The 144,179-nt window shown below is 39.4% G+C and overlaps 2 protein-coding genes across 5 annotated transcripts; both read right to left on the reverse strand.

Annotated features, from left to right (window-relative positions):
- Positions 1–22,470: 22,470 nt before the first annotated feature.
- On the reverse strand, positions 22,471–30,821 carry NXNL2 (nucleoredoxin like 2). Its single transcript, XM_059492668.1, has 2 exons — positions 30,468–30,821; positions 22,471–23,064 (listed from the first exon to the last, which is right to left on the reverse strand). Exons 1-2 carry the CDS (start codon positions 30,767–30,769, stop codon positions 22,896–22,898), a joined length of 471 nt encoding a protein of 156 aa, XP_059348651.1. The 5' UTR covers positions 30,770–30,821; the 3' UTR covers positions 22,471–22,895.
- A 12,662-nt stretch (positions 30,822–43,483) lies between these two features.
- Positions 43,484–105,949, reverse strand: SPIN1 (spindlin 1). 4 transcript variants are annotated; one of them, XM_059491798.1, is made up of 6 exons: positions 105,916–105,949; positions 67,648–67,876; positions 57,073–57,121; positions 51,588–51,841; positions 50,457–50,690; positions 43,484–47,230 (listed from the first exon to the last, which is right to left on the reverse strand). In XM_059491798.1, the coding sequence occupies exons 2-6, from the start codon at positions 67,697–67,699 to the stop codon at positions 47,031–47,033; spliced, it is 789 nt and encodes a 262-aa protein (XP_059347781.1). In that variant the 5' UTR covers positions 67,700–67,876; positions 105,916–105,949; the 3' UTR covers positions 43,484–47,030. The 4 variants fall into 4 exon arrangements, with proteins under 4 accessions (XP_059347781.1, XP_059347779.1, XP_059347778.1 ...); XM_059491796.1 differs by having other exon boundaries at positions 105,693–105,934; XM_059491795.1 differs by lacking the exon at positions 105,916–105,949 and adding an exon at positions 104,779–105,164.
- Positions 105,950–144,179: the final 38,230 nt, after the last annotated feature.

Genomic DNA, 144,179 nt, shown 5'->3' on the forward strand with positions numbered 1-144,179 from the left:
GTACGACTATCTTTCTCTCATCACTGGTGCATGCAGCTTTTCCTTAGGAGACAATGGCTCTCACTGTCTCTTCAGTCACAGTACAGATTCTACATATAAAAAAAAAATTTATATATTTATTATATCTATCAATCTATCTAATATCTATGTCTATCTATCTGTCTATCTATCTATCTATCTATCTATCTATCTATCTATCTATCTATCAAAATACATAATGGAAACAGTTTTCTCTTTTCATTCCACTTCAGCCCTAGCTTTTAAACCTGAGAGTGTCATACACACTGCAGAACATACAGGATCATGAGCTCACTGCTTTTTGTAAAAACTCCCCAAGAAAGAAAAACAACACTTTATTGCTGTAAGTAAGGGTCATGACACAGCTTTCTTATATTCATACTGTATTTTTTAAGTGCTTGCACAGCACAGATCACAAAAATAACAAATCTCCACGAGAATGTGGAGGCTTCATGTTGCAGGCCACTTATCTTGTTAAGGTACTCTAATTAGTCACACTAATCATGATCATCTGTTGATTTTGACTGTTAAGTGTAATCCATCTGATCCATATTCCACAAGATAGCAATGAAATTTGGATGGCTCATCATATTGCATTTACTTCGGCAAGCTCTAAGCAGGGAAGTGATCCTTGGTGCACAAAACACAACAAAGAATTGTCCTCTCCCAAACTTTGGTTTTTTTAAAGAATTGTCCTACACCTTGGATGATGAGGGGTTCTGGAGAGTACACCTGGATGTTAACCCTACTGCATGGATGTCCTCATCAAGAAAGCCCTAAAGCCCAGAGCTGCTTTATCATAGTTATTGTTGCTGGTCTTTTTCTTCCCCAGGAACCTGATGCCAGCTCCCACCCTTCATTCCTCAGGCTCTGATTCCTCTGTAGGGCAATTGCTCTGTTACTTTTCACCAGAAGAAGAATTCATCAGGTAGAGAGCACAAGCAGCTCATTCTCATGATTCAACTAATGCTCCAGCAAATGGTAGAAACTTATAGGGGCCAAGCCACCAAAATTAAATATCTGGCAGCATGTGTCAGAAAACTATTCCTCTGATGACAAAGCATCTCCTTGTTTACTGTCAATACAACAAGTAATTGAAAATTTCTTTCTAATTTTAACTAATAGGCACTGTCTGTTGTGCTCTACCCACTTTTGCCCAGTGGTGTGCTGTGGCTCACCATCTTGAGGATCACAGCTGCTGCCTCCTTCAGCTGATACCCACTAGAAAGAGAATGTGCTAACTCACACAATACCAGCTGCCAGACACTGACATGTCTTCTGCATCACTCCAGAGGTAACCATTTCCCAGTTATGAATGGCAAGGAGCAGCACAAGCCTATCCTGTAGCACAGCCAAACACACCAGCTGTAAGGAGAGGAAGTGGGTCGTGGGTAAAAATTGGGAAGGAACCATCAGTGATGCTTTAGGAGTGGACATGATGAACAGGAGACAGGCAGGACTGAGGTTTGGCAAGAAACACACTTGTCTCCCTTGTCACGATAGGAAAACTGTGAGTTATGTCACTTATCACAAGGCTGTAATATTTTGGTATGTTCCTTTTGAAGGATAATGGCACAATTTGTAGGGATCATTGCACGGGTAATAATCAACAGCTTGTCACTGCAGGGATGATCTCTTGTACAGATCTTTTTACTTCAAATGTGCTGAAGAAACAAAACTTCTATCATGTTCTTTCATTCTGTGCATGAGTTTTCTCTTTAAAAAGAAGACAAACTGATGTAATTAAAACATTAGAGAAATAAAATCAGAGAAATACTGATGTAATTAAAAGGAACAAAAATGAAATTCAGAGGCTTCAGAAACTTAGAACTATAACAATGTACAGCATTTGCAGATCTATCAAATGCATTTGTCTTTTTGATATATATACGTCCTTTTAAATCATAATTTTCAAGCTATTTCCCAGGTTCTCTGTTTAAAGAAAAGAACTAAGTGCACATTTGAATTCTTCAGCTGAAATCTTTTATCTGTGAAAGATAAAACGAAAACATGTCAGTTTCTATCATCTAAATGCTAATAAGAGTGACTGACACATTTATCTGGATTTCTTTCCCAGCAACCAAGAGGTTAATAATAATAGGATCCAATTTTTTTTAAAAAATCACTTGATTCCAAGTGCCAAAGTGCATTTAGGGTTCCTTTCAAAAGGTTCTGTTTCAAAGCATATCCATGTAGTCTAGAAAAATTACAGTGGCTTAAAAATCATCCAACCAAACCACAGTGTCACTATTTGGACTTTTCTGTTGCCTTGTTTAAATATTTTTACAATAGTATGACTTGCCAAATCTCACTGAGAGGCTCTCATAACCACGTACGTCATGGTCTATATTTTTATGACATTGGCAATGTAATCTAGATTTATTAAAACAGAATCCCCCACGTGCAAAACAAAATCTATTCCCAATATATCACACATCCCAAATCTGAACAAGGGTCCCAAAAACTAGAATGCATGCTCTGTGGAAACGGTGTGCTTTAATCCCCAAACACACACTTTACAGTTAAAGCTTCAAGACTGCAAGGGACAGTAATTTAGCTAAGTTGTGTTGGAGATATGGTTTATTTCATGCAAACAGAGGAAGATTTGAAATGTACCTCTTATTCCTTCCCATCATTGTTATTCCAGGTGCAAGGTGTGAGTGTCAGTGACACAGGATGGCACTTGTGCCCTGCTGCTGCCAGCTGTGTGCCACACAGTGCATTAAACCTAGCCCAGCTGCCAGGCCCCTGCCTGCCTCAGTCTGCCAGTATTCCAGAGGTGTAACTGCTGAGAGATTGTTTAGCTTTTAAGCTAAACAAGTAGCATTTAACTGCTACTTTTTAAAGGCTGTACCTAGACAAAAAATGAAACTAATAAACAACTGAGGAGCTGCACTTAAGTGGCAGAAAATAACCTTTGCATGTTTTTCAATACATGTAACACACACAAAAAAAAACCCAATAAACCAAACCCCAACAAAAACCACCACCAAAAAAACCCAAAACCAACCAAAAAAAAACCCCAAACACCAACAAATGTAACCTCTAAACAAAGGGGGAGAAAGAAGAAAAAAATGGCTCTGTAAATGTGTTCAGTGTCTTTTACCATATTGGAGAACTCAACTAACAAATAATCTCTAGATAAAGCAAGAGACAAGATTAATGGCAATTGTAACATGAACTCTGTGGATGTTTATGACCCTCCTCTAATCCTTTTAACCATTCAGGTAGCAGAAGATGCTCTGCAGGAGTCTAGAAGGATGTTCAGACAATGGAAACCACAAAGCTGCCCAAAGAGTCCACAGCATATTGCTCACAGTAGGCAGCAGTGTTCCTTCTCCATCACACATCTCCATCAGCCACTGAATGCTCCAGAGATCATCTCCACTGCAGCACATGAATAAATCACACCAGCCAAGACTGCACTGAATGAACATGATCTACAGTGGCTGGAGGAAAGCAGAAAAGGCATCTGTGGGAACATTTTCAAAACACCAACAGTTTGAATTTTATGATCCCTGAAATACCAAATTAAAACAGGTATCTCAGAGAAAAATTAAATAGTCTAATTTTATTATTTTCTCTGCTTTGGACAGGTGGTTTTGACTAGTAAAAAAAAAAAAGTTTAACTCAACTAGAATAATGAGAATGCTGCAACTCAAACTGGAATGGTTTTCCCTCCCTTGACATCAGGGGTTTAAAACTTGCAGCATGCACATTTTGAGTAAGGGAAAGTATTTGTGTAAGCCACAACAGTTGCAATTCTGAAAATTCACCAGTTTCTACAGTTAGAAAGAGCTATGTCAAAACACAAGGCCTGGAGCCAGGAAGCTCTGATACCTAGCCCTGGACGTGACACACACTCACTTGGGTAATTCACGTAGTCTCAATCCCAAAAGATATTAAAGGCTTCCTGTGAGACGCAGGGATGCAGCACTGGCATGGATTTCTGCTGAGATGTTTCTTCTGGAACACCATTTATCTTTCCTGCTGCTGTGGTGAAGAGAGAATGATGGGGAGGAGTTGGATGTTGCAATATTGTGCTTGCGCTGCTGACAGGCCAGATGGCAAAACAACTGGTGTCACTGGAATGGACAGTGTAGCTAATTTGTCCTGCATGCCTGCAAAGGCAAGAGCAAAAACCAGCTGTAAAGACTGCACTTTTTAAACAGACAGGTACAGGGGGGAGAGGTAGGGCATGACTGACTCACCTCGGGTTCGAAACAATGAACTCATAGTTTGTTCCTGATATATACGAAGAGCTCTTACAGCAGGTTATTGAAACATGAGGTTGATTTACAGGGCAGCTTTGGCACTGATGATTTGCCAAATCACTGAACAGTAATTACCCTCTTCTTCCTCACAACTTTCCCCCCCACAGCTCCTCTTCAGTAACAATTACACAAGACCACGACTCCTGTTCCTCTGCTTGATAACTGTATTGTTTAAAGATAGCGTGCCAGCACTAATGTCTGAAGCTGATTTCCTCAAACAAATCTACATAGAAAGTAAATTATGACATTTCAAAGGAGCACACAAGTTCAGGGCTCACATAATGACAGATAATTTTGGAGCTTGCAGTGCCTTTGCCAGGCAACAGTCTCCCAGTTACTAGTATTTCCTCTGCCAGCAAATGGTAGACCCGTTATTGAAGATTAACAGCCATAATCCATTGATATGAGAACAAGGCAGCAAACTGAGCGCGGATCGGTCAGCAGAGGGGGCAATGCCTAGGCTGGCAGAGCTCTGGAGCGCTCTGGTACTGAGGGATGGAAAATAGGGATGACATTGCCCTCTCGTGGGAAAAAGCTGAAGTGGAAAGCAGCGGCGCCGCAGCCGCCTGGTGCCGGCAGGGTTTGTTAATCCCGCGAGTCTCATTACAGCAGGCGCTTAAACCTCCTGACATTTTCCTTCCATATGCTCAGGTCATTCCGAGTTGAGAATGTGTGGCATGCTGCAGGACCAGGATTAAATCTTTACCAAAAAGTTCACTGTGTTGGCTAAGGATATAACTATGAAGATACGGCTCAGAAGCATCCCCTTGAAAGCCAGATATCTGGGGTCAGGATTTTCTTTTCAGAGAAACAGAGTGAAAAGCTTAAAAAAAAAAAGTGTTTTAGCCTAAGAGCCATGACACGGAGCTGTGCCACTGACAGTAAAATCCTGCTAAGACCACTTTGCTTTAAAAATATCCCCTCTGTTCTGTCTGCAAGCAGTTCAGTTCATATCTCCTAAAAGTATAATTCATACTGTACAGAGTGTTGGGATGGAGGTGATTTTTGGTTTATTTCAGAGGATTTATAAATTATTGTGGACTGTATCGAAAAACATGTTATAGAGTGGGTTACTGTCCAGCCATGACAGTTGTGGACATTTGAAATGCGCTGTCCTGAGGAGTTACATTTTATAAAGAAAGTTGATTTTGATTTTTGCTCAGATCTCTTCAGAGAATCTTGTAAAAGATGAACTATTCAACAGGTAAATTTGGGATGAAGAAGAATGAGAAAAAGCAAGAAGGAGGAGACAGGTTGAGGACAGGAAGACTGAGGACAACTCAGCTTGGTTTTGCCTTAAAGAAAGCAGCAAATTACTGGTGCCCAGGTAGGTTTCTGATGTCTACATGGTTGCAAAGACAAAAATGCAGGACAGTTTCAGGAAATCTTTATGAAGGAGGCACCCAGGCCTACAGGTGGGTCACTGTTAATAGCATATATAGGATTGTTGTAGTAAGCATGGCTGCCAGAATATTGTCCATTAATAAACATTCTATTCTCAACACAAGAAAAATATTCCCACCACTTGTCATCCGCTGTGGGGAGCAGCTATTAAGAACCCCAGCAAAACTATAGAGGAATAAATTAAACTAGATATGTTCTGGGTTTAGAAGGGCTTGTTTTTCTTCTATTTTCCATATATATCCAAATATGCATACATGTACATGTATGCATGCATGTACAAATGCTGGTAGCAACTGCAATGACTAAGTAAAATCTTACTCCCTCAAAGTCTTTGTTCAAACTGTCTCAATTTCAAGTTGTTTGGGATGGAGGACACATGAGGAGAGAACAAGCCATACCTTGTTGATACACCAAGCAGTGCTTTGAAGAGTGAACTGGCTGTTGTAAAGGTGAGATGGGCAATAAGAGATTGCACTCTAAGGTGAGATGTACGCTCTAACTGATCAGTGCACACAGAAAGAAACTATTCAGACAGTTTGTCTTTCAGGATAACACAACAGAGAAGAAGGCAAACACATGTTTTGTCACGTCTCTGTCCCACAAACCTTAGAATGCCTAGTTGTCTGAGTGAATGGAGTGGAGCAGCTGTTCCAGTGTAACCCCATCCCTCCTGGACCCTCAGGTAACATGCAGCCTCCACTTCTGCTCTGGTCCCAGTTTGTCCTAAGACTTCCAGTGTATCCCAACTCAGAATTATATGGTTGCAAGAAAAAAAAAAAAATCTATTCCTCCTGCTCTGGATGGTTGCACTCCTTTCACATTTCCCTAAATTCCTCACCCTAAGCTGGGCATCTTCCCTTGCCTTCTGTCCCCAGCCTGAGGTCTCTGTCCAGAAGCCAGCTGGTGCCTGCTCAGCTTCTCCTGCTCTGCTGGCACAGGTACAGCTGCTCTCCCTCCCACACAAATACTCTAGCTCCTTCTTTCACAGGGGCTAAAAACCACAGGCATGAACTGCTTTTACCAGAAATCTGCCTGGACAGGACACTGAGAGCAGGAGAGGAGAACATGTCCTGGAAAAGTGGATGCAGTGGCCACAGAACAAGAGGATTCAAGTATGTCTAAGAAAATCAGCCAGCACTCCTGTGTCTTTAAATGGGCCTGGAAGGTACTTGTAGTGGCTGTGCATCCTTCCTAGGTCCTACATTGTGTCTGGTGTCATGTGTGCAGTGGAACTTCACCATATTTCTCACAGTAAATGTTCTTTTCCTATACTGCAACTATACATTTTTTCTTGTAGTAAGTATTCTCTCTCCTTTTTCTTTTTTAGGATATATGTACATTTGTTGGTGTAAGCATGTAGCACAGCTTGTTATGGTGCCATTTTTCATTCATACTTCTCTGAAGAGAAAAATACAGATTTATAAAGGCTCAAGCTTATTTAGCAATTAAAGCTACAGGCCTTTTGGCTATTCTATCCAAATATTTCAGACCAAGGAAGCGCAACTTCTCACAGTCTCTTACAAACAACTTCTCTAAGTGAAAAGCCACTATGATTTGTGAATTATCTGTAGACTTTTTACCACAATGGCGCAATGAGTCCCTGGCTGTAGTTGGGTAACCAGTGGCTTAGGAATCAAATCATACCACAATTTGCATTTAGGTCCTGGCATTCCTGCTACAAAATTCACAGGAAACTTTCCCAGACATTTCCATTATGTCTTATTTTCTCTATATTATGTCATTAAATTAATATAGATTACATCAGCTGCTTCCCAGGAGTGTTGGGATGACTGGAGTTGTGATAGTGGTGAAACATGGGTGGATGTTATCAGAGAGGCACAGAGTGCCATTATTAGATTTTGCCATTAAATAAACCCTTCCAGAGTAAGATTTCAGCAGAATTTAAGGAAAGAAGACTAGAAAATTTTAAAAAAACAGCCAATAACCAAAGAACAAAGAATGCTCATCATCTTTCATTAAACTAAGTATTTTTAAAAAATTACCTAACAGTCGCAGAAAACCAGCAGATCCACCTACAAGAGTTGTGCATAAGAAAATAATTCTGTCTTCTACTGGTGCTTTATCTTCCATGAAGCTGGGTAATGACATAGTCTGTCAAAATGTTTTAAAAAGCATAATGCTTTAGCCATTTTTGCTTGTGAAATTTTAAGCATCTCCCTGCCTATTTTACAGCTTTTCAGACTCTAATATTTGGAAGGAAAAGCTTGCTTTACAAGACTAAATTAAAATATCAATTGCTTCATTGTTTCTCGTATTAGATCATTTTTCCTAGTGGGCAAATCCTATTGTTTATTTGGAAAATAAACCTTAAAAATCTCACCTGTAGTTTACTATTTTTCTTGTGTTTACTAGTTTCTATTTGTGAATCTATTTCCTAGTTTGATTCTAAAAGCAATTCCCTTCCATTTATTTTTGCAGTTATGAGTCCTAAGAGAAAAAGCATTCTGCTTCTTACCATTGCTACTTCCATCAACTTGCCTTTTCTGTTATTCTTGTATCTAGCAACACAGCTCAAAATTTCCACTTGGTGCAAAATAATGCAAGAATATTGTTGTTCCACACTTGCAATATCCAATTAAAAGAATCATAATTTCTGAGCATGTGGATCAAATTGCTGATGCTCGTACATTTTACATGGGAATAATGGCTTCTTTGCTACACTGCAGGACCTATTTTAAAATGTATTTTCTTCTGAAACTGTGGTTAATGTTTATGTAAATAGTAGAAATGTTCTCAAAGAGAGAGAGGGCATAAGCTGAGAAAATGGTGTCCCTGGAGATCAATGTAATGATTGTGGTGAGATCAGTGCCAGGGAGAAATAAAAATTTCTGTGCTGTGGTGAAAACCTTCCTTCAATTATTTAAATCTCTCTTAAATCCTATTTTTAGAACTAAATTTAATTTAAATGGGGCAATGGACCTTGTTCAAGCATAAGGGAGAATTTCTCTTCAAGAATCTGTCTGGTCTCATTTGGACATCTGTGCATTGCAGGGATGTGCAGGAATGTGATTTAGTTTTTCTCTGGAGACAATCACCTGCCTGAGACAGTGGTGATGAGCTAACTTTCGGAGTACTCTCTACAATTTCAGATATGCCTGTAACTAATAATGTGTTATCCTCTGAACTAGAAAGAAAGGAGGGGAGTGAATAAAAAATATTAAATGTTAAATTAATTTTAAATAGAAGCACTGCTTTACCATTGCCTTGGTTTTACACACAGAAACATATTTCCTGCTATGATAAACTAAAAGGATGAGAAACCTGAAAAACCTCAGTTCTGCCTATTTAAATCAGATACTTACATAGATATTGAATTTTTAACTTAATTTTCTATCCTAACTTCCAGATTGTAACCGATCTAACTTTATATGTTCAGTTTTTACAAGGGAATCCATTTTTTTCTTTTAACATGCATTGTAACTCACAGTGAATACAAATAAAAGTCTGCTAGATTATCTCTTACTATGCACAAAACTTTAGGAGACAGTGTACTTCAATATAAAAGGGTAAGTAGAAAAGTGATAAATATGGATGACAAAAACTGGAGAAACAAGTGGAAAAATAAAGATTTCATGCTGAAAACTGGCAGTTTTTCAGCATAAAACTACTAGGCGAGGGATAAATCCTGCATTAACTGACCCTGTGTTTAGCGAGCTGGTGAGATTAAAAAAGCCTTTTTCCTGAGTCCTCAGGAACTGACAATCTCTTCTCTAGATAAAGCATTTAGGTGTTCAGAGAGGAATCTGAGCATCTTACAGCACCTGAAGAGGCAGAGTTTCCTTACATGGCCTTAGCACAGAGCAAGGAGAGGGAGGAAGTAACAAATACAGTTTGCAATCTTTTTGCTCCTTGGCTTTCCCTATAACAGGACTAAGCCTGTCTCTTTGTTGCCATTTGATGAGGATTCAAGCTTGGATTCTGTTGCTGGATTTTGGCTTCTCTGTTCCATACAGAAACAGAGGGGTACGTCTGGTCCCTCCATTCTTCACTGCTGCTTGTAGTTTGAGCTACTCTTGGCCTTTGGTCCACAGCAGCAGATAGCAGCCTGAAGGCCAGGTTAATAGCATCTCCAGGGTAATACCTGGTCTCCTCCTCCTCTCTCCCTCCTAGTCAGGAGCAGCTGCTGATGGCTGTGCCTCTTGCTAGCTTGCATAACTCTCAAACACCCACTCCCTTACTATTTTAAGAAGAAGAGACCCAGCCATGTTCCCCTTCAATAATCACCTGAGCTCTATCCAGCATGATAATTACACCACCCTCATGAAAGACAGAAGAACGCTTCTGGAAGCCCAGCAATATTGGATTATCTTCATGAAGTGCAGCTGGACTGTAGCTACAAATTATTTGTCGATAACTACAGTTTGTCAACAACAAACAGCTGAAAATAAACTGTGGCAGAACCAGACTGCACTTGAAGTTCCCATCAAGTTCTCTTCTTTATGCTCTCACAGATGAAACAAATACTTTCTAACATAGCTTCAAGAGCCCTCTCTTTTATACTGCATATTATGTTTTGGCATCTGACCACTAGACAAGTTGTTCTAGGTTGAGATTGAAGATAAATACCTCAAACTAATGTCTTCCTTAAAAGGTCAAGTGAATCATGACTTTTTAAAACACATCTGGTAAGCAGATTACAAACTACAGCTCAATTTGTGAGCAAGAAACATTCTGCATGGACTCAAGAGTTGAGAGGTCAGAAATTTCCAAGCTTAAAGTACAACAGAACATAAATCACTAAGAAGTGGCCTATTAGAGGCTACTAGAGGCCTATTAGAGCCTAGGAGGCTATTGAACTTTTGTGCATTCTTACACAAAATACCTGTCATACTGCAAACACAGTCTACTTCACAGATTCTCGTCAGGCAGGAGGTTATTTCAACAGCTGTAGAGCAGAAAGGAGGAAGATTCAGTCCTCCATCAGTACAAACCATGGCATACCACAACTCTACTGAGGTTTACATACATTTACAGGAAATACACACTGCTGTGAAGGGGAGCAGAGCAGCATCTTTAAAAAAGGGAAATGTGTTTCAGCAGATGTACTCATTTCTTCCCGATAACCCAGAAACTGCATCCATGCGAACTCACAGCCCTCTGTCCAGCTTCTCCATCTGTGCTGCTGCTGCGTCCTTTTGACCACACCAAGGCCTGCTTCCACATACTGGCCAGAAAGTAGTTTTGGTTTGGACATTGCTAGAAGATTCAGACAAAGTTGATGCTTAGTCTCTCAACTTGAGCAAAAATTCAAAGGTTTGAAGTTTTGAAATTTATTACCATCTAATTTATTACCATCAATTTAAATGAAGGGGTTTGGGGGGAGGGGTTGTTTTGGTAAATCTTGTTCATTTTTAGAGAAAGTCACACCATCTTGAATGTAGAATGACTGAAACAAATACAGTAGAATTTTACTGTCACAACCCCACACTTGTTCCAGCCAAGTTCCAACTTCAAACCAATTTCAAACTTCTTTCATGGTGTTACAACTACTTCAACATCAAGCAGTTAGTTCTGTCTTTCTTCTTTTCACATGTGGGACACTTCTGCCTTGGTCTCTGCAGCTGGTCTCTCCCTCTGCACCACAAACAGTAAAATCCTCCATATACTCAAAATCTTGCATGGCCTTAAATGTGCAATTTTTTTAATTTCTCTTGGAGGAGGTGATAATGTGTCAACTTTGAATAGATAGGGAGATATTGTTAATGTGAATACTCTTCTAATGATAGGTGTTAGTTAAGGTATCACTAAAAGCAGCACTCTTCATAAGCACAAGTAGCTGCAGCATGTCATATTGATCCAGGGAACCGAGTATGTGTTTTTCAGTGTTGATATACAAAGTCAGGACTGGGACCCCAGGATACAATCAAGATGTCTATTCATTCCCCTTGCCTGCCCTTCATTCTCTGGTCTCTTCACCAGATAGGACTATGTGTGGTAGCAGCTTTATGAGGTTTTAGAGAGGACATATCTAGATGTAGACCATGGAATTTTGCTTTGGTGATGCCAATAAGATACAGCTGCATTCCAATTTATGTAGACTGCACTGGGTCACAAAATGTGTATGCATTGGCATTGCATCAGCACACCTGGAGCTTCAGAGCACCCTTCAAACATGTCAACCTTCAGAGATGGTATTCAACAGGTTATTGTGTATTATACTGGGAGAAGCCAATGGCAGAGAGACAGAGTTCCTTGCACAATGAAATAGACATTATAACACCCAATGTACCAGTTGAGGCTGGCAGTATTGCTATTAATTTCCAAGTAAGAAATAAACATAACCAGGAGATTGCTGCATAAATGAAAAATTACTAAAAACATCCTCTTCTATGCTTAAACAGGCATGCTATCTGTTGAAGAGAACTTAAGGCTTTGGCAGTCCTGTTTGAGTGCCTTTCAAAACCAAACTGAAGCTACTGCCAAAGAAGAGAATCTCAGTAAATGGCCTTGTTCTGGGACAAAGCCCCACTTATTCAAATAAAATAACTTCCTTTGAAAACAATTTTGATCCAAGCATAAGAGTATTAGTAAATTTTATGTTTGCATGGGAAATGTGCCCTCACGTTACACTTGGAAAAACAGTAATCGCTGAAAAATACATCCTTGGATGTCCTGCATGCACTTAAGGTTATTTGTACAAGAAGGATTGGGGAGTTTTGGCTACTGCCTACACAAAATGGTTGTTTATTGTTCTAAGAATCTATTGATTTGTCAATGTCCTACAAATCCAAGTAGTCAGAGTTACTGGAACAGCCAGAACAAACACTTCCAGGACAGTGCTTATATCTATTTACAACCTGCCTACAACTTCTGTTTATCTGTTTGAATTGTTAGGGCTCCCATCTCAGTTACTGCCCAGAGAGAAGTCTACATAAGAACACCCCCGTGCCAAGTTTCTTTAACTTCTCCTTGAAGTATTTCTTTGGGACTGTACCACTATGCTTAAATGCAGTGGTTTTGGATAGAAATAGCACCTTCCACAGCAAGTTCTTCACCTGACACTGACAGCATTAATTGATATCAGAAAGTCATGAGACTGATCATTGAACTTTATCCGCTAGAGAAATTTAAATGACATTGAGGAGGTAAAAGGCTTAAAAGTGTTTCTATTTGGTATTGGACATTTATATGTCCATCTTCACAGAAACTACAGAAAAAATTTACGGTTGCCCTTTTATGAATATTTCCTGCAGAAAGAACACATAACAATTAAACTCTTATCTGATTTTAAGAAAAAACTCACCTGTACAAAAGGCAAAACAAGGCTGTGCACAGGGTGGAAATGAAATGAAAAGCAAAAATAAAACCCTGTCATGTACCAACTACTACTTGTGTCCTTCAGAACAGCTGTTTGCAGTCCAGATCTAACTCATACTTCAGGAAGAACTACTGAGATTTTGCATGTACTCTCAGCTGAGAAGAAAAGTAAAAGATTTAGTGTTAAAAATGCATATCAAGATATCATGACAGCATTTCAAGGAATTTTCAAGTACGTACTCTAGGTTTTTTTCTTCAGCCCAAAATATCATCATTGAAGAGTTTAGGTGAATAAACAGAGATTTAATGCGGGGGACGGGGTAGATAGAAGTCCAATTGTGTCAGGAACCCACGTCTTAAAAAGGAACCCACTAAGCCGCGGCAAAATATCCAAATATGGATAACATTGTAACCAGACCAGTGAAGAGATTTTTGCTTTTATTTCCAGCACATCAGTCTCAAAATACAAAATGGAGACATGACAGCTCACTGATCCACACCAAAAAATGTCTCCTCTAGCAGGGCTCATACAGCAATACATAAAATCATCTCAGTCTAGTTTCAGCCAATCAGACACAGAAAACACGTATTGACAAGCATTCTATCCAATCCCACAAAGCACATGCAATGATAGTTAAAACAAAGACTAGTTCATAAGAGACAAAGAACAGAGTTCTATTCATGCTAACCTTCTAAAGATATACATTAAATAACCTTGTTGCCATCCTAAAGCCAAATCTACAGAGGCCTATTGTGATTTGTCACGTCTACTGCTTGGGAAACTTTTCTGCTTGCATGGGAAACTTTTCTGCTTGCTAACAAAACTCCAATCTAAGGCCTACATACTTCTTTTAACCATTTCTTAAAAATCCTCTAACCTTATGGATTCCAACATTTCCCCCTCTCTGTTTGACCCAGAAGCTTTCATTTTCTTGTCGCTTGCTACTTGCGTTTCATAGCTCTATTGCAAAATTTCTGCTTTTTATCTGTTGAAGACCTATTTGCACTAAACTGAAGCATTGCTATATTACGGCACAGCAACTTAATGCTGTGAAGACCCAATCCCTGAAAGAGATATGAATCACGTTTGGCAACAGTCACAAGTTATCGTTCGAAAAACTCTGGTCGATTCCAAGGCCTTAATTCAAAACCTTCATTCATGTCAATACCCTCATCTACCTTTTTCGTGAGATTTTGTACACTCTCCGTGCTTCTATTTCCTAATTCTCTTGCTTGAATGACAAAAACTTCTCGGACTGTTTTGTTCATCATTCGCCGAACTTAACAGAGTATACAAGGTACCACTATCAATATCAGTATTAGAACACCTAATATGTAAAGACCTATCTTGCAAAGTTGCCTTAGCCAAGGTGCAAAACTCCATTTTTGAAACAAATCATCCAACCAGGAACCTCCATCTTCTTTAATTTGGGCTGTCAGATCCTTTAATTTTTGAATGCTTTTGTGAATGGATTCAGAATGATCAGACAACTTCATACAACACAATCCTTCAAATTCCTCACAACCATGCCCTTGTGCCAGTAAAAGAAAATCAATGGCTGCTCTGTTTTGAAGAGTCGCATGTCTAATACTATCAACATCGGTCAACATAACACTGATTGCGGAGGATGTGGCATTAGCTTGTTTGCTCAGCCAACATCCAACTCGATCTAATTGTCCCAATGCCACAGCTGAAGCCAATTGGGGTAAAAATATATCTGCTGAAACCCTTCTGGCGGCATTCCAAGGCATAAAATCACTCTGACAGTTCTCATCATAATGAGGAACAGCTTTTGTTTTCCTTTGTTTCTTTTTCATCACTGCTTTGGCAGTGGGGGCAATTATGGTGAGCATACCAATGCTACAAGGGCCACCTTCCAGGTGAGCTGGAATGCCTTGCCAAGCTCTGTCTCCGCAAATGAACCAATACCCTTTCGGCAATTGCCGTGGATATTGATCCGTCTCTGGAAACACATCCCAACTCTTTGAAACATTACACCAAAAACTCAAATTTTTATATGCAAAATAATGAGGAGTAACACTGAAATTTGGGGGATCACCTTTTCGCCAAGCACGAGTCATGAAAGTAAAACAAAAATCCATGGTCAAAGAACCAAAGATTTCTAATTCTTGAGATTCAGATGCTGCCCTAAGGAGTTTTTTGGACCAAATGTTCCAATTGAAGGAAGGATTGTTTCCATTGTCAATTCCACCTGGTTTACCATTGGATTGTTTTTTGACCAAAGGCAACTCTTTCACTGGCACACCAACCAAACAGGTTGAAAAAGGCTTTTCTGGTTCCAAATTAGACAGACATATAGTATCCGATCCGGCAGCCTTGGCTAAGGTCACCCAAACATTCGTTTTCGGTTGATCCACAGGCAAATCTGCACGACAAAAAACAATTAAAATCAAACAAAACAAGTATACTATATGATTTTGCCCCATCTCTTTCAAGAACTAAGTTTTGGCAGAATTCTTTCTACACAAAAACAATAACCTAAGTTTTCAGCAAAATTAGCTTTGTTAAACAAACATTCAGCATTCAATTAGTATACTTATAAATAACATTGGCACAAAATCAGAGTTCATGGGTTCCACTGATGCACAAAGAACGTCAGGCACAAGAGGCGTCAGGCGAGACCCGGGATCCTTCGATTCGGTTCACGTCTGCATACTTGCTTCCTCGGTTCTGGGCTTGACAACAGGCTCTGAAGTGCGATATGGTTTGACATTTTTGGCAGGAACCCACTTAATTCCAGCACCTGTGGAGACAAAAGCATACCCTTTCCCCAAATTATTAATCGAAACGGACCTTCACTTGAACTGTTTAGAAAATTAAAAACATACAGAGTCTTATTCAGTCTCATCTGTGGGGTGATCTCCGTTCCCCCTCTCTGTTGATCTAATATGCATTTTAGGGTTTGATGTGTTCTTTCAATGATTGCTTGGCTTGTGGGAGAGTGGGGAATACCGAAAATGTGTCGAACACCCCATTCATTTAAAAATGTGGCCAATTTTTGAGATATATATGCGGGACCATTGTCAGTTTTTACTTCTTGGGGTACACCCAAGGAAGCAAAAGCTTGCAGGAAAGGATGACAGGCATGGCTGCTAGTTTCACCTGTGTGAAGGGAAGCAAAAACTGCACCAGAGAATGTGTCCACGGAAACATGAATACCCTAATGTGAGAAACAAAGCATGGATTAGTTATATATTGCGAAGTTGGAAAAAGACAGGAAAGCCAACGATGTAAAGTTTCATTACTAACATCCTTTAAAATTGAACCTTCTATTCATTAAATTAAATTAAAAGATTGAGGAAAAAGCCGAAAAACTTGAACCACAGTCAAAGTCCAGTGATGAGGTTGTCTTCTTTGAAGAGTTGATGGTCTTCTTTGAAGAATTGATGTCTCAGTCTTGAATCTTTGTTGCATCCTTGAGGTTTAGTTGTAGAAATGTCAAGTCCAGCACTTTTGGATTTCAGTCCCAACACCAGCACAGGTTTGCTGCATCTCTGTCTGTGTTGAGGCTGTGATGAGCAGATCATCCATGTAGCAGTAGAATCGTGAATCCTGGAAAATTCTGTGAACTGAGGACAAAACTTGTACAACAAGACATTAGCAGTTCATATATATCATGACAATCACATTCTATGACAGGTAAAAAGTCACTTTGATTGGAATCTTTACAGATGACAATCCTTTTGTGACATGACCAGCCCAGTAAGAGTATTCATTCATTGCCAGTGGGTACCACAATTTGTGTCTGAGCACGGTGGAACGCTCTGTTTTTGAAGTTTAAGACAGTGGGTTGCCATTGATGTCAAATAGTGAGTGACAGAATTTAGCAAGATGCCTTCCTTTTCGGCATCGAGGGCAAATAGAAATTTGATTTGATGTCCCACGACAATCCTTTTTAAGGTGCCCTAGTTTACCACAACCAAAGCAGACAGGCTTTTTATTAGAGTCCACTTGTACAGCATTAACAGAATTTTACCAACGTTTTTCTTGTTTTTCTAAAAGCTTTTCAATTTTATCCATTCGTTGTGTCAAATTGTGTTCCAGTGTTTTTTCCAAAGCATTGACCTGTGGATTTGCAGCATTTTGTGAACCCATAAGTCTACTGCAAGCTGTTAGCATCTGTGTAATTGTTGGAGGCTGATCAGGCAAAGCTAAAATAATTTTTCTACATTCATGATTAGCATTTACAGAAGCAAGATTTTGAATGATATAAGAGTGGGCTTGTTCATCTGGACATTGCCTTTCAACTGCTTGAGTTAATCTATCCAAAAAAGAACCATAAGATTCAGTTTCACCTTGTTTGATCAGTGGATAAGAATTCAAATGAGAGCCAGGAGGCTCAAGTGAAAGCAAGGCCTTTCTAGCAGCATCCTTAATGTCTGTTAACACAGGCCGAGGCAGTTCAGCTGCTTGATTTTCAGGCCTATTGTAAGGTGAATCACCAGCTAATTGAGCAACATCTAGATTAGCATAATCAGTATTTGCATATCCTTCAACCAACTTGTTAAGTAGTTTTTTCCATTGTAATTCCCATAGTAGGTACTGTGAATTGGTTAAAATCAGAGAAGCCACATTCCTGCAATCAGCAGGAACTAAGTCATAAGAGTTAAAAGTATTTTTCAACACACTATTAAAATAGGGAGAAGAAAATCCACTCTCTTTCAAAGCCTGTCGCAAATCCTTTATATCATGATGATCAAGTCTTTCATATTTTGGATTTCTATCATTTCTTCCATATTTTACTGGTAAAGCAAGATATTGTTCCTTTAAATCCAAATATTTTTCTAGTTTCTGATTAATGTATGACCAATCAGGTAAATTTAATGGAAAATCAAAATTCTCACTTCGATCAATGACAGGTTGACCTTTACTTCTAACCAATATATTTTCTTATTCTGAAAAATCACTAAATCCAAACCTTCCAGGCACTCTTCCCAAATCCAAATTCCTGACAGGGACACTGTACTCTTGTCCAGGAGTTCTGCCAACTCGGCCAGCTCCGGGAATTTGGCCAACTACTTGGCCAACTCTGGGAACTCGGCCATAAAAGGCAGGGGTGGACTCCCGCAAACAACGCGCCTCCTCTGAAGCCCGACCCAAAGGGGCCGGGACAGAGGCGTGTTCCTCTCTTCTGGGAACAGTGCCATTTAACCTTGAGTTCGATACTTTACTACAAGTTTCACATTGTCTCCCTGCCAAGAAAAACTCAGCTTGGAAGTCCTCAAATCTAGGTTTTAAACTTACATGGTTTTTTTTAAAATACAAGAATTAGGATCATGACATTTTAAAACTCCACCCGTGTTTTTTCAGGTTTTTGAGAGTTATCCATCCTTTCAAAGAACTCCACCCTTTGAATTAAAGCCAGTTTTTCTTTCTCTGTATCTATAGATTGACAAACACCAGAACAACCATGTTTTTGCTTAACAGAAAAAGAGTTCCCCGGAACCACAATTTCCCGAGTGGAAGCAGCCACCTCAGCCTCCACCCCAGGCCCAACAGAATCCAATTCAGGTTTCAGTGTCCCTGCACAAACAATTTTAGAAGGTACAGACACTTTTTCATTCCCATCTTTTACATATTTTGTCCCACCCCCCTTACAAGAGTCACATATTTTTACATTAACAGAACAACGCGAAGAAAAGTCCGAAAGAGTCTCATTTTTTCCCAGAGAGAGAGAAGAAAGATTTTTTTCAACAGAGTTCAAAGCATTAGTGTCAACATTTGAAACAACACTTGTAACATTCTCCGATACACACACAGTCTCCGGTTTACTGGAATTTAAAGAGACAGAGCCAGAAGCTTTGTTTTCTGAGTCCAAGTTGATCTTATTATTATCAGTTTGTTTAAAACACTCCAACAGCGCTCTACAAATCGGCATAAGTTCTCTTAAGCTTTCATCTTTTTTGAGAGAGACTAGATTATAGATTCTCCAGTTTATCTGATCCCAAAAATGAAAAGTAAAAGCAGACTGCAAGTTCAAATCTTGCATATTCACCTTAACCCAGATAAGTAAGATTTTAAGCTCAGTTTTTGAGACTGCAGAACGAGCTTTCTCTTGTAACATTGTCTTTTTATACAGTCTCTTGTAACATCCAACTTTTGATAACTTTTTTCCCATTTTTGTTTTCTCGTTACCCAAGCCTCTCCCGAGAAAAGTTACTAACAATTTTCTTGGCTTCGGCGGGAGAGATGTTACCGTGTCCTCCTTGTTAACACTTGGGTCTCCGCGGCTGGGACATCAGGATTTTTCCTTTTTTCTTCTATTCTACGTCCTCGGACGGAGGTCTCCTCACGGGGGGCACCAATATGTGGGGGATGGGACAGGTATAAGTCCAATTGTGTCAGGAACCCACGTCTTAAAAAGGAACCCACTAAGCCGCGGCAAAATATCCAAATATGGATAACATTGTAACCAGACCAGTGAAGAGATTTTTGCTTTTATTTCCAGCACATCAGTCTCAAAATACAAAATGGAGACATGACAGCTCACTGATCCACACCAAAAAATGTCTCCTCTAGCAGGGCTCATACAGCAATACATAAAATCATCTCAGACTAAAATTCAGCCAATCAGACACAGAAAACACGTATTGACAAGCATTCTATCCAATCCCACAAAGCACACGCAATGATAGTTAAAACAAAGACTAGTTCATAAGAGACAAAGAACAGAGTTCTATTCATGCTAACCTTCTAAAGATATACATTAAATAACCTTGTTGCCATCCTAAAGCCAAATCTACAGAGGCCTATTGTGATTTGTCACGTCTACTGCTTGGGAAACTTTTCTGCTTGCATGGGAAACTTTTCTGCTGTATTTGCAATGCTAACAAAACTTCAGTCTGAGGCCTACATACTTCTTTTAACCATTTCTTAAAAATCCTCTAACCTTATGGATTCCAACAATTTAACACCCCCTTCCCCCCTATTTTTAAGCACATACATTTAAATACATCATAATACTATTAAAGTTTGAAAACAGCAGCTCTGGAGGAGGAAGAAGGAAAGTTTTTTGGGAGAAGGGTTAAGGAATAAAAGGAATAAAAGATTAACAAAGAGAAAGATTATTATTGCCTTTTTGATGTTTATTTCATGTCTGAATTTGCCACCCTTTCTGCTTTGCCTCTTCCTAAAATAAGAGTCACAGGACAGCCTGCAGCCCTCACCTGCAGCAAGTCTCTACAAGATTCAGGCTATTTATCAATTCACAAAGTATCAACTTACAATCCTTGCCAATTTTCATAGTAAAGTAATTGTCCATAAAGCCTACAACAAATTCAACACCACTGGTTCTTAGCAATTTTAGCATATATCAATCCATAAATTATTTACTAATAATGGACAATATCTTGTCCAGTGGAATTAGGAATTATGCTCCTCTTCTTTACTTTTTTTTTAGTTGACTCCTTTAAAAAGGTGCAGCATCAACCAGTATCACTATGCTGCTGCCTATTGTTGCATTTTTAAAATGAGGGGTTTTTTCCTCACTCCACTGAAAAAATACTGGTACTCACTAATATTCAAGGTGACTTTGACTAAATATAGAGTGTAGAAAGTCATCAGTGAATTGAAGAATAATTTAAGAAAGTTAAAGGGACAATTCTGTACATTCTAAGATGAGTACACTGAGAGTTCCATTTCCAAAGAACACACATCCCAAGTAATAATAAGCTTACAGCTGACCCACTAGGATTTGCTTCTCTAATTTCACAAGGTATTGCTAATAAGAAAATATTTTCCACTACTCTGTACTTCATCTAAGTCAAATATGGATTATTTTAGCACTGACAAGGAAAACAAACACTGATGCGCAAAACCAACAGTCCTTGACTGAAGTCACACCAAGCTTTTTACAGCGTACATATCTTTGTTTCATCATTATGAATTTTTAGCTGAATTTTACTTGGAACTTGTGTTACTCAAAGGGCCTAAGTCTATCTCTGTTATAAAATACTGAGTTCCTTCATATATGCGCATATAGACAAACAAGAATCAAGATATCAATCATCTTGAATCAAGATATCTTGGCTGAAGTAATGCCTGATATCTGATAATAGGGTGCAGTGGATATTTTTGCTATAAAAATTGTTCCACATTCAGGTAACCTATCTTCAAACTTCTGGAAAAACTTTGATAATTGTTTCTCATCTCATATTTGAAATACATCTGCTCTTAGGTGGTTTCAGAACAGCAGGGAGAGCTCACATCTCACTTGCACAAAAATTTCCTAAGGAGCTTAGCATTTATTAGGAAAGACCATGAATACTAATATGGTGAGATGGCACAAATTAGAAATTGTCTGTGTATACCCAGATGCAATTTTTGAAACAGCTAAAAGGAGCACAGCACTCACAGCTCTGCTGAATACTTTCTACAGTGATTATTTTCCATTTAAAAACCAGTTTCTCTGGTGTACTTGCTTCTTACCTACTGTGAAGTACACGTGACTTTTTACATTTCCACTCTTCAGACAATATTTTTTTCACACACATTAAAGTTCAGACCCTCTTTGTTAAGTTTTCTCATGGTAAGGCAAACGTACCTCAACAAATAATAAAGATAATGGTGGATGGGATCAGCAAGGCAATAGCTGCAGATGGGAGACATCACAATCAATGTTTTGTTTTAAGGCTGAGGTGGTGACCCTTCATGCAAAGAACTGTCTGCAGAGGAATCTGCACTCTCGGGTGCCTCACTGAATGCCTCTACACTAATGCACGTAGCCCAGGGGGTGGACAGGCAGTCACAATTCTGGGTGCAGCTGGAGGACTGTGACCCCCTTGGGGTCGCAAAAAGATTTGTGGGGACACTACACACAACTGGAGTGCTACAATTGGTGGATGCAGGCTCTCTTGCTCCAAATTGAGTCAGCCAGACTTCAAGTGTTAGCAGCATACGTGCTTGTAATGGAAACAATAACAGCTCTGTTAAAGTCCTTAAGTTCCAATCAGCAAACATTCAGCTTGCGTGGGAAGTGGGTTTTTTTGGCACATTGATTGCATGAATGTCTGGCCTGGGACGCCAACCATGAAGAGACAGCAAATCAAGCTGTGCTTTAGATACAACATGAACATTCATCAGAGAGACCTGGTATCATTGTTGATGTTTGCTTCTACATATTTTGGCAAAATAAAAGATGGAAAATGGTTTCTTCTTAACCTGACTGATGTTAACTTGGGTGCTAACATAACAGACCCATGGAATGGCTTGTGTTGGAAAGGACCTTAAAGATCATCTAGTTCCAATCCTGTGGAATTGGAACTTAGCTTATAGCTTTTAAAACCCATGGTTAAGGAAAACTGAGCAGAACTACAAATAAATATAAATAAATCCCATAAAAGTAAAATAAAATATATTTAAAAGAATATTAAAATTATATTTCTTCAGTACTGACAAGCAAATATGTTCTATTTAAAAGTCATGGCATTTTGTGATTATTCTTGTTAAGGTAGATAAGGAAATACATGAGACATATTTCATAAACAGTTATTTATTAAAGCAAACAGTTTCATTTTCTTAACAAAATGTGCTAATCACCTAAAAAAAAGTCATCAATAAATAGTTTTTTTGCATTCATTTTTACTGTGTTGACTTAGCAAAGTAAGTGTTTGCATAGATTTCAAAGATTTCTATTATTTCTGTCTAAACAGCTGATTCTTCTGAAGTTCTTTAGTATTATTTGGAACATTGTGCTTCATATTAAATATCACAGATAGAACAATACAACAATAATTGCATTTTATGACACTGGAATAGCTGGTTTTCAAGTCAAATCCAAAATCTGTTTACAAGCAAAGGTAAATAGGTCTTACCCTTCTCATTCTGAACAAAGCAAGAGTCTTTTCAGAGCTCTACCAACTTTTCCACTATGCCTTTTCTTGATTTTATTTGTCAACATTTTAGCTAGAAAAATTCTGAAAGATATCTGCACCCTCAAGCCAGTTCCGGAAACAGGACAGCCCTTTGTCTCTAATCTGCTTTCTTCCCTTGTCAGTAATGACTTCGCCCGTTTGTTTCACAATCACCAGTTTAGGAATTGCTGTTATGTTGTATTTCTTCTTCAGATCACTGTGGGAAAAAATGAAAAATAAAACACACCATTAGGAGCATTTTAAGAAAACCCCTAGTGTCTTTACAAAGGCTACTCTGGCCAGGACACATGGGAGAGCAGAAGTGATGAGTGCCTGGGCTTCCCCAGAGTTTGAGGCAGAGCACTGGGCAGTGTCAGGAGATGAACAAGGCTGTAGCTGGAAGCCTACACAGTGAAAGGTAGCTCTGAGAGTTAAGAGAGCTCCAGCATCCTTCCTGTAAATGCTCATCACTGCTGCCTGCAGTTTCCACAGGAGCAGAGGCTCTTGGAGATGTAAAAGATGTCCATAGAAGCAAAGTCTGATATACTCTTCCAACGGGTTTTTTACTAGCCCAAAACAGATGTAGTTCTGGGTCCATTTTACAGCCCATAAGGATCTCACTTAGATTAGTATTATGTTGCTGGTTGGTATTTACAAATGAACGGAGACGGGGCAAATTTGAACCAGTGTCATGAGCTATTTATTCAGCACATTCAGTCTCAGTACATTGTTAGGACAATGGAGACAAGATGTTAACAGTTCTCTGATTTAAATGAAACGCTAATGAGTTATTACATTACAGCATAGCATAAAACTATCTCAACTTAAATTTCAGCCAATCACACATAGAGCAAAACATATCGACAAGAATTCTATCTAATCATATGAAACACACGTAATGGTAGCTAATACAATAGCTCGTTCATGAGAGACAAAGCACAGAGATCTATTTATACTAACCTTCTAAAGATATACATTAAATAACCTTGTTGCAATCTATGAGGCCAGTTCTACAGAAGTCTATTGTGCTATTTGTCACGTCTGATCTACTACTTAAAAAACTTTTCGCTGTATCAGCAATGTTCACAAAACTTCAACTTGAAACTTACCCTTTTAACTATTTTTTCAAAACTCTCTAACTTTATAAATCCCAGCAGTATTTGATATTCATTCCCCTACAAATACACTTGAGTGTCCCATAGTGCTACTTCCTGCAATCACCATTAAGAAAGCATGATACACCATCTTTTTGTGTAAATGGAAGAGACTGAAGATACTCCTTAAACTCCCTCAGAGAAACAAGCCCTACACAGACAGAAAAGTGAGCAATCAAAATATTTGGAATAAGAGCCACCCATCTGTGTTGCCAGAGAAAAAAATTTCAACACCTCCTCTGCACCTTTAGAAGAACCAGAGGACAGTCACAAAACAGGCAGTAACAGAACAGCCAAATTCCAAAACACTAACAACATCTCTCTCAAAGCATACTTAAAATGATAAATGGAAATATGCTGCCTGAGCGGCATCACCACAAGCAAGAACATTTGCTGTATGAGGTTCAAACACTACAGAAGTTTGTGTAGGAAAAAAATGCAGACATTGCTAAAAAATGCTTGACACTAATACATAGACATTCTCAATGATTTCCTGGGAGGAAAAAAAGCACTGAAAAATAAGACTTAAGTGAAATACTGACACAGATAAGGCATACCTGAAACGTGCCCTCCCTTCTCTATTTTTCCTTAAGACAAGAAACATCAACAGGTGAAGCAAACTCTTCTGCCATTTTGTTGGCTGAGCAATAACGCAGAAAATACTATGGAAGCAGCAATAATGTGTATGGACCAGGTTTGCTTCCTCAGAGAATTTTGATGTGCAAGGAATCAACAAACAATCCCCACAGACCTTCCCAAAATCTGCTAAAACAGGTGAAAAAAACACATTCCAAAGCAATTATGCATAGAAGCCATGTAAAACTACTATCACCTTGTTATAGGTAGATAATGAGACAATTGGCTTTCACAATTAAGGGATGACTATTGTGTGAGTATTAAGAAAAGTTTTAGTGATCTATAGTTATGTTATTGGAGTTTAGATGTCCTCTGTTCTTCCCATAACTCTCTTTCCCCCCGCCCTGTATTGTGACCATCAGACAGCCTGGGTTGTCTATGTGGTAAATAGGTATGATTCGTGCTGACAAAATTGAAACAGTAATCAATATTGATACAGTAATTAATATTTGGAAATAATAAAACAGTTAAAAGGTGTAATGCCAGGAAAGAAAGGGAGAGGAGGGGTTCCACCCCCCCCCCCCTTTCCTGCAGATGTGCAAGGCAGGAAAAAGCAAGAGATAACAGTTACTAAAAATTAACAGAAAGAAAGGAAAATCTGGTTGGTCCCAGGAAAATGCTAATTATATGAGATTTATTGCTTTGATGCTTAAATATAATATTATGTTAGTATTGGCTTATATTATACTAGCTCAGTGCGCATGTGTACTTTAATTCACAAAGGTGAGTTAAAGGACATCGAGGAAGAAGGAGAAGCCTTCATCAGAGATGACCCCCAAAGAATGGTGCGACCACCTAAATGAGTGGTGGAGCATGTGTGTAAAGGTAGTGATGAAGGCAGGGGTAGAAGTGTGATGAATCAAAAATGGGAGGAGATGGCATTGACACATGGCATAAAAGGGGGAATTTTCACTTGACAAGCTCGTACGTGAGGCGGCAGGGGTCCAAGGACCCTGCACTCCGTACCCCACACAGTTATTTTTTTTTGCTTATGCGCTATTATTGGAACCAAACTATCCCCTGTTTTAACCAAATTATATTGTCAATATTTCAAGTGTATCCAATTTTATATATTCTAAGCTATTTAATTAAAGTTGCTGCTACGTTTAATATTGTTTGGGGTTTTTTTGATGATAGGATAATTGGGCAAATATAACATCTAGGAGAGGTAAAAGAAGGCTGCACATGTGCCCCTTGCATGGAGCAGTTGGGAATGGAAAAGCTTGGTGCTTAGGGGTGCAGCATGGCAACACCTGACCTCCAATCAAGTTACAAGAAAGAAGTCTCCACTGATAAACGGCAAAGAGGAGCTGACTGACAGACTTTGGGAGGGGCCTGGGCTGGCTGATGCAACACCCAGGGGTATAAAAGACAGAGCATCCATCTTGAAGATTAACTGGCTACGTGGTTTGCACATACACCATGTAGCCAGCACTGCAGGTTTTTCCTTAGGCAGTCCTTTGTTGTATTTTAGTTAAGGTTTAATAAACCTTTTTAAATTTTCAAAGTGAGCAGCTGTTTCTCACAACCTCATACCACCTGAATGACAGACAAGATGGGTGGAAGACTTATTGGTTCAGTGAACGATAAACACAATTGTATTAATCACAGACAGAGCCCTAGGAGACTGAAGATATGGAATTTGTTATGGAACTGGAATCTTACACATTACTTTCCTAAGGGAATGCATATATGCAGCCCAGCATGGCACCTTATTCAGACAGCCTTAGGGCAGAAGGTTGCATGCATCACACCAGACTGAAGCGTGCACAGATTTTGCTCACATTTGTGCGTGGCTTTCAAGATCAGTGGACCTGAAGAAGGCTTAGAAAGAGTTCTGCAGACAGTGCTTCTTAATCACTGTGTACGTAGGCACATGTGCTTACAAAAAACGACTTTTTAAAAGTTATTAATATTATTCTCTCTGATAGGGACCTAAAATCTCATGATTCACCTCCACAAGCCACATATGTCCCATGGGACTAACTCCAATGGCAACTCATGCTATCATTAAACCATAAATAGAAATAAAAACCCATGACATTAAGACTGAGGCAAACTGGAAGGCATAGCCATTGTTAGATCTTTTTATTCTTAAGAGAAGGTTGGATGAAAGTTTCTGAGAGCACAGATTTTGTATTTCTAGAAAATACTGACATTAGCTGGGAGATAATTTTCTTCACAGCACCGTTCATGGTGTGTGCCAAAACAGCACTGAATAACACACAAGTAATTTAGCTATTGCTGAACAGTTCTTATGCAGCACCAGGGCCTTTTCTGCTTCTTGTGCTACCATGCCAGTGAGTAGGCTGGTGGTGCACAAGAATCTGTGAGGAGGCAGAGCTGGGACAGCTGATCTCAAACGATCAAAGGATGTTCCATATCATGCAACACTATGATTAGCTGTAAAAGCTGAAGAAAGAAGGGAGGAGGGATCAACATTCAGAGCCAGGAGATTTATCGTCCCATGCAGTCATTACAGAATGAGGCTATCCTGTGCTGGAAGCTGCTAAAATATCCGTCAGTGAATGGGAATTAGTGAATGAATTTCGTATCTTGCTTCGCCTGCGTGTCTTTACTTTTGCTTTATCTATCAAACTTTTTATTTCAACCCGTAAGTGTTCTCACTTTCACCGTCCACATTCCCTCCCCGTCCCGTGGGGACAGGGAGTGACCCAGCAGCTGTCTGGGCCTGGCTGCCTACCCAGGCTGAGCCACAGCACAGGTATCTTTATGTAAGGGTTGAAGATCTATGGGCAAGAGCATTCCTGAGATGAAGACAACATGGGGCAGATATAATATAATATTGGGAACATAAATGGTAAATTTTATACACATGTGTAATGTGATATCTGAAAACACCTGAATTATAACAGTTTTCACTTGGAAATGCTGTCATGTGAAAGGGATGGGCTCCTTGCTCATCTGCTTCTAGTAGTATGGCCTGTAATACAGCTGTAAGTATTTTCTTTTAGCTGTGAAATTTCTGCATTGTTAAATCTTAAGTCATAAGCATGCACGTCACATGCTTGGGATTCAGTTTTAAAGTGTCTGCTGAGATTTTGCAATAGCAGTCTAAAAAGTCTAAGAACTAAGCAATTGCTCTTAACTGCTTAGATCCTTAACATTATTCTATCTTTGTTTTTTAACAACCCATCCTCCCCAGTATTTCTGCCCGTGCCAATCTACCCTCATACATAAAGCTTCCTAATATAAAATGTACATATAACCTTTTCATTTTCTTTTTATGGGCATTTTCCATAATTCTAATTTTTACTGAGCTGTACAGGCCAACTCAGTAAATACCTGCCTACCTGGAAGCCTGCAAGAACTACTGTACACACCAGGCACTCTCACAAAAACTGATGCTTTTCATCACAAGGTTCAGAACAAACACAGCAGTATGTCTTTGTGTGCCATTATCAAACATCCTATTTAACACCCTTTGCTGTTGATGTTCTGTCCAACACCTGCTTTTCCTCTCTACTAACCTCCTTTCTCTTCCAAGCGTTCACTTCCTACCAGGCTGTCTTCACACTCCACTTCAAGAATCAAAATACTGTGCCTCAGGCAACAAAAAAAATTTACACCAACCTCAGACAATAAAAGGATCAGGAGCAGTATTTCCCATTACTCATGCCACAGACCACATAGGGTAGTAAAGGTGCAGTCCCACCTCTGGGAAATAGCCAGGACTGACAGCATGGAAGAGCCTGGAGATCCTGCTTTGAATTCAGTATTCTGTTTCTCTGAAGGTAGGCTTGACACTGCAGTGTTAGGCTCTACACAGTACAAGAATGGATGCTGGCTATTTCTTAAGAAAAATTAATCACCAATGCTTCTGTTCTTGAAAAGTATTTTAGATGGAACACTTAAAATTTGCTCTCTTATGTCTAGAAGAGACATCAGTCTATGCTGCAATTATGTACCTTAAACACTGAAGCAACCAGCTAGGATATCACTGAAGATATTAAATGCCTTCTTTACACAGTCAAAAACAATAGCCAACTCAATTAATTGCAATGGAACTTTAAAAATAATAATGAAATTTAAAATATTAATAATACAATTATCTTACCCATTTTTTAAAAATTATATTCTTAAATAGAACTAGTACCTAGCCAGAATTATAGTTTGGAGTAGTGACTACACATCTGCACTAAGTCTACGATGATTCACCAGTACCCTTGACACCAAACTACCAGTTAATCCAGTCTAAGCACCTTGAACAGCTCCACACAGTCCTTCATTGCCACACAGAAGAAACAACTCCAAAAACATGGCTGGTTCATATCCCTCTCCATTCTGTTCTTCAGTAACCACTGAGATCTCACATCATCTGGCAGGACAAGCCATGATGATGTGAGATCATCATGGCTTGCCCAGAACTGTGAAGGGCATTACAGGATGCCACACAAAAGCCAATTAAAAAATCTCTTTGCCTCCACTCTGCATTGAGCAAGAGCAGTCAGAAATAGACCTCTAATCCACAGAGGATGAAGCTGTAAGTACATTCCCATGGGCCATGCTGAACAGCTTGCTGGGTGCGGGACTTCAAGGGCTGCATTTCCTGATGGAAATTTGCCTGCATTCTATCATGCTTAGTAGATATCAAATACAATTACTGCCTGGGAAAATTTTGGAGAACTATGCAAAACAATATTTAAGTCAGTGGAGAAAAGGTCTAACATAAATTGGTAGTGGGCATCCAGAAATGAGCCAGGAAAGGATGAAATTGTTCCTGGCTTTAAATAATTTGCTCTTGAGTTTGTCAAACTGCACTGAAAAAACAACATTAGCCAACATGCTCCCTGTTGAGTGAGTAGCTGGGGTGTTACACACCAGGTAGCATACTGGGATGGATCTAGAATTAAAAGGAAAGATAGAAGCTACTAGAAGCACTAGAAATGATTCCTTGCTTAAAATAATTGATTTGGCTGCAAGTTTTATTACCCAATCTCTATTTAAAAGTCATATTACCTTCTTGACTGGTACCACCTGGAAAAAAAATTTCTACAATCAACTCATTTAAAGAGAGGGGGAAAAAAATCTCTTTATCAATATTTACATGTATTTCAAGTCTCTGGTTACAGGCATTTCAGTAACCCTGAACATCTTACTTGTCCTCCTGTAATCCCAGTCTATACTTATACGAGCTAAATCAGATTTCTGAAAGTCATCCAAATGAGGCTCCATCCTTGACTAAGGTCATCAAAACACTTCTTGGTATCATCCTTCACCCTGTTACTTACACACATGCCCTCTCCTTTTGCTATTTTCATGAGCAAGCTGCCTACAGGAATGTCACTTTGGAAACGGAGCAGCACAGGAGTTCTACACCCCAGTACCAGGTGCAGTGCGCCACCGCTAAACTCCAGCTAATACTGTATCTGTCCGAAATTCTTCACAGTTTCCTCCACTCGAAGTAGTTTAGTTACAAATTTTGCTGCGTCTTCCTTTGCCTTTTTCCCAGAGCACTAACCTAGACAATGCAGACCAACCTTAGTAACAATTACCGCCGTGCTGAAAAGCAATCACTTGATCCTCACTTGCCATTCGTTTTTACCTCACTCATCTCTTTAACACATGGGGTCTTTACTCTCTGAATTCTCGTTCACAGACCTTTTCGCTTCCAAGGGAGGTGCACAAGCCCGCGTTCTTTACGTGTGGGACGGGCTAAAACCCGCGAGCGAGCAGCCGCGGCTGCCGGGGCTCCAGCGCTCCAGCGGGAAAGCAGGCGCGGGATAACGGGGCAGGGGCGGAGGTTCGGGGCACCTGCGGTACTGGGGCTGTCCGAGGGCAGGGCCGCTGGGGGGCCGCCGGTACTCACTGCTTGTAGGGGTCGTGGAAGGGCAGCGCCAGCCAGTCCCCGTGCATGGCGCGCATGTAGCCCAGCATCTCCTCGGCGCTGTGGTCGGAGGAGATGAAGACGACCTCGAAGGGGGCGGGCGGCTCGCTCTCCTCCAGTAGCTCCGTGTAGAAGTCGCAGAGGACGGGGGTGAAGTCGCGGCACGGCGAGCACCAGCCGGCGGAGAAGTACAAGCCCACGACTTTGTTCTGCAGGGCCTCTTCGGGGTCCACGCTGCGGCCGTCCTTGCTGACCAGGAGCCGCCCGCTGAACACATCCACCATGCTGGCACGGCCACGGGCCCGAGCGCTCCCCGGGGACCCTCCCTCCTTCCCCCAGCGCCGCCACACGGTCACCACACGGCCGCCGTGCCATGGCAGCGCCGCCGCCGCCGCTTTATAGCGCCCGCCGCCACAGGGCCCGCCCCGCGCCCCGCGCAGCCCCGGAGCGCGGCCCCTTCCCCCGAGCGCCCCCTCCTGGCGCAGGAGCTCGGTGCACAGCGAGGGCGCTCACGGCGCCGAGCTGGCCGCGAATTCAAGCCGCAGCCCCGTGCGCCGGCCCCTTCGGCGCACCGCGGAGCTCGCCGCCTCTCTCCTGGAGGGCTGGTCACCAGCCTCAGCAATTTTGACAATAAAATTTTTATTATCAGGCGTCCTGCACTTTCTTTTTTTTGGTAACATGAAAATTATCTGAATTCTGGATATAAAAGGGGCTGTCTATTCTCTGTCCCAGTAGATAGGAGGAATTCTCATATTATTCCAGCGCACTTATCACGTGTTTGGGTTGAATAATGCTTTTTTTCCTCCAGCTGACACTGAGTTAGAAATTAATAAAAATTGTATTACAAATAAGAAATCTTTTTTCCTGCCTAAAGCAAACTGCAAAAACGGAAATGAAAGATGATTTGGTGGTAGGGCTATTAAATTACAGTTTAATTAAAGGATCACGATGGGATGCTAATCAAACCTGGTACATTTTCTCCTTTCCATGAACTGTGCAAAACCCAATTAAAGAGAATTTGTCTTAAAAAAAAATTATTGGTATCCTCCAAAATAAATTCTAGTGTTTATAATGGATACTTCAAGTGTTTATTGAAGCTAGCTTAAAAATATTTCACATTAAAATGGTGTGTATTTTAAAATTAAAAGTCCATTCTAGGATTTACTCTTCAGTTTTTCCCCTGTTTTAATCTGCAGCCTCTCAAAAATCTGTCTAAATTTTACTTACAGAAAAGATAAAATTATGACAAATATGTAGTATGATTCAAATACTTATCTCTATGGAATGGTCCTTAGTTATGAAGAGTACTCACTTGGGTAAATTGCAACCAAGTTTATAGTGAAATTAAAGTCCAGTTTCTACATCTGACCATCTTCTGACCATATAGTATGAACAGTGAAAACAGAGATACTTCAAGACAGAATTCCAGTTTAAATTTGCATAGGAATAAACTGAGCACAAGTATTCTCCCCCACATTTATTTCCTTTTGAGGTCTTTTTGAAACCTGCTTTTCTTCCATTGACCTGACAAAAAATTTTTGTCTATGTTCTGTCCTGAGTGAAAAAGGACATGGTCTTGTTTAAAATAGTTGAAGATGTGAGAGGAAAGAGAGAAAACCCAAAGATGAACTCAGAAGTAACACAGCAATCTTGGGGTTTTTTTCAGTAGGCTCATCAAAGCTGGTTGTAGGGTCACTTTGAATTGGGAGCTGCATTCCTGCCATTTCTCTTACCCCTTTTGCCTTTCATTATGAAGATTTACTGCTAATTAAAAGACTGTTTGTTTCTTGTGCAAAAGTTCACACATTTAAAAGAAAATAGCTCATTCATCATTATTTTCTAAGAGATTCTTTTGAATTAATCTTTACAGAGTAGACCTTTTAATTTATTTCCAGTTATATCTGGACTAATATGTTACTTCAATTCTGATATTCTACTGGAAAACCAAAGACATTGCTTAGGTGTTTAAAAGGTAGCCTTTATTCAAATACTGTATTTCTCCACTTTTGATGGAGGGTTAAACTATGTTTTTTCAAGACCAGGTACTCATCTACTTCCAGTAGAGAAGTGACATCTAAAACAATGTAGTCCTCCTATCTGTCACATCTCCTATCAATCCTTTCTCCAACTTTTGAGTGCTGTTTTGTGTGGTTCCCCACTTCAAAATTCCTCCAGATGTCAAAAGTAGAAGACAAAAGGAGCTTTGAAGGTTGCCTGTTCTTAAAATAACACAGGTGAGAAATTAGGCTCACCTGAGTTTTTGATTTGCCATACTGTCTGCTTTTGTGAGACCATTGTGAAATAGGATGGAGACAAAGCATTTGGAGCCTGTAAAATCATCAAAAAATGGAAAAAAAAGTTTCCATACAAGTTCAGGCTGCCATAGGTACATTGTTGATATTCCTACCAATGTCTCTTTCCATTGGTGGTGAAAGTGTATTTTCTCAGGTATTATGAGTGGAAGAAATGACCCAGGGAACTTCCAACTGCTCCGTCTGTACAGATTAGGAAGCTGGTTAGCCAGAAACAGGGCTATGCCATGACAAAAGAACATACTGAGACTGTCTTTGAGACCTCTAGGTATGGCAAAAAAAGTTGATAACTACATACATCTCCCTGGGGAGAAGAGCTGGATGTACACGACAATGATATTAAACTTCTTGAAGCTCTTTGAGGAACAGCTACTAGGCATGAGGAACCAGACACCTTCCCTCAGGAAGCTTAAGGTGATCAATTCTCTAAATGTATCAAAGATTCACTGAAAATGCTGCATAACATGGAATATCTTGTCTTGCACCTGCCCTTGAATTGACTACAGAGACATTTCTCCATGACACTAACATGGACCAATAAAGAAATGCCTTGCTTTATGATTCATACTAAAGAGACTCAGACCTGTTTCAGTTAGAAAAGTCTTCTAGGACTGTTCTTGTTAGTGGTGTTAACACCGTGGTGATTTATTCCATCCTCAGTCTCCCCTTGGACTGAAAATATTGGAGCTTCTTTATGCAGAGCCTGTGGGCCTGTCTCAAGTGTGTTGGCTGTGATGTGACACTATCAGAAAATCTGCACACAATGCTCATCCAGTGGAAGCCTCTGGGGAATTCCAGGATAAAATTAAACAAAAACTTCCTACCACAAAAACCTGTGCTTATGATTTTGCTAGAAAAGAGCTTTTTGTTATTGAATTTACTATACAATTTTTAAGGTAACAGTATTTAGTCCTAATCTAAGCCCAAGACTTTTAGTTTATTTGTGCTCACATTGCAAAGATTATCCTACTTTCCTTGTGAGTTGTGCTTCAGTTAACACTGAACTTAATTACATATCCAGATTTTGACACACAATTGAGAATTTAAAAAAGAAAATATGAAGACTCTGAATCATAGGGTAGCTTGCTTTTAATGACATAGGGTAGCATGCTGAGAAAGACCTGTAGAAGAAATGAACTGGAAGTAAAAATGTTTAGACTTGCTGACTCCTAAGTAATATAAGAAAATACAATATATGCTCAGAACAAAAGAATTCCATACACCCATGGTGGCAGAGTTAATGTCTCTGTGAGCTATACACAAGATAAAGTGTGAGAAGGTTCTGAAAGCCTGTCTAGGTCTTTAAGAAACATACCCATTGCTCTGTCCTTCATGTACCTTCTTCATAGCTGGCACAGGTCAGAGTAGTGAATTTGACCCAATAAATATTTGCAATAAAGAGTCTCTTAAAACTCATGTCATATGCATGATGCTGGATTTTTAAATGAAAAGTTATAGAACACCAAGTTTCAATCCGCTTATAATTCTTAGGCATTCTGTAGGAAATGCATACCATCATTACACAGTTGACATTGGCAGGCTGTATATCCATCCAGTGAGAAGCCATGAGGCAAAAGCTGACTAAATTCACTCAAAGGAGAGTCTGACCTGATTGAGGGCTTATTGATTCTGTGTACAATTAATCATTAATGCACCATCTACTTAATTATAACCCGATGAAAACATGCAAATGACAAAACTAATAAAGATAAACTCTGGTTGTGCAGTACTGCATGTAGTGCAATCCCTGAAGAAGTCATATTAGCAACTGGCCTTGGTGCATCCCATTATGTGTTACTATTAGCCAAACAGAAAATCAGAACACACAGAATAAAGGAAACACATCTGTGGATTAAAGAGTTAAATTTGTAGCAATCATTGATAAAATTTTGTTAAATAGCTGGGTTTTTTAAATTCCTTTTCATAATACATGAAAATATGCTTTACGGGAGAGAGTTATAATCTGAGTTACTGGTGAGAAAGCAGACAAAGTTACTCATCACAGTGTATATAGTGAAAAAAAGGAATAGCAACTTTCTTGATCTCAAGCCAACACATTAACCTATGAGCTGGGGAAAGAAGCCAGTGCACAAAAAATTACTGAGCCAAAAAAGTTAAATTTTACTGTACACAATCTGCCAACTAAAGTAGTTATTGCATATTCATAGCATTCCTAAGAGCTGACATATTCAGAACACCTTTTCCTCAGCTGGGTTCAGGATCTTATGACATAGTCAGCAGTGATACAGGTATGTAGTGAATGCTTCTTCATGATTGCTCTTGGAGCTGCTTCCCCTACCTAACGTCCAAACACAAAAGAAATAATGCCAGCTTTTCTCCAGTGGGAAAAGTAATCAAATAAGTAGAACACTTTTTAATTTTAATTACTTACTATTTTATTAATTTTATTTCAACTCTTTGGTGCCTATTGCTGTAGATATCAAGGGTTACCTGTTAGGGAATCTTACTTTTCCTTCCTAAGAGATACTGGGATGTAGCTTAGTATTCTCACCACAAAGACATCTGCCATCATCAAGACTGAATGAGAGCTGTAGCAGCTACCAAATAACCAAAACATTTCAGTACAGAAGATACTGTAAGTTTATATCTCCTTTTCTTTTGTTTTCCGTTTTTGAAGCAACAGATTGTTAGCAATAAGAGGCAATAATTATCAGAGAACACTGTGCTGGTGAGGCCTCACTTTGGGTCCTGTGTGCAGTTTTGGATGCCACAATATCAAAAGGCATTAAGCTATCAGAGAGCATCCAAAGAAGGGTAACAAGGATGGTGAAGGGCCTTAAGGGGAAGCCTTATGATGAGTGGCTGAAGTCACTTGGTCTGTTCAGCCTGGAGCAGACTGAGGGGAGATCTCATTGCAGGAATGGCCTGAAATGGTGTCAGGGGAGGTTTAGGCTGGATATTAAGATAAGGTTCTTATCCCAGTGGGTGATTGGGTGCTGGAACAGGCTCCCCAGGGAAGTGGTCACAGCACCAGCCTGACAGAGTTCATGAAGCATTGGGACAATGCTCTCAGGCAAGAGCAGGGTGTCCTCTCCAGGGCCTGGAGATAGACTCAATGATCCTTGTGAGCCCCGTACAAATCAGGTTATTCTTTAGTTCCACAATAGCAAATTTTAAGTAAACATTTACAACATTAGGTCTGGGTCCCAGTTTAATAAGCACTGTTGATGTAAATAAATAACACATATGGAAAGGGTGAAAGAATGCTCTTAAAAATGTTTAAAAATTAGCTGGATTTGAGAGTTTTCAAGGAATATTTTTCCTTTTAATCTTTTTTATCCTGAGCAGTGTATCTCAAATTACCAAGTGCTAGATAGTCTAAATATCAGTGCTGTAACTTTTCTGACTTCCAAACAGGTATACCAGGGAAATAATGCAGTGTCATCTAATACAGCAGCAGCTGTGTGGCAACAGAAACAACATTTTCACCAGCAGAAATGGAAAAATACTGTGGTAAAATTCTGCTCTAGTTCATTTGAGTTCAGTCGCACTTTTCACTTCACTCTAGCCTTTTGGCAGTTTAATGTAGTAAAGGGGACATCTAGGGTTTTTTTGTCTGAAGAGACCTCTGACTAGAGGTTTTCAGGTTCAGAGTCATCCAACACTAGATCCTGCATTTATGTGCCTTATGAGAAGTGTAAAGCTGTTTTGAGTCTTCGTGCAGAATCTAGGTCAGTGCCCTACAGTTGCTAGCAACCACCACTTAATTCTAATTTTTGTCAGAGTTTTGGTTGAAGAAAAAGGTCAGATTGTCACAAGCCCTCTGCTGCAAGGAGGGGCTCCATAAGTATAATAGCAGTTTCAGTTGCTTTAATTAATTTGATAGCTGCATACAAAAGTAATTGGCACCTGCACAACCTCTTCCTCTGGCAAAACTTGAATAGAGTCTTCAGTTGTGGAAGGGACAGCCTGCATGTACTCCTGCTCACCTTGTTAGCAGCCTCTCTTCTAGCTAGATTGAATGATTTCATTAAACCTTGTGTTTCAGGTCATCATTTATTAGCAAAAAAAAGGACTGGGTCTAGAGAAGCCAGTGTAGGTTTTGCAGTGCTGAAGCTAGAATACTGTTCTGCCAATAACCAAGCTGCCAATGCAGCTGTGCTGCGGCTGGTAGCAGGAGTTCACATTGAGAGTTTCGGCACAGCACATTCACCTCACTGCAGTCACTTTTCTCATGGGTTTGTAGATATCCTCCCAAGACTTTTCTGTCTAGCATGCTCCTTTTCATAAGAAAGCTGTGGTTTTGCTGTTTGAATTAAGGGAATGTTCTTTTAAGGCTGGCATTCACTGCCATTTACATGTTTTATCTAACCACTGTAAAATCCCAAAGACCTTCCCCTTACACAGACATACACAGAATATGTAACATTCTGTAGCCTGTAGTCCCATGTGCTCTGATTTTAGAATCATTAGAAGCACAGAAATAATTGAGAAAGCGATGTCACTAAATAGGCTGAAGTCTCCACTACAACTCCCTCCCCAAAAAGTAGCCTAAGAAAGCTATTTTCTGTTCCTTTGGTTGACCGTGAATTAAGAAAACAATGACTGTTCTTTAGAGCTCTAAAATGACAATTAACTGCAGAGAATGACAGATGTCAAAGATTCAGGTTTCACATGTAATTTTCATGGGCAATCCCTGCCCATAGTGGGGATTTGGAACTAGATGATCTTACAGTCTCTTCCAATCCAAGACATTTTATGATTCTATCCTTTTCAGTTACATAGAAAATCATCTTGGGCAAGGAAAAGAGAAATCATACATAACTTGATTAGAGTTGAGTAGAATAAATCCTTATGCTATTGTGGTGAGTTAACCTTGCATGACTGTCAGAAGCCCACTCAGCTGCTCTCTCAGTCCCCCTCCTCAACAGAACCGGGGGAGAAAAATGTTGAGAAAGTTCATCAGTTGAGATGAAGAAACAAACATTCTTTACTAAGTACCATTGAAGGTAGGGCAGACTTAACCAAGGAAAAATTAATTTTTTGCAAATTAAAAAATAGGAGGAGGATGGTAACAAAGAAAGACTGCCAAAAATATCTTCCTCCCACCTCTCTTTTTCCCAAGCTCAACTTTGCTCCTGAATTTTCTACCTCCTCCTCCTACCCAGCTGGTGCAAGGAACTGGAAAATAGGGGGTAGTGGTCTGCTCATAATACTCCATCTCTGCTGCTCCTTCATGTAAACACAAAACTGTTGGAGTTGGAAGAGACCTCTGGAGATGATCCAGTCCTAAGTGCCTGACAAGGCCAGTCAGCTAGAGCAGCTGAGAGCCGCCCATGCCGGCTGTGCAGAGGGCTCGGCCGAGGGGCCCCTTCGCCCCGGAGAAGCCGCAGCCACACCGAGGACCCGGGGGTGCCGTGGGCTGCCACAGGATCCCCCGAGGGCTCCCAGAGCCCGCCCGGGGCACGGCAGCGCGGTGCGACAGAGCCGCAGCGCCGCAAGGGACGCCTTCAGATCGGGCCTGCAAGGGAGGCACCTGGACATCCCCACTGCCCACAGGTACATCCATCCCCGGGGTTCCATACAGTCTGTGTGCCCTGGGGGCACGGCAGCCGCAGGGGAGCCTCAAGAACACCAGGTGGAGGGGAGCAATGAGATGTCGCTTGTCTAGAAGGTGATATGCTTCCACCTAACCCCTGCCACTCTCTCCGTATCGCCCCACATATGCCCCTTCCCTTCCCTTCCCTTCCCTTCCCTTCCCTTCCCTTCCCTTCCCTTCCCTTCCCTTCCCTTCCCTTCCCTTCCCTTCCCTTCCCTTCCCTTCCCTTCCCTTCCCTTCCCTTCCCTTCCCTTCCCTTCCCTTCCCTTCCCTTTTACTATAAAATAATTTTTTTTTTGCACCAACATCTAACCTCATTTGTTTTTAATCATGCTTTTGGGTGTATTTCCAGTTTTCAAAGTGGAAATTAGGTCTCTGTGTATAAAATAAATCTCTGTGTATAAACTGAAGTCTCTGTGTATAAAATGGAAAGTCTATTTTATACACAGAGACTTAATTTCCTTTGCTCTTCTGGGTTTAAACCAGATTTTAACAGGGCTCCAGGAGAACTTCTGCTCCAATGACTGGAGCACCCTCCTCCCCTTACTGTGCCCTGACCTTGGTGTCAGCAGTGCTGTTGCTCTCACATAAACTCACTTTTTTCTCACAGCTGTCTTGCAGCATTTTGTACCCTTTCTCTAAAATGCTTTCCAGAGGCAGCACCAATAGCTTGGCTAATGAGATCAGCAGTGTCCTGTAGTGGGACTGTTCAGGCTGGCTGTGTCCTACACAAGGGCAACACCAGCTGTTTTCTCACAAAGGCCACCTACAACTTCTCTACTGCCAACACTTGGCATGTACACCTAATACCTCTATTTTAAATTCTTGCATCTCAGTAACTTCATCCCAAAATTTCTTCTATGGTTGAAACAATTCAGAAGAGGAATTACTTGAACACAGTCATCTTCATATTGAAGAAATCGTTAAGGCTGCTAACTATGAAAAAATGGCCGCTCCAGACATACTTCTGGGGCTAAGCTACAGGAACAGATCACTGCGAGCAGGACATGGAGAAGATGCAGAAGGTTGAGTCCAGGAAGCAAAGACTTCAATGCTGTTTATGTCACCTGCCACTAGAAGGCTGGATCTGTTTTCTACATAAAAAGTATTAAAAGTATTAAAGCCTCAAAACAGAAGTCTTTCATGTTCACAGTAAAACCACATTTAATCCTGCCTCTCCAAGTGGCTCTGACAGAAATTCTTCCTGTGAGATGGCCCTGGATCTTGAATAGAAGTAACAGAGTGAGACAGGACTTTCCCAGTACCAGAGCATCAAGACAGAGCCTTCCTTATGTTGTTAATCCCATTGCAAGGAGACCACTAGAGCATGGGTCAGGACCAACCTTAATCTGGTCCAGTCAAGAAAGGATCACTGCTTCAGAACTAAGTATTTATACCGTTACAGCTCTTGTCCAAAGGCCAGTAATAAGCAGGTTCATTTGCTGCCATACCTTGCAGGAGCCTCCTACCCCAGTGCCATCCCAAAGGCAGTTCAGGATTTCAGTCAGTTGGCAGGTAATTTTTCACTCCATAGCACGATTTTCTCTGGTGCTTACTCTGCACCTTTACTCTGCCATGCAAGAGTACTGACTAATCCCAGCTAAGAAAACCAAAATTAAGTTTGAAATTGCATTTGTTATTTCCAAAATGTTTTTAGTGATATAATTAGGTAGTTTACAGACAAGCAAATGTCTGAAGAATTCAAATTTCTGCCCCTGGCAGCGTAGTAAATACATTTTTTTATTAATTGACTCAAAAGGACACAGGTGTCAGCAATTCTTATCTTTGCAATCTTGAACATATATTGAGTGCAAAAAATGTCCTCTACAGAGGAGCACCTCAAAACAAAGCATGAAATGCACAGGCTTTCTGCAGTAAGGTTTTTAGCACTCTTCAGATATTTTCCACATACAAGTACATTCTTTAAAAATTTGAAGCAATTCAGATCTCCATTTCATGCTTTTGTATTATCTAGAGGAGTATGATTAGATAGTATCAATTAATAGTAATTTTAGGTAGTTGTAGTTTTGTCATCTGCTAGAGTGGTATTTGTTGAACTAAATATTCATAATTTTTAGAACATACAGTGTTATTTTGGGCCATTTACCTGCATAATTTGATTATATTTTAAATATGACAACTGTCATGTGTTAAACCAAATCTGTGGAAGCCAAAATGCTAAGAATCTTCTCCTGTGCACACTGCTAGTCTTGCAATATCTTAAGTAATATCTTATCCTAGCCTAGTTAAAGGCTAGGATAATGTTTGGATTTACAACATTAAAAAGCACTACCTATTGCAGTTAATCTTAATTTTCTTTTCTTCTCAGTAAAATTTAACACAATGCATTTCTCATATAATATGAGCATCTTCCTGTTAAATCTTCCTGACAGTTCTTTTAGAATAAAATCTTATTCTCGGTTCCTTATATTGTTTGGATTTTCTTTCCCGCTACCATCAGAAGTTCTGAATCAGAGTGGTTAGGTTTTCTGCCTCACTTTTTCACACAACTGCACTGTAACTCCCTTTTTATTTTTTGTCTACGAGCTACTGAGTAGACAATACACTGAGCTGCAGTAATAATGGAAGAGGATTTTGTGTCAGGTAGAATGACATCCTTTTAAGGCATAACCTGAATTAAATGAAAAATGCTGGAGAATATTGAGCATTCCCAGCAAAACAGGTTCCAAATTTCCATAATGAAATGTGTGGCATCCTATCGAAAAGTTACTTGCAAAAACTGCTGTTGTCAGTCTTCCAACACTTTAAGCACAACGTTTTAATCACTTTATCTTCTCTAGTGCTTCTGCTGTTAGTGCCAATTTATTTTGTTCTTACAGCTTAAAAGGCTAATGTTTCGTAATTCATTAAATCAATGGAAGTTCAAGTTAGACATCTGCCTCTGTAAGCTAAAAATAGTGAGGAGTTAGTGAACAGTATGCAAAATCAAATAAATTAGTGACAGCTTTTATCCAGTGGTAAAGGTCTTTATGAAGGTAATTTAATCAGTCATCCCCCAGCCCATTTCAAAGCTGAATACATCATGTGTAGCTAGCTAGTGCCACAGGAACAAAACGCATCAGCCCAAAACTCAGATGAGTGCGGCCCTGACACTGATTAATCTTCCATAAAAGAAAGAGAAAAATAAGACCACTCTCTCCTCAGTGGCTGTTTACAAGGAATCACTTTGATCAACAAGAATGTGTGTTTAAAGTAGTATAAAGTTGTGTTGTTTTTTTTTTAATTAAAAAAAAATTGTCTCTCATCTCTCAGATCTGGGTAGAACATCCTTTCACTGCTGAGATCTCAGCTGCATCCTGTTATATACACACAGGTGGACACTGTGCATATAGAGCTCTACACTCTGGAAATCAGGAAACTCACAAGGCAATGGGAAGAGCAGAGCTTAAAAAAAATCCTGAGTAGTTTGATAACTTCCTCAGGCTGTAAATCCTGAAATTAATTAAAATGGTAATTTACTGATACTGGCAAAGAGGTTAATGATGTAACATGCTGAGGCAGGAACTTACTGAAAGAAAAATGAGTCAGATTGAAAATAATGCTTCAAAGTTTGTGAAATAGTAAAAATCTTTTATTATCTAGTGCTTGAGGATGAAAGAACACACCTCTAATTACCTTCACCTATTTTTACTTCTCCTTTTGTACCCTAATGATCTTAAATTACAGCAGCCCAACCTCCTCCAAAATATCCTTACTGAACTTTATCCTTTCCAGAAAGCAGTAGTCCCCTGAAGTCATCAATGGTTCCACTGCTTACAGCATGAATATAAAAAAAAAATTATGTCAAAATAAATAACTCAGTGAGCGAATAACTTTTTTTTTCCCCATGAAAATTTAACCTGTTCATATTGACAAGGAGGAACCTGACAGATGTGAAAATACAATACAGCAGCATTAACACAATAGCTCTGAGTAAGACCCCTATCACCCTCTTAAATCTGAGAGACATTTCAGATGCTTGTAAGTCAGCTTGTAAGCAACCAGCTCTCAGGAGTGAGTTCATTACTGCAGTGATAGACAACAAAAATATCTTTGCTTTTCTAAGCCTTCTCTTTTTCTCTATACAGAGGAAGATGCCACCAAACTGAGGATGGTTTATTAGTGGTAATACAGAACAGGTTCAGGCATTAGTCACAAAGTGTAAGTATCTGTTGTTAACTACAATTTAACAGACTGATCACAGAGATAAACACCTACTTTTCGCAGGTGCAAAGACTTTTTGGAATAAAGTCTTAGACTCTCCTTAATCACAGATGTACACAATATAAATCTTCACTAGGAGCAATGTCAAAGGCAACAGGATACAATAAACTGGATGATGAACTAAGGGAAAAGGCTTGGGTATGCATGCTGGCATTCTCCATATTCTCCATGTTCTTCAGTATATGACTAAATGAGCTTGGTGCCAAAAACATGGTTTAGAATCACAGAATCATTTAGGTTGGAAGAGATCCTTCAGATCATTGAGTCCAACTGTTAACCTAACACTACAAAGTTTACCACTATACCACATCCTTTAAGTGTCATGCACCCTTAATTATCAGAAAAGTAATAAAGAAAAATCTGTTCAATATGGGAAGTCTGCCTTAGTAATTAAACCACATAAAGTCTTCAAAACAACATAGAAGACTTTAGAAAATCCACAACATGGTAATGTTATCATCTTTCCTCATCACCTCCAATTTGCATCAACTTTGTTTTTATCACCAGAACAATACACTTTATTAAATTTTAAACTGCTTTAATTCAAAGTAAATTAATGTACCACCAAAACACTGAAACATGCGAAATGCTTCTGCAGTTCCCCACTGCCAAGACATTTTGTGTGCTCTGGAAATAGAGACTGTTTCACAGATCTGCACAGCCCCTGGTGGGGGGGGAGTTTTCTGTGTTTAGTTAAATACAATTTAACAGTATGGTTTTCCTTAGGCAAGTCCCATCTTGCAAGCAAACATATTTCATAGGGCAAGTATTATACCAGCATACATGGCTCAACATTAAAATAATAAATCCCCTTCAATCAGAAAAATGAAGAAACTGCTTCTTCAAAATCTGAAATCACATCTCTGTGTTTTGCTCATGAGAACAAAGTTTACAGGCATAAGTTGCACATAAAGGGTTTATTTTAAATGTTTTAAGGATAGAGTTACATCATAATTATAAAAATTACTTACAGAATTAAGTAACAATTTAAAGTGTTTATACTTCTAAATGCAGAGAACAGGGAACTGTCTACATTGTTCAAAATAAAGTAAAAATAAAGAAACCAAGCTCTAAAGATGAATTAATTACCTAATTTAAAAATGTGAACACGAAGACCTCTGAACTATACACATACCAAGAACCATCCAAATTGCACTAATGATGTAAAATACAAAAAGCACAGCATTTTCAAGGAACCAGAAACTGTTTTTACCATAATTCTTTTCCCTGATGCAACTAGACAATTCTCTCTGAAGACAAAGCCCCTATGTTTAAACAATCCATTTAAAGAATGCTTCTACCTATTCCAACAAAAAGGGTTTTCCCCATCTCTACTCCAACATAGTTTAGGGTTTGGCACTCAAAAGAAAGAAGAAGAATGTAGTGTTCTGCAATTCAACTGAAATTTTATTTTTTTCCTCAACAGAATACATGGTCCCTTCAAATGCTGTATGACACATACAACTGGAAAATTACCTTCCGTTGGCACTATGCTCGTCTCACCGGTGCATTTAATCCTACTAACAACCATTAAAACAGCACAATAAGCAAATTCACAAAAAACTGAACACAAAATAAAAACAGAACAAAACAAAAACCTAAACATTTTAACATGCAACTTTAGTTTGTTACATTGAATGTTCTAACCCTCTAAGCATGCAAAAAAGGATGGTCTGCATTTAAGTTGTTTTTTTTTTCCCTTTTAAGTTTTACATGGCAGCCTGACATCACACACACACACACACACAATATACAACAATACTACAGCAGGTAAATGTGAAAGGTGAATAACTTTTTATACAAAGATCCATGGCTTGTGCCATCACAAGCCCTATGTGATTTTGGAAAGTAATGTTGAACCCCTATAACAAGGAACCAACATTTAGTTACCAGGGTAACGCAAGCACTGCATGCAGATCTGAAACATGAGCCTAAAACAAAGCCCAAAGCAGATGGGCAGGGAGTGGAATTAGTCTCAAGCCTCAAAACTGTGGTTTAAGCTATCGAAAAAAACCAAACCCAAAAAAAACAAAACAAAAAAAATATCCCCAAAAAAACCCCAAGTGAAAATATCCACACAACAGACAAACGGGGACATCCAAAAATGACAGTGAAATTTACAGTTTGTAGATTATACTCTAATTGTCAGAATACATAGTGTATTCAATAGGCTTGCAGAAAACCCACAAATGCAAGCCTAATTCTAGAAGTGTTCCAGTAGACCTAAACCTCAGATATTTCAAAACAAACCTCTTATTCCTCAGAAATATAGCCCCAAGCTCAGTGTACTAGGTAATCCATGTATCTTGTGTGTAATTAATACACTCACTCATTCCTGTGCCACAATTATCGACTTGGGCTCACGGAGCCAGGCTCAGCTTTGAGATTTACATGCAGGACTCTTAAGAGTCAATAGAAAACACAACAGATCTGCAGGATGAAAACACTGTGTTGCAAATCTGCTCACTTTGTTCAAACACAAGAAACATTTACGACTCAGGTACTTACTGCATAAGGACTGCATCGGAAGCTATTCACTGAAAGACAATAGCCTGCCTTTGGTTGCCCATGATGAAATACTGGACATAATGCAATATAGTAGCAATGGACAAAGAATTAAGGTATCATATTTATACGGAGAGTATTTATTACCATTCAACAGCATAATGAGGCACAAGCCTTAAGGCTAAAATATGAAATCAGGCAAAAAAATGGACAGAAAGGGGCTTAAACCACTGAGTCTTCAATATCAGGAATACCCACAACAGAGGTCATCTGCACCTCTGTCCTCTGATTAACAGCTCCTGCATTCTTCCACTAATGGCACACAGCTGGATATCAGGGTATTTGTTCCTTCCATCAACAGTGTTAACTGTCTTCACGTTCTGTACTTCTGTGAAGCAGTTCTTGAAACTTGCAGAGCTCTGCATTTATTGTAACATGACAACCTTGTTGCTGTGCTGCACTGTTGTTCCAATTCCATTATTTTTAAAAGCTGCCACACTTAAGGAAACCCTAATTTTCATTTACAACTATCTTGCAAGATTATAACCATGAAAAGATTTTGCAGTTGTGGGCTGCTATTTACATCCACAATCTAATGCAGATGACAACAACTGAGACTGCCTTATAGCTTCCATTAGATAGTACACCACTGGCATGCAGAACTCTAGTGTTCATAGAATGAAATTAATGTTAACAGCATACCTCAAAGCAAGTACAATGTACACCACAAAAGGCAACAACAGGCTTAAATTGTAGATTTTTCCAGACACTCCTTAAGTGGAAAAGCCAGAAAAAGAATAAACCGGGAAGATGCCTTCTTGAACCAAAATTATTAAAAGCAAACCAAACAAAGGAATGCAACAGACTGAGCAGAAGGCAACAAATGCTTCTCCTTCTCTAAAATTACATCTTCACTGTAAAAGGACATCCCCTCCCACTCCCCTGGTGTAAGATTGTATTTATCATGGAAAATATTAACTACTGTTAGGCTTCTAAGTCCACACACAAACATTCAGGTTCCTAGGTTTTGATTTTAAATGAGAGACTACTGATGCCAATGCGTAGTCTAAAGTCTTCTGAAGTAGCATATATACTGTTAGAGTTGTGGCACCAAGCACTTGGGTTTTGCTAAGAAGTGTGTATAACAAACAAAGAAAGAAGTACAACATTTAGGATTGAAGGCAGCCTTGTTGCATGTATTTTACTGGTTCCTACAACTTGTAAATATGGGCCATTAACCTGCATATTCTAATTAAGTGGTTATACAGATTAAATGTAATTTTATAGCTTAAAGCCTTTTCACTGAAAGGTGCGTAATCCAACACTTGATATCCTACTGCCCTGTGACTAGTAAAAAATGCACAAGCATTTCCATACACTGCAAGTTCTTAAAAAGCTAAATTTGAAATAAAGTGTAAAAACACAGCAGATTGATGTTACTTGGGTTAGGCACTCCTTGATACTGCACCAACTGTTTAAACCTTTCAGAAAAGTCACCTCTGTCCCAACCCTGAAGACAAGGACTGCCAGTATCCAAGAAATTAAATTTAATGTTACAAAAGAAGGCGTATCAAAATATCAAACTACACTTGCATGTGGCAGTTGAACAAGTGAGTGCAAGATTGAAGAAAAAGTCAAAATCTATGAAAAAATTTAGATTAATGATTACAACACTAGATCAACTTTACACAGCTTGAATTTGCAGCTGTTCTTAGCTTTTAACTCCCTCCTGCCCAAACATACTGACTTCCTTCAAGAAAAGGAGTTCTTTTACACAAAATGTGTCATGTTTGTATTACTCAGAACAAAACAGTTTTGCTGGCAGAGATTGTGGGTTCGCAGGGACATTTAAGCTTTCGTTAAACTGGAAAGCAGTCGAGTCTTTGTGTCTACAAATTTTACATTTAATAGTTCCACAAATTTGGCAAAAGTTCATGATGATGTCTAGGATGTCTTCACCAAATCGTAGACATAAATATGGAAATCATCATCAAACTTGATGAAATAGACAGATGGTTTGGCTTCAACTTGATGAATGACCATGCCAGTCCTTTTCGAGCCATCTTCTTTGGCATATTCCACTTGTTTGCCTACCAGGCTGTCCACAACTTCACCTGGTTCCCGTTCTGCAGGAGGTGAATCATCTGTAACATAAACCCAGCATGCTTTAGTAGACATTTTTATAAAATTTTGCACTATGAAAGAAAACTGCACAGTCATCTTTAAAACTCATACAAAACAATTAGAATTTGTAAACAGATTACTTAATTTCATTCAGACAAGCATTTAACAATTGCCATGCTTGTAGAAAGTAGTTGCAGAAAAAGTCTTCAAGCAATGCTGTCTTCAGTGTTATAAAGACAAAAATAGCCCTTTGGTAAGAGAAGTAAAACTTTGACAGGAGGGTGTATGCACAAGTTGTAGAAAATGGCTGTAGATAGCTGAATTTCTGCTGAATGAGCAGAAAAAGGCATTGTATCTACTTAGCAGAAAGGTACCCTAACTTAACTTCCCTCTTCCCACACACATTATTCAAAGGTTCAATGCGTGCATTTAACTACAACAGAAGCATCTCTTCTGAAATGGTAGTAGGTGTCAACTCCTTATTAAAAGGGACTTTTGACTCCATATTTGAGAAATTTTGGTAAAATCTGACTGTATTATTTTCCTCTCTGGCAAAACCTAACCGGCCAATCCCTATGCTAAATCTGGATTATGAAAGGTGTGATTTGTAGCATGCCAAGTGATTGGATACAAGCCAATTACGGAACTTGATAAAGGGTAAAAAGTACTGTGTGGAGAACTGAAAGCTAACCACATCTTCTTTCTCAACTCCTCTTCTTTGATTCCTAATTCAGATAAACTTGTAGTTTGTATTCTACAGAAAACTTTCTAAAGCAGTTGCAATATCTAATGTGGCTTTTATTCTGGAAATCATAAGCTTTTAAATTAATAATTTAGTTACAAGTTTGTATTAAGAATCCCTTACAGATTCTACCAATTTTATTTTGAGTTTTGAGAGCTGTGAAAAAACTCTTAAAGAAGAAAAAAAAACCCAACAGGGAATGAATAGACTGGCTTGCATTTGCACTTTGAAAGTCTTGCAAACAGAAGGTTTTTGTTTTTCACTTCTGCTATGAATGCATTGTCATGCAGAGTTATTACCCTCTTAGTATGAGTTTTATATTTCTAGGCAAAGATGCAAGTTCAACTCCTACATTTTCACTTAGAAGTGTAGGCCAAGTTTTAGTATCAGATCCAGCACTATATTTTCCCCTCACAAAAAGAAAAAAGGTTAAAACAAATTACCTATTATTTGGTCTCCTCATATGTGCAGAACCTATATTTGATAAGGGACAGCACCCTAGAAATTTTATTTATAACATTATGGCAAGTTCCACCAAATTTATAGAAGTATTTGTAGATATTCTAAAATCTGATTTTGAATAATACTACTCCAAAATACTAACATCCAGTTGTTGAGTCAAGGACATGATTCAAAATATCTGGAAAGCACTCACATTCAGGAAAGGAAGCAAATACTTAGAAGTGTTTAGAAAATCAGTAAGCAATAATCTTTTGGCAAGCACAGAGGGTAAAGTGCACTAAAACCAATTAAGATTTAAATGGAAAGAAAGCGTTTAAGCTTTCCCTACTCCCAAGGTGGAAGAAAGCAAAGCAGACTTAAAATACATTCCTAGTCTGTTTTGATGGTTAATACAAAGAACAAGTTATTTTAACATTCAAATCTGAAAGAGCTGGCTTTATTTCTTTAAGAAGAGGAAGACCACTTTTTTCCATTAACATTTGTGGTTCCTTCTTTAAAGCATCAGAGATGTTGCTTTTTGCTAGGGCCAGAGGAGATGGTAATCTAAACACAGATCATTAACACAGAGATTATGCAAATAAGTGCCACTTTTTTATTCTGCCAGTAGATCATTACCAGTGGTGCATCTAAAAGAAGATGATCTCAAACTAGACTAATTACTAATTGGATAACTGTAGTGGTTGGCTACATAGTGCTTTGCATATGTATTAGTTACAATAATTTTCTTTAAATCCCAGATGGCTTTTGTCAAAAAGGGCTTTGTTACACAGGAGAAGTAAACCCAAAGTATTCTTTCTAATCTCTTTCTTTGAACTGACTATCTAAATCTCTAGAATAATATTGATTCTGTGAAAAGCCTCCTAAACTAATAGAAGTCCTGAAGAAGACTACTTCATCCAAAATGACAGGAAAGATACTAAGAGGAAATCTTTTCTTACTAGTGTTACAATATGTGAGAGAAAATCAATTTCAAAAAATAAGTACTTCTTTCCCACAAGCAACTACTCAAGAAGTTTTTCACACTGAAGACACATAGCTAGTGAAATTGTTCTTACTATATCAGTCTGACCCCAAATATTCATTCCCACAAGAACTGCTTCAGAGACACAAATAAGAGCCAACTCCACAAAACATGATACTTCTATAAGAAAACAGCAGTGGAAGATTTCTGGCTTGTAAATTTCCACTAAAAAACCAAAATGTAAAGTCTTTCACGGTAGCACACCCATATTTTCAGCAGAATTAGGATTAATTATGAAAAGGTATTACCCTGCATATGCCACTGCTATGAAAAGTTAAATATTTCAGCAGTTAACACAGATGTTCTTTCTTGTACTACCACATTTGTTAGCTGTGACACTGAAAAAAAAATTAAATGGCATATCAAATATGATGGTTGTTTGTCACCTGTCTTGACCACACATAAACCACAGCTAAATGTTTAACACAAAAAGCTGTCAAAAGAAAACAGTAACTTTTTGCCGTTGGCAGGTTATATACAACCATGAACAGGGACGGGACACCCAAAATCAGTGCCGTGAGCTGTTTATTTCAAACATCAGTCTCAGTACACTGTTAGGACAATGGAGACAACAGATGTGAACAGCTCACTGATACAAATGGAATGCTAAGGAAACGTAACGTTACAGCATAGCATAAAGCCATCTCAGCCTAGGTTTCAGCCAGTCACACATAGAGCATCAATGTATTGACAATAATTCTATCCAATCATATGAAACACACGTAACTGTAGTTAACACAATAAAGATTTCTTCTCTAACACAATGGCTCGTTTATGAGAGACTAAGCACAGAGACTCATTCATATTAACCTTCTAAAGATATACATTAGATAAACTTGTTGCAACCTAAAAGGGCAAATCGCAAAGGTTTATTGTTCTATTTCTCACGTCTGTGCTACAGCTTAGAAAACTTTCTGCTGCATTAGCAATGCTCACAAATCTGCTGTCTGAGGCCTGTTTTTTTTACCATTTCCTCAAAACCCTCTAATTTTATGGATCCCAACATAAGTGGCCTACTTACTTGAATCAGGCATAATGCGAAGGTCACCTTCTTTATAATCATCTAAGAGCTGGTACATGTACAAGACGGGATCCTTCTCATAGGTAATATAAAACCATGTGTTCATAATAGGAGCTCGAGCCAAAACCATCCCCCTCCATTCATCTTTTGAGCCATCCTCTGTCTCAAACATATGTTCCACGGCTTTACCAATCATTGTGTCTGCCAGGTGGGCATCACTAATTCGAGACGAAGCTGAAACGACAGCATTTCAGAAATTCATTCAAAATGTGTCTTTGTAAAAATAACCTTTATGCTGATTAATGCACAAATCTTATTGGCAGTTGGTAAATTCATACACAAAACAAATAGTGTCCATTCCAGAGAGTTTAGTGCTGCAGAACTAAGAACTTCAGAATGTTGTTAAAATAATTATGAATTATTGTACTCCCTGTGATTGAACAATCACAATGTAAGCTAACAGGAGATCAGTCAAGCAGCAGAGACTCTGTACTTTAACTAGACACTGAGCAGGGAGAGGCAGAAACAGTTCCATGATGGTATTAATTCAACTTTTGGGGAATTGTAACCAATTCCTTTGCAGTTAGAAGAGGCAAGAGCTTTTTCTATTTACAAACTAGTGTTTACTTGAGTAGATATCAAACTTGGTGGATTGAAAAACCTGCAGTTTAACAATCCAAGTGCTAATTCTGTAAAACAAAAAGCATTATTACTCATCAGGTTAATTCACTTAGAAAACGTCTTCCAGCCATTATTATAGTACATGGTGGTTGTACAAGAAAAAATGTAACCTTATTACTGTTAGACACACAAAATAGACAACACAGTCTAGATGGCTTAGAGTTGAAATTTTAACAGAAATATCAATGTTAATCTGAAAACTACAGAATGTACTGCATACTACTTTAAAGACAGAAGACAGCAATTGCACTCACTAGCATCATCAAAATTTGTTGGAATAGAAAAAAAAAATCAAAGCATTTAGATTACCTACCATGAGACAAAAGTGAAATTGAGCAGTAACATTTAAGTAGTCATGGGTTATCTGGGGGAAGTCTGCAGGGAAAACATTTGGTGATAAATGTCAGCCAATATGTATATCTATTTAGGAGAAAAAACCCAAACACTTACCAACTCTGTCTGGAAGAACTTCAAGTGCTGAAACTCTTTCATCTTTGTGAAGTTCTAGTCCATACACACAATCAAATCCATCATACTTTATGAGATAGAGTGAGGGATTTACAGGAACTTGATCAAGAACTGTGCCCTTCCATTGTGTTACAGGTCCACTTCCTTCTTTCCATCCGTGCTGTATCCTGCAGCCTACAATGTTTCTTCGTGGCTGAGAAATAGGTTTGCTTGGTCCCACATTGTTTCTATGTTTTCTGTACACAGATACAAACATTAATATTAAACAGGTACATACATAATCTGCCTCAAAAAATAACCGTATGCTTTTACATGACAATATATTTTATAGCTTAGCATACCTTATTCAAATTAGGTCATAAAGCTAATAAAATTTAATTGGAAAGAAGAAAAACATACTTAGAAGTAGTGACACATTTTTGACATGCTGTATAAGTTCAGTTTCCTAGCAGTAAATTTTAAATGTAGTTTGCTTAAACCAAAATAACAAATCCTATCCCTTGCTACACTGAATGTCAAAAGTGAAACTCACCTGATCAAATCTCAAAACACAAGGTTACCTGGCAGTGCTACAACTTTACTACCTTGTTACTCTCTGCAGAACAGTAAACAACTCCTTCCCAGAAGGAAGAAAGTGCAAGCATTATGTGGCTGACTGAAATTCTTTCAAAATGTTTGTTTTCCCTAAAACAGACCTATTTTCACCTGAGGAAAATATTGGCTCCTTCATTTACAGGTAATTTTGATTCCAAGTAGTTTTAAAGACACATGACAGCAACAACACTTCCATATTTAATATGGAAAATTAAAAACTGCATGTAATGTAAATGGCCAGAGAGGGGATACTCCTTTATGTGGAAAACAGATCAAGTAACTTTTTTGTCCTTCTGATATTATCATGGAATTGGCATGAAAATTCCCTCTGGTAAGTAACAGCTGCTATTCTGATGAACTGTAATGTCAGCTATTTGACAGTTCCAAATCACTGAAAGTGGTATACAAGTTTTGTTTTATGCAGCTATTAAAAACACAATTTTGAACACAAATGGAAGAAACTAAGGGGGATTATAAGAATATACAAAATTCTCCTGGATATCAACTATTTGTAAAACAAATTTTTGAGCTACTACTTGTAGCACACATCATTTCAATGGCAGTAATATGTGCACACAACTAGCTTAAAAGTAACATCTAAAAGATGATGAGTTGCAGAAGGCAATATTGTTCCTTAGATTAGAGATAGTGAGCAAAGAAAAAGGCTCCAGATATGATTAATGCTCTCATAGAAGTCCCTAGATGATCCAAAAAACACAGATAACAATCATACCACTGAAATCCTGGAAGCAGTATTTCAGAATAATACACTCACAATATGATATTGGAATGTTTAACACTGTATCATAACTGTAACCATAACTATTAAAAACAAGATACACAATTAACTTCAGTACTTGTCCCACCTCCAGATTTTAATTCATCATGAAGATCTTAGCAAGGATATTTTCAAATTTCACTTTTGTTATCATTTGAGGTTTCCAAAGATCAGGCTGCCGTTTTGATTCCTAACCTTGATAGCACAGATAATTGGAACAGGTTTGAGTTCCTATGAAGAAAAACTCTCCCACAAAGCTGGATCTAATTTTATGCAAAAACTAGAATGTACTTTCAGATTCTAGCTCTACTCAAGTATATATATGTGTTTCTAATTGTAACAAGTGTCAGTAATAGCTTACTATTACAGAATAAGTTCAGAGATCAGGTTCTCAGCACAAAATTGAGGTTGTTTTGTATTCGATTCATTTAATTAGTGCTAATGGAACACTGGTTCATTCAGAAGGGAATAAAAACTACTAGAAATAAAGAAAGTTTAAACTGACATTGCTTTGTCTAGTTTAAGCAGTTTATGTTGCTCATCATTTCATCTTTCAAAAAAAATTATAATGCTATTGATATTCAACCTCATAGTGAACTTTTACTTTCTGACTACAAAGCATAATATTTAATATTTATTTGGAACAATACGGTAGAAAGCTTTACACTCATTCTAAAAAAAGATGGGAGAAGATAACATAACTGAGTTCAAACAGGTTTATAATGCCTCATAGAGCAAAGATTATTAGGAATTTAATTACAAATCAAGTACCCACTACATGTACTTGCAGTTCAAATTTTTGTTTGAAGGTTGCATAACTGAACAGCTGCTCACTTCTCATTTGAAGTGGTCCATACTATAACAAATCAGATACTCAAACTATCTAATTAAATTATCAAGGAAACTCGTAAATTATCAAGGAAAACATACTTCTTGTATCTGAACATGGTAAGAAAGCAAGCAAAAGTTTCTAACTATTAGGAAGTACGTTATGAATGTACTTCCATGTAAGACAACCAAGTAACCAAAACTCCTTTCCTCAACAGCGTGCCATTTTTGTAATAAATCAAGTTACTCAGATAACCTTCTATGATGTTCTATCCAGAATGTCCAACACAATTTTTCCTTCTCTTTCATTAAAACAGTATTTAAAATTTCCACAGACATTTGCTCTTGAATATTTGAAAACAATTAGACATGTAAGAAACGAAGCCAGGATAAACAGAAAATAGCAAGTCCTGGAAGTAGTTCTTGACACATCAGACACATCATCATTGTAAACGGCCCTTCGATTCCCAAAAGTTTCTGATCCTCTTCTTTATCTTGCAGGCTGTATGCTGTTAAATAAAAACCTAATGCGAAAAAGTTTCATTATCAGAACCAGATACTTTGGAAATGTTATAAAGACTACACAGTCAGGAGGAAATCTGCCCAGATGTTAAAGCTGTGTTTATATGGTCCTTACACAAACTTTAATTTGGCTACTGCTATCTGGGAAACCAACATATCTCAGAACTGCAGAGGACTGCTAGCAGAAAAGTCAGCTATTACCAGAGAGTGGTGCTTAAACCACAAACTAGCATTTATAAAAATAGGAATGGCAATGCCCAGTAACCTACAAAGTTACTCATTAAAGTTTTGTTGTTGATTGTTTTTTATCCTTATCATGTCATCTCAGAAAAACACCAAAAGGAAAAAAAAAACCAGAAGGATGAAAGAAAATGACATCTCTCAGATATGCAAAACATGCAGAACTGTGAAAAACCGGAATGAAAATGATAAAATATTATAGAAGCAGTACAGTAGCAGTGGTCAGTATGCCTTCAAATTTCTCATGGTACAAAATAAAAGTTATTGAAAATAGGATACAAAACGTAATACAACTGTGATCTAACTCATGTCTATGACTAATAACATAATGGTGATCTGAGAATTGTTATTAACTACTTTTTAGAATATTCCGACTATGAGGCATGTTAATTAACACAGAAGTTTTCAAGTATGTTCTGTACTCCTTCAAAAATAAAAAAATTCATTAAGTTGTGAATTTCAGCTCTGGATGCTGCAGAAGCCAAGAGCACGTTACATTAAAGTGGTATCAAAATTTCAAAATGTTTAAGTCCACTTGTAATAAATTGCAATTATAACCTACACCTCCAAGTCTCTGAATTGCTAACTACAAGAAATCTGGAGAGGCTATGAAGAAAGGATTGCTTCATACCTGTGCTAGATCTTGCACTATCCTTATACACTAAGCGTGGAAAGAATGACATTTTTGAATTTATTGATTGATCTGATCCCAGTGAGGTCAGCTTCATATTGGCAGAGATCACCACTACTCAAGACAGAGCGCTTGGAAGAACTGCCCTAAAACCACTGGAATCATCTCCAAAAGACTTAATGGTTGTGGGCCCCTCTTTCCTTTAAAGAAAAGGGTATTGTCTGCCAAATAGTTAACTGCTATTTAAAGAGTTCAGAAGGCTCATCCACACTGCTCATTCTATCACAGCCTCACTTACTTAGTCATGCCTTGCTCCCTCCTCTGCCACAAACCTTCTGACACAAACCTTTAAAATCTCAATGGCCTTTGAGTGCTAGTAGGCTTCTTTTTCTTTTTCCTTAAATGAGGACATAACTATATAAATAGCTAAATCAGTGACAAAGTACATTACTAACTCACAGTTGATCATGTTGGCTCAGAGTAGTGTCAGCATACAGTATTACATCATATTCATATCCTACTCATTTATGGTAAACTATAAACAATGTTCCACTATTACACCTCATTCTCAGGCAGCACGCAAGAAGTCTCCTTCGCCTGGTACAAAAAAACCTTAACTAAGTAATAAAAAATTGAACTAGGCTAAATTAACATAAAACTGAGCTGGATGCTTAATTAAACACCTCAAAATTATATCACTTAAGATCAAAACTTCTTATGTCCCACAAAAGCTTTTACGCTAATAAGTTTACAGCCTATTTAGTTATTTAAATAAGTGTATATTAACACAACAATAAAGACAAATCTAGCCACCCTCAAGTACAAAAGGCAACCCACCTCTGATAGTCTTCCCATCATACACTCCTTTCTCTGAGCGGTTGAAAGAGAACAAGAGAAATTAAAGTTTAACCAACTCTACCTGCCCCTAGACAAAAAAATGTTTCTCTTTGCCTTCTATGAAGATAGACAAGAATGGATAATGATGAGCTGGTGGAAGGCATCAGAGTAGTTTAACATCAAGTGTTGTCCCTGGGAAACAGTTAACACTGTTAATAGTGATTAACTAGATTAACTGTGGAAAATAAACGTGCCAAACAAATTGCCTGTGATTGATACACACTATATGACTTTACACTTACAAACAGCTGGTAACATTTCAAGTTTCCCACTTACCCAGCTTAGAATTCTCTCACCAGATACAGCCAGATACGGTATCTTGCTGCATGACACTAAGACCAATTATATCCAGAAGGTTACCTCTACTTTCACACAGCTACTCACCAGTGTTCAGCTGCCACTATATAAGATGTTGAAGATGGAAAAATACATGCCATGAAAGTGTAGCAAAAGCAGGTATCCTTCCTTCACATACTAACAGCAACTTCCTTACAGAAGTATTTCAGTACATTCTTTATTTTTTAAAAATGAAAAATTTTTTCCAACACTATAGTTACAATGCTATCTATGATTAGATATATCTGAGATTCCTTCCCAACTGGGTTCTTAGTAAGGATGATTTGCAGGTTTTTTTGATCAGGTGACTGCAAGAACTCTGCGCCAGAGAACAAACATCCTACAGTAGACATGGCTAAGCTAGGCCTGAAAATCCTTCTCTACTGATTCCAGAAGAATTTCGAAATTGTATTTAAAAAAATATAATATTAACAGTCAAAACAACATTTAAAACTTTATCTGTGGGGCTTTCTTTACCCTACTACCCTCCTGAAAGGATTAAAAGTCTGACTCTACACACATACACAGACTGAATATTATTCCACAGTTTTCAAAAACAGAGTGGAACAATCAGATATATTTCTAGAACAGTACTTCCAGTTACTGAGAGCTATTCTTTAGTAAATATATCAACAACTTACTTGTGGGATGTTCTTTTCTTCATCATGCTGGCAGACACTCCTGCATGACCTACAATATAAAAGATGTTGGAATTACTGAAAAATAATTTAAGAACTTACATAAAAGCCATCATATTGAATGTCAAAATGTAAAGAATCCAAACACTTTCTCTTATGACTGATCAGTGAAAAGGCTCTAGAGAGGAAAAGGCTTTAAAGAGGTAGACATTGGCTATTTGCACATGAAGCTGGTGTGGACTGAACTTGGCTGGATGCCCGGTACCCACCAAAGCTGCTTCTCTCAGCTGGACAAGGGAGAGAAAATACAACCAAATGTTCCTGGGTCAAGAGAGCGTCAGAGAGGCATCACTCAACATTTACCATCAGAGGCAAACCAGGCTTGACTTGGGGAATATCAATTTATAACCAAGCAAGTCAGAGTAAGACAATAAGAAATAAAGCTAAATCTTAAAAATACCTTCCTCGCAGCTCTCCCTTCTTCCTGGGCCTAACTTCACTCCCAATTTTTTTCTACCTCCTCTCTCCCAGGTAGCACAAGTGGACAGGGAACAAAGGTGCAGTCAGTTAATCACAAGTTGTCTCTGCTGCTTCTTTCGTTCTCCACAGGGTTAGGGTTAGTTCTGCCTCCTCAGGGGAAGGACTCATCTTACTTTTTCCCCACTGAAGTGTGGGGCCCCTCCCACAGGAGACAGTCCTTTAAACTTCTCCAATGTGAATCCATCTCAGGGGCTACAGTTCTTGGCAAAAAGCTTCAGCATGGATCTCTTCCAGAGTGTGCCATCCTTCTGGAACAGGCTGCTCTACAGTGAGCTCCCCACAGGGTCACAAGACCTGCTTCAGCATGGGCTCTTCTCTCATGGGGCCACAGGTCCAGCCAGGAAACCTGCCCCAGTGCAGACTTCCTGCAGGCTCAGACTCCTTCATCCACACACCCCAGTGCAGGGTCCTCCATGCACTGCAGGGGCACAGCTGCTTCACCATGATTTTCACCACTGTCTGCACTGGACCCTCTGCTCCAGGGCCTGAAGCACCTCCTCCCTCACCTTCCGCAGTGACCTTGGAGTCTGCAGGGCTGCTGTGCTTACATAGTTTCACTCCTCTCCTGCAACTGCTATGGGGCAGAATCTTTCCCCTGTTCTTCAATACAGTGCCCACTGGCACTACCACCATCACTGACAGGCTCAGCTTTGGCCAGTGCAGATCCATCTTGGAGCGGGCTGGCACTGGCTCTCTTGGACACAGGAGAAGCTTCTACCTACTTCTCGCAGAAGTCACCCTTGCCATGTAAACCCAACACAGAAGCTCAGTGATGAATGTTAACGAGTGACAGCAACTATTAAAATGGAAGTTGAACTAAACACAACAGAGACAGTAGTTGCAATGGTCAATCAGCAACAATTGTGAATCACCAGGCTGTTTTAAGCTTCCATCCTTGAGTTAGTAAAAGGAGATGCCAATATACATCATCCTGAGTTAGCAAGATCAGCACTACCTGCGCCTAACAGAGCACATAAAAAACTAAAAATAAATAATTTTTTACTAGAAGAAGAGCACTGCACTCAACCCAGCGATAACTTGGGATGAATCTGAAAAATGGAAAGCTTTTAATAAGATGAAATGAGGAAAGCGGAAATCAGGCTTCTGCTGAAAGAGAGCAGCCATGAAGAATTCAGCAGAGGAAATATGCAAGATCAAAATGACAGAAAAACACGTTCAAAAGAACACTGTACATAAAAGGTAATGTGTACAGGTAGAAAAATCAAAATTAGTTATTGGAATGAAAACTGCAGCCTCAGATCACAGTCAGAGGCCACCTGTACAGGGATCATTTACTGGGGTTGACTGAAACAGCCCCTGTTAAAGTGATGCCTGATGGTGACCACATGGCCAGAAGATAACTGACTTTGATTCTGATTCTCCTTGTCTTCCTCACTATACAGCCTCTGAACAGTATGGAGTTAAAATTTCTTCACAGGAGCTTGTTTTGGACTGTTTTGGATTTTTTCCTTCTTGGTTGCCAATCTAAAACAATCTGGTCACAGTGCTGGACTGAACCATGTGTAACTCTAACAGCTCATGTTTATGTACAAACATGCCTAGAATTTTAACTAGGAATGCTTGAATTAACATTTGCAGAGAAGTGCTTTAATTTCTCTATAGGCTTAAACAAATCAATTCTTTCAAATTTGCACTGTGTTCATGTTCCAAGCATATCTACAACTACATACATATTGAAGAGAATCATACAGGAGTCAAGCAGTGACAGTACCAATAGTCTTTGAAGTCTTCCTAAGTATTTTACTATTTTAATTTTTGTATGCAAAATTTAAGAGGGCATACACAAAGTTACAGAAATGGCAGAACTAATATAATTAATTAATAATTAAAATAATCTTATGTTTAGTATATTCAAGTTTTCATCAGATAGTCAAGAATCTGCATTTCCAACAGTAATGATATCTGAAGTGTTCGTAATTTTTAAAAATTAGACCTTGTCTTTCAATTACTGCAGTAAAGATCCTTCTTGCAATTTTTGACTGTTACAAAACCAAATAATTAAATTGAGTAAGAACTTAGCAGGGAAGACAAAAAAAACTCAGAAAAAGTATGATTAGAAACACATAAGACTTTAGGACTTTATTACAACCTGTAAGAAAACTTTCTAAGCATAATTTCCGTTACCTCTCTGTATATGAGGCTGTATTCTATGATATGTAATATAATTTTAAAAAAATTATTAAAAATATGGTGATGTTTTATTTTAAAAGAAGTAATTTTGTCAAATCCAAGAACTGTTCTTACAAAATAGAGAAACTTCATCAACAGAAGATGAGCATATGTACTTAACATTTTACATTTCCAGCTAATGAGAGAAAAGTAAGATTTTGGCTAAAGTAGCTCAAGTAAAAACACAGCAAAACAACAGAATGGTGCAGCACAAGAATTTGCTTTCTGTCCACCTCTCAAGGACTCTGTAACCTGTAAGAAGGGAGATATGAAGGATTTATCTTTCAAAGTCAAGAACTGAAACACTAGATTGACACCGAAGGAAGATTTACTCCAACATTTGCAGTAAGTACAGAAGAGAAGTTATGCCGACCTCCAGGAATGGGATTTTGCTGTTTCCTAAGTTTTCACTTTGGGATCTTCAAATTTTGCTAAGATTCAACTTGTTCACTGATGTAATGAGCTCTATACCAAAGGCAACACAGACAACTAAGCACTACTCATCATCTTAAATCAGTCTCTTAAGAGAGCTCCTAGTTTAATACATGAAGTGATGGCATTTGGATGTTTAATAAATGTATCAAGTATTTGAAGATCCTAGGTTAAACACACTCTTGTACTAACCAGAACGTGATTTACCACAATTTGCCCTCTAAATTTGCACAGTCTGAATTCAGACAGGTCTCAGAGAGATGTAAACTCCTTTTAAGGATATATGGGGTTATACTATTGAATTGCTTGGCTACCGTAGTGGGTCTAATGCTGGCCAAATGCCAGTCCACCCACTAGAATTACTTACTCATTTTCTGCTGTGAGATAAGGATTAGAAGGAGAGCAAAGCAGGCTCAAACTTTAAAAGATATAAAGAAAACTTTATTAACAGAATTAAAAGAAAAAAAGAAAGAAATCAGAACAAACTTTCAAAACACTTCACCTCCCACCACACCCTCTTTTCTTTTCCACTGACAACGTAAAGAGACAAAGCCTGGGACTATCAGTCAGTTTACCACCTCTAAAATAGTCTTTCTTCAGTTCTCTTAGGGAAAAGAGTCTCTCTTGCCATGCCATGGAGACTTTTCCACAAGAAACAGTCCCTTCATGGTTTTAATCTTCACAAATAGCAGCTGCCTGGAAATCTGCAATCATTAAGTCCCTCCCAAGTTTTGGTAGTTTTTTCCATAACTATCACCATAGGTGAGTCACTTCAGCTTATTGGGGTACAATTTTAAGGATGAGTTGTTCTAGTATAGAAATAAAAGTTCTCTTATTTTATCTCTGGAAACAGAGGTTTTCTTCTTCCATCTTTGGGGAAAGGTTTCTCATCTGTCTCATCTCTCTCTGTTCAAGCTACTTCAACACCTCCTTGCTTCAACACTGCTCACTGTGGCTAGAATGCTACATCCCCCAGCGCATTCCATGAGTTACAGGGGGGAAAAAAACGTCTGATGTATCAATTATTGTATCAATTCACCATAGCCATACAAGAGAATTTCAGCCCAAGACTAAGGCATCTCCTCATTCTCCTCCCATCTCCTCCTTTATGGACCTTGGTGTCTCCATGTTGTTTTCTCTAAGTGTCTCCACCCTTTCCTTCTCTTCACTTGAGAGAGGATTGATGTCTGCAAGTTCCATCCGTACACTAAAAATGTTAACATCTTGCCCGGGCCTGTGGATAAACATATGATCTTTGCCGGGCAGTGGCCACTCTGGTTGCATGGCTGTTTTCTGGTCCCTGCTGCATTAAATTCCAGTTGCAGGGGCTGATTTCTGTGTAGGGTTGCAGAGCCATCTCTGTTCTTAGCCACATGATTTTTCTGCAGAACCAGCAGAGTGGCTTGGTGGTTCATGGCTGGAAAGGAGCCTGGCTTGGCTCCATCCAAAGCTGAATAGAGCCAGCATGGTCCACTGGCTGTGGTTGGAACTCGGTAGCAGCAGAATCTCAGCCAAGCTGCGCTGCAGGCCGGGCTGGCCGGGCCATGAGGCAGAGCAGGGCTCGACTGGCCTGGCCAGACAACACAGCAGAGTGAGGCCTTGCCTGGCTAGCGTCCACTTACCTGCTGAAAGGCTAGAGGCAAGAGAGCTTTTCCCAGGATTTGTTCATTTTTAAACACGTTTTCCACAGAGGCATTTTCAGCTCTTTCAAGTGGTTTAACAGGTTGTCAATATTCAAACTAGCCAACTGATTGGTTTTGTCAGGTCCAAAGGAAGCTGCCAAGGTCCTTACAGAGAATCACTTCCATAGCTCATGGATTTTTTTCTTAACTAAAACCTAAACTATGTTAACCCATAACAGCTACACAATTGTAGAAATTGCAACAAGAGTTTCTCTGTCCTCTACAGCAGCTCTGGACATGTGGAGAGGACAGCACAGAATCCTTAGGTTTAACATATTCTAGTCAGAAGGTCAAAATCAGAACTATCTGCCTCCTGAATTCGTCTTGGTCCACAAGAATGGAGCAGGTGGATGACATGAGCCAGCCATGGGCACTCCCAGCCCAGAGAGCCAAACGTGTCCTGGGCTGCATCCAGAGCAGCGTGGGCAGCAGGGCAGGGAGGGGATTCTGCCCCTCTGCTCTGGTAAGACCCCAACTGGAACCCTGCATCCAGAGGTCCTAGCACTGAAGAGACCTGCTGGAATTAGGTCACAGGAAGGCCACAAATATCACTGGAGGGCTGGAGCACTTCCTGCATGAAGAAACATGATAGTTGGGATTGTTTGGCCCGGAGAAGAGAAGGCTCTGAAGAGACCTTACTGCAGCCTTCCAGTATGTGAAGGGGGCCTATAAGAAATATATGGACAGACTTTTTAGCAGGACCTGTTGCAACAGGACATAGGGTAACGATTTTAAAAAGGAGAAGATTAGGTATAAGAAGTTTTTGTACCTTGAATGTGGTGAAATACTAGCACAGGTTATTAAAATATAAAATACATGGACTATTTCCACTCTTTCACTGTATCTTCTTATTTTAATTTTTGTTCCTCCTGATAAAGACTACATTACTGCTGTATTATTCAATCTCAGATGACAGAAATTTTATAGGCAAGACTTAAAATTCTAATTTCTACTTAAGATGTAGCTATTTTGGAACCCTATGTGTGTTTGTAAAGTTTCTTGGAAAGTGGCAACCACCATTAAAAATGGAAGGCATAAATAAGATATTTGTATCCATAATGCAACAAAGCTCAACAAATCTGATTAAAAAGTTACTTCTTTAAGTACAACTTTTTTCCTTTTTTTACAGCTGTTCTAGGTAATCTCAGAGATTCTCTTAAGTTTACCTAGTTCAGCCCTATGATGGGGGAAGGCACTTTTCACTATATCAAGTTGCTTAATATCCCTTTGAACATAACCTTAAATATTTCCAACGAGGAGTCACTCACATTTGGGTAACCTGTTCCTGTATTTCACCACACATACTCATTGTAAAAAATTTCTTCTGCATACTCAAACCTAACTGTACTCTCTGCTTAAAACAATTACCCCATGTACTGCCACCGAAGGCTCTGGCAAATAGCCTTTCTCTGTCCTCTTTGTAAGTACCACTTAAAAACCAAAAGGTTGCACTTCCTGGAGCCTCCTCTTTTCCTGGGTGAACAACTGCAACTCTCAGCCTTTTCTCATGAGAGGAGCTCCAGCCCTTTAGTCACTCATGGCCATCCTTTGGACCTACTCTCTTTCAGTCTGAAGCCATTTTCTCTTGTCCTGTCATTACAAGAGCTTGTAAATAGCTCCTCTACAGCTTTCTTTGAAGTCTCCTTCAGGTAACAGCGGGCCATAATTAGGTCACCTTGAGGCCTTCTCTCTCCTGAACAACCACAGCTGAACAACCACAGCTCCTGGAACCTGCCCTTGTGGGACAGGTGCTCTGTTGGGAATTTAGCTGACTAGAGACTGGAAAAGTACAAAGCTGTGGCTAATTCCAAGTTCTGCACCTGCAAGATAGCGTGTCCTTGGGCCTAGCTGAGTATGATAAAGAAGTAGACAGAGAGACGTGAGAAGTAGAGAATGTAGGCCCAAAGGAATGAGGAAGAGTCGATGGTATAGTTTAACCAATAGATCGCTTGGCTTACAGAATATTCATAAGCTTATTACTTGCTGTATAAGTGTCTGATGCTTTCTTCAATAAACTGGACCTGTGATGAACCATCTGGTGTCCTGGTCCCCTTCCTTCGACATATGGTGACACCGAAAGTTGACCCCCTTGTCTCACACTAAAAGAAAAAGGGGGAGGACGTGCCACGGTCGAGGAAGTTGGAGTTGGATCCTGTTTGCAGCCGGGACGGTGCCGGAATTTTGAAGCACCCTTGGGGTTCACATCGGTGACTTGAGCCATACGTGTCTGCCGAAGCCTGGAAAGCTGCAAGAGCGCGCTCACAAATAGGTATGGATAGGCAAGCAGCATATGATCTTTTCGCCGCATATTTAGAAAGGCGAGGAGTAAATGGGACAGATTCAAAAAAGGAGCTACCAGGGTTGTTAGCCTACGGCTACGCTAAAGAAGTTTTCCTTAACCCACATACAGTCCATGAACTCTCAGAACGGAGAAAATTTGGGGATATACTGTGGGAAGCAGTGTTAGAAGATAGTAAGACAGCAAAGAAATTGGGCAAGCCACGGCGAGTGGTGTACAATAGACTGCTTCAGCATGTCTCTGAGCACAAGGCAGCAGCCGCGGCTCGGGGTGCCTGCAGGGCTGTGCCATTCCGAACTCGGCATGGGCGCAGCGGCGGTAGCGGCAGCAGCCGCGGGGGGAGCGACCCGCGCCGCCACGGGTGCAGCGCTGGGTGCGGCGCACGCAGTGATTCAGCCTGCCGGCGAGTCGCGCGAAACAAGAAGCCCAGCGTGGGGGGGTCGCCCGCTCCGACACAAGCGGCGCGGGACCAGAGTGCTTTTCCAGGGCCAGCGCTTCTCCCTCCGCCCCGCGGCCGGCAAAAAGCTTCAGTTTTAGACCTAACAGCCGTAATAAATGTGACTCTTGTCAACAAAAGAAAAGATCCCTACTGCAATTAAGAAACCAGTGATAATAAACAAGTGACACCAAGGACCATTACTATCAAGACGTTCCTCACCTAAGTTAAAAAGACTTTTTGTTCTTCCTGGCAGAGACTGTGAAAGAGAAATCAGCATATTGCGTGGGTCAAATTTCAGCCGATTTGGCTTAGCATCCGTTATGCTGTCTTAAAATCACCTGTATTAACATAGACTTTAAACATCAGAAGCACACATAACTCATTCGGTGGAACATCAAACTCTGAAATTGTATTTTGAAAAATTTAAAAATGTTAAAGTGATTGTATAAGTAAGATGTAATGAGTGTGTTTTTTGTATTTTTTGAGCTTTGCTTGGATGTGATAGATGTAAAAGCAAGCTCTGAATTCAAAAGAACTTTTCCACCGCTATACCTTGAACAAACTTATGTTTAAGTGCATTCAAGTATAAAAATGCTGTAGCAAACACATGAAGAAAGTTGTTTTAGCTTAGTATTTTAGAGTCAGGCCTGTAAGTAAGTTATAGTAAATGCTATATTCTATTTCTATAGTAAGTTCTATCTGTTGCTAAGTAGTTTAAGTTAAATTATCTATTAAGTGCCATTAAATGTTAAATACTGTTAAGGTTAAGTTTTGTTAAGTTTATGTCCTGTTAGGTTTAAGTGCTGTTCAGTTTAATTTCTGTTAACTTTAAGTGTTATTAAGTTTAAGTGAAGTTAGATTCTGTTAAGTTTAAATTATATTAGGTTTAAGTTATGTAGATTTTAAAGGCAGTTAAGTTCCATTAAGGTTAAGTTCTGTTAAATTTAAGTGATTTTACATGTAAGTTCTGTTGATTTGAAAATCTGTTAAGTTTAGGTTCTCTTAAGGTTAAGATTTGTTAAGGTTAAGGTCTGTTAAACTTAAGTTCTGCTAAGTTAAGTTCTGTTGAGTTTAATTTCTGTTAAGTTTAAGTAAAGATAAGTTTAAGTGATGTTAAGTTCTGTTAAGTTTAAATATTTAAAATTTAAGTATTTTAAGTCTAAGTGCTATTAAGTTTAAGTGATGTTAGATAGATTTATGCTTTTATTCTAGGCGTTTATTTTATGACTTGTGTGCAAGGTGTTGTCGTGAACATCAGAGAAACTTTAGTTAAAAGGGACAATCAGAAGCATTTGTGAGTAGAGCCATTCTTGTTTGAAGTACATCTGCTGTTTGAAGATAGAAAGCAAACTTACCAGACAATCAACGCAGATAAAACCTGCGCACATGCTGCTCCTTTAGCTTATTTTTGTAGGTTGTATCAGCACACCTGAGTTTTGTTTGAGCCTTGTAGCACACAGAATCCTTTTTGTGTCTGTTGTATAGCATATCCTATAACTAGTGATAGCCTTTTTGGTTTGTCTCCCTGGCTTAGATCCCTTATAAGAGAGAAACCTTACTAGTTGAGAATACTGCTTGTAATGTAATAGTTGTTAGAATTGCCTATTTTTGTGTTGCAAGGAGTGTGACACAAGGAGTTAGCCCATAGAACTTTGCTTTTTCCAAAAAGAAAACAGGGGAAATGTTGGGAATTTAGCTGACTAGAGACTGGAAAAGTACAAAGCCGTGGCTAATTCCAAGTTCTGCACCTTCGACAGTGCTCCAGCCCTCAGATTATCTTCATGGCCCTCCTTCTGGACTCAATCCAACTGATCCACATCATTCTTACATTAGGAGCCCCAGAGCTGAATGGTGGTGTCTCATTGGAGTGGACTAGAAAGGCAGTAGCACATCCCTCAACCTGCTAGTCATGCTGCTTTTGATACAGTCCAGGATGTGAGAGGCCACTGGGGCTGTGAGTGTGTCTGCATGACTGTGACCCTGATGGGACATGCTGAGCTTCATATTTGCCAACACCCCCAAATCCTTCTTGTCAAGGCTGTCCTCAGTCCATTCTCTGTCCATGATATATATGTGCTTGGAATTGCCCCAGAACAAAGGCAGCCCCTGGCACTCGGCTTTGTTGAACATCCCACGGCATGCAGGGCCCACCTGTCAATCCTGTCCAGGTTCTTCCAGATAGCATTCCTTCCCTCCAGCATGCTGACTGCAACACATAGCTTGGGGTCATCAGCAAACCTGCTGAGAGTGCACCCAATCCCACCATCCCTACCACTGAATAAGATATTAAACAATGCTGCTCCCAATAGTAACACCTGAGGAGCTCCAGTCATCACTGTCTCCATTTGGTCACTGAACCAAGTGTTTAAGATTTTGCACTGCATCTCTCCTTTGAAACCCCTAGCTCTTACTTGAAAGATAACTGCATTACTATTGGAATCAGTACACGTTTTAAACAAGTGACAGCAAATTTTAACACAGTCCCAGGTAAAATAAAAGTTTGAAAGTCTCCAAAGGGTTACTGAGAAATCCTCCAGTATCAGTTCCATGTTTCAATGAATCAAACGTGTATTTGGTGGCACTCAAATCATATGTTGCATAGGTATTTTAAAAGCTAACTGAGCTTTCCCAATTGCACTTGTCAGTTGGTTTCTTGAGAGTTTCATAAAAGCTACAATTCACAATGGTAGGTGATAAAAAATTATGTTGCTTTCCCCACACAGGTCACTGATAAATAACTTTTGACATAACACAAAATAGGACAGTCAGATCTGTACTGCTGCATTTACATTTAAATATACTAGTTAATTTTTTAGTTTGTCTTTTCAAGCCATGATCTTCTAGAATAAAAGCAAATTTTCTTTTAAAAGAGGAATGCTGACATCTAAAATTATTAATACGTGCAGAAAATCATTCACATATTTAAGAAGTCAGTAAAGCAAGAATCCTTTTCATCCATTAAAAGCAAAGACAACCATTCAGAAAGAACACCTCACCTGCATCAGCTCTGGACCGCTGACCTGGTGATTTTCCAAATGGGGTCTTCATTCATCTGTGTTTAAGTGAGCAGCAAAGCTGCTGGACTAGGGTGAAAATCCAGTTCTTTCTAACTTCCAGGATATCTTCTTTTTAGTCTTAGGATGAGACAATCACTTATTAATCCACCATTCAATCAACAACTTGTGCTTCTTCAAATGTAAAAGATGCTCTTTCAATTACAGTACTCTGAAAAATAAAACAGATGAAGTTTATAAGTACCTTGATTTTGAAACAAAAAATATTCCACCTTAACCAAGCCCCACTTTAATATTTGTTTTCATATGCAACAGGATATTCTTTCACAGTTTATTATTCTGAAAACATTCAGCAACACAGGACATATATGGCTAAACAAATACAAGGGCTGCTACTTTTATCCCCTAATCATAGTGTATTTCTCGGTCACTATGTCAATTACAAAGAGAAAGGAAGGCTTCTTAAAAACCATTGAGCTCAACACAGGGAGGTATGACTACTAACTTAAAGAAACTGTATTATCTTTACTGGGTTAAAGTACCAATCAAAGTATCTAACCAATCTATTTGGTTAGAAATAATATGCTCCCAACTCACATAGCAGAATAACTTTGCCTCACACAAGTTTAAAAAAGACTGGTGAAAAAAATGCAACACAAAAGCTTTTAAAAGCACTGATTTCACTGCAATGACTGCTTATACCAGCAATTTGTTGAGCAGGTCAATAGTTCATAGATCTGATGATTCATAGATCTCTTTAAGTTTCTGGCAATTCTTTCCACCTAAGATCATCAAATTCCTAAAGCACTTAGTCATCACATTCCTCTAGATAAGGGAAGTAACTGAGAACAATTTTTTAATACTCTTTCCAGGATTTAAGACCAGAAAATTTTTACCATGTGAAAAAAAATCTAAGCATTACAGGTTAATTTATTTCAGAATAACATTCCTGGGCCAGAAACATTTATGTATAAGAATTCCCTACTTCAGTGTTGCTTACAAAAGAGGCAAGTGAGATCAGATCACTTCCTTAAGAAATGTCACTGCTAATCTGTGAGAGATGGGGCCGGTCTAATCTGTGAGTCAGCACTCTCTTCCCTCTTTTACTTCAGTTTTGGAAACTGTTGTCAATTTTCATACAGGCGTTAAAACCTGAAGAATGTCCCTAACTAGTGATCCAGACAAGGGAAAAATGTAGCTTAAGCTAATGCCTTACTGAATAACAGAACATAAAGGTGACACATCTCAAGGTATGGTAAAACTGTTACACAGAAAAATGCATTTACATCTAACACTTGACAATTCTTTCATGAATTGTACCCATTAACTTCTTGGAACAATACAGCAACAATGAGCAATACACCTAGGAAAAATCGGTAGGGAGCCATCTGCAAATTTTAGAAATAACTTAACTTAAGCAATTTACAGTGAGGAAGTCAAGAAGAACTTCTGAAATTAAAAAATTATTTACAGAAACATACTAGTTTTCCACATTTCATCTCATCCTGAAATCTACCAGTGTATACCCAACAATGCTAAAAGCCACCATGGCAACAATATTGAACAACATTCCAACAGGAACCAATTAGTTTGCTTAACTACTTTACTACAAATACAGCATAAGGATTATTTTTCTACTGAACTCTGATGTATTCTCCTATGGACCAAAACACATTTAATATAGAAGCATCACAGATTATGAAAAACCAACTCTAAAATCATAGCACTGCTGTGATATACTACCATACTCAATCTCACAGGTACTGCATAAAAATACAAGATAACTATTCTCCTCCAGAAAAGCTATTAGTTGAGAAGTAACTGTAATCTTATATCTTCTGATCTAAAAAACCCCACAAAACTAAAAGAACAATCCCTCCAAAACACAAACCAACCATCACCACCTTCACAAATCCACAAAATGTGAAAAATCTTCAGATTTAGAAAATAATACACCCTTTTACAGTAAGCTGTTGAACTGTTATTCAAGGGAAGTATTTTGTAACACCAGTATTACATACTTCCCCCTCACAAGATTTCCAATTCATAGTGAAAATATAAAGTACTAGATATTTTGATTGCATTGCTTATGCAGTTATGTATAGAAAAGTAATTAAACCACAACAAAAAATATGGTTTTCTACCAGTAAAGTTTTTTTTAATAGAATATTCCCAAATTTGAAATCATGCTTTGGAGACAGAAAATTTATTCATAATACTTTTAAAGTCACAATTCATTTGCTAGCACTTAATAAAGTGCTTCACTATGCTCTCTGAACCAATGGATGGACACAAGGCTACTGAAGTTAAAACCAGATCCAGCTGTTTAAACTGATTTGCTAGAAACTAAGCCAGTAACTGTTACCAGTTTCAAGCCCTACTGGAACTTTGCTTTCCTAACACTAGTATTCTGAATTCCATACATTTCACTTGCATAGCGACAGTTGTGAAGTTACTAACAATGAGGCATAAAACCTCATTTTCTGAAAACAAATTGATGCACTTTAAGAACACTTTGAATTTCAAGAATATGTAAGTTAAGTCTTACTTATTTAATTACAAATACACTAAATCATGTACAACTTAGGATTCTTAAAAGTGATAAATGACAAAATATCAGACTTAATGCCAACATGCAAGTATCTTGATGTTCCAATATGGAAAATCATAAAGAGAAGATAATTAAGTCATGAAATGAAAAATCTTTAACTTTAAATCTTTCAAGTCTCAAGAAATGTCATGCTTCACATAAAAGTAGGAAACACAAAACCAAAACACACTTTTGATGCACCTTGTTTGGCAATATGTAAGATGACCTATGAAACAATCAACTTTTTAAAGTCATTCTGTTGATAGCGGCAGATACACTAAAGTAAATCCAACATACATAAGTAGGGGTTTTTTGGATACAAAGTGACACATCCAAATCGACTTTACAGATGAGACTTTACAGACTGCCAGTAACTTCTGGAAGAGAAGAGCGACTGCCTACTTGTCAGACACCCATTCTTCCAACACCCAACAGCACAGGTTACGATCAGTGCAGCGGCAGGTTTCACTTACAAGACAGACATTGTTTTGACTTGTGAGCTGCTACTCTCCAGCCCAGGTGTGTTGCTCATCTGTTTTTACAAGCCTTTCTACACAAAAGCACACTTTAGGAAAAAGTGTGGAAGTTGATGACTGCTTTGTCTCATAGTAGTCTAATTACTGCAGAGTGTTTCAGAGGCTACTAAGTGTTAGATTAAAAACACTAGTATTACAAATTGTCAATCATACCAGTTCTATTTGAGAATAGTGGGATCATACTATCAAAATAGGCAGAAAGACATGACATAAGGACAGAAAGAAAAAAGTAATGAAAAAAATTTTTTGCAGTATAAAGGGAAATTATGGAAAAAACAACATGCACAGACTTCTTACTGTGAAATATCTTATCCCCTTTCTAAAAACTTAATTGTTTACAAACGTTAAAATGGTTATATGAACTTTTAACTCCATGAAAATAAGTACAACCACCTAAAATAATTCTCTAGTTTAAATTTTACTTAACATTCATGTCTGTATTTCCATAAAATTGCATGCATTTCACTGCAACACATGGCATAATGCTGTTTAGTGAAAGCTTCATGGCTCTGCTATCCACTGAAGAGGGATGCTAGCAGACAAAACCAATGATAATTAATGCTGACACCAAGCATCATAATTTTAAGTGCCTCGCTCCTAACCAGCATATTTAAATTTTACCATCATGAACACAGAAGAAAGTATTTGCTGAGGAAATGCTTTAGGGGTAGAGAAGTTTGGAAGGAGAGGAAGGGTAATTGCATTTATTGCTTGCATTTAGATGATACAATTTCTGCCAAAAGCGGCAGGCTTGCACTTTCTTAGCTCTGTTCCAGCTGTCAGAGCCACCAGTGATCAGGCCTTCTGGCACCACCTGGTGGGCTTTAATATTTTTACGTTGCTATCTAATACACTTCTGTATACAACTCACTGAGAACTTCCACTGCTAGCTGCTCAGGGGAGGAGCAACGCTTCACAAAAATGTTCTGGGGAAGGAGTCATTCTAAACTGAAATGCATAAACTAAATTCCTTGGTAAGCAATTGTGACTTCCATAAATTAGCTCAGAGCTACTGCTATATGTCTAAGATGAAGTAGTAGTATAGTTTATTCCAGCACTAACAAGCTGGATGAAGTATGTTATTCAGCATGTTAGTCTGTTATTCAGACTCCCAATCCTTATCATATGAGCAGAAAGGATCATGCTCTGCAAGTCTTCTGCACCTGCCTCCCCAAAGGCAATTTTACTGTTAAGATTTCTCCTAAGTAATGATTGCAATAAAAATATGCTGGTTTTAGTTTGTTACTGTTGGGTTTCTTTTTTCATTACCTAATAAAAAAATCCAAAATGCTTTCCTGTGGTACAAGAATTCAGCAACTCAAATTACAAATTTTTGAAATATCTTACCAGCTGAATCAGCATATTAGTTATTAGGAACTTCTTTTATTCTATACTAGGAATTTGTGTAGGTAGTAAGATCTGATGTCTGAGAAGAAAGTACAGTTACAATACATGAAATCTGAAGATAAAACTGATTTGCAGGTGACAACTATGGAAAAAATACTTTTCAGAAACATGTTTATGAACTGAAAGACCCCAAGTCAAGTACAACTACCACTCCTCTGCCCAGAGAGGTGCTGTCTACAATTGTACAGAAACAAACAGCACTGGTGTGCAACTGTGTGTGCACATACACAAACACACCCATACCACCGCACTGGTACTGCTCTATGGGACTTTGACCTGGTCTAGGGAAAGAAGACCCTGCCACTAGCAGGGCAGTTAGACTAGATGTTCTTTAAACGCCCCTTACAACACCAACTACTCTCATGACAGATATAAAACTCACAAAATTCAAATTTAACTCCACATTGCAATCCCATAGTGATGAACTGCAGATTATTCAGGAGAAGACTAGAAGAATCTGAAATTTGTGCACAGTCTTTTGTTGACAAGGTGTCTTTAAAATTCAAAAGACAACACACTGCAGTTTCTAATTATTTACTAAAAAATTTTAGCATAGACAAATGGACAAGTTATTTACCATAATGAAAAACAATATAAAAAGGTTTGCTGTTAAATTCTTGGGGTTGCAGGGAGGGGGTGGAGCTCAGAACTGCATGGGTGTGGCTATTCTATAGCATCTACATGAGCACTGCAGGGCATGGCCCTGGGGGAAAGAAAAGGTGAGTATCCCGCAAAAACGACACAACTTTGTTTACCTCTTTTCAGAGAGGTTGCTGGAATCAGCTGAGTGGACACTGCCCTCTCTTGCCACTCCTGTACCTGAGGAGAGTGCAGCTCTGGGTGTCAAACACAGCTGAGCCCAGTGGAACAGTTAAAAGCCCTGGTGCTGCTGGGAACCTGTGGAAACCTAGGGAACCAAGCCATAGCAGAATAAAGAGGGCAAAAGCAGAGGCACTCGGGTGGGAATCCGCCATGGGGAACAAAGCAGTGGCATAGCACAATGTGAATGATCTTGCTTTCAGGGGTCTGTCATTGTTTTTCATTGTCTCAGACCTGCAGGACAGGGAGAACCAACTGTGGGGAGCAGCTGCCATCCTGTCCTAGCTGCCACAGAGAACTACGTGGAGGTGGTGAACGCCTGTTTTTGTCTATAATGCACCTTCTCTTCCTGCATACTTTTGTTATAATATTGCTACTATTACTGTGCATTTCTTATTCCACTGCTGTTCGCTTTCACTAAATTGTGATCACTGCTGTTTGCTTGCACTAAATTGTGATCTAACCCTTGGAGTCTCTGTCTTCGTCAGGAAGAAGGAGAAAGGCTTATTTGGAGTTTAATCTGTGGCTGGGGTCAAATCACTATTCATTGGTGCCCACTGTGAGCCACAACAGGGTTGAAATAACTTTGATCTAAGAATCTGTCTCATTAGGTACAGAATTCACTAGTTACACTGCTCTGTTTGTTCATGGAGGTGTGATATTTAACCCTGCATATGTTCCTATACATGCTCCCCATGATGCTATTTTTACGGAGTAGGAAAATGGACCAGGATTGCTTTGTTGCTGTACTGTGTGCCATGATAACATCAATGGCAATAAAGGTCATCTGGGCTGTGTGTTCAGTGCTGTTCACTGGTCCTGGCCTTGGCTGCTACCTCTGAGGATTTATTAATAATAACACGCAGCCTGTAGAGGGGCTGGAGAACAATTACTTTTCTCATCCTTTCACCCTTTTTTCCTCCTTTGAGCCTCCTACAACAGTTTTTGAGAATCCTGAATTCCATTTGGATGTTAAAGAAAGCATATTCTAATTGCAATATCTGCCAAATTTCTTCAGTGCAGTCTAGAATAAGTGAAATTTAGAATAAATTACGTCTACACAATGTTTTGAGTCAGCATAGACACATTTAGGGAAGCTGTTCAGTGAACTGCGCTGAACAGTCTGAGTAGTCTGAGCTGAACAGTCATGAGTAGTATGGCATGGTGGAGAAAATAAACCAACTTTTAAAAGAGCATGCTGCTCCAGTGGTTTGGAAGTTCACCCCTGAAAAAGAGAGGACCTTGATAAAGTGGCAAAATATTTGAAAGAAAAATGCTGTGACAGCTCCACAGAAGCGTAAAGTTATGCAACTTGCTGACACTTCTCAGACACTGCTTGTGTGTCTGACAGCATGCCCAGGGGAAGGAGAAGAAAGCAGAGCAACAGGCAGCAAGGCGACTCAAACTGCAGCTGAACCAGAGGAACAACCCATGCCAGCAGCAGCTGCCCCTGCTCAGAAGAAAAAAAATTCAAGAACAAATCAATTCACATTCTCAGAGGCAGAGACAGGGCTGGACATAATCACCTGATCCCTATCCATGGGTGAGCTCCAAGATACACAGAAAGATTACAGCCACCAGCCTGGTGAGCCCTACTCACCTGGTTGCTTGATGTTGGGATATTGTGGCAAATGGTGCAACACTAGATGGCAATGAAGCCAAGCAATTAGGATCTCTGTCCTGGAATGCAGGCATTGACCGGGGGATTTAGAAAAGACCAGGAACTCTCAGTCTCTGTAAGTAACTCCTGCCAAGTCTGATGGAGAGGTACTTTTGCACAGATGACCTTTTAATGCACCAACCAAGTGGAACACCATCAATTCAAGGTATCCAGTACCTGAGAGAATTAGTTGTAATGCAGGTAATCTGTAAGATTCAAAAAATGAGCAGTCCCCTATAAATACAGATGCATCCAATGTGCACAAAACATGTGGTGAAGTTCCTACAGAGCGTGCCAGTGTCACATGCCAACTCACTGGCAGAGAAGTCATAGAGGGAAGGAGAAAAAAGTGAACAATTTGCCTACCAAACTCCAGCTATATAAAGAAACTATCTCCATCCAAATACAGGACTGCATCTCATCTGTGAAATGATTATCCAAGGACTCACAACAATGTAATGGGAAAATTAAAGAGGACCAACAACAATTTAAAAAAGACTACCCAAAATTTAAGGAGGAAATGTCCCATGCCCTGCCAGTACAGATCAGAGGTCCTGCTATTAGGCAGCAGGTGCTCCCCAGCTAGAGAGAGAGGGTACACACCACAAGGTAATCTGTGGTTCTAGATGCATAACCACTGATAACATGTGAGGAAATGGGATGGAAAACCCACCTCTGCTCTAGCAGCACTTCTGTTGAGATGAATAATAAACACCACATTAAACTCTTTGATAATAAATGCAGCTCCAGTTTTCCAAGACCTCAGAGAGATTAAAAAGGCTGATGTTATTTCTGATCCTCTTGAAGGGACCTCCAGGTCATATTTACATGAAGTAACAACTAAGTACCATGACCAGACCAAGAGATGCCCTGCCTCTGAACAGGTGGAAAGGAATGATCATGTCTACTGGAATGTAGATCTGATGCCCTGGCACATAAGACCCATGAGAATGTACGGCTTTAACTGGCACCAACACACTGATGCCATCAAGGTATCTAGGGGCAGAATCCATCTCTATTTCTGGGGTGACAGGGGGATCCCAACAGTTGACTCTGAAAGCTGAAGTATGCATGACTAGAAACAAATGACAAGAACATTCCCTCAGGAATCTGTGGCTCTGGGTGCCAAGAAGAGCAGAGTCCAGAGGAGTTGAGTGGAGATGTCAAAAGTAGCGTCACTGGCTCAAGAAGCCACCAGGAATGATACAGTGGTGCAGTGTGACATGGATGGCCTTGCTTTTGGGGGTTTTTCTGCTATTGTTTTCTGTTGTCTTGGCCTTGGCGACAGGTAAAGCTGGCTGTGAAGAGCATCTGCCATCTTGTCTTTCTCCAGGGAAACCACACAGTACTGAGTGCAGAACAGCCACCAACCTGTCTTTACCCTGGCAGCCAGGCAAAGCTAAGTCATGGTGATGAACACCTGCTGTTGTGTGTAAAGCCTTCTCATTTTCTATACTTTTGTTATCAGCATTGCTACTATTACTGTATGTTTCTTATTCCACTCCTGTTTGCTTTCAGTAATTGTTATGTCAACCCATAACATCTGCCTTTCCCTCCTTTCTTACTAGAAGGGCAGGGAGAAGAGACATGTCTTATTTGGAGTATAGTTTCCAGCTGGTGTTATAACACCACAGTTATGAAGATAAGAGTAAAACCAGGAAAGCTGACATAACATAGGAATCCTAAAATAAATTTGGTAACACTATAGTAGAACAATATGTATGAACAGTAATTACATTGAAGAATTATCCCAGAGGTTTAGAATTACATGGGTAGCTTTAAAAAGCGTACTATTCTTTCAGAAGGCTGCTATCTCAGGCAGCAGTTTGAGCAAGTTTCATTAAACCTATCATCTTTTAGCGCATGTCCTTACCATAGCTCTTTTAAAGTTAGGAACGGTGATCAAGGTGAAAGGTGGATTTATTTTGTCTGAATTCATTAACTTGAAATATTAGTATAGTCTTACGAGATCACATGTAGATGGTAACCTGTGAATACTGCATTCAAAAGTTCTTACACACATTAAAAATAAAGATGAATGGAGAGAACAGAGAGAAATCCTAGAATTGCAATTTCTATTCTTTTTACTTTCTTTTTCCAGTCTTTTTACTTTCTCAATTAGCAAAATGTAGCAGTTAGAGAACCCAGTACAGTTTGTGCTTTACTTCCATTACATTTCCTTCATGTTATATCATTAAAGCAGCTCACTCACTTAATCCAGTTCAGCATTACAATGGGTGTAACTTTAAATAAACTCTGACAGTGTGTATTTGGGTTAATTTGCAAAGACAGCAGTAAAAACTTCATTAGAGCTGGGATTACAAAACAGTACTTTAAATAAATGGGCAAGTTATTTACCATTATCTTTTTTAATTTCAGAGACTTAATAACACCTTTATAGAATTAGAGTATTACCTTCCAAGACTAATTTTCAGAACACCCTCACTACGCTTCTAAATTGCAATAAAAGCACCAGTGAAGCTGTCAGGAAGGCACAGGATTCTCAGTCCCCATGTTAGAATGCAGCTTGTTCTGATTTAAGAAAAAAGCGCTTTAGGCTGAATGATAAAAAGATGTTGTTTTATCCAAGCTTATACGTAATTTTTAGTATCTACATGTATTTTAGCATACCCTTACGCTTACATATATTTGTATGCACATGCATTTGCAGTATCCCTCATCATTGTGGGAGATTCAAGGTACCAAAAATAAGTCTTCTTATCTGCATTACAGTACCCATCCATCAATAGCATGAAAAACCAAAAACCCCAAGGAAACAGGACCTTTCATGGTCTACTGAGAAACACAAAACAAACATCCAAAACACAGAGTAATCATGTTAGACTCTACTATGCAGGAGAACTGCTTAAAATTACAGGAAGAACACATTATATCGCATTTGATGGCAAGAGTGGATGATGTTCCTTGAAAAGGCCTGGATTCCTGGGAGAAAAATCAATTTCAGAATTCTAAGCACTATGCAAAGAAGGACAGAGTTTGTCTTAAAATGTTCACATATAAATTTGTATTGTAGTTTAAAATGAGTAAAATCCATAGGTGAAAAGTGTCTGTGAGATGTGGAACTTCCCCATTGTTTTCCAGCCCAATATAAGAATCAATATACCTAACTAGTGCCACATCACTCAAATTGATTACTGAAGTTCAGCTTTAGGGAGTCGCGGTCTTTCCAAACAGCAAGAAGTACTTTCCTGAAAGTTTAGGTATCTAAAATCCAATGCCTACTCTTAAACATAGCAAGGGGTCACTTTCTAAAGTGTCTAGATCCTACTGCATACAAAGAATAGAATGATTTCAGACTTTCTGGGCAACTACAAATTAAGATTATGTCATCTTGATTCTCCTGTGACTGGCTTGATATTTTATGCCACACCTCAGGATATGGCAGAACATGAATGTGGAATTCTGGCCTCAAGAATGCTATCGTTTACACCTGCCTTTGGGTGCTCCTCAGAAAGATCATCTGGCTTGCTTCCTTTGTGGGTCCTTTAGTGTGGAAGGTAACATTTTCAACATACTTAACACAAAACAAAATAGCAAGTATGTATGACCACAAAACAACTACTTTTTAGCTTCAGGGTTACAAAGGCCCAGGCTGTACCAGCCTAGGGTTTTGGGGTTTTTCTTTTGTTTGTTTTTTGGGGTTTTTTGTGGGTTTTTTTTATAATGGGAAAAAAAAAAAAACCAAACCAAAAAAAAAAACCCTGACTACAAATTGCCTAAAGAATACTAGCAAACAAAACCAGAGGTTGAAGCGTGATCCATTAGAGATCTGGAATTATCAGTTCCTTGCACGTGGGTAAGAATTTCAACACAACCTGTGAAAAATTCCATAGTTAACCTGTATTATCTGTCCACGTACTTGAAGAAATCAATGTGTAGAAAACTTTAATATGCAGTTATTGTAAGGAAGCCCTACTCTAGAGGTTCACAGAACTGTGAGCTCAATGCACAGAAATTCTTCTCATAAATAGATTTCTTTTTCAGGGCTCTTGTAGCTCAAACACAGATGGAAATTAAGCTCCAAACTACCACTTCTCTTCCTCCAACAGCTCCAGTGAGAAAGGGACAAAAAGGCAGAGATTATGGATTGAGACAACAATTCACTAGAAAAACAGCAATGAGCTGAGGAACACAAACAGTAGTAGCAACAATACTAATAACAACAGCGTATAAAAGAGGGTGATCACATGCAAAAAATGCTTATAGAAGTCCAACTGACCCAATGTTACCATGTCCAGTGACACACAGATTCCTCAGACAAAGGAAAATATTGCAGACTTTACCACAGCCACCATCTTCTTCCCTGAGCCCAAGACAAAGAAAAGCAATGGTACACAAATCATCTTGGGAAGTTTAGGAAGGACGTTGACGCACTTGAATGCATCCAGAAGAGGGCAACAAGGCTGGTGAAGAGCTTGGTACACAAGCCTGACGAAGAACAGCTGAGGGAGTTGGTGGTGTTTGGCCTGGAGAGAAGGAGACTCAGGGGTGACCTTCATCACTTTCTACAACTTCCTGAAAGGGGGCTGGAGCCAGCTGGGGGGCTGGTCTTTTCTCCCACAAGAACAAGAGGACACAGTCTTAAGCTGCACCAGGGGAAGTTTAAGTTAGACATTAGAAAAAGATTCTTCACTACAAGAGTGACTGGGCACTGGAATTGTCTGCCCAGGGAAGTGGTGGAGTCACCATCCCCAGATGTGTTTTAAAAAAGACTGCATGTAGCACTCTGTCCCATGTTTAGCTGATGAGGAAGTGTCAGGTCATAGATTGGACTTGATCATCTCAAAAGGTCTTTTCCAGCCCAGTTCACTCTGTGATTCTGTCTCCACCCATGCTCCTTCCTCAGGCCTAAGACAAAAACCATAATGTACATATCCCCCAGCTGGACTGCCCACACACTACTCTGTTGGCTCCTCTGATCTCCTGAAAAAACAGAACAAAATAAAGGCCATTCTGCATCATGTTCCCTTTTTCTCCAATTTAAAGCCATGCCCTCTAATAATGATGGGGGTGCTACAAAATAACCTGGCCCTGCCCACACAGTGTGGGCATCTCCCTCCTGGCAACTGTGATGAAATTACCTCTGTCCTAGCCAAAATTAGGACAAGTGTGAAATTAAGATCATAGAATAAGGATGAAGATTACAGATCAGAAGTTTCAATGTGTCTTAACTGTTAACAAGGGAGGGAGTGAGGGAGAATACAGAGGATTCTGGCATGCTCTTTCTTTTACTGGTGGTATGTATATGAGCAGTTGCTTCCCATGCAGTTGCTTCCCATTTTAGTACAGCGAGAATTTTTGTCCTGATGCATTAACCAGGATGTGCTAATCAGATCTTGCCTCTCCCAGGCCTAGAACTAGCAGCTTCATGTTGCAAATTAGTTCTTTCTGTCCCTGACCTCAAGTTTTCACTGTGATGCTTTATTTTACAGACAAGTACCTTCTGTGGCCTTGACAATCTGACACAGGAAACTGTGCTCTTTAAGTCCTTACACCCCATAGCTCCAGGGACTCTTTTCTTCAGCTCATAGGTTGGCCACAAGGGTGATGTATATGAAGCAACAGAAGAAGAAAATACAGAAGCAATAACATGAACAGTCATACAATGTACAATAGCTATCCAAATCATTAAAAAGGCAAATCCAATGGCAATCATCAACCCAAGTCTCATTAGCCACTTCCCCTACCCTCCCCCTATCCTTGAATCCCAAAGATCAAAGTACTGACATAATCCAGGAACTGGTGCTAACTCCTGGAGAACTGTCTTGGTCTTGGAGTGATTGGTAGCAATTTCTCTTAATTCGGCCTTGGGCTTCTTCAGTCAATGCCACTGCATTGTGAACAGTGATACAACATTCAGTTTTATTAAGATTTAACATTCCACATACCCCTTCCTCGCTTAATAATAACATATCTAAAGCCCTTTTAGACACTTTTTTGGACTTGCAATTTAAGGTCTCTGAACACATACCTCATCCAGTCACCAAGGGTATGTATCTTCAACATAAAAGGTTCTCATGCAAAACAGAAACCAGCTCTCATACAAAAGGTTCTCATGCAAACACATCAGCCCACTGGGCCAATACTCTATTTCTCCAGGGGACAGAGTACAGCTCTGGAGAAAGGCAGAAGAAGACAGGGAGAGGGATCCTTCCTCACTCTGGGCTTCTTGGTGGTGGGCATCCCCAAGTCGTTCTTCCAGGAGTACCAGCCATACGGTCCAAGTTCACACACAAAATCACAAGGTTGGAAGCGACCTTCAAAATCACTGAGTCCAGCTCACGCCCTAACACTTCAGCTAGACCATGGCACTGAATGCCACATCCAGTCTTTCTTTAAACACATCCAGGGACGGTGACTCCACCACCCCCCTGGGCAGGCCATTCCAGTACTTTATAATCCTTTCTGTAAAAAACTTTTCCCTAACATCCAATCTAGATTTCCCTTGGTGCAGCTTGAGACTGTGTCCTCTGGTTCTGTCAGCTGCTGCCTGGAGAAAGAGACAACCCTACCTGACTACAGCCACCTTTCAGGGAGTTGTAGAGAGTGATAAGGTCACCCCTGAGTCTCCTTTTCTCCAGGCTAAACAGCCCCAGCTCCCTCAGCCATTCCTCACAGGCCTTGTGTTCCCAGCCCCTCACCGGCCTCGTTGCCTCCTCTGGACACACTCAAGTGTCTCAAGGTCCTTCCCAAACTGAGGGCCCAGACCTGGACACAGCACTCGAGGTGTGGCCTCACCAGTGCCAGTACAGGGGCAGAATGACCTCCCTGCTCCTGCTGGCCACACTATTCCTGTCACAGGCCAGGAGCCATTGGCCTTCTTGGCCCCCAGGGCACACTGCTGGCTCATGTCCAGCCGGCTGTGGACCAGCAACCCCAGGTCCCTTTCTGCCTGGGCCCTGTCCAGCCACCTTGTCCCCAGCATGTAATGCTGCAGGGGCCTATAACGTGATTGTGGCCAAAGTGCAGGACTTGGCACTTGGAGTTATTAACCTTCATCCTGTTAGACTCTGCCCATCCATCCAACCATTCCAGGTTTCTCTGCAGAGCCCTGCTACCCACCACAACAGATCAACACACGCTCCCAGCTTAATGTTGTTTGAATATTTATCTTTAAAGACTCAACACCCTCATGCATGTAAGTGTGTAAAAATGAACAGGACTGGCCCTGGCACAGACCCCTGAGGGACACCCCTGGTGACTGGCCCCAGCTGGATGCAGCACCATTCCCCAGCACTCTCTGGGCCCGGCCATGCAGCCAGTTCCTAACCCAGCAAGGAGTGCTCCTGTCCAAGCCCTGGGCTGCCAGCTTTCCCAGGAGTGTGCTCTGGGACACAGTGTCAAAGGCCTTGCTGAACACAGCAGGTACAACACCCACAGCCTTTCCTGCATCCACCAGGCGAGTCACCTGGTCATAAAAGGAGACCAGGTCAGTCAAACACGACCTATCTCCTCCACGTTGGCTGGGTCTGATACCCTGGCCATCCTGTAAGGGCTGTGTGATGACACTCAGTACAAACTGCACCATTACCTTGCCAGGTACTGAGTAAGGTACAAGCTGCCTGGCCTAAAATTACCAGGATCCTCCTTCCCACCCTTTTTGTGAATGGGTGTCACACTGGCCAGATTCCAGCCATCTGGAACCTCACCAGTGAGCCAGGACTGTTGGTAAATGATGGAGAGAGGCTTTGCAAGCTCATCTGCCAGCTCCCTCATCACCCTGGGATAGATCCCATCTGGGCCCATGGATTTATGAACATCCAAGCCAGCTCAGCAATTCTCTGACTGCCTCCTCTTGGATAATGGAGGGATCATTCTGCTCCCTGACACCATCTACCAACCCAGGAGGACAGCAGTCCTGAGGACAAGCCATCACCCCACTAAAGACAAAGGCAAAGAAGGTGTTAAGCACCTCTGCCTTCTCCTCATCTGAAGTTACTCTAAGTTCCCTTCTGCATCCAATAGAGAGCAAAGATTAGTCTTTTCCTTCCTTTTACCATTCATATATTTGTAAAAACATTTGTTATTATCTTTTACAAAAGTTGCCAAATTAAGTTCAAACTGAGCTTTGGCCTCCCCAGTTTTTTTCCTACATGACCTAGCAAGTCCCTTAAATACTTCCTGAGAACCTTGACCCTCCTTCCAAAGATGATACATCCTCCTTTTTTTCTTCAATTCCTTCAAAACCTCATTGCCCATCCAGGCTGGACATTTGCCTCATAGATTCATCTTTTGGAACACAGGGACAGTCTGCTCCCATGCCCTCAAGATGTCTGTTTTGAAGCATGCCCACCTTTCCTTGACTCCTTTGTTTTTAAGGGCTACTACTTCCCAAGGAACTCTCTGAATAAGTCTCCTAAACAGGCCAAAGTTTGCCCTCCTGTAGAAGTCCAATGTAAAAGTTACACGTATGCATGGCAGCATACCCCCTTGAGACCTGTGTTTGACTGATGATAACTATATGAGCAGTTGCTTTCTTTCACACATACAGTAGGAATCCTTGGATGCATTAACCAGGATGCACTAACAAGGATCGATCTGCCTCGTCCAGGCCTAGAATTAGCATCTTCCTGTTGCAACTTCCTCCGTTTTCTGCTATCTAAAGTTGCTGGTGTGCAAGTTTGCCTTATGGTAAGTTCCTTCTAAGGGCTGGACAGGCAACTGTGCTCTTAAAGTCCTTACATTTGGGTTATATCAGAATCACTTTTTACATTAAAAATTACCTAAAGTCGTGACTTTGTATTCTTTTAAGAAAATAAGGACTGTTAAAGGAAGTAGAAACCCAACAGCATGTTTTTCATCAAAAAACATGTAAAGAATCTTGGTTCACGACATGTATGTTAAAACTATGACAGTTTTCCCTGATCTTATTTCAGCACACTCTGTGCTAAGAACACTGTAAATAAAACAGAGCCCACGATCAAACATCAGATCTCAAACAGGAACTGCTGTTGCCCAAACTGTTGAAACTCCAAGAAAGCAATGTTTTGATTTTAGACTTCTTATTTCAGAGCAATAAAAAAAAATGCTCAAAGAATACAAAAACTAAACACAAAACAAAACAGCAGTGTACAATACTAAAAACAATCTAAAACACCTGAACCTCACCTAAAGATTACATTTGAGAAAAATACAATTCAGAGATCAAATCCCTAAAAACAGCAAGCTCAAGCTTTTGCCTACAAACCCCTAGTTGATAAGTTAAAGAAGGCTTCTAAATTACTTTTACATTTTAAAAGACTTTTTCTATAGAACTCAAGGAAATTTTTCTTTTTCTCCAAATCATGTAAATCAGTATTAGCACTTTCTTAGTAGGATCTTTTAAACTTGCTGTGATGCACCGCCACTTAGTAAGAGTTCAACAACTATTAAGGGGAAAGTTGAGCAACACTTAGACTTGCTTAATTATAATTGCACAGCATTTTTATAAAAATACAGTTCATTATTTCCATGTTCATTTGAGCTCTGCTCCTCTCACATTCGCAACATTTTAAGTACATGCATAATGACCATTTAAGAGATGAGGTAAGCCCAAACAGGCACACAACAGCAGTCGCTACTGGTGCCACGTAAGCACGTTCAAATGCTTCTATCCAGGGTATCAGGTTAACAAGTCTGTGCCACCAGCAGCATGTAGGCTTGCCTGGCTGCCCACATTTACCATACACTGGCTACCCTTCCAGACTGGAAGGTCTCTTTACCACTCAAAGCCACTCTACAGTTGCTAAAGCTATCTGCCACTATGAAATATTGAACTAAAGTAAGCCAAGAATTCTCTAACTTCTTTTGAAACACCTTACTCCTCAACAACTGCCTTACATTCTCTCTTTACCCTTCCCCCGACCTCAGCCTTTGGTGTTTCTTCCATTTAAGTCATTCTACCATTGCTTAACAGGAAAAATCCTTCAGTCATTTGACCATAACCAGTTCAATCAGTTGCTCAACTTTTTTTTACACAGTTCCTCATACCAATAATCTTGGGATTTTTTTCTATCCTACGCTGTTTGCAAAACCAACCAAAGCTAATAGTACACTGTTCTCTGTGGCTTCTGGCCTCTCACTGAGGGCTACTTGTCACAAATAAAATTCATAGCCATCACTCTGAAAAATTCTACATTTCAGTCAACAGCAGAAGCATTAAAAAAGCATAAAGCAGATCACAGAACACGAACTAAAAATTCTCAGTGGTTGTCCTCACCAGTGCAACAAGTAACACTACAAATTACAGTTGCAATCCTACCCAGCCCACACCATGCTGCATAGAAAACATGGGGATTTACCAAACTCTGGTGCAGTGGGTCTTTGGTTAAGTATACATAAACAAGAATTGTTCAATGCTTATTTCTTTGAGTCGAAGTGATCCATTAGCAGCTCACAAATTTTTTTCCACTTATAAAAACCTATGCCCTTAACAAAGATATATTCTTTATACTTATCAATTTCACACCTTTGATACAAAGCCTGATATATTAATCAAGAACAACACAGTTTCTTTCTGAAAGAAAAAATTCAGTTTTTCCTAACTACATCATCATAAAGAGACTTAAGAAATTTTGATTGAAGTTTCATTATGAATTTTCTTTTAAATTTTTGAGGCCATATCCAGGCTAAGAAATACTAATGTCAACCACAAGCACTGCAAATAAGCAGTACCACAAAATTCTTAAATGCCTGCTTAGAACCACTCCCCAAATACACTCATCTTACTCGTCCAAAATGCAATAAAAGGAAGCCATTTTAATCCCTCAATTTACACCATGTTCTGACCAGCTCTTTTCACCATTTTGTTAGTAGACTGATGTTTCACTATGCACTCCTAAAACCAATGAACCCTTTCTGCCTTTCACCCAAGGATGTCTGATTTATAATCAATTAGGCCATACAAATTGATAGAACGGCTATAGCAAATATTCAGTTCACCAACTAATAATGAAAAAACCTCACAGAATCATTAAGGTCTGAAAAGACCTCCAAAATTAACTGTCCTTGACAGAACAGCATCTTGCTTGTCAACCAGACTGTAGCACTAAGTGCTATATCCAGTCACTTCTTTCACAATTTCCTGGGTAGCCTGTGACTATACTTCCAAAAATATTTGTAGCTTAGTCCACAAACGAGCATCATAGAGAAGTACTGAATCAAACACGTTTGTCAGAAAACTGATATCTGACAAGTCACGTCATACATAATTTTCACTTATTTATTCAAAAGTTTTAGCCAGTCAACAGCAACATGCAGGGCACACATAGGCCCATACACTACAATTTCTTGAAATCTAAAAGAGAAAATGTTTTTTAAATATTATTTGAGGTATTACTTAAGCTGTTTTATTGCTTTTGTACTTTATACGAAAACAGTATTTTCCATTACAGTACATAAAACTCAACTGATTACACACTTGATCTTATATTACTACTCACAACTTTCAGAACAAAAGAGGCAGTACAGAAGTTAAAAGCATTTTTCAAATTTCCTTGAAGTCATCATCTATCAGGAATAGAACTAATTAAAACTAACACTGGTCAGAATGTAATGCAAGCACATGCATCCATGCATGTGAAAGCAAGAGAAAGAAATGCTCACTGGTTATTTCAAGTGACCTCTCTGTTTGATGGCTTAAAAAGGCAGAAAACTCTAAGCCCAGAGAAACTTATCTAATATAGCTGACCCCAGCACACAATTATCACATGTCAAAAAGTATACACTTTGCATACTTGCAAAGTATACACTTTGCATACTTGCACATTAAGCAAGGGACAGTCTGAAGCTACTCAGAACAAGTAAGGTAACAAATATTTCTAGATAAAGAGCATTAAGTTATTTTGCCAGCAGAATAATTAAAGAGGATTATGAGCTTTAAATCTACAGGAGATCCATTCCTTTCCTATGTACACAGGGAAATAGTTTCCCTTTTACAGGAAGCATTCATATAAAATTCTTCTTTCTGATTTGCTAACTACTCACTGCTTTACTGAAATATAGTTACATATCTGTACTACAATTACTAACTACACAGGAGGTTCTTCACTGTTTTTTTGCTACTAAAGTTCTCAGAGCCGAAAGCCGAAACAGTTATCTTTCTTAGGTTTTTTACTTCCAAGACTATCTTTTATCACAGTTAAACCAAGACTTTTTCTACTCTCTAAAACAGGTAATCTGTGACAATAAAATCTACTGATATTAGAAATGCTTCAGGCATTTTCAATATCATTTCAGAGGCCAAATATTCCAGCTCTAAATAATGCACTGACCATTTACCCCAGTTTTCCAGCAGCTCAGCATCTTCCTTTTATTTTTCTGTGTTGTTAAGATCTGAAGATTTAGCAGATGTCCCTGCTCAAAAGGAAGATTTGGTTAAAAAGAAACCTGACTTCTCTTCCTCCAATTTCGCAGAACACTGGCTATTAAATTATAACTTCCTGACAAGCTGGTGAATTTTATTTCCTCCATTACATTTTGTGCTAGGTTTGGCTGGGGTAGAGTTAATTTTCTGGTTGGTATGGGGCTGTGTATTGGACTTCTGCTGAACACAGGGCTGATAACATCAGGAATAGTTTTATTATTGTTGAGCAGACTTACACAGGCCTAAGGCCTTTTATGCTTTTTGTACTGCCATGTTGTTGAGGAAACTGGGGGTACATGGGAGGTTGGGATGGGACACAGCCAGGACAGGCGACCGAAACTGACCAAAAGGATGTTCTGTACCCTACGACATCATGCTCAGGATGTAAAGGTGGGGGGAAGAAGAAAGGGTTGGGGGACATTGGAGTGATGTAATTTGTCTTCCCAAGTAACCATTATGTGTGACGTGACCCTGCTCTCCTGGGGAATGCTGAACACCTACCTGGCCATCAGAAACAGTAATTAAATCCTTCTTTTGCTTTGCTTGTTTGGATGGCTTTTGCTTTCCCTATAAAACGGCCTTTCTCTCAACCCATGAGTTTTCTGGCTTTTACTCTTCCAATTCTCTGCCTGACCCTGCTGGTGTGGGAGTGAGCAAGTGGCTGCATGGAGCTTAGTTGTATTTGGTTGCCAGCTGTATTTAACCATAACACAAGCCTTAACACTTAGTTCTACTAACGTGTGGGTAGTTCAGTGACCCAATACAGGAAAATAATCCTAGCCCTCAAACGAAGTTGAATTTATCACACCATAATGAATTTATCACTTCATAATCCAATTGTCTTCAACATCTTCACTGATGGTCGAAGAAAAACATTATACTGGATTTTCTGGGTAACAGTAGAGGATCATTTTCATGTCAACACCAGCCAATAACCAAGGACAAAGTCATGACTGACAAATCTGGTGGCCTTCTACAGTTTTGGTGCTTGAAGGAAGAGTGACTAACATCATCTACCTGGACTTGTGTGAAGTATTAGACACTGAACTGCACAACACCCTTGTCTCTAATCTCAAAAGACATGATTTGATAGATTAGACAACTTAATAAGTACAAAATTTGCTGGAGGGCTGCACTCCAAAAGGTTGTGGTCAACAGTTCAATATCCAAGAGGAGAGCAGTGACGAGTGGTGTCCTCAGGGGTCAGTACTGGGATCTGAATTGCTCATCATCTTTGTCAGCAACACAGCCAGTGGGATCAAATGCACCCTCATCAAATTTGCTGAAGACTCCAAGCTGTATAGGGCAGTCCACATGCTGGAGGGAAGTGCTCCATCCAGAGGGACATGGACAGGCTTAAGAGATGGGTCTGTGGGAAACTCATAAATCTCAAGAGGGTCAAGTGCAAGGTGCTGTACTTGGACTGAAGCAATCCCAAGCAGGAATACAGACACTGGGCAGACAATCGGTTGAAGAGCAGGCACAGAGAGAAGGACGTGGGGGTGCTGGTGGATAAGAGGCAGATTAATATGACTCAGTAATGTGTGTTTGCAGTCAAGAGAACCAATCACATCCTGGGCTGCATCAAAAGTAGCGTGACCAGCAAGTCTGGGAAGGTGATATTACCTATCTAGTCCACTTGTGAGAGTGGACTAGAGAGCTAATACCACCTGCATGGTATGCACCTGGAATACTGCATCAAGATCTGTCCCCCAGCAAAGACAAAAACACAGACATGACCTGTTGGAAGAAAGTCCCAAGGAGGACCACTGAGCTGCAAGGTCAGGCTGAGAGAGTGGGGGTTGTCCCGCCTGGGAAGAGAAGGCTTTGGGGAAACTTTACAGCAGCCTTTCAGTAGCTGAAGAGGACCTACAAGAAGGCTGGAGAAAGACTTTTTATCAAGACAACACATGAGGGAGTGGCTTCAAAGAGAGAATAGGTTTAGGTTCAGATTAGGTATCAGGAAGAAATTTACTGCGCAGGTGGTGAGGCACAAGAACAGGCTGCTCAGAAAAGTTGTGGATGCTCTATCTTTGGAAGTGTGCAAGGCCAGGCTGTATGATGCTTTGAGCATCCTGATCTAGTGGAAGGTGTCTCTGCCCACAGCAGGGGGGCTGGAACGAGATGATCTTCAGGGTCCCTTCAAATTCTGTGATTTCTAAGATCCCTATAGCCTTATACCATAAAAAACCTGCTATGCAAAAAAAAACCCCTCTCAACTAACTAAACTGAACCCTCAGCCCAGTTTTCTTCAACATTTTTATAAAAGACTTGGATGCATGATTCAGATGGATACTAAATAAGTTTGACAGGGGCACTAAATTAGGATATGTTGATCAGGACTGAGAGGCATCTTGACAATTAGAGAGGCGGGTGATCACCAAACCTATTAAGTTTAACAAGGGCAAGTACTGACTTCTCCACCTGGGACAACCCTGGATATGTGTACAGACTAAGGAACAAGAGGCTGGAGAGCAGCACTGTGGAAAGGGACCTGGGGGCACTAGTCAAAAGAACCTGAATATAAGTCAGCAGTGCCCTGGCAGCCAGGAGGTACCAGGGGTGCATCAGGCACAGCACTGCCAACAGAGGAAGGGGATTGCCCCACTCTGCTCTGTACTGCACTGGTTCAGCCTCACCTTCAGTGCTGTGTGTAGTTTTGGGAGCCACAATATTAAAAAAAGACATTAAGCTATAAGAGAGCATCCAAAAGAGAACCACAAGGATGGTGAAAGGTCTGGAGGGGAAGCCTTATGATTGGTCTTTTCAGCCTGGAGGAGACTGAGGGGAGACTTCATTGCAGTCTACAACTTCTGCATGAGGGGAAGTGGAGTGGAAGGTACCAACCTTTTCCTTCTCGTGACCAGAGGCAGACCTTGAGCAAATGGCAAGAAGCTCAGCCAGGGGAGGCTTAGGATGGATATCAGGAAAAGGTTTTTCGCTCAGAGGGTGACTGGGCACTGGAACAGACTCCCCAGGGAAGGGGTGACAGCACCAAATCAGTCTAGTTCAAGAAGCATTTGGACAACTCTCTCGGGCAGGCACAGGGCGTGATTCTTGGGAATGGTCTTGTCGAGGGCCAGAAGTTGGATGCGATGATCCTGATGGATCCCTTCCAGGTAAGCATATTCTAGAATCTTGTGATTTAGTTTTATCAGCATTTTCTTTTAGTAGCTTTTAAAAAACATGTTACCAACTTAAATAAAACCAAAACAACAGTTTTCTTAAATTACGCCTACCTTATTAATCTATAGCTTTTCCAACTACTCTTGTATTACTCTGTACAGTGAAAGCTTCAAAGGGCTTTTCCTCTTGCCTGTAAAACGTATAATAAAATACAATCTTAGAGAACTAGACCTTAAAAGTCCTCAATATTATCATCTCTTCTGTTGTTTATTTGAGGGTAGGTCAAATTTAATATAGCTAAAGCAAATTTTTCAAGTCTTGTATTTTCTATTTACCATTTAGCTAGACTTTCTATTCTTATTTTTAAAATACACTGCCTAAAATTATTCTCTGTCAGCATGCTTTCATTTCATCTTTCAAATTATTAATGGAACTTTAATGAAAACTAACCCAAGGACACACTAAACATGATTTATCAGGACTCAGGAGATCGTGCAACAAGTCATTACCTATAAACACCTTTTACAGCTCAAGAAACTTATCTTCATAACAAAAACTACCTCTGAGCACACACCTATAATTTATTACTTACATTTATAGCTCCCATAAGTGTAGGTTACACTAAGACAAGTTTTCATCTGAAGAAGTTTAGCTGACTGATGAAAACAGTATCTTTTCTGACACAACTCTCTCACAATACTTCACTGTATTTGAGAAAAAAAACTTCTGAGATATAAGGTTTTGTCTTCAGCTACAGGTGCTTATGGAGCAAAAATAAAGTTGTTTTTTTTAAATGCAATGAATAAACGATGAAGAACAAATTTCCAGACAGACATTCTGGTATACACATGCATCTATAAACTCATCACATTTTACAAGTATACCTCAACACCTGCATCATCCACACAGAAAAATTAACGTAATGACCTTCAACAAAGCGATTCTCCCTTTTGCCTTCACAAATCTTAATGGCAGTGATAGAGTGGACACCTCTGAACCCTCAGGCATTCAGCAGTAAAAAGTGCCTTGTTACTTCTAATAAGCAAAACAATCCAAGATGGGGATCAATTAATTATAGTTTTTTATATCTGTTTCCTAAAATGCACTAAAAGATCACCAGTTATACAGAGCTTACATTAGCATCACACAAACTGAGAAATCCCCTTCAAATAATTACAGACAAATTTTCATCATTCCAACCCATTAGTGGCAGATACTTCTGCTGGGAAGATCATCTTTTGGTAGAAAATTCTGTAAATAATCAGACAAACTGTGCTTCAGTAAGTGACTATTTAATTGTCCACAGCTGCACAACCTTTTGACTTGCACCCTAATTTAACTATCAGGAATAGAGTCACTAGAGTGAAAGTAACATAAAAACCACACTTATACTTAGTTTCATGTGGAGCATAAGCAGAAAGTTTTTAATAGTTCTCTGAACTCAGGAACTTGCTTAGCATCTCTAACACCAGCATGGACACGATACACTGAGCGATTTTTTCAACTGCACTGAAAATGCAGATGTACATAATCATGTTTTTGTCCCCCTCTCCTACCAAATAAATGAACCAAAGGCCAGCTGGTCTTTCTACCTCTGGAATTTTAAAAATGCACAAAGAAGGGCAAAGGGAATGACATCACTTTCAACACAAGAAAGGTGTAATTTAATCATACTTTATCTGTTTTTCATTCTATTTTTTCCATAAAAAAGCACTAGAGAAACTAATGAAACATCCAGCCTCCTATTGCTGTGTAGGAATTAATCCACCTCTGTCCAGAGGTTTTAAAAGTTCTCAGTCTTCCCATAAAGAACAGATAGTTGCACCTGCAAGAGATCACCATCTCAGCTGGCACAGCTCAATAGTTCACAGATCAAGACTTCTTCCATTGTCTGGAAGAAGTCTTTGCATCAATTGGAAAGAGTTTGGGAACCTGCGATCAAAACTTACTTAATTTTGTTTATATGTTGCTCTATATGGTCCTAAAATTCTTCAGAAAAAGTGGCAGAAAACGTCTATTAAATGCCATTCCTAAAGGCATCATACATCTGTGGTTATTAGGTCTGCATCCAAAAAACACTGATTTTTAAAAGCCAAGTCAAGTCATATGGGTTGATTACAAGTAAGAAGCAGTGACAACATTACATAGTCACTAAGCCAGACATCAGCTGCTGACTGCAATTAAAAACAGGCATAGGATTTTGCCTGAAAAGGAACCGCTAGTTATCAACATGCACAGGGGGAAAAAAACCCAAAAACAACCCACTGACAAAAACAGTGATAAATTAAAGAAAAATGAGATTAATGAGGCAAAAGAAAGTAGTAAATAACATATGCATGCCATATCCAGAATGCTAAAAGAAAATAAAAAAAACTCAATTAACTCCAGTTTTTAAGTTTATGCTCAATAAATATGCACACTAAATATGTTTTTGAGATTCACAAAAACTTTCAGGGTAAAGGAAAACTGCAGGGCTACAACTTTAAGCATTCATAAATAAATAACCCAGAAAACAAAGGAAAGTTCTCCAGAAAATAATTTCAGAAAACCTTGTAGGCTTAGTCTGGCTTTTTACAAGGTATTAACAGTGAAGCTGTGCAAAAGCAGAGCATTTTACTAAAATTAAACTGATTAAATTGTAATAGTTCCTTATTTGATCTGCTCCCCACATAGACAATATTACAATCAGATTAAATATTTGGCTAAGGACTCATTGGCATTTTGACATATGTTTGCCCTTTGAAGCACTCCTTGTTTGTCTCTTGGTTCAAAAAATACATTTCAAAAATTAAACACAAAATTGCAAAAGAAAATTTCATATATCTGGTATTAAAACCCACATTTTGGCTGTTCTATTGACTAGAAATGAAGCTAATGAAGGGATAAAAGAACTGATTCATGCCAAATAAGCTTACAAGAACTTCCTTAAAAAAAAAAAAACCCAAAAAAAACCCCCAACAAATGAAATATAACATATACCTTCAAGTTCTACACTAAATCATGCAGTGGTTTTAAAATAAATTTCTGGTGCATTTTCTAATGGCTAAGAACAAATGTATCTGTTTTCCTATGCATACAGATGGTAGAGCAAAACTAATTTTAAAAAAAATTTCCATTACTGCAACATTATGCAGACCTTCGTAAAAGAACAATGAAGACACACATAGCACATTTTAAAGGACTTTTCTTATAGCTCTTGTCTACTCTCAAGCAGCATGAAAAAGCACAACCTCTTTTATTAATTAATTATTTGCCTATGCTAACAGAACACAGGGTTTAATTTCAGTACTATTCTGTCCTTCTACTATGGAATCATCATCAGCTATCAAAGTTTAGCCAAACAGCTTTAAAAAGTGACAATGTTTACAATTTATTTAGTAATACAAAGGTATTATTTCTTTTTACTATACTGCTACAATTCTTCCTATGACTTTGCACAATACACCAAGACACTGAAGTACAATTTCTTTTTAAACCACACTCTTACAGGCAGTGCAAAAATACTTGCTGATTTAACGTTGTGTATGTTCTAACCAACAGCCTGATCATTTCATACTTACATGGTCCTCCATGCTTAATCTTACAAAATAAGGCTTTAAAAAAAAATATAAAGAAGAGATCTATCTAGTACTTATTCAAAGTCATGATAACCTCCCTTACATCACTCTATCCAAAGGTAAATTTTAAACCACTCCTAATTGTCCAGTCTACTGCAAATACCTTTGCATTTAACCACAGGGCAAGAACTTGCACCGCTGGCACAACAAGAAGCTGTCACAGGCTTGTGTAACCATCCTAAGCAGCACACTTTTGCATCATGGCAAATGCGAACTGGGTCAGTTTTTCATGATGATCACAGGGCTGGAACACATCGCTACAAGAGCAGGTTGAGAGGTGGGGTTGCTCGGCCTGGAAAGAGAAGGCTTTGGGGTAACTTTATGGCAGCCTTTCAGCTGCTACAGGAAGGACAGCTGCTACTATCAAGGCAAGGAGCAACAGGACATGAGGTAGAGGCTTCAAAGTAAGAGAGAATAGGTTTAGATCAGGCGTCAGGAGGAAACTCTTTACTGTGCAGATGGTGGGGCACTGGCGCAGGCTGCTCAGAAAAGCTGTGGATGCCTCCTGTCTGGAAGTGTAAAGTCTGCCTCAATAAGCCCTTGTGCATCCTGGTCTAGTGGAAGGTGTACCTGTCTATGGCAGAGGAGTTGGAACTAGGTGATCTTTAAGATCCATTCCACACCAAACCACTCTGTGGTTCTAAAATTTTCTTTCCTCGTAGACAACTGTCCTCCCCTCCCTCCAATAAAAAACCCCAAAAACTCATGCACAAAATAACAGTTGCCCAGGATATGAAGCAGCACTGCACAATCACTGTGCTTGCTACCACTCTATGGTGAATGCAAGTGAACTTCCAGTTTTATAATGCAATTATTTTCTTAGTCATGCTCTTACAGAGAGAAGTGACACAAATAATTTATTACAGCTCTAAGGAAGTGTACTGAATTTGGTTTGGAAACATTTACAACAAGTCTCTGGAAACCATGGAGGAAAAACATCTATTTAAGAAAGTATGGCACTTCACTGTTCTCTGCTCATGTCTCTTCAAGGAGTATACCTCAGTTGGCCTTTGTCAGAAGACTAGGTTTAATTTCTATTGTGCTAGTCAGAGGAGGATTGCTCCAAAGCCAAAAGGATCACTCCAACATTCTGGAAGAGCAAGCCTAGAGCAAACATACCAACCCTTCTGTTAGAAAGTAATGGAGTGGTAAGTTACTGCACTTACAAGTCTGTTAGGTTTAGTAATCATGGCAAATCAAACTCCTGTGTTTATAACTCTCGGGAAGGCTGGCTGATCTTTCTAAGCATAATTTTAAGTACATCACAACCACTTCCCCACAATGCAGGCCACCAGCACAGCTACATACACCTGTAAACATGGAGGAAATACAAGCAGCATAGTTTTTAGGGGCAGAGGGATGATCTCCGTTAGATGGAGCCCTTTTAGTCTGTGCATCGTAAGTAACAAATTATTCTTTGATGTGTTTGACTATCCTGAGAAGATGCCACTGCAAAACTAAATTAAACCTAGGCATAATAAAAGAAAAATCCTAAAACAAATGTAAGAATTTGTGATACAAATACTTGTAAAAAGAATTCTTGTGCAACACAACCACATATCAACTTCTAATGCAAACAAAGTGCATAAACATTCAAGATTCTTATCAGGATATTATTCACAGCATTGGCTGGAATGTCAAAATTTAATTGTTAAGAACCCCAACCTAAGTAACCAGTGAGAATATTGACATGTAAGTAGTAATTCCGCACTTTAAAAATAAAAAGAGCAGGACTGCAAAATACTGAAAAGGGATAAGGTTTGAAAACAGTTACCTACATTAGAGCTTTCTATACAACCAAAACTATGATGAGATTAGCCACAAGATCATTTATTCAAAGATTTCAGAAACATGTATGCAAACTTCTCCCATACCAACATCACAGTAGCTACAAACATAACAGACAATTTTTAATAAATCAGATATTAACTTGGATTTCCACTGGACACAAACATTGATTGCCCCTATTCTAATAAAAATGTAGCTCTGTTTCTTAAATCAGCCAACAGCAGGAAGAGGAATTAGAGTGAAAGTATTGATAAACTTTGGCCTCTTCTAGTCAGAAGAAGATGGACACATTTTTTGCAAATTACTGCAATGAAGGAGCAAACAATACCATTTTTGCAAACTGAAACATGATCACACTGAATACTAAATGCATATTCCAAGCACAGGAAAATTTCTCATTATACACCTAATTTTAAAAAAATCTTACATAGTTAGACAATTCAAATCAATAGCATTTTTCATCCTACCTTTGCAATGACAATGGAAAAAAAACTAAAAAAGAACAAAACTGAAAAAAGGATTCAGAGAAAATTATCTCTTGGCTTTAATCTACAGTTTGAAAAAACTGAGCAGCCAGTCTTAAACCAAATTTATCTTACCTATTTTCTTCCTATTCAGCCATTTTAGCTTATATTAAATCAGTTCTCAAATGCATCCATATAACAGTCTACAGTGGGCTCATAAACCACTTAAGTGAAAACACTTGCTGTTACACATGGCAGTCTCTTGCCATGGCTACTAATGAAAAATGAGATGTTAGTTTTTCCAGATCAACTGAAGAATATTCACTCACCGTCTAAAAATCTTGGCCTAAAGAGGTTATCACATTTAAATGGTAAATAGCTGCCATAGATGTCAAAGTTGCAATCTGTATAACAGCAAGTCACTGAAAACAAAATTCAGCATTCTATTATATAAGCTCCAATTGCAGCTAACTACTCTGGTTTCTGTAAGTCTGGAGGGTCAGTGAAAGAACAAAAACTTACTCTAAAAGAAGATAAATTAGCTGTAGAAAATTTATGTCAGATATTTGCAATATTAATTTAAATACTTCAGTCAGAACTGGATTCATCATCAAAGACAATGGTACTTATTAAATCACCAATCATATATTCTTCTCTAAGATGAGAACCATCAGCAGCATTGTGATGTACCATGGTATCTTCTTTGCTTGAGTACTGCTCTTTCACATTTTTGGTGAAAAAACACAACACATCCTGCATAAGTGTGTATGTGTGTGTGAGTGTGAGTGTTGGTAAGGAGCAAGGCAACAGAGAGGTAAGTTCAGCTGTGAAACCAGTGACTCTCCCTAAAAGCTGCAGGGACATCGGAACACACCAACCCTCATACACTAGTATTTCTTAAAAAGCACAGAAGAAAAATGCACAAAATATTACTTCTGATTTTATGGTACTACAAAATATTACTTTTGATGATGGTATTTACATACTCAGGAAACAAATTAGCAGATGTGAAGTATTTCAGCAGATGACAAACTATTTCAAGCTACTCTGGGAAGTTATTTACTGGACTGTGAAAAAATGAACTTTAAGAAAACATCTGCATGCATTTGAATATAGCTGACTTAAAACACTATGCTGTCCTCATTCTCTAGTTACAGAAAGGTATTAAAATCATGGCAAGAAGCAAGTCAAAGCTTCCAGAATGACAATCACCTTGGAATTACTTGTTTACCCTACTTGTCTGACCCACAGTAAACCTGCCTTCCTTTCTTCAAGTTTGATGGTTAAGTTGTAATCAAAACAACTGCTGCTCTGAAACTACTATACTGTACACAAATAGAAATTAAATGAGAAAGTAAATTAATTATTATAGAACTTGGAGGTAGAACTTCTAGCAACAGCAACAGATAAACGAAGTCTCTTTTTTTGCTTTATAATCTCATTTTCTCCTTGAAAAGTTTTATATCTGATCTGAACTAGATTCACCAATAAACACTTAAGTGTATTTCCTGAGATTCTGCATTAACCTAGGTATTGGTAATAACAACAATCCTCCCAAAAAACACACACATCCATCTTCCATTTTGAAAATGCACATGCTTATTTGTAGGGAGGACTAAACTGTCCTGTGGTCCTTGAAACAAAGTTGAGTCTACTCAATTGGGCAGCAGAGAATGGGAAATATAGAAACTGAAGAGAAAAAGTGAGGCATCTTCCAGCAAACAGGATCTCAGGACGCAGGATATTCTTCCCCATGAAATCAGGTGAGGCTTTCTAGGAGTCTGTCCTGGAGATAATCAAAGTACGCACTACAACAACCACACCTCTGCCCTTTTAGTTCATGCCAGTGCATATTGCACCACCGTCACCCAAACACAAACTCTCCTAGAAATGTGATTAGAGGCTTAAGTACAATCAAAACCTGGGATGCTTATTCACACCATCACTCTTCCTTCTTCAATTAAATTATACCTAAGAACAAAACAAAAATCCTGTCTCAAATCCATGCAAATTCAGTTCTTCAAGCTTCTAGTCTAAAACTGTCTGTAATGTAATGTCTATTTCATTTCTGGTTAGCCAAGGTTACAGCACTGGAAAAAGTACTTTTCATCTACTGTTAATACAGCCACATATCCCTACTGCCATGAAGTAACATTAACCTGTTTGATCTCTTTCCACACAAGCCACAGGTACAGACACTGTAAATACAGTGCAGGGCTTTAAGATTCTTCCTTTTTCTTTCTCTCGGGGAATTTTCTCCCGTATGTGTTGCTAGGAGACAGTAACGACTGGGTACTTATGAGGGACAAGAGAAGTGGCCACAGCTCAAGGGAGGGGTCCAGCTGGCTACTCTCCCTGGGTTTCTCTGGGAAAGGCAGAGATGCCACAAGAATTGTGCTGCAAAGAGAAGGGGCTGGGGCAGCTCCTAGCTCTCTTGCACTTGGCTTTGGAGGAGGATGGTTGGAGCTGCAGCTTGGGGGAGGGAATTCACTGCCGCCGCTGGGGCCCAGCCCAGTCCCGCTTCCCTGCTGGTGAGAGCAGACACTGAACTAGGACCTTATTACCAACCAAACTCACTAAAAAAGGGACTTTTCACCATCTGCTGAGGTGCCTCAGGAGAAAACTCCGGGATCCCAACTGCTTTCCCTTCCCAAGGAGCCTTTTCCCTGCCCTGCTCAGAGCCAGGCTGCCACTTCCCACCCCCGCCATTTTGGTTTTTTCCTGCCACAGTTCTGAGTTTTTGCTACATTGTAGCACTGCACCCCCGAACATCCAGAATGTCCCGCGGTTCCAGCCGCAGCCGCGAAGTTTCTGATAAATCTCATCCACCACTCCGGGACTTTGCTGATCCCTACCTTCCCAGCTTACTGCTCCGATATCCCCGCAATAGCTCCTTCTGCTATCCAGAGGGGAGGATGGGTGCCCCTGGGGGTTCCTAAAGGAAGCCCCTTTTTCCCTCCCTTCCTGTCGGCTCCGCCCGCCATTGTCGGCGCGGGGAGACACAGCCGGACCCGCGCACAGCGCCCCCTGCAGGCGCGGGGAAGCACTGCCCTCACCCGGCCCGCCCGGAGCCAGCAGCGCCCCTGCCGGCCGCCACCGGAACCGCACCGATGGGACAGTGCTTGAAGAGTGGGAGGAGACTTCCACGGGATTTCCGCTCCGCTTTGCCGTCGCTGCCTCTGCTGTGGGCCTGCCTTGCTATACACACTGGCAAAGAGCTGCTATTCTGTTTCTCGTATCTTTGCCTGAAAGGCCCTGAATTTCAAAATTATAATAATTCAGTGGGAAGTGCATAATATTTTGCATTCCAAGGGACACCCTTGCCTTCCTTAGCAGACAGTGTCTTTCAAACCAAGACACATAGGTATGTGAAGGCATACTGAAGGCAGGAGCAAAACTTCCCCTGACATGAGCAGATAGGAAAGTCCGCTTTCCCTCTGGTCTTCTGTCTGGCACCTAACAGTATGTATGCTTTACTGACAAAAAGAAGTGCATAAGACAGAGATGTAATTCACCTGAGATGTACTCCTGCAGTCTAGGAAATGAAGATTTCTGTGCTTATTCACTCCTCCCTTCAGCAGTAGGGAGTGATGACCCAGAGGCCAGCTGCTCTGCCTATCATCAAACAACCATAAGAATATGCAACAATCTGTGGTTTCCAAGTATATTTAACACCTGCATATCCCTTAACCCTAAAAGCACTCAAGAACAGATTTCTGTGAAGTCACATGAGAGTCAGAACATATTGTTAAACTGCTTTTGAAGGCATACTTGTCAGAGTACAGATTTTGGCCTATCACATCTCACTAAATCTCAGCACCACAATATCTCATTTTTAGTTCCACTGACACCTAAGCAATTAATGAGTTTGTAGGCCATCTTTCACCAACAAGACAAAGAACTTCTGAAGGGGATTTCTGAAGAAAAAAGTAATTGCATCCATTCAACAAAGCTCTCTGCAACGGGAATGCTTTGAGAAAAAAGGAATACATTGACCTCTAACTTGTTTGCCTCCTTTCTAGCTTCACTGTGATGTTTAGCTCATTGTCTAGACCATACGTGGTTATTAAACATGATGGCCTAGCAATTGTCCAGAATCAGTCAACTCTTTTCCAAGTATAATTTTATGAATTACACAAACACCAAATTTGAAGCATTATTTTTACTAATTTTTGTAATTCCTAGAAAATTGAAGAAAGCCTAATCTGCAGACACTTTTAAGTACACAATTAAAACCAGAACTAAGTTACAGATATGCAGCAGAATACACGTAATACTTCCCAGTCCATGGCAGGTACTTAACCTTTGCTTACTAAAAGAACCAGAAGCAGAGCTCCAGACTTCAGCAAACATCATGTTTGTCAAGGTATACAAACAAGTTATTCAACAAAACTTTACGGAATTTTCACTGGAGAACTAACCTAGAACATGTTTTTTCTTGTGCTACTCAGCTCAAAAAAACCCATTAAATCTAGAAAGGTGAAAATTTCTCTATTCAAAAATTCCAACTAAAATCACAAGATAATATACTGGTCTTGAGCTGCCTTGATTCAATGTAACTACCAATGACTTCCATTTAGGAAACATAAACACTAAATTAGCAAAACTGAAACAGTTCTGAAACACATAATTACTTGATTATAATAAATCAAATAGACCAAAAGTTTGACATCTAATGACTCTTTCTGTCCTTATACACCTAGGGTAAGAAATCATAATCTCGCAAAGCTCCCTTTTACATTTAAACTGGATTAAAAGAAGTTCATGGGAAAAGAAGTTGGGCAGTTGGGTTTTGCCTGGTCTGCAGTTGTTTATGGGTTTTTTTGAAGTCTGTGTTGGTGACACTTTATAGACCTCAGCACGTTGGCACCGACCAGCTAGAATAGCTTACTATACTACAAAGTAGTAACTAATTGATACAGCTCCATGTTGTTCAAAATGCCGTATGGAACAAATGGTCTTGAGTTCAGCACACCTTCTGAGAAAGTCAAGTATTTACTATATCACTGGAATCCACAGAACTGCTTTTGAAATAAGCACCTACTCTCACCAGTATCTGTAGGTGCAGAACTTGAATAGTGTACTGGAATATTCCACAGTAACATTAGAAAATCACACCAAAAAACCACCAACCAACTAAAAAAACTCCAAACTGAACCCAATCAAAGAGCTAATCAAGTTTTAGACATTTTTAGGTCTTATCAAAAAGAGTATGAATTCATCAAAATATTTCAAGAACCTCTCAACCAAGGTGCAATAACTGCAGAAATTAAAATACAATAAGGTAACAATTACAGCTAGTAGATACCACAGGTAATCATTACTATTTCTATATATTTCATTTTGTGGAATCATTACAATAGTGAAGTTTCCAAGTCAATCATTCAAGACCTCATTTAACATAGATTTACAGCAGTTTCATGACATACGTTACAGAAAATAAATAAGAAAAAATATAACCTGGATTTGTAGAACACAAACTGAAAGCCATTCACCTCCTGAATTCTGTAAGTCTTTAGCAAATTCACATTTTACTATATAACAGCAAGTTAACTTCAGCCACCACGTGGTGAAAGCAGTTAGCTCAAATTATTTCACCATTGTTTCAAATGGGTCTGTGAGGAGGCCCTTTTGTCTCTAGAATCAACTGTTCATAGCTAAATACAAACCAGTTATATGCACTGTTTTAAGGGTCTCAATATATATTCACATCAGACAGAAACAAGTCTACACATTCATAAAGCAAAGTCAGCTTCCATTCTTTTAAGGCAGGTGGCACAATAACAGCTAGATAGCATCTGGACTAGTGGGACACATCTTGATATACAGGAGATACTCATTATGAGAACCAGTGTCAAGAAAGATCAGCATTCAGCCTTCCATCATAAAATCACTAACCTCTAAAGAGCAGTAAGAGAAGGAACACAAGACAAACAACAAACAAAAAATTCTCTCACACCTGTCATGAGAAACAAGCTATCTAACCACACAACAGGAAACAACTTTCCGTAAGAGCATTCTCTTTTAGTTCAGCTTCAATGCACAGCTTTCGAAGATGGTTTTCTAAACCAGTTTGTTGAATTGGTTTTAGTCACCTATGAAAACATATTGCCATGCCACACCATCAAGAAATCAAACTTTCTCTTACCAGGTCAAAAAAAAAAAAGAAAGGATACAAGAAAAACAAAATGGAATGATGAGAAGTATGCAGGAAAAGGCTTCATTCTTTGGAAAGGGGAAAAAAAAGGTTTAAAATTGTGTTTAGCTTCAGTGAATAGAATCCTTCTAAAAATATTTAATTTGTCAAATAGTAAGCAAATCATGCATTACATTAACACACAGCTCTTGCATCAGCTATTGGTTTACAGATCTGAACATGTCAAAGAGTGCAGTCTGGTAACAGATAGCAAGGAAAGATACTGGGTAAGAAGAGGGTGAAAGAATACTTGGACTAAGAAAATATAAAGTACTGAATAAGAATGTACTAAATGTTTATTACCTTTAGGACTGTATGGTACTTGGCAATTTCATAAATATTTAGAACTACAGCAAGTCATGATTTACTTGATTAAAGACCTACTGAAAAGCATGCCTACTTTGAAAAAACAGTCAATTTCTAACTTCTCCCAGCAAGCTGATCACTGAGACTGCATTTGCTGCAGTCTTCCTTTTCCTCAGTCTCATTTGCCAAACAGTTTCTGAAAAGAAGGCCTTACTAGTCTCAGGTTTTTAATTTGGTTGAATACAGCCTAACATAACTCACAAAGGCAAAAACACTGGAGGGTCTTCACTAAGTGAAGATGCAGAGATTTGGCAGGTTCTTCAACTACATCTGCTCCTTTTGGGCTCTGATCCCCACAATACTGATTTTTGACTAAATCAACACAACCAAGACAGGAAGAAAAACCTTCTGAGTTTCACAGAAAATAATACAATGCAAGGTGAAGTAAAGATGTTACAAAAAGAGGCAAGAAACTTCACAAAGATGATGAAATACAGACAAATGTTACAGAAAAAAATTTAGCTCTAGCAACAAAACTGCAATGTAACAGAGTTAAACTCTGTTGTGGATGACTTATTTTTATTCTATTTTGCTCTTCAGCCTAAGAATTAGCTCAAGCATCTGAAGGCCTGTTTGGAGGGAGGAGCTGCATACTTAAATGCATTTCACATTTTTAGTAGGTGAGCATAATTTCAAAATGCAGTAGTTATCACAATAAATAATAAATTAACTACAACTGATAAAACTATTCTAGTTTAGGCAATATTGCCTTCAGACTGAAAAATGTTAAAAAAAAAAACTGCCTGTTGCAGGAATCTACTGATGTATCAGGCTATAGACTTTTGCTCTGACTTTTCCATCTAGAATTAAAACAGTTGCCTCAGAAGCTATGACGTAGATACACATTCCAAAATGATACTGTAATTTGAATTACTTCTTTTAACTTTTACGTTGTTGTAAACTCCTTCTGTATATTATTTTCTCCATAATCAATGCTTGCTAATCACTGCTTATTAATGGGGATGGGAAAAGCAGCAGAAAGAAGTACTCATATGCGGTATTTAATTCGCAATTTCTGTCTCAGTAAAAGCAGCAACATTGTGCCATTCCAATGCTTCTCCACTAGAAGCTTCTGAAGCAAAGCAGACAAAAGACGACATAGCTAGGATATTTGTTACTTAAGAGCAGTGCTCAGAAACCTATGGCTATCCATGTGTATAAATAAAGACTGTATCTTTAAGTATGACCCTTGAAAAATTAAACACTTGGAATTACAGTAACATGACTAGAAAGCAAATATAAAGCATCATGCCATAACACCTTCAGCATTCACCCTTAATTTATAAACTAGAAATAAATCTGTTTCATGGCAGATCACTCTAGATACGCTCGAACTACCTTCAAGTGTTTCGGTTTTACGTCACAAGCAGCAAAAAAATAAGCCATATTTATCAAAGCCAGAAGGGGGTGCTCTGAATAACTGAGGTGGAGGGTACCGAACTAAGCATTTGCCTTGCACTACTAAAGAGGTCAAAAGCATGCTGTCTTGTTTTCATTTGGGAGCTCCCTTAACTTCACGTCCCCATGCCTTTTTTACAAAAAACCAAACAAATAAACAAGCAATAACAACAACAAAAAAACCTCAAAATAAAAAAATCTGAAAGCACTCCTTTTAGGAAAAAGGAAATGCTTCGGTTTGTACTATTGTCATCACAAGGGCAAATTAATTTGTGACAGAAAGCTAGCAACACGAAGACCTGACAAGTGTAAATTCTGGTTTACGTGCTCCATGTTTCGCAAGCTGTTTAAGATACTAACAAGGAGATACAGGAAATGCGAAAAAGCCAAAACGCCGATTTTACGGGTATTAACTACACAATGCCTATTCTGACATAACTAGTTCAGATCTTTTTAATGTGATTGTCCAGAGTTGACCCCTTATACCAAATCGTCCTGAAACGAAAGAAAAGGCCCTAATTCATTCTGCCAAGTGTAACACAGTATTCTCATCTCTGCCAGCACTTTGGTGCATCAGCCACCCCCCACCCAACACGAGAAAAAGATACGCACATTCCAATCAAGCCTCTCTCAGCAGGGCTCACCCAGTTCTCCCCCTCCTTCCCTCCCTTCCTCCCTCGCCCCAGGCCTTGCCAGGTTCCCAAATCACCTCTGATTTTAGGTTTCATTTTGTTGTAAACAGCAAAACGAAAGGAGAAAGCTTCCAAAGCGAGGATCCTTACCCTTGAAATCCCGCCATGCGCGCAAATAAGGAGGGTGAATTGTTTTTCCTCTTTTTTTTTTTTTTTTTTTTTTTGATGGGCGATGAAGGGGGAGGGGGTAAGAAACAAAAGCCTACACGGAGGAGCGGCTAAGCAGCGGAGACTGAGGGAGAAGGCGGAGAGCCTGGTGGAGGAGCAGGGCGAGCGTCAGCCATGTTGTGTGTGTGTGTGTGTTGGTCCAGTATTTACAAACCTGCAGCTGCAGCAGCGCTTGGAGCCTGGGAGAGAGAGGGGAACGCAGGAAGGGAGAGGGAAGGGAGGAGGGAGGAAAGGAGCGAGGGAGGAGGGGAAAGCGGCACACCAGACAAAGGATCGCAGCAGCGCAGAGCGAGCGGGGCGCGCACACACCGCGCCGGCGCTGTCTCCCGCGGCCCCGGCTCCCGCGCCGCCCTCACGCCCCCCTCGTCCCGCTTTCCCGCCTCCACCTCCCCGGGGAAAGGCTTATCCGCCAGCAGCCCCTCGGCGGGCCCCAGCCCGCACACAATAGCTCCGCAGCGGGGAAAGGGGGAGGGCACCGCTCCCCTACGGGTGGATGCGGCGCGGGGCCGTGCCGGGGGAGGGCGGCAGAGCCCCGGAGCCCGGAAGGGCGGGGGGGGTTGCCAAGCAGCCAGGGAGCTTGCGGGGAAAGGGAGAACAGAGACGACACCTCCAGACCGGAGCCTCCGCGGCCCCGATGCCGCCCGCGGCTTCCGGGCGGAGAGGGCGGGGGATCCACGAAGTGAGAGGCCCGAGGGAGGCGAGGCGCGGCCGGCCTGGGAGCGCCGGTCCCCCCACAGCGACTCCCTCCGGCTCTACCCGGTACTGGGCCGGGCCCGGCCAAGGGCGGCGCGACGGGCTGCGCTCCCCCCGTCCCCTCCCTCGCCCCGGTCGCTCACCTGCTGGCGGGGTGGGCGCCCGGGGGTGCCAGGGCTGCCGCTCAGCCCCTCCCAGCCGGGCCGCTCAGCTTCTCTGCGGCGGCAGCAGCAGCGGCGGCGGGCACGGCCGCTCCCCTCGTCTCGCTTGTCCCCCTCCGCCGCCGCTGCCTCTAGCTCGCCTCTGCCACATTTGGATCCCCCTCTCCCTACGCGATCTCTGCCGCCAGGATAGAGGCCTCCTCACCTTCCTGCCAAATAGTGAGCCACCCGCATCGCGCCGTTCAAAACACAGGGCCGGGGCCCGCCCTCCTCCCCCGCGCTGGCCCCCCTGGCGGCGCGCAGGCGCACTGCGCCGCCCCGACTGCGGCGGTCAGCCCCACCCGGGCCGCCATGGGCGGCAGCGCGGCCTGCGGGGCGCGGGTGGCGGGCGGCGTGCCCCAGGTCACCCTGCTGCCCTCAGTCGGCACAGAGAGCTACCGAGCCGTCTCTGAATGTCCTGTTCTGGGAGGGACCCACAAGGATAATCGAGTCCAGCTCTCAGCCCCACAAGGGACACAAGTCACACGATGTGCCTAAGAACATTGTCCAAACGCTTCCTGAATTCTGCCAGGGTTGGTGCTGAAGAAGGTCAAAAGTGTGGTGCAGCTGCCAAAAGGCAGACTAGCACTTTACCTGAGCAGGGGAAGTATTTGTAAATAATACAAGCAAACAACTGCATTTTGTATGGAATTGTCTTCTCATTTCAAGAGAGGCAACTTTACTGGGAGAAAGAAGATGTAGTTACTTCAAAACTTAAAGGTTTCCCTGAAAACATGTTGAACCATGCAATAAGGATGTGGAAAAAGGGGGAAGCCTTCAAAAATCCATGCTGAGCAAAAGCAGTAATTAAAAATTCTTTCCCCCTCTTGAAGGGCTGTCCTGCATGCCCCTGGCAGGCTGAGGGAGGAGTACTTGAGGGAGCAGTAATGGAAAACCTGCAAGTAATCAAGACTTGTTCAGCAATTGACAGACCGTAGGAAGATGCCATCTTTATAACTGTTAGCATTAGATGCCAGGACATCTAGGAGAAAATTAGTATGTTTCTTAATCCTTATGGGGAGTATTTTCTAATTCATGAAGCATGCGTGATCTAGATGGAGTGGAATACAAGAAAGAAATTTGGTGAGCCATACCAGTGCAATATGTGATGTAAAGTAATTCATGCTTGTGTGGAAAATGTATAAAATAAAAATTGTAAAATAAATTAAATATGTAACAAAAATCCAAAGACCCTCAGACCACGGACAGCCCAGAGACAGATTGCCACACTGAAGTTATGAAACTCCTGGTGGCAGCAGGAAAGAATGCCTCATTAACTAATAAAAGATGTGGCTGGTGTGGAGATGGGCTTCCCCTAGAACCATCCAGGAACACCCAAGGACGATCAGCACTTGATAAGCATCATCAATCAAGACAGCTGAAGTTGTCAAGAGCATACATCCAAATACAGACTTCTCCTGACATGATCAGCGCCCGCCACCACACAGCAATTGTCCAGCCCTGTACAGTGAAAAGAAACTTCATGCAAATGCGAGGTGACAAAAGGAATGGGGGCACCTCTGCCTCAGGCAGAGCAAACTGTATAAAACAGCCCTGCTGGAAACGGCATTTGTGAACAGAAGGAGGCCCGATGTGATAGAGGTCAGATCCAGGTTCACCCAGCGCTGATCCCGGGCTCGACGCTGTCTCTTTGGCTGTGGCTTCTGAGGACCAAATTTTTGGTCACCTTTCACTATTATTATTAATTTGACTCTCTTGCTGATCATTTATAACACCGGAAATTTTCAGATGAAACTGTCTAAGGCATTAATTAGGGGAGGAAAAAAAAAGTAAACTGGAAATACATTGATGAAAATATGATACAGTGTCATCAAATCCTCGTCCATCATTTTGGTAAATCATTACAGCACAGACCTCTAAGATCCATTCATACTGTCATGCTGACAGCGAAATGGGAAACATCAGTAAGACTGTTACCTTCTGACAAATTTGTCTAATAATGGAAGCAGTTGGATAGCTGATCTGCCATAACAAATCATACTGGTACCTTTTTCTGAAGCAAGGCTTGGCAAGAAATTAAGTCAGCTTGGGGAAGGGAAGATTTTGTTCAAAGAATGGACATTTGGGATTTCTTAGTTCAACAGTAGCAAATGCACAGGGTAGTATCCAAGTTACTAAGTCACACTTACAGATCACATCATTCATGAAGTCTGTGCCTGTGACAGAAAGTAAAATATGGGTATGTGAAGGTACAGACACACATAACTTTGCTTAAAATTCTTATTGGCAGAACAGGAGAAGAATGTTATTTTTAGTTTCTCCTTTGTTGTTTTCACATCTCTTAATTTCATCCAAGGAACTGTGTCCCCAGTAATTCCTGTGATAAAAGGGTTCTGAGATTCTGAGAGATTATTCATTTGCAATTTAAAGGAAGAAACTTCTGAGAAAGAAAGAGAGAGTGAGAAACAATGAAGTAGGGGACAAAGATTGGTAAAGATGAGAGTACAAGTTAATAATGCTGTACTATCTGTGTAGGATTGTAAAATCTGTAACCAGCTTTGCATATTATTAGATAAGCAATCATTGGCTAAATTTTCCTGAAATTAAAATAGACATAGAGTAATAGAATTGTGTAGCTAGGAAGGGACCTTCAAAAGTCATGTAGTCCAATGCCCTTGCTATGAGCAGGGACTTCTTCACCTAGAGGTTGCTTCAGCTCAGGTTGCTCAGAGCCCCATCTGTCTGACCTTGAGTATTTTCAGGGATCTATCTGCTAGGCAACCTGTGCCTGTGTTTCACCACCCTCATTGTAAAAAATTGCTTCCTACGATCTCTAAATCCCCACTCTCTTAGTATATAAACATTGCTCCTTGTTCAGCTGCTACAGCTACTGCCAAAAGGTCTGTCCCTGTCTTTATTACAACCTTTGCTTAAGTACTGAAAGGCCACTGTGGGGCCTCCATAGTGCCTTCTCTTTCTCAGGCTGAACCATCCCAAATCTTTCAGCCTTTCCTTATGCAGAGGTGCTTCATCCCTTTGACCATTTCTGTATCCCTCCTCTGGAGTGACTCCAATGGTTCCATGTCCTCCCTGTGCTGGGAGCCCAGAGCTGGATGCAGGTTCCAGGTGGGCTCTCCCCAGAGCAGAGCAGAGGGGCAGAATCCCCTCCCTCCCCTGCTGCCCACGCTGCTCTGGATGCAGCCCAGGACACGTTTGGCTCTCTGGGCTGGGAGTGCCCATGGCTGGCTCATGTCCAGCCTCTCACCCACCAGCACCCCCAAGTCCTTCTCACAGGGCTGCTCTGCATCTGCTCATCCCCAGCCTGGATTGATACTGCAGGTTGCCCTGACTGAGGTGCAGCACCTGGAACTTGGTCTTGTTAAACCTCATGAAATTCACATGTTTGCTGAGCTTGTCCAGCAAACCACAAGAATGGTATCTTATCCCTTAGTTGTGTGAGTTGCATCACTCCACTTGGTGTTTGCAGATAACACTGAGGGTGTACTTGATCTCACTCTCTGTAACTTTGATGAAGACATTAAACAGGACTTGTCCCTTAAGGGACACCACTTGTCACCTACCTCCATCTGGACAATGAGCTTCTGAACGCTGTTCTATGGATGCAAGCATTCTACCAATACGTCATCTACTGAACAGTCCACCCATCAAATCATGCATGACTGTTCAGACAGCGAGAATACATAGATCTGAATATATGGTGTGGGACATACTCCATCATGGAAGGATATTAACAGCTAGTTAATATCCTAGCTAGTTAATAAGGGAAGGATAGTAACAGCTTCTCATAGTGGCTATGGTGCTATTTTTCTGAAAGGATTTAATGGTACCAGGATGGATTTGTTCTTTTGAGCTGTCATTGACTGTAGCAGGGTGCTCTGCCTAAGTGGGGGTAAATAGCTCAAACCTTTCTCTATTTGTAAAAGTTATCAGTGGTAGATAGAGAAGGGATTCATGTTGCTTTTGTTTTTGAAGAATGCTGAAGCCAGCCTGAGTCTTTTATCCCAAAACTAAACATTCTGAGGATGTGAAAACCAATGCTCTGACAGCAACTGACATTGCTGAGGAGGCTGCAGACAAGATCCTGATTAAGAAACCAGCAAGTGATTACACTGTAATCGATTTAAAGGTGCTGAGCCTCAAGGCTGCTGAGCTGACATAGCTGGCCTAGAAACATGTAATTTACAGTCAATGACTTTGTACTATGAAAACCCGGTCCCTCTTCTTCCAGGAGGAACTTGCAACACAGTCCTTCTAGGAGTACATGTGGAGATTCCTCGCTTGAGTGCTCATGTCCCTCAGGGTTGCTTTGCCTATGGTCTTTGGTTCGGATAAGTAGCATCAGTCTCCATTTAATAATTATTTAGCTAGCTTCAAAATTATTGATTTAACAAATAGCACACTCTGCTAGTAGTTACAGTCCTGACTGAAGTCTTTTAGTCTAATCATCAATTAAAGTAACTGATTTACTTTCTTCATATAGATGTGTTTGGTTTGTCATCCTCAGTCTTGCAGAACAAAGTCATATAAGTTTCGATCACACCTATGTAGTCCTTTAGACATAATCGTTGGTTAAGTCTGTCACTAGAATTGGATCCAGCACACCTAGACTTCTCTCTGAGAAGCAGTTCAGAAAGCAAGGGAATCCTTTCTGAACCCTCTGTCACAATGGGAAGGTCTCTCTGTTTAACTTTGTCTGAAGCTTCCATTCAGATCACAACGTATAAGAACCAATTCTAGTCTTCCTACACTTTGTCAGTTCAGATGTTTCTGTACCCAGGAAGCCAGACCAAAATAAGCATTGCCAATAACTCGAGTTACCATGCTCACCCAGAAGCCTTCACATTGTACCTCAGTGTATGGGCCACAGAACATAAATGGGATGTAGCTGCTTTTCACATGAAATAGTATTTGAGTCCAATGAGGTCTTCTTCCTGAAGCCATCAGGCCATGTGTGACATCAACAAAGTCATTCCTGTGGTCCCAGGAGCAAGAAGTGAATTCAGTCCTGCACACACTCCTGACATTGTGGTTTTGTTATGCAGTTGGAGAAGGGAGGAGCAGTTTAAAAGGAAAACTGTAACTACTGTTAATCCTGAACTCTGTCAGGGTTGTATTTGTTTTCTTCTCTTGGGAAGAATGGGAGAGCCATTACTTTGGAAAGCCCTCATAGAAAAGGGTCCTCAGTGCTATCAAGCCATTCCTTGCTTCAGGATCTGAAGTGTGATGATCCCTGAGGCATAGGAGATCACTTGATTGAGAAGCTCTTGAGAAACTGACTGCTCATCAAGGCCATTTGTTCTTCCTTCTGAATTGCTAAGAGCTCTTGCCTGACTGTGGGCAGGGCAGGGCAAATTGAACTGTGTAACCCTTGCAGCTTTGGATCTGACTTTCTGCTTCAGCCAGACTGTGGATTCCTTGGCACAAGCTTGGAGCTCTCGTGTCCATTCAAGTTTTCTGAGGAAATGTTGGAGGTTATGTGTGTACAGAGAAGCCCAAGACTTTGTGGCTACCTGACAACTAATTAGGCTGGGCATTACAAGCCCTCAGATGCTGACCAAAGCAAACCCAGATACTATATTTTGTACTAAATAGTCTTCCTTATGGAAGAGACTCAGCAATATTTCTTCAACTGCAAGAGGAGTAGTTCCAGCAGAAGTCTTCCTTTAAAATTGTCTCCTTCTTGCCATCTGTGAACCAGGGAAACAAGAAAGAATGTGGGGGAACATTTCAAAATTCCCTGCTAAAAAAAGCACAAGGTTGCAAGTTCTTTTCACATGGCCATGGTGAACTGTTGTTTGTGCTCCTAACATTTTGGTTCTGTTAGGGTGAAAAGCCTTCCACTAGAGCTTGGCAAGTATAGCATGACATAATGTGACTTTTTTGTTACAACAGAAGACAAAGAAACTTTAATTTCTGAAGACCCGTAGAACACTCTTCATCTGTCTTCCTTAGGAGTACCTTAAGAGTCATGAAGAGCTCAATTTGGCACCATCACATTGTGAACTCAAAAAGCAGCTTAATTCAGTTATTTGTATCCTGGTTTTTTTATGAAATATTGTACAAAAACTTCTTGGAATTTTCAATGCTCTAAATGCTGCCTAGTTTCTCTGGGAACAGAATGGCTGAAATCTCCCACAAGCTTTAAAGGCAGTTGGGATGATCTTGATAGGAACCAGGTTCCCCCCAGTTCCAGAAACATTTTCAACATCCTCCTCGTCTAGGAATTATCAGCAGTCAGTCTTGAAGAAACAAATTGATTATTGACTTGATGGTAGAATCAAGAACTCTTGGAATCCAAGTTGCTTGTGAATTTGAAGGGGAAATGCCACCTTGCCTCCGAGCCCGATTTTTAATCCACATCCTTTAATACTGTGATTAGTCAGCCTGTTGTTTTAATTTTATTTAAGGGACTAAGGGGACTTAATTGCTGTATTAAAGGGTAGCTTTAATTGACTCTCTGGAAAATTTGTCTGTTCCAAGCTACTTGTTATAAAGCTGATATAGAAGTTATTTAAAATTAAAGGAAACAGAGGCCTCCTATTGTGTTTACTGAATGACATGGTTGCAACATTTGTGTATTATCACGTCTACAGAAGCCAAATACCTGTCTTCTAACAATTTAAGTAAAACAACAATAAGGTTCAAATATTGGTGATTTATAACTTGTCTTTTTAAAAAATGTATCTATGTATGCATCAGAACATGGTGAATAAAGCTCAGCCTAAACAGATTCTCCAACTACTACAGAACTGATGCTCAGGATCTATCAGAGATATCTATCATGTGCTAACAGAGAGAGTAACTTCTGATCAATGTGTTTAATTTCTAGGCTTACAGTGAACCTGCTCAGAATTGAAACATATAAAAAGTAAAAAACAAACTAAACTATGTTCAAAATAAACTAAATTAGAACTTCAGTTTGAAGCAAAATCTAAAAACCAGCTGAAATTTTAGAGGTTTGATAAGGAAGGTTTTGTAGCTAAATTAATTATTTTTCTTATAGCTCAGTCTCAATTCGTGATTACATTTTTCTTACTATTAACAAAAGCCTTCATTTTTACTGGTGTAGTTACATCCCTTTTATAAGTGAATGATCTATTACTAAGTGTCAAGGAGTGATAAACTACTGAAGGGGAAGGAGTCTAATGTGCTTTGAGAGAAGAATCACAGATACTAACCCAACATTCTTTTAAAACAGATAAATATTTCTGTCATATGAGATGACGTCCTGCTTCACAGACTTACTTTGGTCACAGCAAGAGAGAATGCCAAATGGATCATACCATTATTGCAGAAATTTAAACCCTTCTCCTCCCACTCTTATATCTTCCTGCCTCACTTTCATACACATATATCCAAAATAAGTAGTTGTCAGCCTTTTGCAGAACAAATTATAGCATTTTTTCCCACTGATTTCCATATAGGTAGAAGAAATTAATCTCTATGACAGAAAAGGAAGATACTTCAAAATACACTTTTTGTTCATGATTTCTATTATATGGGCTTTGAAACATGAGAAGTTTGATTATCAATTTATTTTGCAAATATATGAAAATCATTTCCATTCTGATAATTTTTATTTTAAAGGAGTTACACAAGCACTTGAGATTCATGTGGTCTCTGTGCCATGTTCTTTTTTAAGGCTTTCCAGGGGAACCAAACAATAATATTAAAAATGTACACAGCAGGAAGAAAAAGAAAGAAAACCACTGTGACCAATCTTGGGAAAAAAGGCATGTCACCTCAACTTATTAATAGCCTTCAAGGAATATAGGAAGACTGTTATTTCAAAGATTTAGTACTGAAAGGAGAAGAAAAATTATGAAATACTTTTAAGAAAGGCAAATGTATTTCTATGCAAGATAGAGAATGCAATGTAGATAATCTCGTGTGATTTTCCTCCCAGTAGTGTTGGATTAATTAGGATTTAAAAGGTATTTTCCAGTTGCATTATTAGCATATCTAGTTCTGTTTCAATTTTGCATAGTATTTACCATGAAAACTTGTACTTTACTTGTACTTTATATTTATTATTTTCTTTTGTTCATTCACTTTTTATGTGTGCTGTCTTCATTACTTAATTTTTTTTTGCTTTAATTACAGCCATGTCACTTCCAATTCAGATGTGTTTGCTAGTTCTTACACATGGTTAGTATAAAGAGGGAAGTGGGCTTTACTGTGTTCTGTATTGATACTGAAGATGCAGCCTCTGCAAAACTTGGTAGGATGAACATTTTAGTGGTCTCAGCTGTGATGGTCTAGGGGTACAAATTAGTCTGTTTTTATAGTGATACCTATCCAGTAAGCTCTGAGTAGGACAATGAACATGAAAAGAAATAGCAACCTGTGGACTACTAGATGCACTTAAACTCAGACATAACACATCCACCTTTATAAAACCTGCAACCATCTAAAACATATGCTTGCATAAAAGCCTCAATTACTTTATACTCAGCTGCACTTGCAACAGAACCTGAAAAGAAATTAAGAAAGAGTAACACAAGGAAAAAGTAGTTTGCAAAGCTCAGCATGGAGAGAAGTATTTAAGGAAAACCAATGTAAAATTAGTACAATATGAAGTGATACCTCATACAGTTATTTTATACCATTCTGTTTTGAAAATTCTATAAGAATTCATAAAATATGTTTAAAGCACAAACTTTAAAATTTCTGCACAACCCTGTGAGACTCGTTAGGGTCAAGCTTCCTGAAGCCTATACTGCAAATGGAACCAACTCGCACCAGAACAATGGATAGAAGACATACCCACAGAACTTCACAGCTATTTCAATAGGTACCTCCCAGCACAGAAACATCAAAATATAATAATTCTATATATGTATTTAGTGGAATGTGATCCACTCCATTGCACCCATCATGTGTCTTCATGGAAACAATGTGCTGTTCTGACGAACAAACACTGCTTTTGAACCAGTTGATTAAGGATGGAGACATCCATTTAGTAGTAGTAGTATTTTGACAAAATAACTGTCCTTTGTACCTTAATATTTTTCCTCTGGGGAGATTAAAAAAAATTACCTTCTAAACCACATTTGAGAGAAACATTTATACAAGGGGACTGAAGGTTTCTAACTGAATTTAATTAAAGAATTGGATTTTGACATAGTATCATAGAATTATTTTGGTTGGAAAAGACATTTAAGATCAAGTTTAGCCACTAGCCTAGCACAGCCAGGTCCACCATTAACTATGTCTCTGTGCCACACTTACATGTCCTCTAAAAACATCCAGTGATAGTGACTTTTACATTGTCCCTGTGCAGCCTGTTCCAGAGCCTGGCAACCCTTTTAGTGAAGAAATCGTTCCTAATTTGTTTCTCTGTATACATGTAATCTAAAATTTCACTTCAGATACTCCCTACTAGCGCTTACTCTCCTCTACCATTTGCTATTGTTTGCCTTGTACAGAGCATTGTTTTTTTCTAATTTTTATGTTAATGTGTACAACTCAGTTAAATTTAGTGTAACTGTTCTTAGCATGATAGGCGCAATTTTTGTTTGGTGCTCAAATGATCTTAATCTAATTTCTGATCTTAGTCTTGATTTCTCCCACAACTTCCTCTTGCGCTGGTAGATGCAGTAAAGGAAATTTTTATATAAGCACCTGTTAGTGGTACTGTGAATGAACATTCTTGTGAGCACAATTGACTAGATAAAGATTCTTAAGGCTTTCCTGTGCTTCTTCTGCCAGATTTAACCAAACTATGGCATATACTGACTGTTCATATAATGAAATTCTCTAGTCTACAGTCTAAATATAATTGTTTCCAATCTGTTTATGTTTAATAATATGATTGGAGTAGTCAGCCTGAGTAGTCTTTCATTTTCTGAAGCCAGCGAGCAGCAGTCAGACTATATGTATTTCTAGTACACAGTTAATATGGAGAATAAAGATCACTTTGTAAATCTTGAGAAGATTTAAGGGAGCTCATTAACTTACAGAGATTCTCAGCACCTTCATTTAAATATTTTCCTTCCCTCTTAACTCAAAAGGAAACCATCAAAACTTAACATCTAGGTTAATTCCAGAAAGAAGATAGTTAATGATCACCAAAATCCCCAATGGTAGTATTTAGTGATCACCATAATTGCAGAACAGTTTTTAACTTTTTTTTTCCTGAGGCTTACCTGTGCCTTTTAAATATCTTGAATATTTCCAGGCGCTGTACACATTAAAAACTGAAATTCACATGAACATTTCACAGGTGGGTAGATCTCTCTAAAATGCATTTTCTTGCAGCCTTCCATGAATATGCATTTTTGGAATATGCTGAATAATGATTGACAAGATTTCACAGTGTTGTTTCAGATCCAACATATGAATTTGTGATCTGGGAACGTATCTCTTGATATCAGAGTTGATTAGTTTACTCTTTCGACTGTTTTCTATAACCCGTAGAATCTATAATACAGATGGTTACAAAGCAATCCGTCATGTTTTAAAAAAACACAAAGGATTGCCATTCAAATATTTCATTGTGGAAAACCTATTCCTGTCCAACCAGAGTTAGATTTTCACTTCTTTTTTTTTTTTTTTTTTTTTAAGTTCTCCTTTAGCTCTCATTCACAGTGATAAAAAATATGCAATATGAAATCATGCAGTCATTGGGAAGAACAAATAATATGCCACAGAAATTGAATCAATATTGAAAAATACAAGAAAGTTGCTTCAAACTGTTCCGGCTTGAGGAGTTAATGAATCAAATGGATCTGAAATAAGCTAGCCAGCCTACCAGCAAAGATACTGCAGAAAGAAAATTGTTAAAAAATACTGAGGTAAAGTTTTCCTGGTTTCAATATAGAGTAGATTTCCTTTCATTAAGAAAGAAAAGTAATTTATAAGCTCCTGCTGTTAGGAGATGTTCCGAGTTAACTCTCAAAAAAGCTTATAATTCAATGAAGTCTTCCCTTCTTGCAGAAAACATCAATCTTTGCAACAGAATAGTATCTGAATATCTTGGGGTTTATGTCATAATTTTTATGTAGTGTAGCAGGATTGAGGAAGGTGATCCGTGAAGTTTGTTTACCTATGGTTCCAGAGAATCAAAAGATACCATTTTTGTTCACTTAGGGAGAAATTAAATCTTTGTTACTTGTGTAGACAACTTATGAATCAGAGAAAACAAGTAACATGGATTGTCCAATAGCAGCATCAACATCCATTCTGTTTGGGAGGTGGGGATGCCAGCTGGGGATTTAGACCGCAGCCACATATGTGTCTGCTTCAGTGGGGCTGAAGCAATTGGTACCTCTGTCTTCATGCTCACTAACAGACAACACAGACGATACAAAGAATAGAAATTTTCTGTTCCCCTTGCAGTTGCTAAAGAGAGTTTAAAGAGTAACTGGCAAAATAGATAAAGAAATTTAGGAGTAGACACACAGATGCAAAACACAGCTGAAACCAGTGGATAAACAGATCATGAGCAATATAGTGGCTTTTGTGGCAAAGGGGGCTTTGTAGTCTATGTACCTTGCCCTTTGCACTGTCATCTGAATCCTGTAAAGACACCTCACAGCACACTAAGGGGCACCTGATGCTTGACAGATGACACAGCTCATGGACACACACTTCTTGAGTGCACTTGTTGCAATATTATTTCAAATATAGAGATCCATTAGGAAAGGGAATGTTGAAAAAGGAAAGAATATAAGAGTAAATTAGACTGCAGATAAATAAACTGAGGCCTCTTATGTCTGTTAGTTCACTTGACTGTAAAACAGCTCCCTTAAGGCTCCTCCAGTAAGTCTGAATTGCAGTGAAAGTGTAGTTGAAACACAAATGCATGTTCTAGCAAGATAATTATTTAAACTTGTCTAACCAACAGTGATGTTGTGTAAAATGGGGGTGCTGAATGAGCACAAAAGGGATGTTGAGGTTAAAGCCCCTCATTTCAACAGACGCAGATCCCATAATCTATCTCCAAGATAGCTATTTATTTAAATAAGGCCTGTGATAAGTTGTCAGATTATTTACGCTAGAGTCTACCTATTGCAATGTAGCCACCTTCTTGAAAATTTGCGTTGGCTGTTCATAGTGGAAATGGAAGAATGGAGGAACAACTACATATTGAGGAGTCACTTTCGGCAGGTGAGGTAAATTCAACATGATTTACTGAGAACCTGTTTTCCTTCACAAGTGGGGTCTTTTTTTGCCATGAGTATGTGCTTTGTTTTAATTATGTGTTATCTAAACTTGTGCTTGTAAGCAGTTTCTTCAAGGTGCTTGGGTGTGTTGTAGTTTGAACCATCCAAACACTTCTCAGAGATACACAGTGAAAGGACAAGAGACAGCAGCCATTAATTAGAGCAGTGAAAATTCTGACTCATTATAAACAGCAGTTTGTTTCTGGTAAAGAGATCAGACCCCGGAATGAGCTGCTCAAAAACTGGAATTTCCATCTTCAGAGATTTTCAAAACTGGACAAGTCCCTGTGCAGCTCTGTCTAAGTCTGAAGTTAGCTCTGGTTTGAATACTTCAGAGGTCCCCTGCCACGTCATTTTCTCTATGAACATGTTAAGAATTTCTCCATGATCATGTTAAGAAAATTCTAGTTATTTAATGTCTCCATTCTGGTCCAGGGCTGAGCATCCTTCTCTGTGGAGCAATTCTGAGCTTTCTTAAACATCTTCTGTGAATTGCTCATATGAATGCTTGACACAGAAACATTATTTTCCTATAAATAAGAAATATCAGGAAAGTGTCACCCTACAATTTTCTAATAAAATCAAAACAGTACTAATATTAAAAAAAGTGCAAAAAGACACGAAAACAAATATTATTCAGAGATATTTCAGATTGTTAAACTGGAGTCTCCCATAAATTCAAATAAAATGTAACTTTTGCTCTGTAGACACCTGTTCCTTTTTTCTGCATCCTTCTAAGAAAGTGTTCACAGCAGCAGACTCTCAGAGCAAGCATTAAACTATAGGCAGCCACATTAGTTGAAGAGAAAAGATAACTTCCCTTTTGTACCAACTCTTTAAATATGAGTGTGGGAACCAGTTTCATCCTTCTACTCTGAGTAGCTTGAAACCAAGGGCTTGGGTTCACCTCATCTGATCAAGGAGCATGAGATGCAGAGGAAAATAAGAAGTAATTCAGTTAATTATATAGATATTTTTAAACATACAGTGCTAATTCAGTTAATTTTCATTTGTTGAGTAATTATTTTTTTACTGGCAGCATATAATTTTAAGTTGCTGCACAAGCTTATTGAAAATACAATATCTAAATTAGAATTTGTAATTATTTGTGAATTTAATCCAGAACCTATTATTAACACTTACAGCATATAAGGAATTATATTTTCTTCAAATCCTTGACTTCAAAAGCATTATAATCCTCTGATAAACAGGTTTTACTAAATGGTCAAAGTCAGACAATTCTCATGCAGGCCTGAATAATTTCAGACTTTCGTTATGTACCTGTTGCCATCAATGCAGAAAGGTTTAAATTTTTTTAAGGTACTTCTATAATGCTGAAGCAGCCCATTTTGAAAATCTGAGGCAGAAGTAATTTTCCTTTGACTCTTCTTTAACCAAGTGATTTGTGAATGGACGCACTTTTCTAGAGATCATTATTTTGATTAAATTTATAGGTTGGTGTCAGGGAGGGGTGGTGGGGTGTAGCTCTGTTTATTTGAGTGTTGTTTGCTTTCCCTGCTATGACCAGATTACTCTTAGGAAAATAAAAAGGAAATATGTTGTGACTTGCAGTAAGTGAATTTGTCCATAGTGTAAGAAGCTGAAGTTATTTGGCAAATATTAATTCAAGATTTATTTTACAAAAGCATGGATAATGGACTGGTTTAAATCATTCTTAAAGTGATTTCAGGTTAAAAAAAAAATCAAAAATCTTGTCTCTGTCCAATTCAAGTTCATATTATCTGATGATCAAAGATGGGTTCACTGCCATTAATCTATGAAATATGTTGGTTGTTCATTTGCCAGTTAGTGTCACACTATGAGTATCACATGTTTGTGCATCAGAAATAAAATTAGAAATTCATGTTTATTTCTTTATAATATCTTAAACTAACTTTAAAAAATTAGCAATTTCTTACTGATTCTTGGACATAGGATGAGACCTGTAGCAGTTTAAGAAAGCTACTCTACATAAACAAGATTTTACCAGAACCATGTTTTTTCTGGGACTTCTGAGGAACAGTAGGTAAATAAAGATTCATTAACAGCCAAGAAAACATATGAAAGTCACATATAACAGCAGTAGACAGTCTCTTACTGCATACAACGTGAAATAAATTCAATACTTAAAATTGTGCCACTAAAGTTGGAAATTTACCTCTTCCAGTCTGAATTATTCTATGATTCTGTGACAGTAAGTCAGCCTGTTGGGGAGGTAATTTCACTGGGTATATTAATTTGCAATAATAATCTCTAGAGAAATCTTGGGCCACTTGCAGATGAATACCTCTGAAGAACAGAGTTTAGTGACAGAGAAAAAACATCCCAATACCTTTTATCTGCATATTACTTACATACAAATTCCTAACCTTCAATATGTATGTGGACATTATTAATAGTGAATTAATAATCTGTGTAAGGCAAACTTTTTTTTTTCTTTTTTGCTTTTAAGCTATCTTCTGACTCCTACTTTCAGAAAACCTTAGCTTATTTCTCAGATACTCTCCCAATGTCTTCTGGTCTTCTTACTTCCAGTTAGCCTAGAAAAGACAAATTATGGCTATACAATATAAAGCTTTGCTGAACTTCTCAGCACATTGGAAATAGATATATTATCTGGCATGAACTGATGCATTTATGAGTATATAATATTTGTATCATAGCTATGTAATTTACATGTACGTAACTAATATACTAATATCTGTGTAATAAGCTCGGGTGACTTAGTAGGTAGTTTATGCATTCTAGAAATTACAGTTATAGCAGGAGAGGTTCAACAGCGTGGAGTGATGGGCTCTGCCCTTGTGTCACAGTTCCAGGCAGTGCTGCTGGCTGGGGTCAGAGTGGCTGGAAAGCAGCTCGCTGGAAAAGGACCTGGGGTGCTGGTTCAATGGCTGAACATGAGCCAGCTGTGTCCAGGTGCCCTTCATGGCTATAAAGAAGGCCAGTGGAATCCTGCCTGTGGCCAGCAGCACCAGGGCAGTGATTGTCCCCCTGGTCTTGGCACTGGTGAGGCCACCCCTTGAATCTTGCATTCAGTTCTGGGCCCCTCAACCCATGAAAAACACTGAGGTGCTGGAGAGCATCCAGAGAAGGGCAATGGACCTGGTGAAGGGTCTGGAGCACAAGTCCCAGAGGGCAGCTGAGGGGGCTGGGGGTGTTTCTGCTGGAGGAGACCCAAGGGTGATCTTTCTGCTCTCTGAAAGGAGGTTGTAATTAAGTGGGCATGGGTCTCTTCTGCCACATAACAAATTACAAAACAGGAGGAAATGGCCTCAAGTTGTGCCAGGGGATATTTAGATTGGATATTAGGAAAAAATTCTTCCTTGAACGAGTTACCAAGCACCGGTACAGGCTGCCCAGGAAAATGGCTGAGTCACCGTCTCTGGAGGTATTCACAAGACATGTAGATGTGGTCGTTAAGGATGTGTTTTTGTGGTGGACTTGTTAGTGTCACATTCATGGTTGAACTCAATGATCTTAAAGATGTTTTCCCACCTAAATGATTCCATGATTCTAAATTATAGATGAGAGATTGTATCTTTGGTAACAGCTTTAAAAACAAAATCTTCAAATACATGTCTGTTTCCTAAACCTACCTTCATTTACGTACAATTTGTAATCTATACTATGTAGTAAAGAGGACACTTTATGAGTTAACAGTAGTATCCAATCCCTTCCATTAGTAGCAGATCAAAGCTTCATCTTGCAAAATTTTTTTTAAGTGGGTGTTGGCATGAGAGAGCATAATTTTTTGTCTTGTGTAAGAGTACTCACTGCAAACACATCCTCATCACCTCACTGTTTCCCAGATCAAATTGATGCAGAAGTGTCTGGCCAAGTGTATTGGATTTTTACCCCAGTAGTAAGAAGATGGACTATTTCTGTGGCTGACATACTAAACCTCTACACCCTTTTCAAACTAATGTAAGTTTTATATCAATGTATCTTTTAATAATTTATAATTTTCGATCTACAAGCTGAGTAATCTGGCCAACAAATTCATATGTTGCAGAAAAGTAATCTTCTTACCCCTAGAATAGAGAACTACCCTTATAACTGTATTAATGAGAAACAATTGCGTCAGTTCACAGTTAATTTTTATGCCTTTTTTAAAAAAAGTAAAATAACTGTAAAGATAATTGTAGAGTCTTGCACTGTTACTGAATTATGGAGACTTAATTGCTTAAATTAATCATCAATACTCAAGTAAGAAACAGCCTATCTATAGTATGGAGAGATCTGAGAAGTTTCATTCATTTGAAAAGCAAGGTCCTTGTTGAAATACTTCTCCTTGATTCCATTTCCGTATTCAGCAGTTGTTAGATGATAACATGATAAAGGACGGTTACATTTTCAGTAAATTATTCAGTAAATATGCATTGAGAAGGACTGGAGAGGTGTTTGTATTTAACTCATACTCCATTTTCTCAGGAAGGGCCTAAAGGCCTGAAAAGTGCTTGCACAACAACGAAAGTTTATGACCAGTGAAATTGCACAACTTCCTCACTCAGGATGTCCACAGACTATTGGTAAACTCAATAAATCTGACAAGTCTACAGGCTGTCACTTTGCTAGGCAGTCAAAAATTAATCTGAACTTGAAAGAAAATAAGAAAACCGAGAGGGAAATATCCTATTCTCATCTTTCATTCTCAGAAGATGCTTCAGGACTGGTTCAAATGAAGCTGAAGCAGTGCTGTTGCCAGCTGGTCCTGTCTTTTTTCACCCTTTTGATGTGTACTCCTCCTTATTAGCCTGTGTTGGATCTAGTGACAGCAAAGTTGTGTGGTGTGTGGGAGCTGCATTTTCACTGAAAATATATCAGTACAAAATACAAAGTTTTTTATTTGGATCATCATACTGGGAAGAGTGGGAAGGAGATAAGAAGAAAAATAAATGGTTAGACTGCTCCTTCTGGCAGCAGCTGTGTATCTGGTTCATTTAACTCCAAAACTGCATGAAGAGAAGAAGGAAAAAAATATCTTTTCAGACAATATTTTGAATAAATATGCATTTACCAATGTGTCTTTATTACAGTATGCTGAATTTAAAGGAAAGAAAAAATACTTGTATCCCAGAGCAAATATTCATGACATCATATAGTGCTGCAAAAAATCATGTAATTGACCTAATTATGATCAGTCCACTCAGGGTAAGAAGCCTAAGACATGAATCAAGATGGTGAAAAATCAAACATATGTTCTTCGTGGATTGGATTAGCCTTGTTTATCTGTAAAGAATTTTTAATTAGCTGGTAGACATTTAACCTAACTGTGAAGAGTAATTTGCACGATTTGCAAATATTTGCTCCAAGACATAATCATCTCCACTTAGGTGCAGTTACCTCTCTTTTGGAAATAATGGACAGCCTAACTGTGGAAGTAACTAGTGCTTTTCGATGTCATACATAATAAGATCAAAAAGTATATCTAAAATATAGTTGCTTCAGACAAGATTCTAAGGAATTACATATTTCTGAATACAAAAATACCTGATTTTGATGTTTTCAACTGTTGCACTTGATAAAACATAATATAAAGGAAAAGTACACAATTTAAAAATAATTATTTACTTGGATATTTGACTTACCTACCACATCAATCTAGCATGGTCTACAATAATTTAAATACTATTACGATTTTGTAATTATACTTAGGTTATCATACACATAGTTCAAAAACAGTAAATTAAGACCCCACATGCCAAATTACCTGGTCTCACGTTAAGAATATGGGAATTCAGCAGAAAATGAGACCCCTCGAGTTCCAGGTGGCCTTCAGAGGTCAGTAGGCCTGGGTATGGCCAGAATATAACCAATTTAGCACTGTAAGTCCAGTCAATTTCAAAAGAAGAATTTGAAGCACAGGTGCAGTTTACCAGTCCAACATTATAGGTCTGGTTGCACTCAAAAAGCAATGTTCTCAATCCAGATTCACAATAACGAGAACAACAGAAGAGCATGTTCAGGGTTGCCAGTGATAAATGCACTAAAAATACAGAAAAAAATACAGAGTGTCACATCAGAAAATTTTGTGACAGATATTCTAATAGTGGTTTGCATATATATATATGAAAATTAATATTCTCAGGTGTGCTACAATGCAGTTGGAGGGGTAAACCTTGCCTAAGGCCATCCCTTCAGTAGAGGAGAAAGAGGAGAGACACTGTCTATCAGTCAATGCCGAGCAGATAGAGATATTTTTCCCCTCCAGCGATGTTTTCCTCCTCCAGAGGTTTTTTCCCCCTCCACGTGTTTTTCCCAACCCAGCCTTTTCTGCCCTGAAGCCCACCTTTTATACTATAAATTTTGGCCCGGCCCTAGGGGACAGAACAACCACATGTTGGCGTGGGGTGTGATGACTTTGGTCATACAGGCTGTTGCACAACTCATGTTCTTCATTTGCATCCCAAAGGATGCTTAAATTAATCTGTTAATGGGGCTTAATGAGAGTCTCAGTTACTTTTAGTCAGGATTTATAGCTGACAAAAGAGGTAGAATAAACACTTTGGTCCTCCTTCACATACTGGGATTGCAGAAAAGGCTGGCTGACCTTTTTCAGTACAGTACGGTACAGCAGGTCCCATATGTTTGTATTTTTTCTGTGCCTCACTGAAACAGCATCGGGTGGGAGTCTCCAGATATCATTCTGTTGTTAAGCCCTGCTTGAGCCAGAAGCATGATAACCAAATGGCCCAGCTCATCTTTTACTCAGCTAGCTTCAATTCTTCGCCTGTCTTAAAGCAACACTGTACAATTCTGACTATTTACCACACCTGGGAACAGATTTTACAACCACACCAGAAATCTATCAAGTTAGTAGGATTTTCATTTCATGCAGAACTCATGTTTATACTCTGCTCAAACTTACTAATTCGCTAAAAGCGAATTATTCAAAATCTTGGAAATAAATTCAATTATATTGAATTACCACCATCCTACATTGAAACCTGTCAGGATTGCTTCTGTTGTGTAATTACTTTAATGACCCAGAAAATAAATACCAGTTCTGGTGATGTAATAAACAAAGTATCAAATCTCTTGCTTCTTTATCCCAATGGCACTCTGCTGTATTCAGCGTGGTACAATTTGTTTTGCACAACATTAGTATTAAGAGTTACAAATACAATATCTTTTCCAAGTACTGCAGGAAAAGGATAAATGGGATCAAGTGGTAATACATTGTACTTTGTCTTGTATGACTCTCAGAGGCCCTCTCTGCTGCTCTTTCACTCTTCCTCAAGACAGCAGGAGGAAATAAGATGGAAAAGTCTGAGATACAAGCTGTTTAAACAGAAAAGAAAAAGTTGCACCTGGAAACAAAGCAAAAAATGGGAATTATTCACTGCTTCCCATTGTCAGGCAGATGTCTGTCATTGCCTTGGAAGCTAGGCCTCAGCTTAAGGGTTGCTATGAAAGCCAGCACCATAACACCTCCTGATTCTCCTTTTCCACAGTTTTATTGCTAAGCAGAATTTCACACCATTCAGGCTATCTCTTCTATCACTCCCTTGAAACTCTTGCCCAGCTGCAGCCTACCCTGCTTTTCCTGTCAGAGTCTAACATCTTTTGCTTGAAGCAAAAGCTAGAAGCATAGCTAAGTGCAGCTTAGGGTGATGGACACATTTGTGTCTTAATGCTCAAGTAGATGTATGAGTGCAAATTCCTGCTTGAATGGTCTCATACAGGGCCAAAGTGGCCAAGTGCTACTGTGGAAGAAACAAGTGAGAAATCAAGATATAAGTTACTTAGATTGCAGCAGATGTGGTATTATTTGGGGAGCATTAAAAACTTGGATGTAGGTTAGCACAGAAATAACTTAATTAAGAAGGTGGTGGAATCACATAAACACTGAAGAAGGCTGCAAAAGAAAAATGTGTCTGCCAAGAACAAGCTAAGTACAGCATAATAGTTTTTCCCAGACAAATTTTCTACAGTTCAGTGAAAAATGTTTGGAAAAACAGAGAAAAATTTTAATGTTGTAACACAAGAGAAAAGTGATGCAAGTGATTTAAACTGCCTACAAAGTGTTACTGCAGTGTGTTTTAGGCTGTTCTGAAATGGCATGAATGAAGTAGTCAAGGGTAGCTCCAGGGAGATCAGGCTGGTCTCCGCTTTAGATGGCTGTCAAGCAGATTTCCACTGTTAGTCACTGAAGAGAACTTTTGTGAGCCTCCCTGTCACTGGGATTTTCAAGGGGACTGTAGTTTGTCTAACTCTCTGACTGCGTTCACCAAAAATATCTACAGGTATTATAACTTGCCAGCAAAAGTATTGATGAACTTCATGGTGAAGCTTTTCCAGCAAGCTTTATTTTACATATCTGAAATAATCACCCTTATTAGGAATGGATTCAGTAGTGGTCCTGAATGCCAGATAAAATTATATATATATTTGCATTTTTATATTTATATATGTGTATATATGCCTAGGCTGGAAAAACAGGTAGCTGTTTAAAAAAAAGGAGGCATAGTATAGAAATTAAATCCTTGTTTTCACACAAACACCAGAAAACAGAAGAAAGGAACACCAATATACAACTTCAGGAATAAATTGGAAGAGAAGCAGCATTTACCACTTGAAGCCAGATTGGTTGTGAAAAATCAGACAGCAAAAGGATCAGACTATCAGTCCTGCATTCAAACGTTATCCTTACTGTGTAATCATTAAATCTGGAAATCCACAGAGACCTAAGGACGTGCAGATTCATATATGTATATGCTGATCTGAATTATCTGCTCTTTGATCCAATGACATCTTTCTCTTTTAGGAATGTTTAGAACCTTAAAAGATCTCTATTCGTTTCACAGGTCCTACTACTGTTCTGCGTCTTGTGTGGTATATATGTGCTGTTGAGCAGAATGACTCTATCAATGCTTTTGTGATGACTGCTCTTTATCTTTAGTTACAGCCTTGCCCATTCTTTTATGTGAGAAGAGTTTGAGTGTAGCTTGTCTCTAACTCCAGAGTGATCAAAGCATGTCTAGGGATTGTGGAGAAATTGAAAAGACCTAACAAGAAGACATTCCTTATAAATGAAGGTAAGGTACAGAATTTAGGTGGAAGTTGCTGAGGACATTGTGCATTAAATATGCTGAGAGTAATAGACACACAATTCACATTGTTGTGAGAAATCAAAAGAGGTGTCTGATACTTTTGAATATCAATCAGAGGAGCATTAAGGACAACTGCAGTTCATGTCTTCTATTTTAAACCTGACAAAATAATATTCAGATTTCTTTTCTATAAGCAGGTACTCACAGCTGCATGCTAGCTAATTCGAATACAAGCTTCCACAAAAGTCTATAGCATGAAAACAAGACAGAAAAAAGATACAGTGTAGTACTATTAAAATGAAGAATTTAGTCAACCAGATTTACTGAGTAAAATCCTGGCTCCATGTCAGACTTGGGAATTTTGCCAAAATTTTAATACGGTAAAAATTTCACTACTTGCATTCTATGATAGAAGAGGAAGGAAAGGAAAGGAAAATGAGATTAAATTTAAAGAAAAAAGGGAAAGAAAACTCATAAACATATTCAGCTCACATATAAATTCATATGGCTATAGATTTAATGAATAATGATAACTGTTATTATTTATCAACATAATTAATACATTTTCATGGAGCTGTAGATTTATGTCTATTTTATCCTATTTTATACGTGTATTTAGGGGGTAGAACCAAGGAAAAGTGGGCTTGATGACTTTCTGTGGGAGCAGTTTTTTCCAAGTGTGATATGAGAGTCTGGAGATTGAGCAAGGATTAATGTTGAAAGAAAATGTAGCAAGAATTCTGATAATCACCCTTTGTATTCAAGAATGCCGTGTGTAAGGAATACCTGTGTATATGTGAATAGAATATCATAGTGAGTAATTTTTGTCTAAGTGGATGGATGTTTTTGCTTAAGTATGCTATCAAGCCCTGGAAAATTATTTCTTTAAATCATCTGCCCATTTTAAGACATTTTTCCAATGTGAATGGAGTGCCTTAGTTCCTGTGCATGATTCACAAATGGCTACTAGTTTACAAACTGCAGGATGATTACAGCAGCAGAACACACTGATATTCTTCCTAGCTACACTGTTCCTTCTCCAAGAGTTTATTTTTTTAGTCTGCTATTGTTTAGACAGTATACTGTTATCCTTCAATATAAAGACTTCAGAGAAACAGTGATTTATTTGTATTCATGATGACTCAGTTGTCCTTAAAAATTGTTGCTTCGTCTTTGGCAAAGAAAAAGAAAATAATTTAGCTTCCTAGAACAACTTCAATCCCAGAAGTTCCGAATGAGCTAGGAAGTATTAGGAAGAAAAGGAGACCCTCACCCACTGCCTTGTCAGGACAGGAGACTAAAGAGATGGGAACCACGGTATCCATATGAGGGCCCTGTAAAAGAGGAAAGGGAGGTGCTAGCTCCAGTTTGGCCAGCTTCCTGAGCAGTACAGCAGGGTGACCCAGATCCCCATGCAGAAACACTAGAAGGAGAATTGTAGATTTCATGTTTTTCTTCCGGCTGATTTACGACCGGAGATAGCTCAGGGATGCCACTTGCTCGGTTTCTCGGCTGTTTAGGCTTGTAAGTTTTCTGTTTCTGCTGTTTAGGTGGCCTGGGAAGGCCCAGGGATGGCCTTGAAGAGCCCGGCGCTTCAAAGGACGAGGAGAGACTTCTGATCTTGTCTCGGTCTCGGTGTTTATTAATTGTTTATCTAAAAGATTTTCTTTCAGCCCGACAGAGGTCTGCACAGCAAGTCAGCCGTGGGCACACTCCACCAGCCCCTGGGCGGTCACTTATCTTTATACCCGAAGTTACGTGTACAATATTTATCATTTTTCCCCAATACCTTCTACCCTTATTAACCGGTGCACTTTTAGTAATAACCAATCCCCAAGAGCCACCACCACCACAGAAGATGGAGGCCAAGAAGAAGAAGAAGAAGAAGAACAGGACACGCCCCAATTCCTCCATCTTACTTCTTTAGACCCCCCTGTACCAAAATCCTAAACCCTGTGTTTTACACTCTAATTAACTTATCCCTTCACCATACACCCAGTGGAATCTTCCCAGTCCTCATACAGGCGTTGTCTCCTGTGTCGGATCAAAGTCCAGCCACCAGACACTTCTGGCAACATTCCAGGACTCCCGAGCCCCCCAAGGGTGGTCTCGGCCTCTCTGCACCTCCATCCTGAGGTGCTGAGATCCCACAGAGAATGTGTTGTTGCAAGTGACTTACTTGCTTTCTCCTTGTTAGAAACTCATGAGCCCTAATAGAGTGTGCTTTCCCCTAAGCAGAGCTAGGCAGCATTCTCATATCACACCTTGTCTTTTTTGGATCGAGCCACCATTTCAGGCGCTGGATTGGTAATGCATGGCAGCTTAGTATTCCTCCAATTTAAGTATAATTTTCTCTCTTTTCTTTCCAAGATCATGCCACATAGTCCCCATCACTGAAGTAGGCTTTCCAAAGCTTTACAATGATGATTGCATGTTACTTACAATATTGGGAGCAGACAAACATAAATCACTGGTGAGACATCCAGTAAACTGAAGAGTCCCCTGCTCTGAATCGTGCTCCTTTCTGAATATGCTCTGGAAAGACACCTGAGATCAGCAGACTACCCTCATTCTACTTGGCATCTACAGCAGCACTCAGCTGTGTGCCTGGGGAGATTTGATCCCCATCACTCCTTGCCTGGTGACTTGGTTCCTGTAGGGCCTTTTGCTGTTAAACCAATTCTCCTAGCTGAAGGACAACCAGCATGCCTCCTCCATGAGAGTACCATCAGGATTAATGATTCTTCATTCTTAGACTGGATCTTTACTCCCTTGAGCACCAGTGCAAGTGGAAACAAACCGACAACAACAAAACAAACAAAAAATCGAAAAAGAATACTTGAGAAAAAAAAATATTTGGGGAAAAAAAAAAAAAGGAAGCCCTGAGTTTCCTAAGTGGAGCATACAGATGCAGCGTGTTGATGACCTCATATAAAATGAATATTTTTTTAAAAAGTTATCATGTTCTAGAAATCATTACATTAAATATGAGTAATAGGTCATTAGCATGTAAGGAAATGTCCAAACTCAGGAGAAGTCTGTTTAAATATTTCTTTTGTCCTCTGGCTACATTTATAAGGTCTTAGTAGCAGTAGTTGTTTGTTAGCTGAAAAATTATTTCACATGTTCCATGTTTTAGTTACATGTGAAAACCTAAAGAGAAGTAAAAATTGCACATTAAACAAGCCTGATCCTTAACTCAGAAATTTGATTAGTGTCTTGAATAAATACATAGATCTATTAATTTTTAATTTCAAATTTACATATTTTTTCATTAATTTATAAAGTATCTTTGACTTTTACAAGTTAAGGAACAGAAGTGTTTGGGAAGTAGCCCAGCAACCACTTTGCACTATCAGAAAAGTACATGATTTTTGTGAGCCATGAGATTATCACATTGATAAAGCTCAAATACTGGAGTAGGGTGCTGGACAAAAGCAAGATAGAACTGAGAGGCACAGGCAAAGTTGTTCTTGTAATTTGCTGTTCTGAGTTGCTGGGTACAGAAACATTTAGAGGAGAACACTTCAAGGAAAAGTGAGCATGTAGTGTTAGTCATCAACACAGCTCTGTGAAAGAGCCTCTTTCCACACAGAAGCAGTAAGGCTGCGTCTCATTACAGCAACAGTAGGAAAAATTGCAATCTTGAAAGGTAAAGTTACAAGTGGATATAATGGCAACAGGCATCCAACAGACTTGAGGAGAATCTCTAATGGAAAAGTGCTCTCATTAGGCAGAAGCAAAGTTACTTCCACTCAACAGTTATTTCTCCACTTCCTACATGTCTTCAGTGTGCAAATTTAACGACTCACACCTGCAGCTATGCCTCTTTTGTCTTGGAGGTGAAGGTGTAATGAGATAGAGTGGCTGTCAGATGATACAGGAAAGATCATGCAAGAGCCACTCTTTTAACCAGACGTAGAACTAAACATTGGAAGAAATATGAGGCAACACACATCTGCAGACATAATAGCTCATTTTAATAGATGCAGGACTCACTATGTGAAGCCTGTGACTTGCTTTATTCAGCGCGTCAGCCTAATTGCTGATCAATTAATTCTGATCTTTTAAATGAGTGTACTGTTGCTCTTTGGTACATAAAAACAAAACCAAAAGCAAAACAAAGACAAACAAACAACAAAAAAACAAACCAAAAAAGCTGGGAAAGAAAACACAGCCATATAGAAGTCTGCAGAAAATGTTTGCTAAAAATATGTAAACCAGGGAGCTGAATCCTGTCTGCGTGCACTGTGCCTATCTGGCACACATTGGTGAGCCTCAGAAAGAGAACTGTAAACCAAGTGGAGACCACCAGGGAAGATGAGATTCCAAAGACAGTGCATCATCATTCCTGTACCCCCCAGTGGTTTGGTTGGTTTGTTTTGAGGTTTGTTGATTCATGGGCCATACTGAGCCTTGCATCCTGACCACAGCTGAGATGGCTTTCTGTCGCTGCGACCCAAGGAAGAGGTTTTCATGGACAAGACACTGGCCACTCTACTTTGGAAATGTTTTCAAAACAAATGCATTTAAATTAGAGGAAATACAGAAATTTTGGCTCTTAACAAAAAAATTTAATCATATTCTGGGCTTTCAATGGAAAGAAGATTCCAGTGAAGTTACTACCATCAGCCCAAAAATACCGGGGTGGAGTTTTCAAACCATGTGGATCCACTTTGTACTAAATCCCTGTCCCAAACTGACAACGCCTCCTGAGAAAGAGTGATCAAGCAGGATCTAGAGGATTTTTATTTTAAGATGGGAATGTCTGAGAAACGTAAAGTTAAAGATTTCTGGAAAGGATGTTTTGTTTCATGATTTTCTGCTGGGGGATGGGGAGAGATGACAGGCCAACATAATCCCACTTAATTCCTGAGAATTCTTCCCTGATTAGTCACACTCCAATCCAGGGAAGGGTCTCCTGCTTTTCCATTTGTGAAATAAAGGGAGATCATGACTGTTATCTGAAAAGTGATAGCAGTGTATGCTCTGGTGCAAAGACACATACATTCCTTCTCTTTATCTTCTAATTAATGGATGAAATGTGACTTTAAGGATCAGTGTGAACAGAAGTAAAAAGAGCTAAACACAGCTGACAACTACTGATAACATATATGAGTATTATAGCAGTTTGGCATACAGTTCCAGGATTAAAGAGAATTTCAAAATTATACATGACAAAATTTCACACTTATATTCACAAAATTAAACCGAGCTAACATTTTCAGCTAGTACCAAGTCCTGTACCACGATAGCCAAGGGGAGATTTATCAGTCCAATCATTGTCACCTTTCTGGGACTGTAAAGTGAGGGCAAACCTGTGGCAACTACCTTTATCAAAAGTTTCTGTAAACATAGTTTGCAGTTCCTAGGTGAAGAATTTGGAAACTGACACATGCCTAAATGTTTAGGATGAGCAAACATTTACCTTGAAGTTTTGAGAGACAATACTTGGAATGTGATTAATTTCAAAGCATGTCAGTGTAAATAGAAAAAGAAGAAAATGGTTCTTGCTCAGAAACTGGAAATGTACAGTATTCCTAACCACTCTATGATCCATTTTGACTGAAGTAGCTGGTCAGATATTCAAGTCTTCACAAGTTTTGGGCAAAATTGTGTCAGAGACTGAAGATGCAATAAGGTAACTTTAGTACAAAATTATTTATTTGAAAATGCTGACTAAAATATCTTTCTCTGACTATGAGAAATTAAATGCTATGAGGAGGTTGTTCTTTTAAAGCTTATCAAACTTAGTGGGTGATCAGATCACTCTGTAAGATTTTTTTTCCTCAAGATTGTGTTTCATCTGATTTTGTGACCAATGAAACTTGCTGTCTACACAGTTCTAGCTCTGAAAACAGATTTGGGTTTTCTGGATTGGAGACTTTGTTTGAGACCTCTTGTATTTTCAGCTTAAACCATAACTTTACACAAATGCAAAGATGCAATGCAGATATTATCTGGTGGATGTTTTTGCTTTGCAATCTTTCTGATCAAATTTAAAAAACAGTAAATCTACTTCTGATCTCCCCAGAAACTTCCCCTTCCCACTCCCCCCCCTTTTATTTATCTTTTTTCCCCCACATCTTGATATTCTTTGTGAGTGGTTTGTGGGTCTGAGGAGTCCGCAGCAGTCTGATCAACCAAAGTACCAAAGGCAGGTTAGGGTAAGGAGCAGCGTTTAGCAAAGGGCAGTGGCAAAGGGAGGAGCAGTGCCATGGCCTGGAGGATCATCAGCTGAGCCTATTTGACTAGACACAGGCAGAAGGATTACTCTAACAGCAAATAATCTCTTGCAAATAGCTTCCTAGAATTGTGCTTTGTGAGACCGTCACCATTTTGCAAGTTTTCAAGTTATCAAAAGTGTTGATGTTTCAAGCAATGTTTGTAGCCAAAGGTGTATATTGAAGGACTCTATCAATGTTAGGGACAATAGATTGGTGGAGTTTATTTGGCTGCCACTTAACAGCCAAAGTGATAGGTTCCTTCTAGGGAACAGGCACTTCATCCAAATGTGAGACTTCTGGTCTCACCTCTAGAAACCTTTGCTCTATCTCTTCCTCTTCCATGCTGTATTTTGCTTTTGTTTTGTTCTCCCCTTTTGTTCTCCATTTTTTGTTGTCTGTCGGTGCTTTTACTTTAAGCAAAATGTTTGACCCATGCAAACAGAATTGAGTAAATCAGTAGGCTGCTGACCCAGGAGGAATGGAGTGATGTGACAGGAACAAAATTACTGCCTAACTTAATGACATATAACTGGTGGTACTTCACTGAGCTGAATTTATGTATGTTCATCATGTAAAATTTTCACTATTTGACAAGGAGGCTGTAGTTCTGAACTTCCTTTTTCCATCTTCTGTATTTTTTTTCCTTTCATAAGAAAATAAACTAATTAAAGAGTGAGGAGAATCCTCATTTAAATTATTAGCATCATTTTAGCAATCTAAGTTAAACAAAACAAAATTTTCTGCTCCTTCAAATCAGCTTAATTAATCTTGTGAGAACTAAATTAGTCTTTATGTTGACTGTGTTAAAGCCCCTTGTTAACTGGCAGAATCATAAGCTCATTATATGTCTCAGCGTTCATAAGAAATACAGAAATAAGATTTCCAAATTACAGTTCTGAAATTAGGAAAAAACCTATCTACTTCAAAATACTTATTAAATAAAAACATTAGAAACAAACCCCATAGCCTTTTACATCCTGTGCTTCAATTTTTTCTCTTTACTTTTTCTAACAAGGGAAAGGTTTATCCTTTTTCTCTTCCAAAAATTAAAATCAGCTTTAAGAAAACCCACACAAAACAAAACAAACAAACAAACAAACAAAAAAACCCAAAAAAGCAGCTTTTTTTTTTTTTTTTTACTGCTTAGAAGAATTGCATCTGATGAATGGATGTGTGAATTTTCTTTGCAACTGCAGCTAATCAGGAGCTCTGACTCAAGTTTCTCTCATTGTCATAACAGAAAGAAAGCTGTGATCATTGAGATTCTTTTTCTTTATCATGTTAGTGTTATCTAGTCCAAGAAGTATTAATGAACTTTTTCTGCTGCTTCTGTTGTTTTCAATCATAGCTTTCACAAAGTTTTTAAAAAATTAATTTTAATATTTTAAATAGTAATTTAATTGGAATAAGCCAGCAGGTCCAAAATTTTTTTGGGATAACAAGATAGACAGATGGGCTTGTAAAAAAACATACAGACTAATAGATAAGTGTTGTTTCCATAGGTAATCATAAAAAAATCACCTCAGGTGATCTCTTTTTTTCCTATGGAAAAAAAATCAGCTGAAAAAACGCTCATTTATTCAAGAAATATTCTTCTGAAAAAAAGAATCAGCCAGCTCTTGCTGTAACCTTCAGACTTGATGTGGGGACAAAATTGACAAGAGAAATGAGTTGATGCATAGTATTTGAATGTTGTGAAATTATAATTTTTCGTTTGTGTTCAAACTTGTTCCTTAGCATTAGAGTCTTCTTTGAGAAACAATGGATCTTCAGCGGAGAAACACTAGGAGATCACTTGATAAAATTCTTGCCTCTCAGTTCAAAAGATTTGTCACTTGCATTTTTGTGGCTGTTACCACCTGGAGCAGCTTTCTCAGACTTTTTGTAAGAAGCTCTTGCTTGATATGTAGGTAGGAACATAGAAGCATGTTTAACTGTGGCAGTGTGATTTGTCAGACTAGTGTATTTTCTGAAACAGCACTGTTTGCAACAGTGATATACATGAGGTCAAATTTAAGACGGCTTAAATTAGTAAGAGTCGAGGCACATCCTGTTTTTTCAAAACTGACATTGAGTTTAGAAAGAAGTGTTAGTCTGTTGTAGTGTGTTGTTAAGTTTATTGTATTACTCCCCCATTTTATGTATTGTTTCTCCCTGTTTAATGTAAATGGTTCTGCCCTCCCCAGTTTTCCCGTAGCTCTACTGTCCCTTATGTTACTATGGTTACCCCTGCCCTTGGTTATGTCAGTTACCTAAGTTATATAATTTCTCCTCCCCCTTATCTCCTTATAAGTAAACTTTTCCTCCTCCCTGGGCCCAGTCAATCACCCCCCACTCCTCCCAGCTTTCCAGAATTTTCTTCTCTCTGGAGGTTGTGGTTGGCTGTGGTCCCGGGGCCCCTCCTTTACTTTGTATTTATTGATTTCCCCTTTATGTCAGTTATGTTAAGTTCATCCCTCCACCCTTCCTTATTGGCTCAGTGTAAACCCCTCCTTTGTACACCCACCCCCTTTATAACCTCTTTTCACCCCCATTTCGGGGTCTCTCCCTGGGGTCTCTCCCTGGTTGTCGTGTAGGGTTTCATATTAAACCTGACTTGACCCCATCGAGAGTCCAGCTCCTTATTCCCGTCACATTGCTGCAGGCAGCACAGCCTGAGGCCCTCAGATGCCGAGGGGTGCTCGCATTGGATTGCAGCTGGGTGTCGGCCTGCCCTCTGCTAGCTGGACGCTGACCACCCAGGCCAGATACACCCTCGCCGCATTAGTCTTCCAGAGCTTAAGTTTGAACAACCTACGAGAAGCTCATAGAACGCTAGAGTCACAGAGAATCTCAGTAGAATGGACCCATAAACCTCATTAAGTCCAACTCCCTGCAGGACTATGAAACACTAGAACATATATGCAGCTTTGTTCCATTTCCTCATGTTCTACTGCTGCTCACCAGAGAGGGGAGATCAGCACAGCCCTGCACTGCCCACCAGAAGGAAGCTGAGGGGTCACCCCTCAGTCTTCTGTTCTCTGGGCTAATCAAGTGACCTCAGCTGCTCCTTGTAAAATCTTGCCCTTGAGACCTCCCACCACCTTGGGAAAACCCTCCTCTGCACTCCTGAATAGCTGAATATCCTTCTCATATTGTGGCCCCCAAACCAGCCCCCAGCACATGAAGTGAGGCTGCCCCAGCTCAGAGCAGAGCAGGACAATCCCTCCCTTGCCCAGCTGTGATGCTGTGCCTGATGCACCCCAGGACAGGGTTGGCCCTCCTGGCTGCCAGGGCACTGCTGGCTCAGATTGGATTTGCCATCAGCCCGAGTCCCTCCACCCCATCTCTTTCTGCAGGGCTGCCCTCCAGGGTCCCATCCCATAATTTGTATGTATAAGCACAATTACCTTGCCCCAGGGGGAGAATCTGGCACTAGCTCCTGTTCAATTTCAAATGGTTGGCAATTTCCCAGCTCTCCAGATCTCTCTGTGCAGCCTCTCTGCCCTGGAGAGAGTCCATGGCTCCTCCTATTTCAGTATCACTGACTAGTTTGAAATCAACAGATTGGGAGTAGCCAGAAGATATACAGGAGATAAGTGAACATTAGGGAACATTGGCCCCTGGAGCAGGCACCTGGTCTGGGAAAAGACTGATCAGAGAACCAAAGAATGAGGACCAAATTAGCGTGGAAGCAGAAGAGATCAATAACCAGCAGGAGATCCAACACTAAGAATTGTGTAATTTGGAACAATGAAGGAGAATTTCTTTGGGTTTTGTATGTATAAATATGTGAAAAATTGCGTTAAAGAACCCTGTGTGATTTGATAATTTTCTGCACAATCCGGGCATGTGTGAATGAAATAATTTCTCTGGCACACCTTGGCCAGAATAACATCCTGGCCAGAATAAATTAATGCATGAATTCTCTAACACTGAGAAGATGTTGGAGAGTTCCTGTTTTACTTGCTGTTTTGGTGACGGTGTGACTCTTGGGGTTGTCCTGTGCAGGACCAGAAGTTGGACTTGATTATCCTTGTGTGTCCCTTCCATCTCAGTGTGTTTTGATATTCTTTGATAATGCTTTAGTAGGAGGGGCTCTTTGGTCTCACTAAAAAATGCAGCAGGCCACATATCCCATGGTGTTGATAAAGAGAGCATGTACAAAATTACATGCTCTGCCTACTATGAAATGTACAACAAAGCAGTTGCCAAGAACTTTGAGTTTCAAGACAAGATGCTGGTTATACAAATAAATAGATAAAAAAGACAGACTTTTATGTTTGGAAGTAGGTCAATTCTAATGATAGAAACTCTGAAGTTAGTTGGTCTTCTATACATCCTAATAGTATAAAGGAAATTTAAAGGAAATCGGAAGTCTGAAGGAATATCACATAACTGATAGATGGTATGAAACTACTTTCAGTAAAATACTTTGGGTGTAAATGTCCTGGTAATCACAGAGAATAATCAAAGTGCTGTTAAAATAAACATGCATAATGGGAACCCAAGTGAATACAAATAATATTTTAAAATAAAAGGAATTGAAAAAGAGTTGCTGGAGAAGGCAGTGTAGATAGATACACTATCCTGTTTTATACTGGTTGGGTTTGCTATTTACATTCCCTTACACTACATTGTGAGAGGTTCACTCTCCTGTGAAAAATTTCAAAGTTTATAAGAACAATAGGAGACAAAGACAATAGATAAAGATTTATGGCCAGGTGCCTCTAGGCATTCAGCCAAGAGCGCACCTGCTATTTTGGAAACACCCTTTATATACCATTTCCACTTCATCAGCCTGTTACATATTCATAAACAATTACACAGTAAACTTTTCCCCCAAACTAGTTTACACGTTCCAAGAATTGTTTAGCGTGGCTCCTCCTTGGGTCTGCCTTTCTAGAGCATTTCTATTCCTTGGCTGTGGTTTTAGCTCATTCTTAGAATCACCTCCAGTTTTGGGCCTTGGTTCATACTGTCTTCAGAAAGTGAGTGCTGATAGTTAGCCTATCAGTAGCAGAGTCCTCATCATTTATTCCTTGGATATTATCCCATCCAAGCGGGCATTTTAACAGGCATTTTATCAGCTATTTCTAAGTTTTAGTTAACAACAGAAATAAAAACTATATCCTTATAGCAAAGTTACTTTAACACCACACGTATAGAATCCATTTTAATATTTGTGAAAAGCCAAAAGTATAATATGTATCTATAACAACATGGTAACAACAGCCAGTAAATCAAATGCTGCAGCTTTGGATGGCTTTCAGCTATGAGCAAGGGCTTTTGTGGCACTGGGGTCCCTGGGTTGGGAGACAGGAACCTTCCCTTATCACATTCCATCCTGAGCTGCTGGCATCTCCCTGGTCAGGAGCTGGGCTGTGAGAGGATCAGAGCAGTGAGCTGTGGAGACCTGGCAGTGTTGAACTCCCTCTGTAAGAAGGACAGGCTGTTTGTGCCGTGGAGCTCTGGGGTGTGTTTGTGTCGTCCCTGCCTCCAGCCACCGACCCCATGGAACACGTGGATTTAAATGTAATAGGCTTTAACACTGCAAAATTATGCTGTTGGTCATGAAGATCATCTTAATGTTAAAGATCCCAAATTAACATTTAGAGTGCATTGCCTGACAGCATTTCTCCGGTAAATGGTATGTTGAAGGATTCATTATCCTTGGGAGTTAAATTCATGTGGAAATCAGCGAAGAGTTCTTTTGCCTTTGGCAATTTTTGAGTATAAGAAAGCCAAATCTTTAATAGGAGATGAATTTTAGCAAAAGAAGAAGGCTGTTGCTTCCTGTAAAGTAGAATTACACTAAAAAGAATGTAATTAGTATTTGCATGCCTTGAGCTTTGTCATAAGTGCATCAAAATACGTAAAATTATAGCAATATGTAAGAATTTTCTGGCACTGTAATACTGCTAATGGCATAAGTGGTACCAAGCACAAAGCATCAATTTAGAAACAATACTAAGCTACAAAGAGACTTGCAATAGAGACTTCCTATACAGCCAAGATGCAGGAATACACCTGAACAGTAGTTCAGGTAGAAAACCTGGGAGATGAGCACCTGGACACCAAACACAGGGAAAACAGAAAAATTCTGTAAAGAGGAAACCGGCCTGGTGAGACCCAGCTCCCAAAATCAGATAAACAATCTTGGGTGACGATGAGATTCCTCAGCTTTTTATTGTTGTTGTGCTGGAGGGATCAAGGAGCACAACAGCACCAAAGATGTTGAAATAAATCTGAAGCATGTTGTCTCCTTTTGATTTCAGCTTCTCTTCACCAAAGGGCTTTCAAACCTGAGCAGCTGAACCTTGATTGGTTGGAACCATGGCATCAAGTCTCCATTTGCAGCTGATTTCAGACAAGATTATTAAGAACTAATTTTGAAAATGCAGTGGTATTGATGGAGAGCAAATAAAAGCTATCCATTGGCAAAGTGTATTTTTAGTTAGTGTTGGTATATTGCAGTTTTGTTATGAAGACTAAAACTTGTCTGATTTATTGATCTCCTATACACCCTAGTGAAAGAAAGAAAAAAATATAAAGGAAATCTAAAAGCGGGAGGAATATCACATAGCTGAATGCAACTGTTTAGACTGTAGACTGTAGATAACCACTTGGGTAAAAGATATTGATTTTAAAGATCAGATTAACTCCCTTGCTGTGTAGTTACATTGATTTTTATTATTTTTGCCTTAGGAAGTCATCAGCATCCCTCTGGTCATTGCTATTGCAAGGGTTATTGTTCTCATTATTACTAGAGACATTAAGAAACATGCTACTACTTTTTATGTAGGGAGTTAAAGTCCTCCGCTGTTCTGATAGTTTTCAAGAACTTTCCTGGAGTAACTTTGGTGGCGCCTGGTAGTTTCAGTGGCTGAAGCCAGAAGAGGTGATCTGTATTGGGTTTTCATGGGAAGGTGTTGGGAGCAGGGAGATTTTAGGAGTGGTCTTTGTGAGAAAAGAGCAGCAAGTGCCCAGATGTTGGACAGAACAAGCATCAGCTGGCTCCAAAACAGGCCCACAGCTGCCCAAAGCTGAGACAATCAACAGCACTGGTGGCTGGCACCTCTGTGATGTCATGCTTATTACAGAGTTTATAGTTATTTATAGAGTTAGAAATGACACACAGCAGCTCTGAGAGAGAAGATTGTGAAAAATGTGAGGCTCTGCTGATACCTCAAGCATGGGACTGTGGCGGTGCAGGTTCTTCCCCTGCAGCTCACCGAGGAGTATGCAGGAGCAGATATTCATGCTGCAGACCTTGGGACATCTGGTTTGGCCTTGCTGGCAGCTTATGCAGCTATTTATTTGCTTTGCCCTCCCCTACACTCTCTGTGGGATGGTCAGGAGAACACTAAAACCCATTAGTTCAGATAAAAATGGTTTAATAATTAAAAGAAAATAAAATCTAATTATGCCCAGACTGTCCCCCAGAAGCAATCAGCACCTCTAGCATATGCTGGGCATGATGTTCAATTGTATGGAATACCAGTAAACTTTCACCAGTCTTTGATCCACCTTGGAGAAATTTGTGAAGGAACCACTTCTTGTAGCAAGAAAAGAACAGGATGAGAAAGAAGTGGCAGAGACAAATCGTAATGAGCAGACCACAGCCCCTGTTATTCTCTACATGGCTTTTGTCAGTGTGTGCATGTGTAGGAGCATGAATGAAGGAATGGAGATGAGCCCCCAAAACAGAGGAAGGCAGGGGAAAGGTGGTTGTAGTCTTGTTTTTATTTCTTGTTACCCTGCTCTTAATTGGCAATACATTCAATTAATTTGCAAGCTGATTCAGTTTTGGCCATGCTGGTATTTGGTGACTGATCTCCCTGTACCCATGGTCTTTTTCTTGGTGCAGTGTCCTGTTGAGTAGGGGGAGTGGGAGACGGATGAGAGGCTGGCAGTCAAGGTCTCACACTGTCTCACACAGCCTTGCTCTGTTATTCTCACTAACACCAATGGGACCACAGTGCTTCCAGCATGATAAAAAGCCAAGTGCATTTCAGGTTAGGCATATTAGAAATACAAGTTTTCTATGGAAGACAGAAGTAGCCTAGATATGAATGCACTAATTTTCTGAGAAGAAAATAGTTTGTAGCTGCAAATTGATTTTTAAAAGCTTGCACTACCATGAAAGTAGCTATTGCAACAGACAATTCTAGTAAAAAGATGCTGTTTTACCTGCTTTATTGTAGTTAGTTGAGGTCAGGTCCTGCTAGAGATATACTGCTAATTCCCATGCTACTGAGAACACCATTAGCTACAAGACTGAAAGTACCAAACTTTCCCCCCACCCCACCATTCCTACTTATTTTTTATGATATAAAAACCTACTTTTTCATAGCTGTGATCAGATGCTTAAAATTTTCTTGTATGGCTGCCCTGGAAGCAGAAAGCTTACAAAAAACAGTGAGAAAGGAGGTGAAGCACAGGCATGTGTTTGTTAATTTCTGAATCATCAGGCTGACCAGACCCACAAAACAAGTGTGATATATGTTATGGAATAATTAATGCCTGTGTAAAATATACATGAAAAAAGTTGTGCTTGTATGAAAAATTCTTAAATATTTAAAACCACAAACCGCAGAAAGAGATTGCTTCACAAATTGTGAAACCACAGACAGCAAGGAAGAGAAAAAACCTAATTAGCAAACGAAAAGATGTGGCTCCCTGGGAGATGGGCGTTTTCCGGGACAGGACACCCAAGAGATGAATACTGATAAGTATCTATGATCAAGATAGCCAGAGTCCTCAAGGGTGTGCATCCCAATGCCAGGTTCCTGTAACTCAACATCAGCATTCATCACTTCCCAGAAAGGGTTTTGTCCAGCCCAGCACAGAGAAAAGGAAACTACATGAATATGTGAAGCAAGGAGAAGAATGGGAGAAACTCTGCCCCAGGTGGAAAAAACAGTATAAAACCAGCCCGGCAGAGACAGCATTTGTGAACAGAGGGAATCCAAAGTGGTGGAGTTCAGATCAGTGTTCACCCAGCGCCGATCCCGGGCTCGACGCTGCCCCTTGGATTGTGGCTATTGGAGACTGAATCTCAGTCACGAAACCAAACCCTTTTTTTATTGATTATTGATTTGGCTTCATCATTTATTATTTATAACACAAGGAAGAAATTATTAAATGTGATTGTGCCGACCTGAAGCAAAACTTAGTGGTCACCAGGCCAGATTTAAGAGGAGCCCTACACATCAGCTAGCCTCTGGTTTTCATCTACCATTATGCTTTGTCCCAGGGAACAATAATGATAATTAAAACAACACCACCTTACAAAGGGTAGTTAAACTTTAAAATTACCTTTGTATGTGGAGTAAACAAGTGTCTGAAAATCACAGTTATCTGAAATTTCCTCTTTGAACCCATGATAACTTTTAAAATTGCTGTGGGATTTTAAAAGTGGGAAGGCTGCCCTCCCACTCATACCTGGGAGGTCAGCTTTCTGGCCTGCTCAGTCCAAAAAATTATACTTTTATGGACACAGAGAGCAATATTTTATTAAAAGTCCATGTTTGTTGGAAAAAAAACCAGCCCTGTAATAAGGTTTTCTACAGTCTTATCTCACCTCTTACATGGTTTTTACAGTGCAATTTGTTTAAAATGGTAAGCAGTTCTTTCGATAGCCAGTTAGTTACTGTCCTGTTAGGGTTATATTTTACTGCTTTGTGATCAGTTGCTGAAAAGACACTTAAACTTGTTTTATCATCTCAGAGTAAGGTACAACCCTTTTCCTAAAAGGAACTAAGTAATTTGCTTTTCCTGCAGCAAGATAACATTTAAAATCTTAATTTGAGTATCTATTTTTTGATTTCTTTGATTTGTAGTCCTCTCCTCTTTTGTGTTTTGTTTCTGCCTTATTGAACACAGCACAGTCTGATGACAAATAAAATCTGAATTCCAAAGGCAGGCAGCCAGTAACAAAAGACACTTCTGGCAATTTGATCTTCCAGTTCCCAGTTTACTTGTTCTAACATTGCCCAGGAAACTCCTTGCTATCCTGTGCTGACATCGATCACTTAAAAAGTTCAGGAACTCCTTTCTGCAACAAAGTGAGATGGAGTTTTTCCCTGGCTTAGAGAAAAGTGTCATTTTGGTTGCAACAAACTGTGAAACATAAAGAACTTTGTGAACATTTTCCTTGAAAAAGGTGCTTTTTACTTTAACAATTTGTACATACTTTATCTGTCTTATTTAAAGATACTGTTTACCGTTTTTGCTCATTATTTGTACTGACCAGATGGTAGGGGTATCAGAAACAAGCTTTTAATTCTCAAAGGCAAGATGGTACATTGTAATTATGCACTTCATAGAAGAGGGTGTACAGATATAGTCCCCTTAAGTCCTTGTGATCTTCAGACTATTAGATGTAGTTTAAATCTCTACTATGCCCAACACAGAAGATTTTTGTTCTATTTTTGCATATCTACCATAGTTAAGTATAAAAATACTATATTATACTATGTTATATTGGTGTGCAAATAAACACTAGCATAAAATACACATATTAAAAACTTTAAAGAACAATCAAAATGTTTAATTCATAAACAGGATTTCCCCCTTCATGACAGATGGCAAACACATAACATAATAAATAACTTCCCCATTACAGACACTGGAAACTCTCTACTGAAATACATTTTTAATTAATAGGGGTACACCACACACCATTTATTTTCAAGGCCAGATTTTAAACAGTAGTGAGTTGGCTTGACACCTGATGGTATAAGGCAATATTTTTATATCCAAAAGGGAGACATTGCTTATGTCAGAGAAAGAGATGACTGAAATGCTTCTCCATATCAATTTGAATGTGGAAAATGAAGAGGCCCTGAAACAGGATACCACTTCTTCTCCACAAAAGAAACAGAAATTATTCACTTGTTACCAAAATATTGCAACATAATTTATATCTGGACCTTTCTATATGATGCTATAATTACTTTCTTAGCCTTTCCAAAATCTCTGCATTGCAGGCAACTGCTGTGTTTTTTATTTTTA

The sequence above is a fragment of the Ammospiza nelsoni genome, chromosome Z, assembly GCF_027579445.1.
Source record: "Ammospiza nelsoni isolate bAmmNel1 chromosome Z, bAmmNel1.pri, whole genome shotgun sequence".
NCBI classification, from domain to species: Eukaryota; Metazoa; Chordata; class Aves; order Passeriformes; family Passerellidae; genus Ammospiza; species Ammospiza nelsoni.

Bases quoted from the DNA above. Each gene is read 5' to 3' on its own strand.
- SPIN1 (XM_059491798.1), bottom strand. From the start codon at position 67,699: ATGAAGACCCCATTTGGAAAATCACCAGGTCAGCGGTCCAGAGCTGAT. The intron at 51,842-57,072 runs GTAAGTTGTTGA...ATCTGTGTACAG, and splicing joins AAGAAAAGAACATCCCACAA to AAAACATAGAAACAATGTGG. The intron at 47,231-50,456 runs GTAAGTAGGCCA...TTTATGTTACAG, and splicing joins TCGCATTATGCCTGATTCAA to ATGATTCACCTCCTGCAGAA.
- NXNL2 (XM_059492668.1), bottom strand. From the start codon at position 30,769: ATGGTGGATGTGTTCAGCGGGCGGCTCCTGGTCAGCAAGGACGGCCGC. The intron at 23,065-30,467 runs GTGAGTACCGGC...TTTTTCCCACAG, and splicing joins TTCCACGACCCCTACAAGCA to TGATCTGAAGAAGAAATACA.